The following is a 138,087-nucleotide window of genomic DNA, read 5'->3' on the forward strand; positions in this document are numbered from 1 at the left end:
AAAAATAGAGCAAATTTGCAACATGTTGCACTGAAGGGGGGACAGGGGCAACTTTAAAATGGGCAAACAGATTTGGAGAAATGTGGAGATGTTGCCTACAGCAACCAATCAGATTCTAGCTGTCATTTATTTAGGACATTCTACAAAATGACAGCTAGGGCTAGATTTACTAAGCTGCGGGTTTGAAAAAGTGGGGATGTTGCCTATAGCAACCAATCAGATTCTAGCTGTCATTTTGTAGAAGGTACTAAATAAATGAAAGCTAAAACTTTTTCAAACCCGCAGCTTAGTAAATCTAGCCCCTAGAGTCTGATTGGTTGCTATAGGCAACATCTCCACATTTTCAAACCCGCAGTTTATATTTCAGGGAGCCTGGCCGACTAATAAATCATCATCATCCTTTCTTTGTAAGGTGGCATCAAACGCTGAAGCCAGCATGCTCGATCAGCCATGATTAGGTAGTTTTACAAGCTCTAGCATACTCAAGCAATGTATGGCTGCCAGGACTTGCTGGGATCAGTGGTGCCACAGAAAAAAAAATATCTTACCCCACGTCTAAGTATAGAGCAATGATGTGGGCATGTCTTTACTGTACGTGCCTATGTTTACAAATTAGAATGCTTATATTTTAATGCTATCCTCCAATTTGAGGCTGGATGGAAGTCACACATGTGAAATTACTATTTCTGTGGCAGAGCACATTTTAGTCCCGGACACTATATCATGATATAATAAATGGCACAATTTGCATGCATTCCCCCCCCCCCCTCTTATACATACATATAAAACAATATATGTCCTTACAAGGCAGCAGGCAGATTAAGGCCCAGACAAGTTTATGTACAGCTTGTCAGCTTCCTGCTATCAATGCGGTCTGTCCTTGGACAGCTCAGACAGAAATATGTAATTTAGCGCCATAAAGCTCGTCTCTCACTCCCCCATCTATCCTTGGTATTAGCTCGGCTACCCCCTTTAATGTCTTGCCAGCCATGAGACAACACAACTCTGACAAATACTAAGAAATACCCCTTAAAGTACAAAATGTACCAGGGCACTAAAACAGCACTCACTTCTATTTACCTATTCTTCCTCCACTACTATCAGTGATGAAGTTCACGTTTCATTTGTATGACAATGTACTCTACAGTCATGGCCAAAAGTTTTGAGAATGACACAAATATTATTATTCTCTGCTGCCTCAGTTTTTATGATGGCAGTTTGCACATACTCCAGAATGCCATGAAGAGTGATCAGATGAATTGCAATTAATTTCAAAGTCCCTCTTTACCATGACAATGAACTTTATCCCAAAAACAACATTTCCACTGCATTTCAGCCCTGCCACAAAAGGACCAGCTGACATCAGGTCACTGATTCTCTCGTTAACACAGGTGAGAGTGTTCACGAGGACAAGGCTGGAGATCACTCTGTTATGCTGATTGAGTTAGAATAAAAGACTGGAAGTTTTAAGAGGGTGGTGCTTGAAATCATTGTTCTTCCTCTGTTAACCATGGTTACCTGCAAGGAAACACATGCAGTAATCATTGCTGAAAGTAAGATTGCACCTAAATCAACCATTTATCGAATCATCAAGAACTTCAAGGAGAGAGGTTCAATAGTTGTGAAGAAGGCTTCAGGGTGCCCAAGAATGCCCAGCAAGCGCTAGGACCATCTCCTAAAGTTGATTCAGCTGCGGGATCGGGGTACCACCAGTGCAGAGCTTGCTCAGGAATGGCAGCAGGCAGGTGTGAGCGCATCTACACGCACAGTGAACTGAAGACTTTTGGAGGATGGCCTGGTGTCAGGAAGGCCAGCAAAAAAAGCCACTTCTCTCCAGGAAAAATATCAGAGTTAGACTGATATTCTGCAAAAGGTACAGGGATTGGACTGCTGAGGACTGGGGTAAAGTCATTTTCTCTGATGAATCCCCTTTCAGATTGTGTGGGGCATCTGGAAAAATGCTTGTCCGGAGAAGGAAAGGTGAGCGCTACTATCAGTCCTGTGTCATGCCAACAGTAAATCATCCTCACACCATTCAGGCGTGGGGTTGCTTCTCAGCCAATTGAGTGGGCTCACTCACAATATTGCCTAAAAACACAGCCACAAATAAAGAATGGAACCAAAACATCCTCCAAAAGCAACTTCTTCCAACTATCCAAGAACAGTTTGGTGATAAACAATGCCTTTTCCAGCATGATGGAGCATCTTGCCATTAAGAAAAAAGTGATAACTAAGTGGCTCGGGGATCAAAACACTGAAATTTTTAGTCAATGGACAGGAAACTCCCCAGACCTTAATCCCATTGAGAACTTGTGGTCAATCCTCAAGAGGCGGGTGGACAAAACCCACAAATTCTGACAAACTCCAAGCATTGATTAGGCAAGAATGGGCGGCCACCAGTTAGTATGTGGCCCAGAAGTTGATTGACAGCATGAGAGCGAATTGCAGAGGTCTTTTAAAATAAGAGTCAACACTACAAATATTGACTGTTTGCATAAACTTTAAACTTTGTAATTGTCAATAAAAGCCTTTGCCACTTATGAAATGCTTGTAATTTTACTTCAGTATACCATAGCAACATCTGACAAAAAGGTTTAAAAACACTGAAGCAGAAAACTTTGTGATTCTCAAAACTTTTGGCCATGACTGTATACAATATACACTCATACAGGAGATAACCTATGTGCTCTGACATCACTCTGATATTTTAGCATGTGAAGCTTTGAGAAGGGAAAGTAGTTTTCCTTGCACTCTGTATTTGCATCACATGCTGTGAGGTTGGACTCATATAAGCTAGATCAGGGCTGGCCACGTCACCCAAATCTCCTATGCACACCCCCAACAGTCCTGATTATTCACAGGGCAATGCAGATTTTTCATAGTCAAAGAGGGTGGGACTCATCAACTGGGAGCATGGTCGTAGTTAGAGGTGGGCATTTTGAGGGGTGTGGGGGGTCATGGCACATTTTGGTCCAAACTTTCTCTCTCTCTCCCAGGAATCTTATGTGGCTTCCAGCTTCCTTGAGAACCTACACTGACTCTTTTGAACGATGTTACTTTTTCAACAGTATAAAGTCTGTAAGCAATGCATGTATTTTATAAAGAATATTCACTCTCTTAATTGAAAACTATGAACTGATCAATATATATTTTAACTGAGGACATTGATAAAGGGAAAACATTATTAAAACGCCACTTTGCACCCAGAACACAAGGGCTGAGCACAGACAGGGCTCACAAAGGGGGCTAGAATACAGATTGGCAGCAAACCTTGTGAAAATGTATGCAGGCTGCATGTGTGTATGTAAGTATGCCCCAACTGCAATAGCAGGCACAAAGAGCATACTTGCCGGGAGAGGGGGCGTGACTGGAGGGCGGGAGGGGGTGGGGCCAACCGCTGCATTTTGGTCCCTCCCCCCAGGACCCCATCGCAGGGGGGGGGGGGGCAAAATGATACAATTGGCCTCGCCTTGCCCTCCAAAATGGCGTGAATCACAGAGAATCGCGTCAAATGACGCGATTCTCAGTGAAACCTGGGATGCGGGAGAAGTGCCAGCTCGCCCGGGAGACTGACCCGAATTTCGGGAGTCTCCCGGACTTTCCGGGAGAGTTGGCAAGTATGACAAAGAGAAATGTGCCAAGTGTAATAACATTGTTGTCCATGTGTGCAAGCATGTGTGGAATGATACATCTCTGACAGGAGTTTACCAGACCACATCATATTTTCAAACAGGACCTTTTTCCCCTTAGTACACAATAATCTACTCCAGATTCCCCTACCTGTCGACCCAAGAAATACTTCTAGATATACCTATGCTTTGTCTGTTTCAACGTCACGCATTTCACCCAGATCACAGTGTTGTTAAAACACAATTTGCTAATTCAGCTCTGGTTACTGTGATCGGTACAAGAAGTATGCTGGCGGCTAATAGGGTTTTGGGTGTAATGGATCATGCAGTAAGGTATAATCCAAATCTCTACTCTGATTGTGTTTTACCCCAGAGAGAAAGAATGAGATGATCATGACACTGCCTAAGCTGAGGCGAGTGTGCGGCATCACAAATTGCAAAACCACCGGTGATATTGGTTCATATCCACTAACATTGCCAAGTGTATGGTTGCACAATAAGAGCAATGGTCCTACAATGATCAAAATGTGTTGTATCATATTCTGGCATGGCTGAAGGTCTGGTAAGCGGTTAACTGCTGTCATCCTAGGTGCCTGGATATTTTCAGACAGCACCAAGGTGATCCCTCTGCTTGGCCCAAACTCTGAACGGCTGGGTCTGTTAAATTTAGGCATCCAAATGGCTAAATTGGAAGCAGATTTTGACGGTCGGCATTTGGGTCCATGCACGTCAAACAGTACCATTGGTTTGTCTCTACTCCTCTCTTATTCTCAGATACATACTTTCGAAAGATAAAGGATTTGTTTAACCTATAGTTACCCTTGAAAACGAGCAAACGATTCCTTGTTCCACTGCCAGCTAAACTTTACAGCAGCAAGAAAAATACAATTAAACTGATCATGACTACGAGAATTGTACACGGGGTTGTGTGTAATTTCTTGCAGTGGCCATAAATAAACCAGAACAGTATTCGGGCTATTCTTCATCCAACGGTGGCGTATCTATAACGCTGTTACATTTTCTAGTGAAAAGTTTAAACACAGAAAACACAAAGCAGGTATGTTTTGACAGTTGCTAAAATGAATACTTTGCAAAGCCTTGCGCCTGGTCGGAGAGAGAGAACATAAATAAGAGAATGTTAAGAAGGGTTCTCAGAATACAATGAGTCATGAAATTACCTCTAGATACGGGGGGCTTAATGTATTTGTTTTACCTGGCGATTCCTTTGTTGACCTTTTCAAAAAAGCAGCGAAGACACACGCATGTAGAGCTTTCAATTCTGGTCCGATTTTGCGAAGACCTGTTGCCGTTTTATTTTTTTACTTATAAGGGAATTGTTAAAAACAGTCTGGTATAATTAGAGTAAATTCAATACTGAGCCAGGAGCTGCACCTTTATCAAAATATGGGCAGCACGATGGCTAAGTGGTTAGCACTTCTGCCTCATAGCACTGGGGTCATGAGTTCAATTCCTGACCATGGTCTTATCTGTGAGGAGTTTGTATGTTCTCCCCGTTTTTTGCGTGGGTTTCCTCCCACAATCCAAAAACATAATGGTAGGTTAATTGGCTGCTATTAAAAAATGCCCTAGTCTCTCTCAGTCTATGTCTGTGTATGTTAGGGAATTTAGACTGTAAGCTCCAATGGGGCAGGGACTGATGTGAGTGAGTTCTCTGTACAGCGCTGCGGAATTAGTAGCGCTATATAGATGATGATGATGATATCAGACTTGGCAACGTAGCAGTGATAGAACTATAAGTCCCATCATGCCTGCCACTTTGGTTCATATGACAGTTGTACAGATTGATGAAGATCAGGCCACTTTTCCAGGCACCAACTTTTATGTGGCGTAGACACCAAACGTGTTGTATTTAGTGGGACAATTACGATTTACTGTGGGCAAAAATGGGTGGACCAATGACTTAGGGGCATGGCTAACGCAGACCAATTATCAGTGGGCTTCCAAAGTGCAGTGACCCATAGCAACCAACCAGTATGAGTTTTACACTGGAAGCATATCTCTGATTGGCTGTGTGAGATACTGACCGCTTGCGCTGAGGTCATAAATGTACCTCAGTGAGTTAAGGTTTCCTGCAGCAAAGTGAAAGCCTTCTACTATTACACAAATCTTAAGTGTTTCCATCATCTGCTGCTGTGTTTTACCTGACAGACATTTCCTACCATCCTGTCTCGCGTTATAGACTATAAAGTGGCATCTCCTCTAGTACTCAGGGCCGAGCTCTAAAATGATGACATTCTTTGAAAAAATATAATCTTCTAAGCGTCAGGTTATTATAATCTCATTAATTCACTTAATTTGCACGGAAGAGTGAGGAAATATCAAAGACAACAGCCTCTCGTAAATTGAAAGTGACATTGCTGTGAAGCTTTGCTCGTTTTGCAGTGAGATAGACAATGTTCTACAGGACAGAATCGGGCTATTGGAGGAAAGCAGCCTGAACCAGCCACAGCTTGTGGTCATACCGCTGTTATTGGACGGGGGATTGCTTACTAAATATATAAACTGCTGAATAAGAATGATCCCAACACACAGAGACCTTAAATACAGGCTGGACAAATGATAGTGTTTATAAAATATTAAGGCGTTATGCGATATTGGAACTCTATGATTTTGGTGAATTCTAGGTCTGGAGATTACACTAAGCATAAGTTCCAATAATTTCTAATAGCCAACTATAAAAAAAAATGTAAGGGCCACAAAACCTAAAATACAAGATAATAAAATATGAAAAGGCAATTTGTTATACCTCTAAATATAAGTTCTCATACCACAAGAGAAGTTGTTTGACATTGCACGCGATGTCATTAGCTAACGGAGTAAAGGCTATTGTTGTGTGTGCTGTGAGTAGGTCCATACATTATTCTTTGATATACTTAAAGACAGGAAGTCTGGTATTTACAGATAAACATCATTATCACAAACTTAGCTCAAATAATGTAAGTACAAACTACTGTCCCGTCCGCAGAGCTGACAGATACACGTTCTCTCGGGTTTCAACTGACTCTGTATGGTGACATTGGACAGTCGCGGATCATAACTAAGGGTGGGGGTGTAGCCCAGACTGGGCTACCCCTTTAAATGCAAATCATGTCACTGCGCATGTTCAAAATGTGCGCAGCCTGATGCCCTGGTGCCAATACACAATACCCAGTCGTTAGCAGCTCAACGGCTCTGTACTGGTGATACCACTCTAAAATGGGACCGTGCCAATTCATATTTAAAAATTGCCTTTAAAGACTATTTTTGCTTCCATACACTTGGAAAGATTTCTAGTAACATGTATAAAACACAGTTTTATATACACAACCACTAAACACTGAAGACGAGCCACCCACTTCCATCTCTTGTAGACAGAAGAATGGGCAGCATGGTGGCTCAATGTTTAGCACTTCTGCCTCACAGCACTGGGGTTAACGAGTTCGATTCCCAACCATGGTCTTATCTGTGTGGAGTTTGAATGTTCTCCCCGTGTTTGCGTGGGTTTCCTCCGGGTGCTCCGGATTCCTCCCACACTCCAAAAACATACTGGTAGGTTAATTGGCTGTTATTAAAAAATTGAACTTAGTCTCTCTCACTCTGTGTGTATGTTGGGGAATTTAGACTGTAAGCCCCAATGGGGCAGGGACTGATGTGAGTGAGTTCTCTGTACAGCGCTGCGGAATTAGTGGCGCTATATAAAAAGCTGCTGCTAATGATACTACAAATGTCTAGTTTACAATCACCACAGGTTAATATCATCATGCTTTTAGGAGACATATAACATAATCACAATCCGTTTCCTCTGAATACTCTAGAAATTTGTTTTAAACTGAATTTAGGGTTACATTGACTGACAGATTCTCAATTTTTCTGTTTAGCATGGGGTTGTTATTAGAACACATTTTAACTCTTTTGTTTCCCGATCTCTCTACTTTGAGGAAAGACTGGCTACAAGGTTTGATTTGTGGAACAATTGCAACAATGGAACATCCATATTGGCAGCATGATATGTCTGAACTCCTTACCTGTATCCCGTTTTTTTTTATGGTGACAAAGCTTTACCTTCAGATCTGTCATAAATTCTTGACTCTGCACACTCCGTAGAGATCTATGGACACTGCCGGTCGTGAGTACATACACACTGCAGAATTAGAACGACATCGTTCCACCGAATTTTTAATCCTTGGAGTGTACAAGCTAATGTAATATCGGGTTGAGCGGTTGGCCCGATAATCGGCTATAGTGTGTACCCAGCCTTACTCAGACAGCGGTGGATCTGGAATCAGGAATCAGTTCTGTCACGTGAACACTGAAATCTGGTCAATGGTGTGAAGATCACAATATAAGCGCTATGAAAAAGTAATAGTTATTTTTTTTAAAGTACAGTTTGAGAAGTCACTCAGCAGCGAGTTAAAAATAGTCAACGCGGTTTTAAACAATAAGACCCGGACTCCACTTCTGAATCATTATTTGCATGTTTCAATATTTTTTATGGCTTCAGACATTTCCTAATCCTTAATAGTGAACAGATGCTTTAACTATCAATGCCTCTGTTTTATCGCTGGGACTCTGGAACGTGTCACTAAAAAAAACTTTGCATAATGCATTTTGGTGACAAAATCATTACTCACGTGTGAACTGTCACCCTGTTCTTTGTAAAGAAATGATGAGGTCACCATTAAGATAGTTATAATATTTTTTTTTTCTAAAATAATTTACATGTTGGATGCCATTAATATAAAATATCATCATGCATGTTATATTTTCTGTATTACCCGACTATAAGTGGCCTGCTTGTGTAATCAGGATGAAAAGTTTTGATTTCCAGGAGTTACAAATAAAAAAATAATAAAGGAATACCCCAGCATTAGATATTGGTCAATATGGTAATTTTACATTCCTGATTTAATTGCATCAATATTTCGTATTCCTCCTCCTTTCTATCTTGTATTGATACTTATAGCTGGTTCCATACTGGATGTCAGAGTAATTTGCAATTCATCAGCCAATCACATTCCAGAGGGGAGAACACAATTTAAATTGCACCAAATAAGGTCTACCAACATGAAGAGGAGGACATCCAGCCAATACACCTGAATCTAATGCAGGTACATGGTTTTCAGTTTAATATGCATCTGTTTTTTATACAAGTCAACTTCTATTTTATATTTAGTGGTAATGTAAGTCGCTGTTGGAGTATGCTTTTAATCAGAATAAATGAAATGATAAAAGGAAAATGAAAATTCTGATCCATCTGTTTTACAGAACATTGAGACAGAGGTGTAACTACAGGTAAGCAGCCTGGCAGAAAGTCAGGGGGGTTACAAAACAAGTTGAAGAGGGGGCATAAAATCACATTGGAAATTAGTATCAGTTGGAGGTGGGGGAAGAATTAAAAAAGAAAATAAATACAATTAAAAATGGCAATGGGATCTGTGTAATGTGGCTGACAGTGGAGCTGTGTGATCTAGTAGGTTAATTGGATGCTTATTAAATTGAACTTAGTCTCTCTCAGTCTGTGTGTGTGTGTGTGTGTGTGTTAGGGAATTTAGACTGTAAGCTCCAATGGGGCAGGGACTGATGCGAGTGAGCTCTCTGTACAGCGCTGCAGAATTAGTGGCGCTATATAAATAACTGATGAGGATGATGATGATCGGACACAATTCTATAAAAAGGTAAAGATAAATTGTTATGCTCTATCAACATTTGCCTATAATTGACAGCAGAAGCAGCATTTGAAAAATATGTCATATGGATTACAAGAGAGCAGTTTACAAGTATAGACAATCTAAAAAATCAATGATGCCACACTTTCCTGTATTATTGTATTGTTACTAGCGTATTAAAATTTACTGACCTGTGCTTTTCACCTCAGTCAAAATTATACTTTTTTACTGACTGTCACTAAATTTATTGGCGGTTGGCAACCTTGGTCCTTATATGACCGAGATTCTGAGGTGCCATGTGATCACACTATACACGTATAATTGACAGGGGAGTGTTCAGAAACTCACAGCGTTGGTTCTGCACGGATTTACACACTTCTTGTGTCACTAGCTGGACTTGTTTTCATTACAACTTGCTATTCACCGTGCAGGCTGGTTTTATCTCTGCAAAAAAAAACACAATTCTATTACTGATAATGAATGAATTTTTGACAATTGTTGGCATGCAACTATAGTAGGCAAGTTGTCTTGTTTTTGTCAGTAAAGAAGAGTTGCCTTAGGCAACTCTCCTTTACTGACAAAAACCAAGACATTTTCTTACAATAACCAGACTACAATGCTGTTTGTGCTTATCATTAGTCATAAATTATACAAAGCAATAATACAATACACATAGACAGATAGATATGAAATAGATATATAGATATGAGATAGATAGATATCCCTATATTATGTCCCTGAGGAAAGTTATGTCTTTGTAACTGAAACATTGTAAATCTACATTAACACCTATGGTTAAAATACTCTGTATGGAAATACATATATATTATTATTATTTATTTATAAGGTGCCACAGATTCTGTAGCACCGGATACAGAAGCAAGTAACAAATAGATGAGGTAATACATATAAGTGGCACAGATGAGTGTGAGTAATCAACATCACCATTTATTTATATAGCGCCACTGATTCCGCAGCGCTGTACAGAGAACTCATTCACATCAGTCCCTGCCCCATTGGGCAGTCTAAATTCCCTAACATACACACAGACAGACAGAGAGAGACTAGGGTCAATTTTGATAGCAGCCACTTAACCTACCAGCATGTTTTTGGAGTGTGGGAGGAAACCGGAGCACCTGGAGGAAACCCACGCAACCATGGAGAAAACATACAAACTCCACACAGATAAGACCATGGCCGGGAATTGAACTCATGACCCCAGCACTGTGAGGCAGAAGTGCTAACCACTTAGCCACTGTGCTATGGGGGACTCACACAGAGTGCAGCAAAAGATGTGACAAGACATACAAGGGACAGGAGACAGGCCTGGGACAATAGGTAGAGAGGACCCTGCCCGCAAGGGCTTACATTCTAAGTATAAAGAAATAAATTATATATATATATATATATATATATATATATATATATATATATATATATATATATATATATATATATATATAAATCAGGCTTTACCTCTGTATGAGAACAATTTATGACTCTACACTTCATGATCTCCATTTACTGTCACCAGACACTTTCCTGAGCCTCTGGTACCATGTCAGGCACAGGTGTACACGTACTAGTGGCAGAGGTGCAGTGAAGGGGTTAATCCTCTCCGAATCCCCCGGAGAAGACTCACGTTCTATTAGATGCAGGAGGTCTGTGACGTCACAAACGAAGAGGCGTGGTTTCCCCGCTAGTAGAGGCGTGGCTGAGAGTGACAGGCACGCCCCGCACGCTGGAGATGCTGTCAGTGGGAGGAGCTGCTCACTCACCGGCACTCTGCTCTTGTACTGCGGGAGGATAGGATCCAGCGCTGGGCACACGGAGCAGCGCTCCCCCCCCTGTCCTGCTCCACAGCGCCTGGGCTGAGAGAGGATCTATAAGAGCCGCAGGTAGGTGCTGGCCCTGAGCTGGATTATTACACTGCTGACCCTGGAGCAACTTGCAGAAGTCTGAGGACCCCGCTGCCTGCAGAGTGCATGAGCTTATTACATGTATCTTATTAGAGATCGCGGAGATAAGGGGCTGTGATGAATGGGTGCACATTGCAAACTAACACATTTCTGGCTGGACGTGCAATTGCCAATATAGACACATGACTTTAGGAATAACTTAAAATCAAGTTGTAGCCAATGACCTGTGCACTGAAAAACCCCCAAAAAAAACATTTCACTGCTTGTTCTTTATGAATACAGTAACGGGGGGCTTGGACCACCTACACCCGTGGCACCTCACATCTGTGCAGTTGGTTGCTGGGAGCATGATCTAGGCGTTTCATGATCTGGGGCATTAGTAATGGGCTCTCCCAAGATAAAGCCATATCTACATCTGTGCTGAGGAGACTTAAATGCATTAGCTGGAGCCAAAAACTGATATCTCTAGTTAAATAAAGCCCTGAATCAGTGATACAAAACTGACAATCACTTGTGCACATAAACCAAATTAATTGAATTTGTATTTTGGCCCTAATAGGGTTTTTCTGTTTTCAGTTGCACGCAATAATTCTATAGACCATCTATGTTGTCACCTTGAATACTGTATTTTCTATTGAAAATCCTTTATTTCTGTCATAAGGAACTTATGTGCAAGAAAAAATCTCAGCAAATGTGAAATTTAAAAAGGATTTTAGAAACTGGATGGCAGATCACTAGGCAATGAGGCATTACACAAATGTGCTGGTATGCAAGTTATCTCCCTTCTAGAGGTACATATCCTGCTGAGGCTCATTAATGGTAAACTTCTGTGCGTTTAAAGGATAACCAGTTCAAGCCATTGACCCTTTACACGACTGAGTGTCTTCTAGAGCAGAATAACCCGAATATTAGAGAGGTTTTGTGATTTAAATATATTTTGTTATTTTGTATGTGTCTATATAGTCGTTATTATAAAAAAAATTTTACTGTTTGATAGAATGTAAATATATATATATATATATATATATATATATGATACAAAATGCCACAATTTAATCTGTTTGAGCATAATGCTTAGTTGTGGAACATGAATATAAGGATTTTTTTCCCAGCTGACCCTCTACTTCTCTGCTGTAGGTTATTGGTTTATTGGTTAAGGAGACCAGCGAGAGGATTACAGTGCTGAGGCCACCTGAGCAAAGTATGCAACCAGAGGATGCCTAAAACTGGAGGGGGCTGCAGCTTATCCCCTTGCCAAGGGATTTCAGTGGGAATGATCACCGTGTGGTGTACACTCTGCTTTTTCCTGGTCACAGTCAGCGGAGTACCAGCGGCTAGGCTTCCAATTGCAGAGCCAGAAGAGGACACAGCAGAGAAAAAATCATCAGGTAAGGACACGGATCCACCCTGTGACAGTTTACCCCTTGTTTCGCAAACATGCACATGTTTACTTGCCCGGGACGGAAAACCAGTCTTTCTTTTACCTTTGAATGGCAGAGTAGGGAGGCTGCCTATGGGTTACGCCAATCCTGGAGATTTCTCATGAGAAATGTAAATTTGCATGTTGTGCCTGACTTACATTAGCAGGGGGGACAGCTAATTAATCATTGGGCTAGTTGACTTGCAGATTAACTCTTTTGGTGCCCCATTCAGGTTGTTTATTTGTTGACGGTGCCTAATGTGTGTACATTACTGTTCAATGCTCTGCAGTGAAGACAGCTAGTAGTGGACAATCAAACTACAGTGTGCTAATGAGGAGAGACTCATTGTTTTACAGAAGTAATCCCTAGGCTGAGTTTACTTAGAGAGGAGTAATAAATGACTTAATGAGTCCAAATTAACGCCATAGACAATATCAGCCTATTAGGTTTAGCTATAAGGTGTCAAAGCAACTGCTGAAATTTGTCTTGTTTATCTAATTCCTTTTTTTTTTTATTGTCTTAAATTGCATATTTAACCTATGAAGTTGTTCTGTGATAGGTTTCTTAGTAAGATTGCGCTGGACTAGTGCAGAAGGAGGTTTTGTTAATACCTGCTGATTGCTGAGCAATATATTTGGCAAGCACATGTCTGTAAACCACACATGTTAACTTACTGCAGGTGAGGGGTTTAATGTTTATTTGTCCTATACGTGCTGAGATTGCAAGCCGCTATTACCACAAATTTAGAGTAAATTGTGTAGAACCTTATGGAGAGATCTGTAGTCTTTTTACTGCGAAACGCTTCCTTGCTTTGTAAATGAGGGAAGGGTTAAGGCTCCTGTGCTGGAGCACAAAATTGCATGGTGAGGATTTCTGCTTCCCACAGCCGACATGTAAAGTGGGGAAAAAAATAATAAAACGGGTTGCAGAGATTTTTTTTGTTTTGTTTCATTAGAGGTGAAAATAAAATCAGTTTAGAGTCACTTTACTCTTATCAGCAAACAGAAGACAGCTGGGCTAAACCAGACTATGGCAATGAAGGGATTAAAATGCTCAGTAATTCTATGATTCATTACAATGTGTCCGTGTACTATTCTTATGGGACCCCAAAAAGGCAGCTCCTAGTACAATGTATTGCATATCGGAGGATCAGGGAACCCCAAAAACAAATTCTGTAAATTGTGGTCCCAACACCTAGGTTTTGCATCTCCGTGTTAGACAACCCTTTGGTTTCATCACCCTAATGTATATTTTCTATAATGAAAAATGTAGTACTGTGAGATGATGGTGATGTAATGAGCAGTATAGGGGTAATGAAACGGCCTATGGTAGTACTGCAGACGGATACTAAGGTATTCTACCTTTTCATTTTTTTGACACATTTGTGTAGTAAGAATGACAGATATCTTTATCATGAAATAAATTCCCCTTTCTGGTCTAGAGATAGCGATCCTGCTATAATTAACGTTTGTAAAGTGTAATTACTGTCTGGTGAGGATGGAGAGGATGATCGCTTAACATGTAATATTCTATTCCCCCATTTTTTATTTTATTTAGAACGTTCATTTTTAGTCACTGTTATGTCAATGACACTGCACTGTGATCGCTCTTCTGTCGTATCCATTGTGTCTGTCTTGTATTTGAAACCCAGCACTTCAGGTAGTTCAATTGCCCTTCAAATAATTGAAGAATATCTGTCCATGGCTGTCAAAATAAGCACCTGCAGGTACTCTCCACTGGTTCTCCCGCTTCGTGGTTGCATGGGGACCCTGCAGCTATTGAGCAGACATCGAACTGCAACTCACAACGTGCTCAGCCAGTCTTCAACCTTTTCCTGACTTCCCAATGCTTTCTGCTCCTTAACTTAATAACGTTGGGATGAAAGGTGCGGGCGGCATGCTGGCAGTTGTAGTGCAAGAGTTTAACCTCCGCTGGTTTGGTTTGAGCTCAGGTGAGATGTTGAGAGAAGCCTTATGGAACATTTCATATCCACAACTCCTTGCACAGTTTATAGAGTGCTGATTGTCTAATGACAGTCTGTTTGTCTTAAGTCCATACATCTGTTAAGTGATACTCCCTTTTCTGTAGGTCTCTGTGTGAGGCTATTAGAGCAATTGACTATCGGTTAACTGATACAGGAATAGATTAACAATCCTGTATGCATGCAACTTGGTGCTGTTGTTGATTCCATTGGATGGGGGTACTTGCTAATTTTTCTTCCACAGTCCTATTATGTCACTGAGTTACAGCAGTTAAGCGAAGGGTTAATATGTATTTAAGCTCCGAAGTGGAAATTTTGAATTTATGCCTTTTTTTTTTTTCTTTTTTCTTTTTTCTTTTTTTCGCCCTTGGGCAAGTTTGTGATATTAAATAGTGTACCCGGGCTACTAGCTCTTCTTGTGTTAACATCTAATCATCGGTGGTAGTTAGTGCTACCACCTGGCATGTGTCTTACCAGCCAAGATGGAAATTGGTTGCAGAGTTATTAATAAGGCAGGAGCATTAGAGATAGCAAGGCCAGTATTTATGTATTTTTGCCCCAAGAAAAGCTGGCAAATCTTTTAGTGGAGAGTGTTTTATATGTTAAAGTTTTTGTCAACCAGTGAAGGGTTACCTTGATGCCTTTAGTAAAATTTTGAGACACAGTAGCTCAGTGTTTCGCTCTTGTTTTAAACTTTGAGTATAAAGGATTAGATGTTTTGTAGAAATAGCGAGATAGTCTTCCTTATTATGTCACAAACAAACAAGATATTTGTGAGCTGGCTTTGTTTGCAACGGGTAAGGTACAGTAATCTGTTTATTGTCCGCACATTTAACTTGTCTCCTCTGACCCGCTGTAGCGGTATTTACACCTCCTGCCTTCGCCCAGCGGTAGAAACCATTTTGTGGGCCGGCCCGACACTCGTGAGAGTGCAGCCTATCAGTTCGCTGGAAAGTAGTGACATCACTCAGGCGGCCTCCACTCTGCTTGATGAATCCGCTGTATTGGAGCAGTGTAACGAAACGTTGCGTTAAATGCTTCTCGGATCCTTTATGCTTAGGATGCGTTTAAAAGCAATTTATTCGATAAAGCTGAGCACGTATTTTACAAGTGTTCTCCAAAATGTCTCTGCTTAATGCTTGTACAGTAGTTTAAGGCTGGTCCTTTAGTTTACCTATGTCTTCCCCTATAATGTTAATAAACCACAATTTGCCTAGACGTAAAGGTTCACGTTGACTACTCGGTATTCTTTATTAAAAAATTACGTTGAATAAAGCTTGAGTTTTAAGTATATTTTCCCTGTTCAATACAAATTTATAAACGTGCGTTGCAGGCCAATCCAGCGATGCAAGGGTCAAGGCTGACGGGTGGTATAATTCATACGATAATATCCATTTCATATTGCTCATGGTCAATAACCATGTGGTATTCTCCAGTTCCTCAGCAGCCGATCAGACATGATTAGCGTACAGTGAGGACAGGCTGATCTTATAGGTAGGGGGCTTAGTTACAAAACACAAAGTAGACTTTTTTCCCCCCTCCTAAGCGTGTAAGCTGAACAGTATGAAAGAAAAGCTCTTTTTTAGTCAAATGGTCCATGTGTTATTAGCTCATTACTGGTGGTTGTTGTTCAGTAGATTTTTCGTTTACAGTCTAAGCTCTTATTTTCCATAAAAGGGTCTTGGAAGGATATTTTTTTTTTTTTTTTCCTTTTCCCCCCAGTGAGCTAATTCTCCACACGGGGCTGTGAATGTGGTAACAGCTACTGCTTTGTGCTTGCGCTGAGATACATAAAACACACATTGAGGGGGACAGCGTTCTAGAGGTATGTGCGTGTGTGCTAATATGAATGATGCCCATTAGGCATCCTAGGGCCAGTGTACGTCTTCACATCCCCGCAGGGAAGTGCTCCAGTGCTGGTAAGAGGGAAGGCAGATGGTGGTTGTTGGTATTGAATAGATTCCAAGCCGAAAAAACACTGGGGCCTCATCGAGACTTTTTTTTTTTTTTCTCTCCCTCAGAAGCTGCTGAACACAGAACAATGTTAATTTTTTTTTTTTCCTTCTCTTTTCTCTTTTTATGAATGAAATCGGAGAAGCAGGGGGATATTTGAATGTGTATGCCGCTCATTGGCTATGATTAGCAAGGTCAGCAAACTCTTTTTACTGCTAGAGATTGTCGGTCAGTCTTTTCAGAGCGGGCAAAATGAGAATCGGTGTAGAGGGAATAAAAGTGTGTGGGGAGGGGGGGTGATGAGTTCCACCTCTTCAATTTCTATTGCTATTCATATAAATATTTTAATGCCAGGCAGTTTGTGAATGCCAACGAACGCTAACTTATTTCTGCACATATTGGTCCTGTGTTGTGCTGGGACGTTACATTCAAGACTATAAGATGAGGATGTCGGACAAACAAGACTCCATGTTGTATCGTTGATTGCAACCAGGGCCTGATCTGTGTAGCGCTTGTATGTTCTTTCCGTGTTGGAGCGGGTTTCCTCACACAGTACAAACAAAAAAAAAACATGTGAGTTGGCTACTTGGACAGAATTGACCCTACTGTGTTTGTGTGACGAACAATTTAGATTGTAAGCTCCATGGAGGCCAGGACTGCTGTGAATGATTAAACATTTTCCGTAAAGTACTTTGTAATATGTTGGCGCTTTGTCAATAAAGTTTAAGAACATTTTATACGTTTGTGGTTTTATCGAAGAGGACAAGACTTATTTTGAAATGTTCTGTTTCTGAGCGAAATTAAAGCATTTGACTGTTGTCCTAATCACTAAAGTTATTAGTTAGGAAGTACTTTATTTTTATTTTTTTTTCATGATAATTCGGCCACTAGTAGGCGCTCTCCTGTTGCTGTGTGGGTGATCTACCAATGCACATCAGCAGACCAATAATACAACAGTCACTGTCAGAATTTGTGCTACTATATTGGGCCTTGGGTATTATTTTGGTGTGTCCTCCCTGAGTAAAATGTTTATTGTAAGTCCTAATGAATTCTAATCATGACCTAATTGCTGCATATTTAGTAAGTGCTATGTGAGCGCTAGAATGAGTATTAACTAGAATTAACAGCGACTTTGTATGTATCAGTTTATCTGAATGAATAGTTGCGGATTTAGGAGGTGAACATTTGTTTACTCAGGAGTTACAGCTTTTCATCACGGTAACTTGCCGCTCCCAGCCCTCCCCACGGCTTGAGGTAAATTAGTATTGCTCTGTCCTGTTTCATACCAGCATAGTCGCTGGCTGTGCTCCTCAAAGACCAATTGAGCTGCGAAGCTTCATAAGACACAACAAGCATGTTACATTAGACGCTGTTCCTTGGCTATTTTTCTCTGTTTTATAGTTTTGCTGCAATACCATAATCTTGTGTTATTGGAAAGTAGATACCTGGAGACCATTATGTTCAGTCTGCATCAAACAGATTTCTGTCTTTGCAATCCCTTTGGACCACTTTTGTTCACTCCTGGCTTTATTAAATGAACCCAACATATATTTATTTTCGACGTGGGGGGAAAAAAAACATTCCTAAACTTTAGGACCCCAGTTTGGATCCCTGTGCTGCAAAAAAACACAATTTATAAGCCTGAGTGCTTGATTTATAACAGAAGTCTGACTGTGGACTTCGAAATTCGCTTTGCCGCATCCGCATTACAGTTTTCAGTAACTTGCATCGACTTGTGGTGGGTCTGGGGCAAGTTGGGTACAGTAAGGATGTGCACACTTCCAAATGCACAGAATTGGCCCCATGTCCATATACACCCATATGTAAAATATCTATGTCTGGTCCCAACTGGCTGCTTTAAATCTACAGCAGGCCTTCGGGACCCGCAACAGATAGATTTAATGTATTAAAAAAACTGCCATGCCCTCTCTTCACCCCCCTGCCACCATCTACCACAAAGTACCTAGTGCTGAAGCATGGGATAGTTACCGCTAAAAACATGGGGACTACGCTGCGTGGGGTCTGTTCTCATATTGTGTCTGTTTTAATGAACCAGCTCAGTCGGCACACAGCTGAAATATCTAGTTGGGCCTTCAAAAAACATGAGTTACTCATAGGGACAACCAGTCCTAATGTACATGTACAAAATTGAAAAAGTATTATTGTGGAACTACAAGTCCCATCAAAACCTGGCAGCCAATCGACTGCTTGGGTAAGACTAGGTATACTCAGTGGGTCAATATGGAACAGATAACCTTGATTGTTTTTCCCACTCTGTCACTAATCGGATGTAAGCCACTCTGATGAAGAAGGGTAAGGGGGGACATGATTGAAAATGTCAAATGTATCAAGGGTTTGAACAAGGTACAGGAGGGAAACATTCTTCAAAGGAAGAGGAGTATTATAACACAAAGACATGCACTGACACTGAGGGGAGTAGGTTCAGGGGAAAGATCTACTTCACAGAAAGGGTAGTGGATAAGTGGAATAGCCTCCCATCAGAGGTGGTAGAGGATAGTAGAGCAATTTAAACATGCTTGGGATAGACATAATGATATCCTTACAAAGGTTAAAGGATCAAAAATGGTTTGAGGTTATCATAGGTTAAAATATGGGCAGACTAGATGGACCAAATGGTTCTTATCTGCCATCAAATACTATGTTTCTATGATCGGCTGATCGCGTATTGACCGGTTCATTCGCTTTCATTGTGTTTGTTGCAGAGGACCCTACGCTCGTCCCCCTGTGGTCGTTTGGTCCTATAAGGCACCTTGTTAATTTCTCTAGCAGTGAATGCACTGAACCAGGGAAGAAATGCTGTATACTGGCTGGATCTAACATGTTTTACTGTATCATTAACTAACAGGGCACAATATGCAGGTAATCCTATATGGAGTATTATAGCGTAGTACCTGGTACACCCTGAGTATTTGCTGGATGTGATGAGCAATGGACAGTCTGTGTATGTCACTGTGTCTGCTGCTCCGTAAAGAGCTATTATTGTCTATAAACATTGACTTTGGTGTAAGAAGTTGTTCTCTGTCCAGCTTTCTGTAATTCATGGGAAAGGCTGAGTGTCTACGTAAATGCTGCGTACTTGTTTCAAGGGCACTGTCTGGGGGAGATGGTTCTAGGGCAGTAGATAGTAAGTTCTTAGAATTAAATGGAAAAAAAAAAGTTACTGTACCATGAACTTCAATTTTTTTTCTGCTTTTAACCCTATATAACTTTATTAGTATTTACTTGGTGTACTAATCACATAATCACTGTTGCTGCTCTGATTTTCAAGAGAAGGCAGTCTGTCGGTGAACTCTGAACCAGTCATTAAGACCTGAGGCATTAAAGTCTTAAAGAAGCCAAAAAAGAGGTGCACCCATTGATATCTATAGAAATACTTGAAAATATTAGGTGCCATTAGTATCTGGCATTCAGGGTTTTTGCGTCCCATAATCGGTGACGGAATTACCATCAAAGCTGGGGTTTCTGCACTGTAACCCCTGGGGTCCAGACAATGATGGGCTGCTCTTCTGAGGCCTCCTCTCTGCTCTTCTGAGCTTGCGCAGGAGCCGGCTGATGCACAGTGGGGCCGGCCCATGCACAGTGGAGCAACAAATGGGCAGCAGAGCAGACTGGAGGTCTCAGAAGGGTGGAAGAGCACTGCCAGGCCCTGCTCCAAACTTTGCTTTGGGGTCCTATAATCCTGTGTACCTGCCCTGCTGCCATAGGACACCCCCCTTCCCCCTTCCCTTTTAGAATTCATAATTTTGCTACCTTTGTAGAAACATTTTTTTTTTTTTTTTTTTTTTTTTTTTTGAAAGTTTGTAAAATCTTTTATATAAATTGAGCTGTCATGCTGCACAAGGGAACAGGTAAGCTATTTTGCCCCCAGGTAAGTGAACGTCAGTCACTGTCTTGTGAAATACCTCCGCAAATCTTTCCCACAGGCATGTTTCAGGAATTAAACATTTTTACTTTCTGTCCGTTGTGTTTGCGATATGTCCTTGAGCATTATCTTCTGTTAGAGCCTGTAATTGCTTCTAAGCCGATAATTGTCTTTTAAAGACCATTACGCTCCGGTAAAATGCATGGAAAATCTTCTGTATTTATCTGTGACCCGGGCGGCATGTGGGACCCTGAGATATCCTTACCCCCTCTGCCAGCCAGAGATACTTGTGTCCCATCAGGGGTAGCAAGATGTACAGGACATGGTTTTACGAAGTTGCTGTAGGTGTCAACGAAACTGTTTGTTCCAGTTAAGAGCAGATCAGGTTGTTACAACCTTTTCTCGGACAGCACTGAGCAGTGAAAGGATATATACCGGATTCTGTTTTCTGCAGAGTACTAGAGATTAGCTCGGAATCTGACGTATTCTACTGGTGCACGCTGCCCTTATCACCCTGTTCTGGAATTACAACTACACATTACATCATTGCAAATGCAAAATATTTTTATGCAAGAAGTTGATTGAACTGTTTGTTTGTCTTTCTGTAAAATGTTCTTTTTTTAACACTACAAAGTTGTGTTTCCTGCTATATACGCGCATTTTTTAGTACAGTAACTCACAAATTGAATGTTCTCCCAGCAGTTTGGTCACAAAAACGTGGCTTTCACACTACAGTTTAATACTATATAATTTAATTGCATGTAGCTCAGAATTACCTTTTGAAATGACCTGGACACTACTGACCCGTCGTTTCCTGGCATAAATGGTCTTTGTATTATGTTAGTAATTCATTTTTGTAATGACCTTTTTTCATTGGGTGTCTCCTCTCCATTTGCTCGTGGCACTATATGCAAATGAGGGAACAGACTCCGCGCATAGTAGATTAAGGGCAAACTGTATCTGCTAAGAAAGGAATTATGAAGCAGTTACAGCGTTCTTACAAGTAGACTAACCATTATTTTATTAATTAAATTCACCGCTGTGGTTTGATGTTGAGATAGCAGATGTTAATCCTAAAATGTAAATGCTTGTTCTTGCTTTTCTGGGAAGCGTACACCCTGTGGCAAAGTATAGGGTTATTTTGGTGTTGCCAATACACCAGTTTTCACAATTGGGATATGGAAAAACACTCAGCTGTGCCAAGTATTCCTGATGTGCTTTCTGATAGTTGTTGTTTTTGTTTCTCTCCCCCCATTATTGGAATAATTCCAACATGTCTAATCTGTCTTTAAACTCCTTACAACATGAATGAAGAATGCAAGGCCTTTGACGCTTATCTTTTAATAAACAAATCAACTTCAAATGAAAAGTTCCTCCATCGTAGTTACTTTTGTTTTTTTTTTTGTTTGTGTTTAGTTTTTAACAATGATAAAATCTTCAATTGGTCAAATGGGCTGGAATTGTTGGAAGCAGTAGCTTAGCCAGCTCTTAACATATTTCAGCATTCAAAAATATTTATTATTATTTATTTTTTATTTTTCTCTGTACCAAAATATAAATTCCATCAGACAGATCTTGAAATAATAGTGGCTGTTTTGAGAGAAAGAGATGGGTACTAGGGCAGCACAAAGCTTTTACTGGGTAGATCGATCTTATTTTATTAATTTTAAGCCATGCTGCTGGTAGTTTTTAGCTATTATGAATTTGTTGCCTTTAAAATGTGTTTTCAGGTCAAATAAGTTTATTGGTCAGTAACCAGTGCAGTCAGGGAGAATTCCACCCTGATTTGTAATTAACAAAAAAAACCACTAAACTATTTGGCTTAGTATTTATCATGGTACCATATTATCTCAGGAGGCTTGTTTGAGATAGTCGAAATAAAAAGTTTAGTTGCAGCATGGGCGAAAGTGGAGAGATCTTAAATTCAAGTGTTTGATAGCCAAGTACAAGCCTAAAATGGAGCAGAGGAGACCCTGTAGTGGTATCTCCAGTGATAAGAACTCAAGTGACACTCTTGCCTCTGATAATCTCGTTGAAGTTGCTTGGGCAGCTAAGTGTAATATTGTTCACACCATAAGATAAGGTGGTGTAAATATGCAGGCGGCCATTAGTCTCCCTGGTTATCTCTGCATAACACAAGCTGAATTCCACTGAGCAGATTCTGCAGCACTCTAAAAGTATTCACTTTACCCCTTCATTTATTAAAGGGAAATTAGACTTGTTTAATAAAGCTGGGGGACCCCCTAAAAAAACAAGTAGTATTCCCATGTCTGACAGATGCTTTGCTCAGGTTAGGTGTAGTAACACTTTCTATGTGAAACTCTAGGGGCAGCGTTGAGTTGGAATCTGGTGGATAGATCTTCACCAGCTCTGATTCTTGTCAGGTCCTTGTGATAAATTCCCCAGAAATGCAAAGAAAAACTTAAACCTCTGAAAAGAGGTTTAACACCCTGGGGCTCTCAAGCTGTTTGAACTCCATGCTGGGACTTGTAGTTCAATGACTACTTGAATACCACAGCTTGTCTGTCTGCCATAGAAACATTTTTTAAATATCTTATGTACAGCGGTCTACACGTTTTTGAGTGTATTGTGTTTTTTTGGGTTTTTTTTTGTTTTGTTTTTACATCTGATATTGTTGGGTTGTCTGGGATAGGCGATACAAACTTTTTCTTCCTATGTTGTCTGGTATTCTAAACAGTTGCATTAGAATTATTTTCTTTTGATTACTGTTGTTTTGACTTATTGTCTTGTTAATGTTACTAATGAGTGTGTAATAAACCTGTTATCTGACTCCTGCTCCTTTTTGTGATTCGTTTAATTCCTCCGCCCTCTTAAATATGCACAGAAGGTGACACTTAATGCTGACACAACAACTTATATGATCTTTGACACCTTTCATTCCAGATCAAGATAATTGAAACCAAATTGAGACTGTGGGGGGGGGGGGGGAGTACTCCACATTCTGTTTCTAAAAATAAAACATTCCTAAAAGTAGAGAATAAAGGTGTAACTGACCTTGTGGTGCTGTCAAAACAAAGCTAATTCCTCTCCTATTAGTAGTAAATTGTGCTCAAATTGGAGCTTTTTACAAGCTGGCAATTTATTTTTATTTTTACGTTATGCATTTTAGTATTTTATTTTAAATGACTACTGTGAAGTCTGTTGTGCCATTTATTTTAATGCAGTGTTGCAATACATTCTATATACATGTTTATAAAGGCGTTTTTTTATTTGTTTTTTTGCCTTCGTTTTCCCCTCTGGACATTTAGTCAGCTTTGGGTTTCTAGATAACTAATATATAGGCAGCCAAACACGTTGCTTAGTGATCTGTACTGCGGAGTTAATTGATTAACATTTAATTAAACAGTTAACTTGTCATGCACGGTTGCCTTTTCAGCTCATAAAACATGGGCGCTTGTCTAGATTTAGAATTCTTCCTCTGTGTAGCAAAGTTTTTGTTCTTCTGTGCTCGGAGTTGCATCTTATAAACTCGCATGTTATTGATTTTTATCCTTTTTCATATACTAGTATAACTGCAAACGTATTCTGTGTTAAAAACGTTGTCTTTAAGACACTAAAGCAAATGAGCATAGACAAAAGCAATCAAACAGATTTTTGGTCTAGCCAAAGCTGATATCTAATTGGTTGCTACAGGTGACAACATATCTGATCTGTTTTCAACATGTTTTCAGAGTGTAATTGCACCTTACATACTATGTCCGATTTTGGACTGAGAGAATATTCATGAAAATGCAGCCTGGTAATTCATCAGGATGCAGGGACATCACAGACACAAGATATTCATGGACATGGGGCCTATCAACTCTGTAGGCCAGTGACCTCACTGAGGCACATGACATTCCTGCGGTATGCAACCTATCACAGCTCTAGGAATCTGTGACATCACTAGGGCAGAGGCGTGAGTGGTTGCATTCTCATGGAAATTGGCTCGGCTCACAAAATGGACGCCTTCACTGTAAAGGTAATAGACATACTTACAACAAGCACTGTAATGTCTTGGCAATCTGTGTTGTAGAATAGAGAGCATACATCTATATATAGAGGTCTCACAGCGTATAGCCCTGCCATTTCTTTATTATTTTTATTAACAGGATGCCGTTTGTTGGATATTTGTCTCCTCTCCCAGGAGTCCGGGAGACCTACCCGAATTTCGGGAGTCTCCCAGACATTCCGGGAGAGTTGGCAAGTATGTATTAGAATCAAACTTCAAAATGAGCGTGGTGCTTACCCAAGGTGCACAGCACCCAGCCTGGAGGATTCGGAGGTGGCCCATGGACTAGAGGGTTAAGACGAGGCGGATATGCAGCTGCAACTCTCGAAGATAACATGGAGCCCATATTTTGTCCAATTTGAGATTTGTCATGGAGATATTATGCAATACTTTCCATGCTTGCAATATGCAAAAACATAGTTTTGGAAGCCTGCATGGAGGGGGATTAGGGTTCTTCTACTGATTTGTCTATCAGGGATTTAGCAGCCACTAGTAGAGATAGACTTGGGAAGTGGAGGCGCACTCATCAGGTAGGGGGTGAGAGAGAAGGACTAGCTAGGGGTCCTTAAATGCCTGTTCTGAAATGGAGTTTGAGCGAGAGGACAATGTTCCAGAAGGGAAATATGCGTGGGCTGGTCCACCACACGTGGAGCCTCGTACCCCGCCGACAGCTTGGAGTGGATGTTAGAAACATTCTCAATAGCCACCTGCAATATAGTTTATAGGCAGTTTAATTGATTTGCATAGAGATGGAGCTCTTGGCAGTCCCCTCCCAGGAAGACTCACCCGGAGGAGGTCCCAGGTCTCTCTCCCATTCCTGTTCGTGGGGTCCTTGGAAATCGAAGGTGGACTCTATCAGCCAGTTATATATTTTGGATATCATCCCTTTGGGAAGCAGGGACTGTTGACACAGGGGTTCAAAAAAGGTGAGGGGTTCTAGAGCTTCAGGAGGGGGCAAGGACACACACGTACTGGAAAAATTCAACAAAAAGGGTGGAAAGGTTAAAAAAATTTGTGAAGATCTGACAGAGGCCCAAGTTCCATTGACGACCAGTTCTGAGACTACCCTTATCCTGGCTCAAATCCAGTGCAGAAATTGTGGAGAGGAATTGCCAGGGATAAAGCGTGGGTTGAGAGATGGGAGTGGTCAGTTTGTGCCTGGTCCGGCATGCTTTCTCCAGAGACATACAATATTAGAGAGATTGGAGGGAGGAAGCTGTGGGCGGTCTGTCGACACTGGAGAGGCCCCAGAGAGAAGCTAGGAAACTGGCCCCCATAAAATGTCTCTACAGGTGCACCCATGCTATAGTCTGGTAGGGAACAAAGGTGACTGCAACCAGCCTTAAATGAGATGCCAAATAGTAAAATTTGCCCTCTGGAATGGCTCTGCCATCCTGACCCTGGGCTTCTTAAGTACTGCCACTGAGATTCAAGTTGGCTTACCCCCATCAGACAAACTTTTTTTAACAAGGAGGAATGCAAGGCACAGAACAGAGTCTGGGACTTTCACGGGGAGGGTCTGGAAGAGGTATAGATGTTGTTGTCAAGATGAACATGATCCTCAGCCACGATATGGTATAGCTCCGCCACACCCCGAGGTCCTGTTTTGATTCTAGCCCTGAGGCGGGGAAAATGCTCCTGGTATAGCCTATTGTACGAGCAAGTGATGTAGATTCCAAGATACTTTAATCTTGCACAAATGCAAGTGCAGGTTAAAATTGGCTTGCAGGCTAGCTTTGAGGTAAAACATAGAGGAGCATGGCCTCTGACTTGGTAAAATTAAGTTTAGGCCTGATATTTTTAAAATCGTAACTGGGGTACACCTGCCACATTAATCCACCTTTTGCTTCTTTTTCATGGAAAATACTGTAGAACAATCTGTTATAAAATGCTTTTAAATCTTCACCTCATATTTATCATTGGTCTGTATACTAGGAGTATAAACATTAAAGGATTTTCAGTAAGAATATCCCTGAATACAGAAGTGCTGAGTGCAGTACATTACACTTCAGGGGGCTCCTGTGGGACTTCCTAATATTATAGTAATAAAACGTGTGTGCTTCATACATAGACTAAGGCTCCGTAACATTCATACCATAATATATTACAGCACCAGTCAGGCTGTCTCTGGAGACCAACATTGCACATGTCACTTTAATGCCATGAGGTACCTCTCTTAGATACAGACCCATGTAGATTGACTTGTTTATTGACCTTGACTCTACAAGTAAGACGAGCCCCCAATAGTCAATGATTCCAATGCTTTGGATAAGTATCATTGAGACGTGAAAACAGAGATGACTTAGGACAACGTTGGCTTCGGTACCTATAATGTCTGTTCTGTGCACAAGACACTAATCCTTTGAAATACAGTCCTTCAGGTCTGTAATGTGCTCTATACAAAATCAATTTATTCTGAAGCTCCCTACATCACAGGAAACATCGGCCATCTCGACATTCACTTTCACTGGCCTTTAATCTTGGGATATGGATAAGTCATGTGCGAACCACTCCAGATGCTGCTCAGAAAAGGCTGAGCCTCATTCTCAATTGATTACCTCTTCCATATTGTGGAGATGCACCTCCTTGAAGATGATACTAAGGATGGAGAATTGATCTTTACACTGTCCTCGGTGTTATCACTAGAGCGGACCTCTAAAGCCACGTCAAGCTGCATGTATAGCCTGTAACTCTACGATCCAAATAAATTATGTAACAGGACAGAAATATGTGTAAATGTTCACATAACTTATCAGAAATTGACATCATGTAGTTATATTTGCTGTGCGTGCTGTATTGTTTATGATGATCAGCCATGTTCTGGCTGATGCGTCCTTCAGTGAGATTACTGACAGGAAGTCTGCTGTCCGTATGAAAATATTTCCCCCTTATCACTGGTAAATGTAATATGATCTAAAAAAAAACAAAAAACAGAAACTTGCATATTGTTTAATGGACTTTTAATCTCAACTCCTGAGTATTGAATTCCGGGACTTTAGACTAATGTTTAGTGTGTGAAATGGGCTTGTGGCACAAAATATCTATGTACACCGGCTTCATCTAGAGTAAAATATACAGTATGGGTGTGGGCTATTCTGCACAAATATTATGCTTTTACTGAGCATCTGTGGAAAAATACAGGTTAGGAAAACTTGTACATACAGTATAGTTTTATTCAACTCTTTCACCTCTGTGGAAAATTTCCTACGCGAGTTCCTGCTCATTACACATACTTGCCAACTCTCCCGGAAAGTCCGGGAGACTCCCGAAATTCGAGTCAGTCTCCCGGGGAAGATGGCATTTCTCCCGGATTTCACCGAGAATCACGCCTTTTTGGAGGGCGGGACGAGGCCAATTGCGTCATTTTGGCCCCGCCCCCTCGACGCAAATTACGTTTTTGCGGGGGGCGGGGCTAAAATGACGGGATTTGCCTCGTCCCGCCCTCCAGTCTCGCCCCCTCTCCCGGAAACAAGTTTTTGGCAACTATGTCATTACGGGTTTGTCATATGGACTCCCAAAAGTCCCCCCCGTTCCAGTACCTGAGAAGTAATTGCGCCACAACCAAAGGAGATGGCTAAGGAAATTATGACTGGAACTGAACGGTCTTCTGCTGTTTTGTGAAGATTTTGAATTTCTTCAAATTGCTGTCTGGAGTGAAAGTGTTTTGATTGGGATATAAATTAGCTTTTCATAATTAGAGAGAAAAAACAAACCAAAAAGTCACAGGCTGTCAAATTTAGTCTTAAAGTGTTCCTGGTAGTATATCACTTGGCTATAATTCACTGTAATTAAGACAAATTGTGACCAGCATGTGTGAGAAATGTTGGATCTGGCTTGTAAGGTGTCCTGTTTCTCTGTGTGTGAGAAATCACCTACATTTCCTGTCACCTGTAGTCCATACCCTCCTCTTTTTGTGATGTTTACATTCTTAGTAGTCATTTTCTGGATGTGAGTTTAGATTCAAGAAATGTTTTAACGTTTGCGACTGTAAGGCTGGGTATATACTGCAGACCATTTCTCCCGATGTTACATCTTTTTTGCCGACGCCAGAAAAGAAAAAAACAAAAAACGTTCCGATCAGCATTCCGATTCCTCTGTACACACTAGACATGATTTACCTTCAGATCTGTGCTCTTCATCTGTCCTAACAATCGGCTGAAAAGATTGTGACTCTGCACACTCCATAGAGATCAATGGACACTGCCGGTCGTGCCTGCATACACAATGCAGAATTGGAACGACATCGTTCAACGAGATTTTTAGTCCGGTTTAAAAATCAGATCAAATGACACGATGTGCTTTGGAACCATAATCGTTCATCATTGGAGCGTACACAATAATGCGATATCGGGCTGAATGGTTTATCGTGTAATTGGCACAATAAACTGCTGAAAACCCTGTAGTGTGTACACAACCTAAGAAACATACTGACGCGTTTAAAAGATGCATCCTTATGCAGCTAACCCTAACATCTTTCTGCGTCTCTACGCAAATCTTGGAATGCAAAGGGACATCAGAAAGAAAGGGGGAAAAAAAATATATTTGTATAAGACCACCACACTCTCCTTAAACAGAACATTGGTGTCTGAGACCAATACTGTTCCTGAGATAGCCGATCATATCCTCCAGTCCCACACAGTTTATTATTCATTATAGGGGGCAACGCAGTTGGCCTTGAGGTCGTGTAGTTGCCTTAAGTGTAAATTTACGCCATTACTGTACTAATATCGCTAATTTTTGTTGGCACCACTATAAGATTCAAGGCGAAGTTTACCTAAACATCACCCAGAAACATAACGCCAGAGGTTACTACAGATCCTCGCGGCTAATGGAATCGGCCCCCATAGTGTGGTGTGGCGAGCAGTGATTGGCTTAAATTCTCTTGGGGCAGGAGGGTGTGACCATTACCGATTTGACGGTATCTCGTAAATGTTAAAACTACGCTTTGAATGAACATAACCGTTTGTTCTTTAACACACACACAGTTTAAATTCCATTTGTAGTTGACTTATTGACCAAAAACTACAGGGACAGGTATAATTGTAGAATTTTGTTTAATAAAAAACAATACTCCCATCTCAAACTGCTGTACAGAATATTGTTCACAAAGCTATGAGGTTGTCTAGCAATATAAGGACTCATCTTGCCCCCCCCCCCCCTTTTATATATATTTCTTGGTTCTGCCAGGGAATAATTTTCAGTTTGAAACTAGGACACTCGTAGTTAGAATGACAATTAATTCTCCCTGAATATGGGCCCAGTCGGGGGCCGGCTCTGAATAGACTGAAAACTCCTTACACAACATTAACTGTGAAGAGCCTGCAACTTCCGCTTTTAATTAGCTGTCGGGCAGAATTTAGCTCATTGTGTGATTTCTGTATTGCTTTGTACCACCCCGTTTCTAAGATTTCTCTGTCTCTGTGACAAGGCTGTTCTTTTTTTTCTTTCTTTTTTTTCTTCTTTATTTAGATGTTAAGGCTTTTTCAGGATACGTGGGATTAAGCCTATTGTTGTGGGGTATTTGCAGCCTGCTGCCTGCATCCAGTAAAGATTAGGTAGCACACAGTAGAAGTGTAAGCATTCAGATGATGACCAGGTTTTCATTGTACATAGAGCTCTGAATCAAGGAGGGGGCTCAACTGTATGAGGCCATTTCCTGTTATCAGGACAGAATTTGTATTGATTTTTGCTGCTGCCCTACGTAGGATGAACGAATTACCAGTTAATGTGGCGTTTCTTATATCGCAAAATATAAACACTTTCAAGTCTCGAGTCTGACTGTAGAGTCCTTACATCAATTTTGCAGTTGAGATGTCCCAATGTGACATCTTTTAAGTCTGGCCTAGACTCGTTATCTCAAAGTTAGCAATCAAAAAAAAGTCAGCAATTCTGCAATGAACAATTTGTAAGCTAGACAAATTTTTACTTGAGTGTATGGCAATGCATATTGACATGTGGCAGCACGGTGGCTAAGTGGCTAGCACTTCTCCCTTACAGCACTGGGGTCATGAGTTCAATTCCCAACCATGGCCTTATCTGTGTGGCGTTTGTATGTTCTCCCCGTGTTTGCTTGGGTTTCCTCCTGGTGCTCCGGTTTCCTCCCACACTCCAAAAACATACTGGTAGGTTAATTGGCTGCTAACAAATTGACCCTAGTCTCTCGGTCTGTGTGTGTGTGTGTTAGGAAATTTAGACTGTAAGCCCCAATGGGGCAGGGATTGATGTGAGGTCTCTGTACAGCGCTGCGGAATCAGTGGCGCTATATAAATAAATGGTGATGATGATGTTGCGCACACACACAGCTTCATGCATAATAATATATATCTGCATATCTCTATCTTTACATCCTCCCATATAATTGCATTCCGTGTATTGTCAGTTGAAGATACTCTGTTACCGTTAAGAACGATTACTGCAGATTAAATCATGTGACACATCAATCTGGAAAGAAGTGTTGCCACTCAGGCAGGTGTGCGTGTTTGTGTCACCTACACCGTTACGCACTCACACTGCCGTATATAAACTTTCCTAGTCTAATGGAGGCCAACAGCTGTAGGGTGCATTGTGTCAAACCCAAACACTCTGCATTCTTCACAAACACACAACGCGTTTCACAAACCCAAAACAACTCTCTAATTGATACTTCTGCCCCAAAAATGATCTTTATTATAACATAACATAATGTGAATGTTGCCTGCGTACTGGCTACAAATGCGGTAACGTGCTGAGATTGAGTAAAGCATCGTTTTAGTTTTGCATCTGTAATAGTTTTAATTTAAAAAAAAAAAAAAAAGTGTTATTGTAACAGAAAACTAATTGACAGTAGTAAATCTTGTGAATAGACAACAGGAGGGAGTGTCAGGATGTCATGTAATCTCTGGAAACTCTCCTACAGATTCATGTCAAGATTTGGGCTTCAGATTGTCTACTGAGTGGCTGTGGTTGGTGACAGATTTATAGATCTGTTCATAGTAACATCTGTTTTTTGATCTCAGCCATACTAAACCTATATCAGGGTGTTGTAATGAAATGAAATCATTTAAACATGCTAACCTTTTTTTTTTAGTGGCTTGATAAGTGGGTTAGTTTTGGTTCACCTTAGATATTTTTTATACTTTATTCTATTCTAATAGTTTTGGATTTTTTATTGTTTTGTTTAGTTTTGTTCTTTTGCTTTATGGGTTTTGGAACTATTTGTTCTGGATAATTGATCCCGGACAATATATGTAACAGTTTGACTAAAATCTTGAAGTCTGGCCAATTGTAAGAAGCACTAATCAAATGGCAAATATTTGAATTATTACGGTCGGCACAATAGAGTTTTTGGCCTTTCTAAAGACGATAAACTTTTTTTTTCTTCATAGATTTGTTATTTCAACAGAACAGAGTGAACTGACAGTTTGTGACCAATTAGTGTTGAAAAAATAAATGCAAAATTTGAAATACATTTGTCTTATTGCCTGGATCTGACAGGGGGTTTAAAGAGTGGCTTTTATTGCCTCAAATATGAGGACACACTGTTATATCCACTTTTCTATCCGGTTTTCTTTTCTTTGAAAGGAGTCATGCACATTTATCTTCAATTCCTCCCTAGTCCTTTGAAAAAAAAAATCACTGTTTATTTGAAGATTAAGTTTGAGTTAATAAGCATAACCCTAAATATCACTAGTAGCATTTCCAATCTGTTATGTAATATGACCTGTAAATATTTTAGGTTGAAGGCCTAGGGGCAGCAGAGAAGGGAAATCGGTAATAGATTTCATCAGTGAAACATTTTCTGGGTGAAGTTGTTTTTTGTTTTTGTTTTTTTTATTATAAAATTAAGGCAAGTTGTTTGTGCATTTTATAACTAAAGCTGCTTTTTGACTTGGACTAATCCTGTGCCTTATTTCATTAGAAAACGCTCTACGTTATATTTGGTTGCGTGACACTCATTATATGCACCCCAGCGTTTTTGCTTTGATGACCATGGCATAATTTGGTGTACCTCCCTTGTAACTGTTTTCCTGTCAGATTTGGAATCTGTACCTTTTGCGGAAGGGAAGTCTGTAGACTGCATTCTCATAAATCTGTGCTCCGCCTACAAAAAATGGCTGCCTCCAGTGTATTTAGGTACACTTTTTAAGTTTGTTGAGAGCCGCCTAATTCCTCTGCTATGAGGGGAAAGTGCTTTTGCCGCCAGTGCGTGTTTGTCAACATCTCATGTTACCACAGAAAACTGAACCAAAATGGTATGTCTTGGTTCTGTTTTCTGTATATATAATGTACGGTGCTGCGGGTCCTTTGTGGCGCCTTATAAGTCCAAGATAATAATAATTTGCAAAATGCACATTGTTCATGAAACCTAATAACATAGTAATCATTTTTTATTTTTTTTTCTGGATATATTTTATTTAGGATTTTTCAATACAACAAAATTGCAACCAATCAAATTTTGATAAGGAAATGTCTGGTAGCCACTGGTTACCTCACTTCAGTGTTATTTGCGTTCCGCTTATTAAATTAGCATGTACGTGTACCAAAATCAGTGCATGTGCATGTTTGGATGCAATATATTGTCTGGATTTGCAAACGGCAAGTTTTGGAACGTTACATATGTCAGTAAATTCATGTAAAGGTGTAGCCAAAGTTATCCCAAAGTGAAACTTCAGGCAAACCCAGATTCCCGAAAGTCTTTGCTCAGCTACATTTCTAGATGGGATTTGAATAGGATGTCTCGAGGTAAAATAAACATTTTTTTGGGATAATATTGGCACATCTGTATGCAGTAAGTTGGACTGTGTGTTCTCTAGGAGTGTTTTTCCTGTTTGGAATGGCATTAATAGACACATTAATTTTGTTTTATTCGTTCTAGACTAGGCTATTGACAGAATAAAACTTGCATTGATTTCCAGGAGGACTCCTTAACAAATGAGCGTTTTGGTGTCCTTGCAGACAGCGTTCTGCTTGTTCGGCTCTCGCTGAGCATCCTTTGTGACAGAGGCCAATCTTTCAGTCACGCCTCCTTTGTGAGGACTTTGCCACAAGTGGTCCTTATCTTCTTGGGTTTTTAAATAAAGGCCTTTGCTCACCAAGCCATGTCTTGTTTTATCAACAAACCACTTGAGCCTCTTCCCGCCTTCACGCACGCTGAGCTTGGCTCCATACCAGGACACAGATGACCCAGAGAAGACCCATTTGCTAATTGGCAGAAGGGAGCATTGGGGGTCAGCCATCTAGAACCTATTTAGCTGTCTGCTAAGGCAAATATTGTGTATGCAGGATTGTATAGCTGGTGCCCTGCTAGCAGCCGTCTATCAGTAAGTTTAGTAATAAAAGAGAGGGGGGAAAAAAAATCACATATAGTATATATGTAATAAATGGGAGCTACTGTATATTAAATATCTGCATTAGTTGACTATTACACTGATAATTTTAACTTGTTGTTTTAGGGCATATTGTGCATTTTAATAGCGTTATAATCTAGGTGGGAGCTAATCTGCAATATTATATACCGTATCCACTTAATTGCATTATTTAAACCATTTAAAAACAAAATAATTTTGAAGGACTGTAGTCTACGCTGATCTCACACTTATTGTGCTTCTTCTCCTGCACTGCCTGCCGTAAGCTGTTTTGATAATTAACCCGTCTGAAAGGCTTGAGGCAAGATATTCAGCCCTTCCTTTCGGTGAGTTGGAGCTAGAGATTGTTTCAGTCCAGGACACTCCATGAAGTCCCAAACAACGTTGTCAAAACTTGACTGATCTCCTACCCAGGGCCTGTTCTTTTAGTCCAGCTGTTCTACCACCTGCCAATGCTTGACCCTCTCGGTGCCTAGAGGTAATAGACAGCAGGGACCATTAACGAAAAACATTTAAATAGAATATGAATTTACATGCTTAGTGGTGGCTCATGTGTAATCCCACTCCTTGCTACCACACCTGCCTGGGTTGTCACATCTTAATAAGTGACACAACATATTAGGATGTGAGTCGTAGCATTGGCGGACTAGGCGTGTTGGGGACTGAAAGCAGACGGGCCGGCATATCGGTGTCAATTAGGAGCTTTTGTACTATACTGTCTGCGCCACTAAACTAATAATAGCCTTTATGCTTATTATTAATAATATTATTGTGATCTTTTATGAAGTGCAACAAGGATTCCGCAGTGCCATGTTTGTTCAAATTAAAATGCTCCATATCTCCTGACATTGGCCAATCGGGAAAGTATGCCCAGTAGTGCGCACACACAAAATGGGCATTTTCTCGCCAAGTGTGACGTGATTGGTCGTCCACAACCCTTCTGAAAACACTCTTGAATTGCCACGCACACCTTCATGAGCGAGAGCTTGCCTCAAACAGTTGGTGGTTATGGTGTTTTTGTGACGTTTTAGAACTGGGATTATTTAATAATGGTTTTATAAGTGATTGAACGTTCTTTATAAGTTTCAGAATATCTTCACATACCTTTTTCTCTAGACCTTTAGAGATGTCCTGCCTCTTTCTTCATCTATTCAGCCAGGGTGAAAAGAAAATTGGGCATTTAGCAGTGGAAAACTGTTTATCACTCATATAATTATTCTGACAAGGCTGATTCTAAGGGGTGTTACGCTGACAGGCCTTTGGGGCAGGTTTGCAGAGCAAGAAATGTCTAAATATCATGTCCTGACAGAAGCCTTTGACAGGATGCAGGAGCCGGGTATAAATCTAGCGAGCTTTTTACTGCCTGGTGTTTATTTTGAGCTTTCAAATTGGTTTAGAGCTCATATTATTGGCAAGGTCAGCGATTTAACTAAAATAAGCAACCCCTGTCTTCTGTAAACAGCCTGAAACATTGGTTGTAATTATTTCTTCACATTTTCCAATTTTTATTTTGTTTTCAGTCACCTAGTGATGTCAACTTTATTTATTATTATTATTATTATTATTATTATTATTATTATTATTATTATTAGTAGTATTCCAAGTTTCAATGTAGTGAGCCACGTCAATGAAAGTGTTTGGTATAACCTGTATCAATAACCTGAAAAGACTTGAGCTGCCACCCCCCTCCCGTTTTCCGTACTAAGGGGGGAATTTACTAAACCTTCTTAAAATGAAAAGTGGAGGTGTTGCCCATAGCAACCAATCAGATTCTAGCGATCATCTATCTAGTACATTCTAGAACATGATGGCTAGAATCTGATTGGTTGCTACGGGTAACACCTGCTATCCATAGATGTCAAGTGTACTCTTGCTTGACTCTCCTGCAAGCTGTTGTCCTACAATAAGTATAACTACCAGCTGTGGTTTCTGTACCCTGGGCTAGTGCTCTTGTATCACTGAACAGGTGCATTCTCTTGCATGCGTTTAGTGCAGTGATGGCTAACCTGTGAAACTACAAGCCCCAGCATGCTTTGCCAGTAGATAACTAGCTGATAGCTGGCAAAGCATGCTGGTGCTTGTAGTTTCACAACACCTGGAGTGTGTCACAGGTTAGCCAACACTGCTTTAGTGGATCGTATGCTCAGCTTGACCACTTGCTAAAATGGTGATGAATTGAACACTATCACACTTTAACATAACTGGTTATACTTTAAGCCAACACTAGGTGTACCGAAAATAAAGCAAGCTGCAGTAAGATTTGTCCAGTGCCGTGGTATGAGTTCTGTTATTTATTTTTTATAAGCTTTTAAGCTATGAACATAATCCACTGAATGCATAACTGCAAATCTAAAACTGCTAGTAGATGCCCTATAAGCCAAAAAGGACCCTCCCATTATTATTATTATTATTATTATTATTATTATTATTATTATTATTATTATTATTATTATTATTATTATTATTATTATTAATATTATTATTATTATTATTATTATTGTATAATCTCTATTTAGATTTACCCAATAAAGCTAAAACTAAAAACTTAGGGACATATTGTTCTCTCTTAATCTGATATCGCTGATGAATGTTTCATTATGCAAATACCAATGATCAGTTTTGCGTAGAATATTTCCAGTTCTGATAATTGAACGGATTGTCTTTTTTTCTTTTTTTCTTTTTTTTCTTTTATTTTAAAAAAAGTTTTTTTATCTCTCTTTTTCAGATTTCCTCACAGTAGAGCCGTCCTCCCTCGATGAGCTCATGTTCGGGATTGGAGAAACCATGGAGTTGTCTTGTAGCGTGGACAGCCCTCCGATGCCTATGTTATGGCTGAAAGACGGGGTCGCGGTTAGGGCCAACAACCGGACGTACACAAGACAGAACCTGCTGAGGATCATAAACGTTTCCTACGACGACTCTGGGATTTATAGCTGTACGTTGTGGCATTCTACGGAGGTCCTCCGAAACTTTACCATCAAAGTAGCCGGTAAGCCAGTGAAATTTTTTGTCTAATTAAAGCCGGTTGAGGTAAAATTTTAAACCTCTTTCTTCGTTAGCAGTCAATATAGTGACCCTACAGCTGACTACCAGGTCTAGCACCCCTCTATTCCCCTTATAGTACTTTGGTGGGGGTCCCCTCCTTATTAACAGCCATCTCTCATTTACAACCACTGTGTCGTATCTCTCCTGCTACATGTTGGTGTGAGAGTCCTCTACCAAAATACTCATAAAATTGAATTTTAGCAGCATTCCCCTTCACTAGAAGTTGGAAATTCCTTTAAATATGGCAACCTAAATCCATCCTTCCTATCGCATTCCTGAATCACAGAATACTCGTGCTTTGAGGGGTTAATTATCAACTCACAATTACAAAGTAATTAGCCGCATGCAATTAATTATTAAAGCCAGCTGGGCTAGCAGTAGATCAACACCATCTTTGTAGTGTGTCAAGAGGTTCAAAAGCCTGAATGAAATTTTTTAACATTTAGCCCAGACTGACAACAGAACCTTTTCGTGGTAGAATCCAGCAGCCGACCTGGTAAGACGTGTGTATCTGATCTCAAAGGGGGTCACTCTATTTGGCCGGGATTAAACAAAATGAAACAAAGGTTTTGGACTATTTTTTTTTTTCTTTTCCTGCCACCTTGTTCTACATCTGCTTTTAATCACATATTATTTAAAAAAAAATTCCAACAGACATTTGGAGGTCACATCAATTAAATAGTCAAAGAAACATTTTTACTTTTCAGTGGTCTCCCCTCCCCAAACCCACCACCTACTTCTCTCTATTAAAAAAGTAACAGGAGAAGAGTCTGAGGAACTTCTGAGATCCTAAAATGTGTTTGTGTCTATAAAATTGCATTAAAATGCTTTAAGGATCAAGGGGCAAGTTAGGATGGGGGGTGAAATTGGGCAGCTGGTGGTACTTTGAATAGAAAACAGCTGTGTCCAGGGAGGTGGTAAAGTGATAGAATGTTTTGATAGTGGGAAGAGTAATAATCTAGACGTTTTTAAAGGATCAAATCTCATTTCTCTGCCCCTTTCCCTGATATCCTGCTGGAACACAAAGGCCGAGACTGTGATTGTTTGTTTTTAATTTCTCAATCCCGGACCCTACCTGTTTATCTTTAATGTTTTACTTTATTTATTTTTTTACTTAAAGATTTTTCGCCAGGAATTTCTACAGAAAAATCAAAACAAACCATTTAACCACAAGTTTATTTACTTGGCTCGTGTTTTGTCTAGCTTTCTGCATTTTATTAAGCTAGTATTTTGCATTATTCTGATCAAAGCTATAGTGGCAGATTTTATTTTTCGTTATCAGAATAGTGAAGAGTACTGACACGACTAGAGGCCTGTGGCCCATGGTGCAAATTATATCCCGTTTTTTGTCCCTTTTATTCACTCACCTGCCATCCTTCAATTTACTGTCCTGATGTTCATGTCGAAAATTCACCCACCCCCCCTTCTGCATTCCAATTAGGTTTACTTATTTGTTGTAATGTTTGTTTATTTTTTTCACTATTAGGTTTTTTGTTTTATACTGTTTGACTTAATTTTTATCCTGGGGAGACCTTGATACTTTGCAATAGATTTTGCAAGAACGAAACTGGTTTTAATATTAACTGGCTAGCAGCCTGTTACTTATGCTGACTATATGGTCACAATTGGCCCAATATCTCAGTATGGCTGTGTGAACAATACAGAAAATTTCTTAGGATGCAATATCTCTATTGACTTTACCAACGACTGGAGAAAAAAAAGGAAGTCCCGATCAGCACGTCCATTCATGTGTACACACTATACACGTTTTACAAGATTTACCTTCAGATCTGCGCTCTTCATCTGTCATAACCATCAGCTGAGAAGATTGTGACTCTGTAAACTCTACGGAGATTGGACTATACGCCTGGTCGTGAGTGCGTACACACTGCAGAATTGGAATGACATCGTTCCAGCGCCTAACGAGATTTTTAGTCCACTTATATAATCAAATTAAACGATGCGATGAGCTTTGGAACGATTGTTCATTGGTGGAGCGTACACACTAATGCAATATCTGGCCGAACGGTTGTCTATCGTGTGATTGGTCTGATAATCGGGGGTGGGGAGACCTGTAGTGTGTATCCAGCCTATCACTCCTGAGAATGATCATGATGCCTGATCGTGATGTAACTGAACCTGAGTTAACAACCAACCGTGTTAATGAATGCAGTCACAAGATGATTAGGATTGGTGTGTGTGGTCACCTTCTACCATCACTGACTGTCCCCTAAGTGAATTCACTTGTCCCAAATGACCCACTGTTCTCCAATTCGAGCAGCTATAAGTGTGGCTAAGATTGACATCCTGCCCCTGAGTGCTTCGGCTGGGTGGCAGAATCCGCCCGCTTGTGGCTTTATAGATCCAGTTTCATGAATCTATTAATCATACCTGATTCAACTCACAGACCGAGTAGGAGTCTATTAACACACTGCCTTGCAATTGGAGGATGGGTTCTCCAACTCCTTTGCATAAAATGTCACTTCCAAGGGGAAAAGGGTTTTGCTAGCTCTATAGTATCTGGAGAAAATAATAAATAACTGATTTCAATAAAGGTTGAACAGCTTTGTTGTATTGTCACAATAGAAGTGTTTTTGATGAGCAGAGAATGCTAATTTATAGTGGACAGTTTCACTTTACACCTTAACAAAACAAAAAATAAAACGTGATCTTTCAACTGAATGATAGACTATCTCAATATTTAATTTTGTTCTTATCTTTTTCATTTTCCTGCTGTTGGCTGATAGACGAGTTTTGCAACCTTTGTATTACTCAGTGGCTTCCCTGTGTTGTAATTGAATCATTTGGGGCCAATTTTTTTGAATGCAATTACATGGTCGTTTCTCAGATAAAAGGTTTTATTAATTGAGAATTGAAACTTGCATTCATCTTATTTTTATTGGTTATACATTTTCCCATATCTAAGGACCACAGTATTGTGGCTGCATTTCTGTCCCTCCTCTTAGAGTTCTGTAGAATGCATTATGTAGTGAGGCAGCACAGTGGCCTAGTGGTTAGCACTTCCGCCTCACAGCACTGGGGTCATGAAATCGATTCCCGACCATGGCCTTATCTGTGTGGAGTTTGTATGTTCTCCCTGTGTTTGCGTGGGTTTCCTCCGGGTGCTCCGGCTTCCTCCCACACTCCAAAAACATACTGGCAGGTTAATTGGCTGCTATCAAAAAATTTATCCTAGTCTCTGTCTGTGTGTGTGTGTGTGTGTGTCTATATTAGGGAATTTAGATTGTAAGCTCCAATGGGGCAGGGACTGATGTGAATGAGTTCTCTGTACAGCGCTGCGGAATTAGTGGCGCTATATAAATAAATGATGATGATGTAGTAGGAATAAAAAAGAAATTCTAAGTGACAATATTCCCATCACATCCCCTGCGGCAGGAAGCTCTGTCGAATTGCTAACAGGCAGTGTCGGTGATTGTGCCCAATTCTCTTCATATAGATATCCGATTATGAAAAGTGTCTGTTTGTAAAAAGACGAGCAGCAATGTTTCAGATGATTCATATGACTTTTTAAGTTGCAGAACCCCCCCGCCAAAAAAAATAATCAGAATGACAGGTCTGTTCCCCTCACAATATTTAAAGAGCAGAAATCCGTAAAAAATGGCTATCTTCCCCCCCCCCCCCTCCCAAAAAAAAGAAAGTAATTTAGATCTAATTGCAGTCAGATTAACAAACTGCTTTGCGAATTTGTTTTAAAACTATGATTAAACGTTTCATTTTATGTATTGAAGTCTTCCACTGTCTGACCTTAATATATATCAGACACTGAATTTCTGCGCTGAGTAATATACATGTAATAACTGGAGTGTTTATACTAACTAAATAGGTCTATTCTATACATTCACCCCACCCCCCTGAAATTAGTAGACATTATGTACGCATTTAATACGCCTTTAGATGAGTTTACACATCGTCATAATTTATTTATATAGCACCAACAGATTCCGTAGCGCTTTACAATTGGGGACAAACACAGTAAACTAATAAACAAGCTTTGTAAAACAGACAAAGAGGTTTAAAAAAACGGATTAAACATGTCTGTGACCGTTATCATCTTTAAGCCAAAGGCATGTGGAAACATATATGGATGAGCAGCTTAATTGCATCTCGTTTGCAATGTGCTTCCATTGAGATGAATGTAAATTTTTGTCTGCGTTGACGCAAGTCAGACATACTGATGTCGAACAAGATGCATTGAGCACCGAAGCACAACGCAATATAAACGCGCGTTAAACGTCCGTATAGAATGCACTTGATTTGTGTTCTAAACACATCTGAAATTCGGAATTTTAATGGATCTAACATTACCTAGATCTGGTGATTCTACAGTCGGAGGAGTATTGTATTCCGTGCTCTGCGTACATTTGACCCCATGTCAAACACGATTACTCTAGAGACCAGTCTGGAGTACTGAGAAGATCATCAAATTACTTTAGAAGCCATTCAGCCGTCATCAGACATATTCAAGCTCCCGAAACCATCGGCAAACGTTAAAGCGGTCTGTCTGATAGGAAAATGATTGGATGATTACACATTCCCAACATTTTCTGTTGGATTTAGGGATTATTTGTTCGTTGCTTTATCCCAGCCATCCCACTTCCCGCTAATCATTCTATTTTTAAAAATTTCACCCCTTTGTGCTACCTCAGAATGAGTCAGAGGACATCGTCCTTTTTTTAATTGGGGTGTTCTATCTGACATTAGTGGTTTTTGAAATCACTTGTGCAAATTGCTTTACTCATTTCTATAAATAAATTTAAGTCCACTCTGGACAGTGTAATTTCTATGCCACCCAAATAGTTTGTCAAGAAACGCACAATCTACAAATGCAAATGTGGTCTAGAACATAGGGTAGTATAACTGGAATGGAACAAGTACAATATATATATATACTTCAGTAGTCAGTAGGAAGATCTAATAATATTTAAAATTTGGCTAATGTATATTTGGCTATATTGGGTAATTTTTCTTTCTCAAACATGCAGTATTTCGATTAAAATAAAACATTTTTATACTGGTAGGTTTAACGCACAAGTAATAGAAATTGCTGTTTTCTAAAATTTCAATGCCACTTTAAAATGCTATGTTTTGAAGTGCACCATTGACTCCTAATTGTACTATGTTTTAAAAGCGTTTTTCATGCGTTTAAGGTGAACAGCGGATCGATGGGAAGGAATCTACCCAGTTCGAACATGTCACTTATTTTCATAACTGGTACTAAAGTTGGACCAAGTTTCATTTAACCTGTCCAATCCTTTATCAAGAAATTCTCCATACTGTTTTTTGGTTTTTTTTTAGATTTATTTATTTTATTTTTAAAGTTAAATTATGGATATGCAGATCTGTCTTATAACCTATGTGGTTCAATAACTGTAATTATGTATATCCATTGTTCTGTATCATTATGTCTGTAGAACCTGTGTTGCCTTGGCAGTAAAAACTAAATGTTTATATGATTCTGGCAGGTGATATCGTTTTTGTATTACTGTAGATGTTACGGATGTAAAACAAAGGCTTCTGTTTTTAAAATAAGATTTAATTTAGATAAGGTTTTGACAGGTTAACATTCTTTAAGAGAAGCCACGTCTGATTACCTGTGACTTTTTTCAAAAAACAATTTAAATTGTTAGGCAAACTTCCAGGTAAACTGTACAGGTCTAGTGATTTTCTTTTCTCTTGTAGACATGCCTTCATCTGGTGATGACGAAGATGATGATGAAGAAGTTGAGGAGAGAGGTAAATCTTTTGTCATTTTTTTTCTTCTATACGTTATACCGTTATAATAACCAAATAAAGTAAGAATACTATGGTAATCAGAGACACTTGGCGAGATTTCTGTAGGAATTTAAAAACAATCTCAACAAACGGCCCTTATGTATACGTGGTTTTTTTGGGGGTTTTTTTATAATGGGCAACCGCAATATGACGTGAAAAGACATTGGATTCTGTACCTATAATTAAGGCACTCTGGTGCCTCCGCTGGAAATAGCGTACAAATCATACACACATGTTTTAATGTATGTGGCTTTTGAAAGTAATATTTCTCCTCTGGCTCCACAGGCTTGGGTCCATGTACAATATCATCTGTGTGTAATTTGTTATACCCCCGACACGATGTAGCTTCGTGGGTTTAGGAGATGAAAACTATATTTGTGGCTTTTTATGAGATGTTTCCTTGTTTTAAGTTGGAAAAGTATACAACATGTTAAAAAAATGAAGGTGTCCAGTTTCATTTATATTTATGTAATGCTTATGAGCACCGAAGCAGAAAAGAGTACTTGTCTCCTACGCACAGTGGAAGCAGCCATTTTATTGGTGACAGAATATTCATGAGAATTCAGCCTATCCGTTCACTAGGAACAATTCACTAATTCACATGTCCCTCCGTGCCTTGTAATTTCATCATGTATCTTGGTAATCCTGAGCCTCTTTTTGTACATGACATGGTACTCGTTACGATTGGCTGCATTTTGTGGGCCAATCAAAATGTTCTATTTCCTGCTGACATTAAATGTGGCAAGAAATTGCTGCTCGAGCCATTTTGTGTAACCGAGCAGCACTTGTCAGCACCGGATACCTCCTTCCTAAAACATAAACTTGCCAACCATTGCAGTTCCCATGAGAATGTTTGGGATATAATGTTTTATGTGTGGAATGCACCACTCCCTTGCTGAGCTCATCTTCACAAAATATGGGTATCTTTCCTGATTTCCTGTTTGTTCTTCCTGGTTTATGGTTCTTTCCTGTGGTACTGTTCAACCACCCACATGGGATATATATATATATATATTTAATTTATTTTTTTACTTTTTTGTGAAAAAAAATAACTATTAATGGTTTGGGGGCATGACCAAAGTTTTTTTTTTTTTTTTCTGCCAAAAAATAATTATATAATTACCTATACATTTGCCGTGGCGTAGAACACATTTATGAGTCAAGATTGTTTCAAGACATTTGTAAAGAAAATTTAATGTAAAAATCGACTGAAAATCTAGTGAGGAAGTTTCTCCCTGAGCAGTCCAGTTGGCAGTCCCTCACCTAGGACTCCTGTCCTTTTACATTGTGTGTGCCACAGGACTACTTCAGCGGCCGCCATTTCCGGAGCCTTCTGGGCCTTGGTGCCAGGGGGCCTCAAGTACATAAGATTCAAACGTTTTCCTGGTCAACTCCACCCTTCCAGTCCCTGCAGGGCCCCAAGGACCGCTGATAAACTGCTGTGGGAGTCGTTGTGTGGAGTTTGTATGTTCTCCCCGTGTTTGCGTGGGTTTCCTCCGGGTGTTCCGGTTTTCTCCCACACTCCAAAAACATACTAGTAGGTTAATTGCCTGCTATAAATTGCCCTTAGTCTCTCTCGGCCTGTATGTGTGTGTATATTAGGGGATTTAAATTGGAAGCTCCAATGGGGCAGGGACTGATGTGAATGAGTTCTCTGTACAACGCTGCAGAAATAGTGGATATATGGATATATATATATATATATATATATATATATATATATATATATATATATATATATATATATATATATATATATATATATATATATATATATGCATATGCGCCTAGCGGCGTGTGTTAGTGTGTGTGTGGAAAAAACTATTTTCTCAGAAAGGGCTCATCCAATTGACCTGAAATTTGGTATACTGACATTATTTGACAAAAAAATTATAATTTTTTAATTGCGTGCTTATTTAATTTATAATTAAATTATAATTGTATTTAATTTATAATTGCGTGCTGAACTTCCATCATCCTCCCCTTCCCCCCGTGGGAGGGGTAGTAAAGGCTAAATTTACCAGTTGAGGGCTCAAACTCTTGACCGTGTGGGTATTTATTTACCAGAGCCTGTGTTTGGTCATGGACAATTGTATGTCGCATTTTCACGAGTACGGAGAAGCAGTGATGTGAAAGTGCAGGTTAAGAATACTGCCCTTCAAGGAAGACTGATTGAGCACAGCGATAAGGTGTTTAGCAGAAACGTTGTGTATCGAGAGGTTTTAGAACAGTAAGACGATGGAGATTAAGGATGTGGCGATGAAGATGAAGGATGAGGTGGTGACATGTGGACAAAACCACGTTAAGAAAGGGCACTTACGTCGGGAAGTAACGCTCTTCCACTGAGGAGGCCTGGCCTATCCCCAAATGCATGACAAGAACCTTTTTAACACCTTAAGTAGCTTGATTTGACTAGAATGCATGGGTATCATGCACAGGTTAACTTGTGTGTATGTGTGTAATATATATATATATTTCTAGATGATGATTGGTGTAACATTCTTGAGAGAAACCATTTTACCTGGATTGCTTTGTAGTCAAACAATTACAATTAAGACCGCATTTTCTGTTTATTGAAAGCAACGTTTTGAGGTAAAGCCACGGGGCTGAAAAGAGTTGATTGCACCCCCAAAGCCTTGAAGTTTCGATACTTGGCTAATAGTTTTAACACACAACATGGCTGCAGTTCTTTTAGAACGCCAAGAGCGTCTTACTCAGCCCACATCATTTTTCTATTAAAAAGACATCAGCCATGCAGCTCTTTAGTAGTAACTTATATTCTAGCACGTCCCTTAAGAGGCCGAGGCGGTCTGTAATTATAGCTTAGCCGGTGCCAGTCTTTGCCATCAACGATGGCGTGTGGTTTTTGGAGAACCCTTCATTTGCTAAGAACCTCCTGCTTTGACACAATTTAACATTTTACTCCAGCAGTAACCAAGGAATTCCGTGGGCTGCCTCGTACACTGGCTGGCCTTGTTTTACTTGGTGGGGTTTCTGACAGATTTGTACCTGATATATAAAGCAGACACTCAGAGTAAGGTGAAACATTGTTATGGATCAGCATTTTTTTTTTTCCATCCCAATGTTGGAAATATTTTTAAATAATCGTGTTTTTGGAACATTTTGTCCTGTACGATATCAGCCAGGGCTTGTCCACACTGCGTGCTCATCAGAAGTGGAACGTATTGCCTGTTCGGAGTCGGTAGTGAGGAATGAACGCTGTTCACTGGATCCTTGAGGTCTTTTATTGAGGGACAGATTTGGCCCTTTACTCGCTCAATTTACATGGAGCCAGGAATCTAGACTGTGCGATTGTGTATGGGAATAGTTCCGGAATCCCGCAGTATCTCAATCATTATATGGTATATATCAGTGGTCAAAGTGGACATTTAGAAGTGGCGGTATGAAAAATAATAACAGAATGGAATTTGATAGTTTGAAAAAAATAATAAAAATGTTAACCACGATGCTGCTCAACAATTAGACACATCTGCAAATGTTGGTGAGATGATGCATATTAAATCTTCTCTGGTAATACACAAGCAGGCAAAATGGTGGATGTGTATTTGCCATTTCACCTCCTAAGTCAGTGATGGCTAACCTGTGGCATTCCAAGGGGTAAATGTATGAACGTGCGGGTTCTTCAACACCCGCGTGTTTGGCGATTAAATTTCAAGCGGCGCTGCCTTGTAAAGGGAAACTTCCGCCGCTTGAAATTTAATCGCCGAACACGCGGGTGTTGAAGAACCCGCACGTTCATACATTTACCCCCAGGTGTTGTGAAACTACAAGCCCCAGCATGCTGCACAGTGGCCTAGTGGTTAGCACTTCTGCCTCACAGCACTGGGGTCATGAGTTCGATTCCCGACCATGACCTTATTTGTGTGGAGTTTGTATGCTCTCCCTGTGTTTGCGTAAGTTTCCTCCGGGTGCTCCGGTTTCCTCCCACACTCCATAAACATACTGGTAGGTTAATTGGCTGCTTTCAAAATTGGCCCTAGTCTCTCCCTCTCTCTGTCTGTGACTGAGTGTGTCTATATTAGGGAATTTAAACTGTAAGCTCCAATGGGGCAGGGACTGATGTGAATGAGTTCTCTGTACAGCGCTGCGGAATTAGTGGCACTATATAAATAAATGATGATGATGCTCTGCTAGCTATCAGCTAGTTATCTACTGGCGAAGCATGCTGGGGCTTGTAGTTTCACAGCACCTGGAGTGCCACAGGCTAGCCATCACCGTCCTAAGTAAATCTAATCCTGAGGATATGGTTATCAGAATATTAAAGGAGAAGAAAATGTTTCAAATCCCCCCCCCCCCCCCCCCCCTGTTTACAGTTATGGTGCATCTGGGGTGTTTTGTTTTTTTTGTTTTTTTTTAAAAATACAAAATTTTAACAAAAAGCAAAGTTGCAAAATTTTAAGATAAATAATAGTAAATCATGTGGCCCTGAGTTTGACACGCTGTAATGTACTTCATTGCTATGTCCCAACAGGCTTTGCCACCAGCCTTTGTCTTATAGCATGTAGCTACACTTTGTCAACAAGAGGGAGCCGGACATCTTACCCTACAGTACTCTTGTTTGGGTTATTGGGGACCGTCTGCAAATGTAATTCTATTTGCCTTGATTTACTGAACTCATATTTTAAAATATATTTTTTTTAGATATGTGCTTAGTTGCAGGATTCTCGGCTTCCGTAAACTCTTATTGGAATTTTGTGTCTCGAGGCCAAATATAAATATGTTTATCGTCTTTTTTTTCCCAAAATGCATCAAGAAAATGATGGTTAGTGAGATTGCCCATATTTTATGTCTAAGCTGACATATCTGGCAGAGTTTATTCTATATTACGCTCTATTTCCTGCAGCGCACTCACCGCATTGTACACGTTGTCTGGCTAAACACAAAAACATGCAGAATTGAACATATAATTTGTGATAGCCGATGGGGGGAAAAATAAATCATGTGTCAGTGTTGAAATAAACAGTTCATAGGAAAATAGTTTACTCCTAACTTATTTTATTTTTTTCTCACAGCCATCATCCATTTAACTTCTGCATCTATAACAATATCGTTTTGTTTACAGATGTGTGTATGTATATGTGTGTGTATGTATATGTGTGTGTGTATGTATATGTGTGTGTGTATGTATATGTGTGTGTGTGTATGTGTATGTATATATGTATATATATATATGTATATATGTATATATATATATATATATATATATATATATATATATATATATATATATATATATATATATATATATATATATATATTAGAGATGGGCGGGTCCGGTTCTCCGAGAACCGAACCCACCCGAACTTTGGGTATCCGAGTACCGAGCTGAGCAGCTCGGTACTCTCCCGCCCATTCCGAATCCAAATCGAGGCCGAACGTCATTGTGACGTCGTCGGGGCTCGGTTCTCGCGATACTTCAACTTTATAAATACACGCCTCCACAGCAATCCATCGCCATTTGACAGAGGGAGAGAGCAGGGTGTAGTCATAGGCTAATTAGAGCAGGGACAGAGAATACAATATTGTTCTTGCAATTGCTCTAACAAAAATCGCTAGTGCAGAGAGGAGGATAGAGGTTTATTATTTTTTCTTCATATTTAGCACTCCCCAGCGCTTTTGGGGTGTCCCCCATAATTGTGCATTAATATTTCTGGCTGTCAAAAGTCATATCTGTCAGCAGTATCTACTAAATAATTTTTAGCACTCCTCAGTGCTTTTGGGGTGTCCTCCCTAATTGTGCATTAATATTTCTGGCTGTCAAAAGTCATATCTGTCAGCAGTATCTACTAAATAATTTTTAGCACTCCCCAGTGGTTTGCGCTCAGAATGGATTCAAAGCAGTCCACATATGATCTGAATGAGCAACCAGGTTCTGTCACCAGTCCTGATGTTAGTGTTCCCAATACGTCATCTGGCCAAGGCGATGTCAAACAACAGACTGTTTTCAAATTAGTGCAAAAAACAAAAACCCAAAAAAAATTTACTGTATTGAAGCGAAAAAGAAGTGTAACTGAGCAAAAGTTAAGTGACGATAAAAAAAAAATTGCAAGCATGCCATTCTACACACGCAGTGGCAAAGAGAGAATAAGGCCTTCACCTTTGGCTATTAGTGGCAGATCCCAAAAAGTTACCCAGCCTACAATTGGTGCACAACTACTGTTACGCGTCAAAGCCGAGCTGCAAGATAACAGTGAGGCATTACAGGAGAATATTTGCTCTGATTCACAAATGACAACAATCCCTGTGGAGAGTCCATCCAACAGTGGGATGTCTAATCGTGAGCATTCTGCTGATGTGTGCCTTAATAGCCCGAGTGTAGCCGGTGATACCCAAATTGAGGATGCCACTTTGGAATTAGAAGAGGATGAGGGGGAGATTTGTGTAGGCGACGAGGGCGCTAATGATGATGTTGATGATTGTGATGCAGACAGATACCAAACTGCCTTTGTCCATTTCAATTTATATTGTACAGTATATAACGGCTGAATTTATTAGTATTTTATACAAGTGGAGGGGGGCCTAGAGAGACAGAAACCAAACTGGCTTTCTCCATGTCAATTAATATTGTACAGTCTATAACGGCTGGATTTTTTTGTATTTTATACAAGTGGAGGGGGGCCTAGAGAGACAGAAACCAAACTGGCTTTTTCCATTTCTTTACATATTTAACTATAAGTGTAGGGTGTAATATACATTCAAAGACGATGGCTGCATTGCCAATATGCATAGATGGAGAGGAAGACAATCTGTTTTGTGTGTAGAATAGGCCTACCAACGAAGAATTAAACTGTTTTTTTGGATGATTTATTACCTCAACAATTAGATTACTTGTCTCTAAAACAGTTGGAGCACTAAATTGGGTTAATTTAGGCCCAAAAACATGGATTTTCCAAAAAAATAGCAAAACAAAACCAAACAAAACCAAAACACGCAATGGCAGTTTTGCAAAACCAAAACACGACGGTAATCCAGATCCAAAACCGAATCCAAAACCAAAACACGGGGGTCAGTGACCATCTCTAATATGTATGTATGTATGTATGTATGTATGTATGTATGTATTAAAAAAATGTTTTAATACATTTAGGAAATTGTTTGGATTTATCTCCAGCTACATATATAAAGTTGTTTAATGCAGAAACCTCATTAGGTTACATTTATAAAACCTGTTCCAGGTAACTGTGGATATGGAGGTGTTGCCTGTAGTAACCAATCAGATTCTAGCTGTCTTATTTCTAATAGTTTACAAAATGAAAGCGGATGTCTGATTGGTTGCTATGGGCAACACCACCTTCTCAGTAGTACAGGTCTACAAATGCTGTTGGCAGCAGTGAAGGTCAGAGTTGTTACTACTGCTTGGCCATTAATCAATTATTACGCCTAATTGTCACACAGGCTGCTGGTGGGACAAGAGGGGTGGGGGTCTTGGAAACGATACTGCCTGCCATAGAGCCCTTTCTGATGACGGCAGTTTTGGAAGATATCCAGATTATTAAAAGAAAATAAAACATTGGTAGGCACTTAAAGCCGGGTTCGTTATTAGTGACGGGAAAGGAACTTTCTACTTGTACAGTCCAAGCTCTGCCAAGTTTGGTTTTGGCCAAATGCACTGAACTTTACGTTTAAGGTGCAGTCGAACCGTGTACTGGATGATGCGTAAGAGACTGCAGTCATACTTGCCAACTCTCCTGGAATGTCCGGGAGACTCTTGAAATTCGGGTCAGTCTCACGGACTCCTGGGGGAGCTGGCAAATCTCCCGCACCTGGCACCCCAAAATGACGCAATTCGCGGTGAATCCCCCCCCCCCCCCACCACCCCCCCCCCCCCCCCCCGCAACAAAACTGCATTTCCGTCGCAGGGGCGTGGCCAAAGTGAGGTGATTGCCTGCGTCCCCCCCCCCCCCCCCAGACACGCCCCTCTCCCGGAAAAAGCAAGGAGAAAGTAGGTTAGTATGACTGCACTTGTTTTACAACTTTCCCAGCCTGTCAGCTGTTTTGTGTGCAATCATTTACACAGTGGGAGGGGGTCATTTATAAATTTTAGTCACCTTTATATTCATTCCATAGCTCCCCCTTGTGACCCACCCTTCCTTCCTTCCTTCCTTCCGTCCGTCCGTCAGGAAAATTATTCACTTGCCGGTAAAAAAACATTCAAACAGTATTACTACCTATTAAGCAGTGGCATTGCTACGGCTCCCCTCTTAAACCCCCAGATCCATCAAATTAATTTTGTTAATAACCTTTAAATGTTGATTGAGGGAAGGGGGGTTGGACGCTGGATGACCAATAATCTGCTGCAAATAAGAGGTTGGACATGCTTAACATTTGTACCCTGCACATTTTCTTGCAAAGCCGCAGATTGCTTATTGGGGGTGTTTACAAAGAGGGGTATACTTTGAAATTCACTAAGTATGATTTATACTGCACAAGTCTGTGCCCTGGCAATTTGTGGGAGTCATCACCAGAGCAGTTTTCATTGGCTGAAAACATTTTTTTTTTCGTAATACTCTGCTTTTCTGCTGTATTGTCCATAAAGATGTGTGAGTGTATCCTATAAGATTTTAATTTTTATTGTATCATTTGTAAACAATCAGACATTTCTTCAGTGTTTCCACCAATTCCGTTCTGTACTGCTCATCGCTCCGTACTTTACTTTAGTCACCTATGTAAAGTATGTGCGACCTTTCTCTTTCGTTTGTTTCTTATAGTGTGGATGATAGAAGTAGTTCTTTCAGTCCATACTGTTTTCCTCGAGTTTTTTTTTCCTGGTTTTATGTATGCAGTTAATGTAAATATTGTGAGCATTACAGGTCAGACAGCCAATCAGCTTGTTTTCTGTGCAACCCGGGTTGGAAAAACCCGGGTTGCACCATTTATAGTGCAGGCAACCCGGGTCCGACCCGGGAATTACCCCTCGATAAATCCCGGGTTGAAGACCTGGGATTTTTGACTTGTACCATTCATACTGCACCAAGACCCGGGTCGTTTGAGCTCGCCCCGGCAAAAACCCGGGATTTTGGTGCAGTATGAATGGGGTATATCATCATATCTGGCAGCTGCCATACCACACAGGGAGTTATTTACTAATACAGTGAAATTTGAGAAAAAACCCACAGCAACCAATCAGAAATTTGCTTTCATTGCTTATGTCTCTACTTGCATCAAAGCTCATTTTCGATTGGTTGCTGCAGGCTACCATACAATTGCACTTTATCTGGAAACAAAACCCATAGACTGTGATGTAACCCTCATACCAGAACCTAAATTGGCAGAAATCCTCTTCGAATAGTTGCCATACAAAGTGACCCAAGTTTTGAATTGCATACCCGCCAGACACTGGATTATGTATATCCGAGTAAATGACATGCAGAGTATTTGAACTTAATGATATGAATGTAAAACTAATTCTGCCATTTCTGCAGCCGGGTGCTGTAACATTCTCTGACAGAAGCTCAAAAAAAAAGAAAATTTCAAAAGTTGAATTATTGAAGTAATTTTCCATTACAGAGGCCTGTAGGTCAGTAGTTCCAGTGATTGATAACATGTATTTAGTGTCACAGGCAGAAGAGAAATCTCATCTCTTCCAGCAAAGTGTGAATAATATGTTTTTCTTCTGTAATATTCTATCCTTCCTTAAAGGTATATTCTGCCTATGTACTAAAAAAAAAAAAGTTTAAATTTGTATTTAAAACCCATGTGTGATTTACTGCTTATACAACACTGAGAGCTCGTTCATACAGATTCTTAATGTGCTTTTCCCATGTTAATAAATGCATGAAAAGTCCATTTAAAACTAGAACAAAAAGGAGTCTCTGGTGACGTTCCCACCATCGCTTTCTAAAATGCTGCGTTTAATATCATAGAGCCCAGCACGGCCTATTTTGTCATGCGTTAACCAGCACTACCAATAGACAAGATTGTAGAATAGATTGCAATGCTAAAAACACAACCTGTGAAAAGAGCATTTAATACACATTACTAAAACTCTTCTAAATCACACCATAGTTTTCATGCGTTTGTGTCCATTCTTTCATTGCGTGAATGAGCCCTAAACAGAGGCCTGCGTTCTCATCTGTTATAGTTTTTGTGTTGATAGAGATTTAATTCAAAATGAATTTCCTTTTTAAAAAGTCTATAAATTCGTACAGAGACATTGTATTTACTAGACACATAATTGTTGATAGTTGACTGCAAGCAGCGTGTGTTATATGATGCGTTTGTCTCGGTCATGCATCTGGTCTTAGAATAATATGTCACTCCAAAGTGATTATGAATACTGCGTTTATTACAGATGTTGTTAATATTCAAAATGTTTCAATATACTTTAGATATTTTTACTTTGTACACCTAGTGCTAGCAGTTTTGTTATCTGCTGTGTTAGGTGCCAAAGGCTCCCTGCGATATTTGTCAATGGACTTACAGAAAGGAATTCTGATTTGCTTAGGAAAATAACCCACCCACAATCGCAGCTCCACCTGCAGTATCTTCAGTCCTAAGGAGTCTGTAAAAAAAATGATATATATATTAGTATTGAGATAGATATCATTTTATGTATATAGCTACTTGTGTTAGAAGGTCAACCGCCCTCGATGGTGTATTGAACTGCAGAAGCTGAACTTGTGTTCTAGTCAAGAAAAGTCCTGGGGATACATGTATCAAGCTGCGGGTTTGAAAAGTGGAGATATTGCCTATAGCAGCCAATCAGATTTTAGCTGTCATTTTGTACAATGTGCTAAATAACTAGAATTAGCTTCCTCATTTTTTTTTTCTTTTCTTAAAATTGTGGGTATTGTTTTTGCTTATATTAAAATTCCATGTGCTCTGTGTTGAAGTGTTCAGCTCTTAGTGACAGATCTGAGAATTAACTAATTTCACGTAGTCCACATGTTTTTGTTTTGTTTTTTTTGTTTTTTTAAAAAAATTACATGAAGAGAAATATGCAGGTTTTGATGGATGACTCCTGGGATCGGAGACCTCTGCAAATCTTCCCTCCGCCGCTCGCTTCTGAGCTCCGTGTACCCCACCTGTGCTTAGCGTTCACAGGTGAGTGCGTTAATTAGGGGATTCTAGACAACCAAGGCAGAGAGCCTGTAATGGATTCTTATTTTATCTGCCAAACTCGCAGAATGTACAGTTACATTGTGCTTTCAAAGGTATTTGGCAAGCAGCCTCGACTACCTCCTGAAACAGCAAAAGTACTTATTGGTGCATTTAAATTAGCTTTTTCTCACCAGTCTGTGTTGATCAGCTTTTTTGTAAAGTTTAGAAATAGCGTGATCGTTTCCATGTATCGCAACTTGTTTAAAATATAGAAGTCATTTTCTAACTAAAGACCGACCAGAAGTCACAGAAGCAGAGTAATGATGCCCGCGGTAGTGTTGTGGGGAGGCAAATGAGAGGCAATGGCAGCACAGGCTGCAATCCCCCTCTCCTGCCCCCCCTGTTACTCAACCGATCCCGAAGGAACACTATGGACCACACCACCGCTCCACGTGTTCCTTCTTCACTGCCGTCTAGAAAGAAACTAAAGTTAGAACACGGATCTCCAAATAAAGAATGTCCGAGGCCGCAGCAAAAGGGCAGAGACACTCCCTCTGCCCCGCCTGCCGAAGCCTCGTCTTGCTCTGGGCCTAGGCGTGGGACTACTAATATTTAAGACTGGGAACGATCCTGCCACAAATTCTACACTCGCCAATTGGTGAGGGCCCAACCAGGAGTAGGAATGAAGAGCGAGAAACTCACCCGGCCACCTCCGACGCCTGTGGATGACCACACAATACGCAGCCTCCCACTAGTCTACGTGTGAGGCTATGGAGTACCTCCCAAAAACTGGCACTAGCTAACAGGCACCCCAAACCTACAACTACTAATGATCAGTCAAAGCAACTTCGCTAGGCACTGGGTGTGGTGTACTCCCTAAACCTCCACCCTCTACCTACAGGGGACACCAGAAGGTGTTCACCTCCTACTCCGGGCGCTGACTCTGAACCCGAAACCCAGATCCTACCGAGAAAACTCCTCACTGCAGGGTTGCTCACAGCGTCCCAAGAACCAGGCGCCACCTGCTAGACCGAGGCCCACAGGAACAACGCGCCATCTGGCCAGACGCCTCCGCCTGGAACAGTCAGTGGCCACTGCCATAACTCGGACCGAACACGCCCAACCCGGTGGTAACACCGCCTAATCTGGAACAGTCAGGGGAACCTGACAGAACTCGGACACCCAATTGGAACCATGGGACGAGCCCCTGGAACTCAAGAGGGACGTGCTGCACTGACAGTGAGGAGCCCAATCACTGCCTGAGGAACACTGTGTAACCCCAGAGACCTACGGGCCTGAAAAACTACTGTGTGTTCTACTCTAGCTGTGTGGTGCTCTAACTGACGCCCTTGTCCCCACAGGCACAGAGAATTGCAAGAGCCTACCTTTAATGTGGGCCTGACGTCTTGATCCTGAGAGAGAAACGCACTAAACAACCCACAAAGTACACAGGCACGACCGTACAGAAACGCACAGTACCTTTTCTTGCACAGAGGCTGCTGCTTGACCTAGACGAAGTACCACAAAGTGTCCTGTGAACCTTGTACACCAGGGGTCACACCCCTTCCTCAAAATAGGGCCTAGTACCCTGATACATAAGGGACTTCGCCCCTTTCTAGCTATGGGGCCTAGTGCCCTTTTTTAAGGCCAGTGATTCCTAAAGTGCCACCTAACTGGAGACTCAGACCTAGCACCTTGTAAGCGGAACGGGCCTAATGCCTGGTGGCAGAAGAAAATACTTTATTAACACAGTATATGCAGGGTGAGGGGGTGCCTTGCAAGGCCTTACATGCTCCAAGAGTGCCTCTTACCACTTCCGCGTAAGTCTTCTTCCTGACGCTGTACTCTATGAGCTGCCGCTATCTTTCCACCATCCTCACTGAGCTTCCGCCGTCTTCTGTGCGAACACTCGCCGGGACTTCAGTGGACATATTCGCTCCTAGCCCTAACGAGCTCTCTGTCTCCGCGTCTGGTCTGCTCCTGCTGTCCGTCTTCACAGGTTCCACGACGTCCTCTCTGGTCTCTCTCCGCCGGCGACCGCACACAACGACACTGACGTCTCTGCATGATGCCACCGTGAGCCAGGATTAGCTGTGCTAAAGTTTAAATGACCGAGTGGGGAGCACCCAGGTAAGTCCCTCACAGTGCGATGCATAGGATTTGAGGCAGCCTGTTTATCTGCCGCTCTGCCTTAGGTAACGTACTTGTGTCCGGTAGCAGAGGATGGTCCCAAATCTGCCTCCAGCTCTGTCCTCTGATTTTATACTTTTTTTCGGAGATGAAGTTACGGAACTCACTCTGTGTGATACAAGTACAAAGAAAACCATTACTGCCATTCTACAGAAGCGTGTTTGTTTCACGTGGACAGAGTTGGCAGTCTGTCTTGGCGTTGACAGACAATTACTTTCTAAATTGTAGCAGTGAAATTGTAAAAGTTAGCAACGGTTCAGCAGGGACCCACTTCTGGCCTGTCGCTGCTTGTCTGGATCTCTGGGGGAAAGTAAACCATTCTGCCAAAGCATCTGCTTATTACCGTTGGCATTATAAGGGCATTGGTTTTTCCTGCTAGATATAAGCTTTAAGGTGGCCAAGAAACTGCTGATCAGCTCAACTATTGCACATTTCATACTTTATACAGTCATTGTGTACTGACCAATTTTTTTTACTTTTTTTATTTTTTTATTTTCAGTGTGCATTTTGCAGCTGATCAGTATTACCTCATATAATGTTTATCATTCATGGATTCAGTCTCCAGAGGTGCAATAAACTGTTATTATGCTATAACTTGGACCTTGCTGCCTCTGCTCCTCTATTCTGAAACCTTTCAGACCATTGAGGAGGCCCACTGTATGTTTTCCCAGAAACCTTTAACTACACCACTATATGGCAATTTTTTTTTATTTGTTCTGCCCCTGACCACGCAGCTATGATGAAATACGTAACCAGATTTTCACACACGATGGTGGCAGCCATTTTGTTGGTTGAGCCAGTATTCTGGTATGAACAGACTATAAATGATGGACATCACAACATCTGCCCCTCTCATTGGTCTATGATTTAATGAACATTAAACAGCTTGTTGATCCTGCTCATTGGTGGCTTTTTTTTTTCTTTTGGGTTTTTTGTTTTTAATCAAATATTTTTATTAAATTTTTTGAAAACAATACAGTAAAAATAAATAATTAGATACAGTTCCAAAAGTAAACCCGATCGTTTTAATAGTTTTATTTATAAACCATTTTTAATGAGGCATGTGGACAGCACTATTATAAATTGTGGTATGTTTTTTTTTATATAATTTAGCCAGTAATGTAAACTGTTGGTCATTTTTTATGATGGTGTCACCCTTTTTTTTTTTTTTTTTTTGTTTTTATAAAGCAGTAATAACTTTAAATATAGTATCTGGTATAGAAGTTTTTTTTTCTTGCAGCTAAACAAGTGTGTTTCAATTTAAAAGCCAAAATGTGATGTCATTGTCCTGTCTTTATATGTCGAAATTGTTTTGTTTTCCCGGGCAGCACTAGTACTGTATTATCTCCCTTTATTTATGGTTGAGGACAGGGTCTTGGATCCTGGTTTCTGTTTGTGCATATTTTCCCATTGCACAGATTTGATAAGATTATTTACGCTTTTCCCATTGATAGCGCAGCATTGTTCTGGCAGTATCGATCTTTATTAGTGCAACTTACACCTATTGTGCTGAGTAAAAATTACAAGGCAGACACGTTACAGAAGGAATGCATTTATTTCATTTCTGGCTATTGACTTTGTTGCTATCTGATGAACCTTGGTATGTTACTATTGTCCACCTGATATCCTGGCATATTAGTGTTTTTGCTGTAAAGACTAGATATTTGCACTTGTCGGGAAAGCAATTTTTATATTAACTTCCTTTGCTTGGTGGAGGTGTTGCTGTTGCAGTCTATGTAATGTTCAGTGTAGCCACTTAGACATATTTTAAGGTTTATCATTTATTCACAAGACATATTAGGCCTGTGATTTTTTTTTTTTTTTTTTTATTTATTATTATTACCATTTATTTATATAGCACCACTAATTCCACAGCGCTGTACAGAGAACTCACATCAGTCCCTGCCCCATTGGGGCTTAGTCTAAATTCCCTAACATACACACAGACAGACACAGACTAGGGTCAATTTGTTAGCAGCCAATTAACCTACCAGTATGTTTTTGGCGTGTGGGAGGAAACAGGAGCACCCGGAGGAAACCTACGCAAACACGGGGAGAATATACAAACTCCTCACAGATAAGGCCATGGTCGGGAATTTAACTCATGACCGTGCTGTAAGGCAGAAGTGCTAACCACTTAGCCACCGTGCTATGTACAAAATAGGATCATTTTAAGGTAAATTTACTAAAGCTGCTCACACACAAACGGACATGACGTGGGTCAGAATGCACAGAACACTGTCACAGTATTGTGAGCCGGTGTGCACTCATGTTTTCATTTAGTCAAAGACTATCCTATTAATCCCCTATTAATTAATGATAATTGGGGTCCCACACCAAGACATAATCGGGGCAGTTTTGTAAAAAAAAAAAAAACACCAATTTGTTCAGCTACATCATATTCCATAAGTGGCCAGGATAAGTCTCTGAGCCATGGAGCTTACAATCTACTTCTTGATATCTGGAGCAATGTGAACATGGTGACTTGCCCAGATATAAAATTAGCTCCCCCTCTGGATTCGGACCAAGTTTCTCTAGTTTAGACTTCATGCCACGGTTGCTATCAACTAAGCAGCTGCACCCTCTCTAAACTGGGGCTAGGTGCATTGTTAACTAGAAGTGAACCATGTCTATTAAGACAGTGTCTTATAATATTGAACATAAAAAGCTTGTGCAGACAGTTATTATCCAGCATGTGAACGTCTAATTTACCTGGAGAAAGTTGTACTCCTTCTTTTTTTTTTTTTTATTGCAAGAAAAACATGTCCTTGTATAACTGCATTCAGTTATATCTGGAACTGCCATGTAAAAAAAAAAAAGCCATTCACAAAATTGTATGAAAACCTCAACAAAGTTTTTGCTTTGTGTTGCTTAAGAGGTTGCCTTTGATCAAAGCATCTTGTAGATCAGTGAGGGGCAACTGGCGGTCCTAGGTCTTCATGTGGCCCTCCGAGCCTTTGCCTGTGGCCCCCAGCTCCTTCCTGGTTTTTCAGATCTGTTTGTTATAACTTGTGACACTTGCCAGTTGATATGTTACTACAGATAGGTGTCTATTTGATTAAATGTATTGTTTTAACTTATTACTGAGAATAAGTGATATTAAGTAGGAGGGCCACACCACGTGGCCCCCAATGTGTATTGGGTAGCCCATCAATGTTCTAGATGATGGCTCTAAGCCTGTTAGTTGAACCCACACTAATGGGCACGGATTTCGGCTTGTGCTGAATATATACCTTGTACCCCATTACCCATCCAGGCTATCCGTAGCCGTTTTGAGACTTTTAGTGTTTGCCCTCTGTACAGCGCTGTGGACCACATGTGGCCCCCTATAAATAAACAACAATAATAATGATAATCTCAATATAGGCTATTTAATATTTTTGGTTTACAAATGCATTTTAATAGAGTAGCGACTGCACAAAGTGCACTGTTGGCTCCTGCGGTGGGATTTCAAGAGTATATGTATTACTGGTTAAATGGATATTTTCTACGTAAATCTATAACAGTCACTTATCAGTCTCCCATGCTGTGTGTGACCTAGCAGTAGAGCATAGTAGGTTGGCTTGCAGAAAGCCTGGATTCTCCGTCCCTTTCCCATTGTATGTTTGGATGTCCATGGATGCCGGTGCCTTAGGTTTAAGTCAATAGTGCGCGTTGTTCTTGCGAAACTCCAATATTTATCATCTTCCGTGCTATCGATCTGAAAATTTAGCTGCCTTATGCCAATATTGTCCTTTGGCGTTGACTTTGTCAATGCTGCACTGTAAATAAAGACAAATGATAAGCTGAATGGGCAGTGTCAGATGTGTGTTGCAATCTGAGTGTACGCGTACTCCTGGGGAGATTACACTGAAATGTAAATATTTATACAATTTGCATACAGCCGGCTCTATTCCACGTTCGCTTTGTCGTTTTGTGACGTTTGCGTCTTATTTTTGTTCGTAGTTTGCTGGGAAATGAGGTAATTTTTAGTGAGATAATATATGCCACAGACAGGGCAGCCTGTGGGGCTCCAGCAGTTGTAAAACTACAAGTCCCAGCATGCCTTGCCAGTCACAGGTTAGCTGGGGAAGGTAGGACTTGGTACTGTGGGAAGTCAACACTGTCCTCAGAAACTGGTAAAGAGACACAGAAGCATTGTTGTACTGGAACACAGCAAAATTGTATATAAATGGTAACATTTTTATGACCATTTAAAAAAATAAAATTAAAATGTAAGCTTGGGAGCGCACTGGCTGTCTTTCTTTGGGCATGGTTTATCAATGTATGAACAGCTAAATTATACAAAAAAAAATACTTAAAGGGCCAGGATCATGAAAAACAATAATTTTTAACATTTTTCTGTATTATACGTTTCATTTTAGGGCACTGTCTGGTATCCGTGTTACCACAATAAAAGCTCAACTTAGATTTTTCGGTCTGTTTTGGGCAGCACAGTGGCTCAGTGGTTAGCACTTCTGCCTTACAGCACTGGGGTCATGAGTTCAATTCCCGACCATGGCCTTATCTGTGAGGAGTTTGTATGTTCTCCCCGTGTTTGCGTGGGTTTCCTCCGGGTGCTCCGGTTTCCTCCCACACTCCAAAAACATACTGGTAGGTTGGCTGCTAACAAAATTGACCCTAGTCTGTGTGTCTGTGTGTGTGTGTATGTTAGGGAATTTAGACTGTAAGCCCCAATGGGGCAGGGACTGATGTGAATGAGTTCTCTGTACAGCGCTGCGGAATTAGTGGCGCTATATAAATAAATGGTGATGATGATGATAATATGTATTTCCTGTGTGTGCAGGGTCACTATTTGTGCAAGAGCAGCTAGATCTTCCTTTATGGTATCTCCTTCATGTACTGGTGTAGCCAGGCCTATAGACAGCTGTCAGCTTATCAGCACCTATGCAAAGTGAGACCAGTGAGAGTGGATGGAAGTGAGAGTAGTGCAGATTGTATAGTCTGTCGCGGACTTGGGTGCACTTGTTCAGCAGCAAGGGGCCCTTGTGTAATTATAATCACATGTTGACCGCTATGATTGTGATGGTAACAATAGTATTTCTTCAACTAAAGGTGTTTATTGTGAATGACTAGGTTATAGTAACAGCAGTTCTCTCCTTCAATTATTAATGGATCTCTGATTATCTCCATCTAGAACCCCCGTATTGGACACAGCCAGAGAAGATGGAGAAGAAGCTTCAGGCCGTACCGGCCGCGAGCACTGTCCGTTTCCGCTGCGCTGCAGCCGGTAAGCCGCAACCCACGATCTACTGGCTGAAAAACGGAAAGGAGTTCAGAGGGGAGCATCGCATAGGAGGCATCAAGGTAGATTTGGTCTTTTCTCTACACTATGATTTTGAAGTTTAGTTTCAGTGCAGCAAAGTTCCCCTTATACTCCCTTCATCCTGGAAAGACCATGGTATATTAGCGCTGGAATGTGGTAGATGGCAGCCTGGAACCGAGCATGATTCTGGCAGTTAAAGTGGGCACATGGCATTTGCATATAGCTCTTGTTGATCCAGGGCAGAGCAGTTATACATAGTGCACAATGTACATTTTTACAGACCTTTTTAAAGAATCGCTAAAATGTTGGTCGCTTAATGGTGGACAGTGGTAGCGTGGCGTGATCGAGCTGGTCTCCTGCAGCCTGGGGATTGCTCCGCCATGCCATTTTGTAATGAAGAAAAGTGTTTTATCTTTATAATTTTGTGTTTTATACTGTATATACATGTTTTAGTCTCATGTGCCCACTTGACTCACACTTTAAGCTGCACAAATATCTAAGACTGTGAGAACTCCATTCACATGCTCCGCTCTGGTGAATGTGGATGAGAGAGCCAGCGACCCCGGAATGTTCAGGTCAGAGCCTGGTCACATGGTACACGTGATAGCAAAAGTAGTTACATTGTGTCTTGTGCCAACAGACTCCACCTAATCCCTTGTGTAGACACTCCGTGGAGCTGAGACAAAGGTGGAGGAAGGAATAAAAAAATGTATCCAAAGAACTAGCTAAAATTGGCCATGCTAATAAAATATATATTAAAAAAATATATATGTGTGTGTGTGTGTGTGTGTGTGTGTGTGTGTGTGTATATATATATATATATATATATATATATAATTTTAATATATATTTTATTAGCATGGCCAATTTTAGCTAGTTTATTCTTTGGATACATTTTTATATATATATATATATTATATGGTCGTGTAACATTAGGATCACGCTTTCATTTTATGCATCATTTTTCATGCTGGAATGCAACATTTCTAAAAGGAAAACGCATTTGTAATTCCGGTGAGTATGGGGCTCAGGTCCTGCTCGCTAATCGCAGGCGTCTCTTGCTTATGTCATAGCTAGGGTTGGCAGCCATCGTGCCCACGGAGGGTTTAATCCCTTGAGCTTGTGACCTGCGCCCTAACCATGTGACTAAACGACTGTGATTATAGGAATATTTTCTGTCCTCCTCACTTGCGATTTGAAAGCTCTGAGCCAAAGGAATGTCTAAACAAAGGCTCTTCTGACAAAGAATTATCAGCTGGAGAGAGTGAAAGGGGCGAGGAGGATAAGCCGTGTTTAGCCATGTCTAGTTCTTATCTGTTTGTCCTGTCCTCTAATCATCAGACCAGATCATGCATTAACGCAGACTTATTGATGCCCACTGAAAAGGAAACGTATTTACAGTTTGTTTCAAAAAATTCACGCAAATAAGCCTTTTATACCTGAATAACTGAAGAGCACTTAATGGATGAATTAATGAGTACCATAATAAGATCAGGTGGTGTTGAACGCAGAGATAAGATAAACCCTCCAGTGTGTATTAACTTTTTTTTTTGTCCTCATTTTGGTTAAAGTTTCCATATTTTTCTCTTCAAATATACTTTCAATGTTAGTTCTATAGGGAATGTCCATTTCATAAAAAAAAAAAAACAACTTTATTTTTAATGGTGTATATTATAGTGATTTTTTTTTATATAACCTTGCAATACAATAAAAAGTATTCTGTTCTACAGTGATTTCACGCAGGATAAAACAGGAACTTTGTGTAACTCCAATGTAGTTTTAGGAGCTTCTCGATTACTTAAGCTTTTTTTCTGCTATAGCCATAAATGTAGATTTGCGATAGGGAGTGCAGCTTGAAAGTGGAACATTGATTTCTAATGCTTAACAAACAAATACAGCCACTATTTGACATTACTATAAAATTAAAAGTGTGAATGATTGAGCTGAATAATATACCACAAATAATTGGAGTGTTAATACTACCTAAATAAGTTTATCATGCTATGTGTCACTCCTCTGCAGCACGTGACCATGTTAGAGAGTAGGTGTTCTCGAACAAGACAGGTAGAGTGTGACTGATAGACTTGCGGAGCTGCTGTACAGAAATGCATTGTCTGGATTGCTGGATTCATATGCAGGGATAGTGACATCACAGTAGCTCAAATTAGTGCAATCTCCTCTATTAGCCCCTATTTGACACTAGATTTTGCAATTGAGTGGAGGTAATCCTTTACCTTTTGAACAAAGCTACGGTGGAATGACACTGTTCATATCTAAAAATTAAAAACTGAGGTTTGATAGATTTTTTTCAACACTGAAACATTAAAGGACTGTCATTTAGGCATGGGTCAGATGCGTTATAAACATCTGTTTTTAGGAAGGGAATAAAACAAACAAAGTGTATATGATAATGGACGTCTGGTTAGTAGTGCACTGGTTTATGTTGGTCCTGGTTCCTCCTGCTTGTGGAGCAGTAACACTCATATAGTGTTTGACACTGGAAGGCAGGCTTAGACAAATGTTCATTTAGTAGGAGAACCGCAGCCCCGTCAGCCTCTGACCTCCAGTCAGAATGTTTGGAAGACCAGTCCTATTGCCACAGTGCTGACAGGCTCCAGACACAAACTCTCTGCCTGATACAATCTTGTTTTTGGGAGAAAACGTGTGAAATCCGAGCACGGCGGAGCCTGTCCTCTTACACATAAACACTGTGTCTCCGTCAGACAGAGGAAAAACGAAAACAACGTTTTATTATACGCAGTTTAGGGCCATTAAACAGAGGCTTAAGCGGTGGGAGAAACTGTATGGCTATACGAATAACATTCTCCATTAAGGGTTAACTCGAACTAAAAAAACCAGCTTGTAACAAATCTTTTTTTATCTGGGCTATGCGAACACTTGTAGTTCTACAGTTGTGAGACCACAGCTCCCAGCTGAGGTCGTGGAGCTAGATTATTATTATTTATTTATTATTATTATTATTATTATTATTATTATTATTATATAATAATAACAACAGGCATCACATGTGGTCTGCAGTCCAAGACAGCTCATTGTATAACAGTACAATACAGTAAACAAATAACACTAAACCTCTCAATTCCGCTACTGGGGTGCAAGGGGTATATTCAGCGCAGGCTGAAACCTGTGTCCAGTAGCTGGGCGCAACTAGCTGGTTTGGAGCCACCGAAAGAGGCGCAAAGACAATAGAGGAGTGGAGTCAATGGACAGAGCCCGAGGAGGAGGTGCCAGTGGCGGATCCAGGTGGGGGGGGGGGGGGGCGATCACGCCCCCCCCCCTCCCCTCCAGCAGGGGCTTGCTGCCGGTGGCTGCACACTATGTGTAGGTCCGTTCGGCAGAGACAGGCAGGAGGAGTGTGCTGCCCGGCTGCTCCGGTTGTGTTTTCACAATCTGAGCAGCTGGGCAGCACACTCCTCCTGCCTGTCTCTGCCGAACGGACCTGCACTAGTGTACAGCCGCAGGCAGCCTTAGTTATCAGCTAAATCAACTAAATCGTCTCCCCTAGAAAAAAAATCTAGCACCGCCCTGCGCAGTGCAGTAATCCATAGCAGTCAATCCGTTGTTGGCTTTGATAAATCTAGCACGCGATAAACAATGAAAGCAGATGCCGTATTTGCTGTGGTCTCTCCCACATTTCGGGTTTCGTCAATAAATCTCCTACAATGAAAGTAGAACACGACAACGTATGCGATCACCTCATACGGGTAACCTCTTCCAAGAATTTCATATGACTTTCCATTTGAGGTTTTACAAAGAGCTTTAATATTTAAATCCTCCTTGGAATCTGTTATCGTAAATCTGCGTGCACTGAACGCCCCTGGAAAGTGCTGGATTATCCCTTCTCAGACTCCCGTGTAGTCTAGATACGTCTCGCTACCAGAGTGTGTGCCGGCAAGTGTTAGTGCCCAAGGAGCAATGGGTGACAGATTCTAGAACTCTGGAGATTTCTCCTGACAAGTCACGGAACACACTGACATCTGGTGCTGTCCATATCGGTTAGCTAACTAGACAAATCCCTGCCATGAGTTCTGTGGTCTCATAACTCTTCAAAGTACAATGTTATAACAGGCTGTAATAGGCTTAATCCACCGTCCCAGCCAAGAGCAACATAAACTATGTCTGATCATAAGTATTGGGGGCAAAGTACTTTGTCTTATAGAGAAACTGCAAATAAGTATGTATGTGTTATATAGGTTGTTGAGCCATACAAAGGGAACAAGCAAATGATAGAAAAAACTAAATAAAAAAAAATAGAAAACCAGGGTTACTGTCTTGTTTTTTTTCTCAACTTTTTTGGAAATAATATTATTGCACTGGGCAAAAACATGATTAAACCCCCGTGGATGAACCCACTATATTTGTGGGTAGAGCCAGTATTCAGGAGACAATTAAAATGTCATCACTGAGGGAAAGTGTGTTTTGCATCCATGTGTTTTCTGTTTGTGGAAGGAATGAGGAAGAGATATGAGATAAGATGGTTCACTAAACAGACCCATATAAAAGAGAGATGAGAGAATGAGATAAAGCAGCTCTAATCTCCATGATATGTTTATAAACATCTGCAGCAGAACATCTCAAGTTTTGATTCGCTTTCCCTCTCCATCTCTCTCTCCTCATTCACTCTTTTCCTATCACTTTCTCAAGCGCCCAGTCCCCCGCTCTCCGCCTCTCTAGCGCCCAGTCGTCCCCCCCGCTCTCCGCCTCTCTAGCGCCCAGTCCCCCCCCGCTCTCCGCCTCTCTTGCGCCCAGTCCCCCCCTTCGCTCTCCGCCTCTCTCTTGCGTCCATTCCCCCCCGCCCTCCATATGTGTCTCTCCCCAATATAATATGTTCTATTAAAAGCCGGCTTATCAAGCCCTTATGCCAGAAATGTTTTAGATCTCATACGCTTGTGAAACTTTTACCTCCTATATAAATTTTAGAATATTGTTAATAGCTCTTGATATAAATGCATTTAAGTTCAAGGTCCTATGAAATGGATACATTGCTTATGATAGTGTTCTGACTTGTGGATTAATATTTACGTTTACCCTCCATTTCTTAATAGCTCCGCCACCAGCAGTGGAGCCTGGTCATGGAGAGCGTGGTCCCATCGGACAAAGGCAACTACACTTGTGTGGTGGAGAACAAATATGGAACCATTCTAAAGACCTTTCAGTTGGATGTGCTTGGTAGGTCTTCTTATGTTGTGCGAGTTTGTCTAGAATCTGCTCCAGGAACCTCAAGATTGTCGGTCTTTGCTGTGATTTTTTTTTTTTTTTTAATTGTTTATTCATCGATCATATTAGTCTACACTGTTCTTTTCATAATGATGTTTATTCCATGTAAACTGCAGTTATATGCCTGAGTGTTTCTGAAAACACTCCTTGTTTGTGACCGTTCATCCCATCTGCTTGTTTAAGGAGTTCTGCAAACGTGTGCTGGACATACAATACCTGGTTTGTTTGTTAATGATGTTTATGTGCTTTCTGCAAAGGTTGGATAAGGAAATTGTGTTCTTGGCAGATGTATAATAGATATCCAATAGCTTCACGAATCCAGGGCATAGCTAAGTTGTTGGCAATTCTCTCTGTCTTCTGTTGGACCTGTACACACGTTCTTGAGAGATGTTTGTACGTGGGTTTCACTGGCCACAAAGTCTCCTCTGAAGGAACGGACTTTGGAGGTCTCCAAATCTCACGTATAACAACATTGACGAGAAACTTTTGATGAAGGTCCAATGAAAGGTAAAGAGATCTGCCAAAAGTCTTGGCAAAGCTATCTCGTAATTGGCCTTTTTTTTTTTGTACAGCAGGGGGGGCTGGGGCAACCGTACTTGGGTGTATGTGAAGGAGAAAATTGTTTCTTTCATTGATATTATTCTGTTTGTTTGTTACATATTTTGTAATCAAAGATCAGAATAGAAGACAATGCTGTTTTAGCGCTCTTTATGGATCACTCATCCTACACATTTAGAGGTTTATTATTGGCTACGTTTTTTTTCAATATTTAAATGACCATAAACCAGTTGTATGAGCTAGATGGTTTTTTTATTTTCTATACTGTAGCTTGGTGCCATGTTACAATAGTAAAATAAGTTACAAAAGTAGTTTGTGGTAGTTCGGTCTCACTTGGTGATACAACTCGCTCAGGTCATTAAATGAGTCTGCTGCGCTCCCTCTGAGCTAATGAAGACCATAATCAGCTAATAAGGGTCAACAAATCTACTTATAGCATAATGGCATGGTGAAAACAGCAGGACGAAAACAAGTCCTAAAAATAAGAAAAAAAATATTATATGGTTAGCATTTATGGGACCAAAGACCAGCGTGATGAAGGTAGATTTCATAGGGAATGACTGTTTGTTCAAAGTGTCGGGTGCATAGTTAAACAACAACGTTTTAATCTTTGCCATTTTAGAGAGATCTTCACACCGACCCATACTTCAGGCAGGGCTACCGGCCAATAAGACAGTTGTGGTTGGCAGCGACGTTGAATTTCACTGCAAGGTTTACAGCGATGCTCAGCCTCACATCCAGTGGTTGAAGCATGTGGAGATTAATGGCAGCAAGCATGGGCAGGATGGAGATCCTTATGTCTCGATTCTAAAGGTTCGTTTTAGCACACACTGTTTTTATTGTTATATACATTTTTGTTTTTGATGTTTTCAGTGTGTATAAGGAGTAGAAACAATTGCTAGAATAGTTTTTGTCAGTTATCTGTGTCACAAAATTCTGTTAACCACGTTTTATGCTTGTTTCACTTTGGTGTTGGAAGTGGGATAAAAAAACAAAATTGTAGCCAAATAAATAATTAGGCCATCCATGGGGCTGGAACCAGTCGGAGCATTGCAACCTTTTCAGAAATAAACCAACCTGCAGCCAACGGAGCATTAGAAGGCTCACAGGCTAGGACGATCCTCAACCAGTTGGAGTATTAGGACGTTAAGAGGTCTAAACCAACCAGTAGCCAATCAGAGCATGAGAATTAGAATTGTAATATAAATAAAAACAAAATATATGAGAAGTGTCAGTATTTGAAACAAAATTACTTCATCCAACATGTTTACGTTGAATAACGTTCTGTAAGCATTTTTAATACGTTTGTTCATCATTTTTCTTGCATATTAAATAGGTGGAATTCTGCTCTTCAGAGAAACAAAGGACCACTAAGCCTTACACGCTAGTTGGCTTATAGATGAGCTCTTATTTTATAGTTATAAATTTATCCAACAGAACAAATATATACTATTAACATTTTCAAATGCATATGTTACCTTAAAGACAGACGTTTAACTCTGTTACTTTAAATGTGAAACCTCTTAACTACCGGACTAGATAGAACATATTGTTTTCATGCAATGTTATGCTCCAAAATGTTTCTAGCCTTTTCTTTAAGTAGGCTTAAATGCAGAAAGTGTGATGTGCATAGGAATAAAGACATCCCCCACTGTCAAAGTCTTATAGGAAAATATCCCTGATTCTGAATGTTTTCAGTAGATTGCAAAACTTTTATATTCTAGAACTAGTGGTGCTTTAAACAGCAGAATATCTAACAAGATTTTTTTTCCAGCTATGTAACCTTACTATCAGATTACAATCCCTTGCACACAGTGGAGGCAGACATATTGTTCTCTGAACCAGTATTAATGCAGCCTTATCCGTTCACTAGGGAAGATTGACATCACTGAGTAACATCCAGTGATGTCACTAGCTCATGGTTATTGGCTCCACCCACAAAATGGCTGCCTCCTTTGTGAGTGGGCAACAGGTACACTTTAATTTTCACACATGAAATGAATAAGTTACAAATGAAATTGTACAGAGCGGTCACATGTACACTACGATAGTGATGTATAGCCGTATCTTACATGACAAATAAAATGTCTATTCTCTACAGTAAAACATACTTAGGGCTACGTCACCAGTGAATGCAGACTAGACTGGCTGTTATTTTGTCTGTGAATCCTGTATTAGACTCCTGATAATTGAAACCGCATTTGTTAGGCTCGGCAGAGAATTGCGTTCATCAGTAAAACCACTTTGTGCTGCGCTGTCAACTGAATCGTTTGATAGAAAATAGAACTTTTTTTTTTTTTTTTTTTTAGCTTAATTCATGACAGTTGTGGGCTCAGAGTAAGCTGGGAATGAAGATCTTAACGAGAATATGACACATTAAAATAACGAAAATCTTTCCAGACTAGATATTTTCTTCCCAAAACACAATAACTGAGTCATCGGCTTTCATGTCAGTCAGGGGGAGGATTAATATGACACTCTTTTATCACTCACACATGCCATTATATTAATGGCATTATAATCACTTGAGTAAATCTGTAGTAACTTTTTTTTTTTTAACAAGTTAAATTTAAATATTTATATTAATACAAATGTATGAATTGTGTGGATTTTTTTTTTTCTTTTAACGGGCGTCCATTATATCCAAAGGTTTTGGAAAGGCTTAATAATACTTATATTTTCAAAACAAAAACGACAGTTGTCAATGCTTATCCTTAGAACTGCATATCTGTGTGTATCTAGCACATTGAAAATATGAGGTATTGGTTCATATTTTGATCAAAATATTTAAGCCTGCATCAAGGGCACCTCATTATATGCAGGTCCTACACCAGTGTTGGCTAACCTGTGACACTCCAGGTGTTGTGAAACTACAAGTCCCAGCATGCTTTGCCAATATATAGCAGCTTATTGCTGGAAGGGTATGCTGGGACTTGTAGTTTCACAACGCCTGGAGTGTCACAGGTTAGCCAGCACTGTCCTACACTGACCTATATGCTTTTTATATACCATTCAAATGCAGTTAAAATCAGATGAACTCACCTTTCTGGTATAGGGGCTTACATCTAGTAAGGGCTGGCTTGTGAGCCACACCCAAATGTGCCTTAAATAGGTTTGATGGACAGCTGCTATGACAATAAGGCAATATTTTGAAACAAAACCAGGAAAAAAACAAGCCAGCACTTGGTATATCCCATACTTTATTTTTGGCAAGGTGATGGAAAATATAACTTCTAATTTATACGTCCTGTACACCACTGAATAAAAGTATGTACTAACGGATTAGAAACAAAACCTGCTGTATTGCAAAAAGGTCAATGCAACACATTACGCTGTTAGTTTGTCCATGAATATTAAATTTATGAAAACTGGTACGCAGACAAGAGGCAACTAGCAACTGATCGGCCCATTATTATCTAGATTCTACTAGAAAAATTACAGATTAAATCTAGCTGCTATCGGTTATATCACTTTTTTTTTTTTTTTTTTTTTTTTTTTTTTAGGTGTGTCCATTTGTCCCAATGATATGTGGGTAGGAATGATTTTAGATGAGATTAGTAGTTTTGTGTCTCTTTAAAGCATCACTAGATCATTTCTGTTTGTGTATATACTGAGCAAGTATAAGGTCTTGTTTCCTTCTAAAGCCTTTGGATACTTCATTTTACTTGAGGGGGAGGAAGGTAAAGTGGAATGGTTTGGATAACACTGAAGGAGAAAATCAATTACTAAGAAATAGAGGTTGAGCTGATTACTAGGTCGACCTTCTTCAGACCAATCCAATGAGTGAAGGGAGTTTGCAGGTTTTCTCACTCACAGCGCACAGATAGGACATTTTCACTCTGCAGCTGCCAATGAATTATAATGCCCAGCGGGTGTCATAGCACGAACTGAGCGACTGGTGACCAGGACGCACTTGGTCTAAACATGGAAAACTATTGACTGTTGTAAATCCAGCAATCATCACATTTCTTTCATGTTTCAGCGGATGATTGAGTTCTAGAGCAATATTCTGAAGTTTGAGTGTTTTGTCTGTTCCTGCAGACATGGATCAGTTATGTGTCAGAAGCTGATGTTAGCCTGTTTCTGTACAATGTGACAGCAAACGATGAAGGAGAATATATATGTAGAGCTAACAATTCCGTAGGCATAGTGGAAGAAACATTTTGGCTCAACATTTACGAACCAACAGCAGGTGAACCGACAGCAGGTAAACCATAGACTCTGTCCCAAGGTCTTGAATGAGCTTGCAAGCTGAAAAAAAATATAGCGTCTTGCAAATTCTTGGGGTCTTTGGTAACTGTTGCTGGATGATTTGACAACTCTGTAGCCATTGGTGTTTCAGTCTGCGAAAAAAAAAAATGCCCACAACCAGTTGACTTTTTATAAGCTTTAGCCATTCAGTGCAAATATGCAATCAATCTCCATTATATACATAATTACGTCACTTGTTAAATTAATAACTAATTCTAGCTTATGGCACTTCCACCGGAAGCCAATGTTCATGAGAATACAGCCTACACATTCCATTGGTACCAGTGACATCACCAACTGTGCATTGGTCATGTCCTACTGGATTGATAATCTATATTGTCATGAGTTTTGGTCCAGCGAACAAAATTGCTGCCTTCCGTCAGCGCAGGAGATGGGTAAACTCTACACTGTCTCCGTCGCCTGTACTCTGATGCATTTTCATAGAGCAAATTGACAAAACAACCTTCATAGACCACAGTTTATATCAATCCAGCAGCCTGGTTGAGCTGTAATGAGTCCATATATATGGATATTTGTCATATAGAGTAAATTTTTTCCCAAATGTACCCTGTCCACAAGAGACACAATTGCCCAAGAAACGGAATGCTGTGTTGTGGGTCCATTTTTCAGATCTCGTCTGCTTGCATGCCATGTTAGTTGAAGAAAGCTGGTGAAGGGTTCGGTGTCTTTTTCTCTTACAGGTGATAAACGTTTAAATTCTGCTTGGTGTTACTACTCCGATGTTGTGTCCTGCTTGTATTCTGGCTTCCTTTTTCATTATGTTTTATTCGTAAATTTTATTTTCCTCCCAATTTCCTCTGTGTGCCCTGTTCCTATTTTATTTTTCATTTCTTCCATTCTTTTTTTAGCCTACGGGTGTATACTCCTCGGATAAGGATATTGAGGTTCTGATTTTGCGCAATGTGTCTTTTGAGGATGCTGGGGAGTATACCTGTCTGGCTGGGAATTCTATTGGCTATTCACATCACACTGCTTGGCTGACCGTTCTACCAGGTACTCCCTCTCGCTTCTTCCCGGTGACGCTTTCCATGTACGCGAAAAATGCCAAACCAAAGTCTAGAGCTATCAGTCACTTTCACATGAGAAGTTCATTATTCATGACCTGGTTGTCTTAATTTGGATAGGTTGCTGCACCTCTATAAAAATTATAGCCCCTTTTTTTTTTCCCCTGGATTCTCCTTCAAATTTCATGACCATCACAGCTGCGAGGGGCTCCTCTCTCGGTGACCATATTAGTTTCAACGGAGTTGGAGGTCTTGAATATTGATTCAGTCCACAAATGGCTGCCGCCACTCAATGGAGCCAACTTTTTAAAATGATTAAGGGTACTCACACTTTGCCTCCTTCCATGTGACTGAAAAATGCCATCCGTAGACCTGGTTAGCGGCAACCCAACTACTGAGGGTGGTTAAATACCCACAGAGCTTGTTCCTATGCCTTCTCTGTGTGTAGATGTCATGCACACTTTGTGTGCCATGGGCATTGGGCCTGAGTCATTATGGAGAGCAAAGCATAAAAAAAGGAGTAACTTTGCACCTTGGCAAAACCATGTAACATTGGGAGTGGAGGTAAATTTAAAATGTGGGGACAGATTTATAGTTTGGGTAGGGAATGTCCTAGATCAACTTAAATTTCTGTGTAAAAATAAAGCTATCAAGTATTTGTGTGCTAGATAGAAAACAACAGCCAGTATTTAACTTATGTGCAAAATAATAAACTAATTTGCACCCCTTGTATTCTAACATGGTTTGACCCAGAGAAGATTTACTTCTTTCTTTGCCTTCATTTCCTCAATGACTTTGGCCCATTGTGTCTAGATGTTTGGCATTTTTGTACATATGTCTTCCTTTATTTAATCATGATGATGAAATTATGTACGTACGTTAAAAGAACTCGTTCAGCTCTTTGGAGGTGGAGGAGAATTTCTATGAGAATCCAGGTGTTGGTTGTCCTGTGCTACTGTGTCTCCTCTCCCGCATGCCTTTGTGCCAACTTCATTTAATGTGTATCTCCTTCAGATGAATGCGCTCTTTTGTAGTATGTTTAAATGTACATCCTTTATTATGATAAACTGTATTGATATCAAAATCACACATATACATCAGTCACACCATCATTATCTCAATACATTATATATTTTCTCAGCAATAATTCCTTTATCCTCTTAATTAGGAGCATGCTTAAGTTCGTCTTTTACAAATTATTGTAATTAAATGATGTGATGAAGCATAAAATATAGAAGTTTTCCTCTTTCTAATATGATGTAATATAAACTATTAAAGCTATAAATATTGTGATTTTTAAATTGGAGGATAAACGTCTTTTTGTAAGAGAAAAATGACCAGGAACATTGACAAATATAAATAGTTCCTCAATTTTTATATCCTTTTATGCTTAGTGTCCCTTTTAATGAAGATTTCCAGTCAAATGTTTGTCCCCCAATTGGTAGAATGGTACCAATACACAGACCCACCGTGGTTCTGGAGATGACCACATGGGAGCCTTCACCCAATGTTTCTCCAGAGCTTCTAGCCTGGAGACGTTTAAATGTAAAGTGAGTATTGGCTTGTTGAAGCCCTGAAGAGGCATCGGGTGACTATCTCCCAAATCACAGTGGTCCAGTACCTGAACCCCAAGTTGTACTGCTTGTGCAGATGTGGAGCCATTAAAGAAGTGGAATCTAGTACAACAGGTAGTCTCACACATTGCAGTCATCTAAACACCTTTCTACATCACTTGTGTTTGTCGGTCTTCTAAGCTGTAGAATTCTCTTCTCATCTCGATAGAACCAGTTGTGAAAGTGGAGGCCACTTCCTCCAGTTCAGTCAGTGTCCTAATTGTGGTGACGGCGACCATTGTCTTCTTCTTGGTGATCATCATTATTGTCACCTACCGAATGAGAATCCCTTCCAAGAAGGCGATGAACACGCCAACTGTGCAGAAGGTCTCCAAATTTCCACTGAAGCGACAGGTAACAGAAAGTAGATACAAGATTACTATAGTCTTCCCTCTATCCCATATCTAGCATACCTTGTCTACTATTTAATGGTCCATTGCCCCTTGTAGTCTTTGTAAAGGTAGAAAGTGGTGGTACAAATGTTTAATCCAGTGTACCAGCGCCATTCCTTCAATTTAACAAATGTGTCTTACTGCAGTTGCCTTTGTTATTTTACCTCCAAATAATTTTTAGAAGTGTAAAACTGAGATAAATACGACCTTCAACCATTGGCACCAAGTTGATCTCTATCGGTGTAATGTAGCCGTAGATAAGTATAGGCAACCGGTATCTCTCTAGCTGTTGTGGAACTGCAAACCCCAGCATTCTCCTCGGCTTTGTTTTACATTTTAGCTTATTTTGCCCTAATTTTAATGTAAATTATGTATACATGGATTTAATAACCGTTCTACAACACAGAACCCGTTGTTCTAGATCATGCAGAACCGCTATAGACAACGTGTGTGTGTATGTGTGTGTGTGTATGATTGTCTGGTACGTCTCTGCTAGAATACCTGAGGTCTGGATGCCTAGTTGTCCAGCAGATGTATAAGGAACGATTTTGTGTGTCTGGCCACAATTCCTTAAAGGGATTGTAACCTCAAACATTTTTTTTGCTCAATCGTGGCTGGTGCAGATTTCTGTAGATGCCAGGCGTACAGTAGTTTTATGTTATGTCTGTGCAGACTAACTGCTTTGTTGCTTTGTGTCTATTACCTGCTCTCCGTATAAATGTTTGGCCTTTCTGGACCTGGTCGTTCCCCCATTGATGTCCTACCCACATGAAATGACACATAACTTGCCACTAGCTTCTCTCGCAAGGTAATTGTGTAATGAGAGGACTATCGCATCTCAATAGGACTGACAGGAGTGCAATAGAAGGAAATAAAGTGGTGGTGGGGAAGAAATGTTTCAGTGGCGAGCTCTACAAGTATACTTACTACCACCATCACAGAAACTAAGTAAACTCTTGTTACAAGAATATTATTATACATTCTTCCCTTTGTGTTTGTCTAATGTAAATATAAAGGGACATTACTTTTTGGTAAGTCCATTTAAAGTGAGGATAAAATATCTCAATGTTTTAACTTTGTGTGACAATTTTGTTGTAACAGATGTGTTAATACCTTCTGTTTCAAGAAGACTTTTACTGTAATTCATTTACAGTGGGAAACATTTGGGTTGCTTTTAGCTCACCCTAATCTAATTGGTTGACCTGTACCCTTCTGTGTAGCAGAGGGGGCTGGTCTTTTGATAGTATCATCATCACCATTTATTTATATATCGCCACTGATTCCGCAACGCTGTACAGAGAACTCATTCACATCAGTCCCTGCCCCATTGGAGCTTACAGTCTAAATTCCCTAACACGCTCACAGACAGACTAGGATCAGTTTTGATAGCAGCCAATTAACCTACCAGTATGTTTTTGGAGTGTGGGAGGAAACCGGAGCACCCGGAGGAAACCCACGCAAACACAGAGAGAACATACAAACTCCACACAGATAAGGCCATGGTTGGGAATTGAACTCATGACCCCAGCGTAGTGAGACAGAAGTGCTAACCACTGAGCCACTGTGCTGCCCTAGTATTTGTCTGTTCTCTCAACCAAACATGCTCCAGTATATTGCTGCCCCCGCTCTTAATAAATGCAAATAACTGAGGTTCTGCGTTTTTTAAAAGTAATATATTTTACGGAACATTCCACAAATTGTAGCAATTGACTTTAATTCTCATTTATCCCCTTAAGACTTAATGGTCTATGTTTTTAATCTTTCTGCTTTTCCCCCTTTCACTGCCCCCACATCTGCCGTGTTTCTAACCTGTCTGCTTTATTTCTTCGTGTCTTCTATCTACGGATCCGGGGTATAAATAAAAGAACTGATCAATTCATATACGTCAATGAGATGATAGAGCAGTGTTGGTGTTTTATGAGCTCCGACACCGTTATGGGAGAGAACTGTAGAACATATGTTGCAATGTGTTTGTTTCCTTCCAAGTAACCTTGGAGGTTCACAATTCCCCTAACATGCTGTGGTTCTCATTATAATGATAGTAATGACATTTAAATGTATTCCTAGCCAGGGAAAAAAAAATGGTGATGAGTTTATTTAATTTACATTTTGATGGTAATAAGATTCTTGGAAAACAGAAAACATTACACCCGTTCCTGCCCATTAGAGGTCTTCATAGACTAGTTTTTCCTTCTACACATCCTTTTACCACCTTTTATTCTTTATTATGTGCTTTGTAAGCGCAGCAGTCGGCAATAATGCACCTTTATTTTCTTTATTTAAGCAGGTGTCTCTGGAGTCCAATTCATCAATGAATTCGAACACCCCGCTGGTGAGAATTACCCACCTGTCCTCCACCGATGGGACAATGTTGGCCAATGTATCGGAGCTCGGTCTACCAGCTGACCCTAAGTGGGAGTTTGCAAGAACTCGGTGCGTACAAGTTTTTTTTTTTCCGGTGAACACTTTTGGGAAGGGAATTGTTTTATTGAATACTTAAGTTTTCCTTTCTTACAGATTGACATTGGGGAAGCCATTGGGTGAAGGATGTTTTGGCCAAGTGGTGATGGCTGAAGCGATTGGCATTGATAAGGACAAGCCAAACAAGTCATTAACGGTAGCCGTGAAAATGTTGAAAGGTAAGCCACATGGAGCGTTCAGAGTCACAAGTCGTAAGCTCCAACTCTTGGCTGCTTGGAGAGAAACATTTACTCTCATGTCTGGTTTGCAGATGATGCCACAGATAAAGACCTCTCGGACCTAGTTTCTGAAATGGAAATGATGAAGATGATTGGAAAGCATAAAAATATAATCAATCTCCTGGGTGCCTGCACGCAAGATGGTACGTATATTTATAGGGCTGCTGGAAAGATGGTATATCATTATATGGAAGGGGGGTAGTAATAGTAGATTGAACTTGAAAAATATGTATAAGGGACCTATTTTGTGTGCTGTATTTTGTGTTGCCTGCACCTCTACATAATGCACTCGCCTTCACCAGTCCATACACTATGTATAATTGATGGGAATGCTTTAACTTTAACCTCTGGCCCCACTGATGGTAAATGCTGCTTTTACTACATGTATTGGACCATAAAAAGATTTGTTTACCTCCCTCTCCTTGAGCTTCTTCCTGGGTGTGAAAGTTTTTCCACTCTAAACGGTGGATTTTAATAATTGAAGAAAACCTTCTCCCTTCATGGAGGCCTCTTCCTGTGCTACTAGTGAGGCTGTCTGAATTTATTAGAGGAACCTTACAGTGCATTTCGATAAATGATGCATAATAAAGGAAATCGTGGACTTAAAAATAACTTTGGTAATAAATTACCATGTCCAGGCAACAGCTGCTTAACGATGAGGTACAGAATACAGGAACATCATGTTTCCCTGCCAAATAACGTTTAAGCTTAGTAGAGGATGGTGCTATGCAGATAATATCGCCCTCGTCCCAGGAAACCGAAAAGTCGTGCACATCTCGGAAATAAAGTGCAGTGTAAACGGCTGGGCCAAGCAGCCATTCACACTCACTGCCTTCCAGGTAACTGGGTTGGAATTTATGATCTGTCATAGGACAAAATAGAGACCAGTGTTAAAATAAAAAACTGTTGATGTGAAGGAAACTTTTTTTTTTTTTTTTTGTAACCAAAGCTTTATTCACACTATCATATATAAAATTATGGTTGTGTTGGAGATTCAAGACTTAAAGGAAAAAATGCAAATTTAATTGTGCCTAGCTCAAGGTGATGTGTATGCTATTCACGATATTAAGCTCCTTCTCTAAACAGAATATATGCATAATTATGGAGTTGTCGGCAACATACTCATTTGCCTTATCATATTATTGGTACTCTGAACCCTGTCCACCCCCCCCCCCCCCCCCTACTGTATTATATCTCAGTGATGCCATACCCAGCTGTCACCACTAGGAGGCTCTAAAGGTGCTCATACACACTGAGATGGGGCCAGCCAACTAGGCAGATTTAGACCCAATAGACACAAAAAGACTATGGACCGTGATCTACGGCTGATGTGATTATGAACAAACTTAGGGTTCTGTCAGCTAATCTCTTTTCTTTCTGCCTTATTTGTGAACTTTTCCAGACCTGGAAAAGCCTCCAATAACTCAATACCAAATGGCAATCCTTTAGGTCCATCTTTTGCCATTAGACCTTGTCCATAAGTTACTGTGTTGGATGATTATCATACCTCTATTAGATTGACTCTATTCCCACTGATGTTTATTACATACATGTTGGCTAGTAAAACACATGTAAACGGGTACGACACTAGAAATCATTGTTTCTAGTTTTGCCATACCCACTGCCACAGTTACCAATGTTACAGTATTGTTGCATTTGCGTTCTGATCTTTGGAAACTCTGTTCTATTATTTGCACTTCACTGCGACTAAACACATTGAGGGAAGCTTACAGTGAGCTCATAAAGGCTAGTAATGTTTGCCATACATTATTACTGCTGATTTTTAGTACATTCTAAACCATCGGTGTGTTCCTGGTCTTAAACGGTGGTTGAGAAACAATAGCGGAATACTGAATAATAATTTTTGCAAGCAGACTTCCTGACCTCACAGAAACTAGATTAAGCCCACACCAGAAGAATAATTTTATAAATTCAACCCTAATTGTTTCTATGAGACAATAACAAAGGGAACATTAAAAAAAAAAAACATTGTTAGTCACTTTTAAGCTATATTTTCTTCTCCCTACCCATACTATTGTGAGGTTGATGTCCCCACCACACAACCGTAACAATAAGGTGTTATCACATAGCGGCGACTGCTATTTTTAGGTTGGGTGGTTTAAACCTCATTTGTGGTAGATAGTTTGTGTCTGTTTTAGGTATAATTAGAACCGGCCTTGCTATATTGTGCCGGGAACATGTAGACCTCGGAATGTTCGTGAAGCCACATTCTGTGGTTGGATGAACAATGTAGTACAGCATTGTTATTGTCAGATGATTACTTTAGAAAAGAATCTCTTGCAACCACCAGTCAATACTAGGTGAATTATATGGTATAATTACACGACCCTACACACACTGATGGAACGGGTGGTTATCTTTATTTTTTTTATTTTTTTTTCCCAAGCAAAGTTGTGTTTATATCAGTCCCATAGATAGTTTTAAGTAAGTAGAGCTCGGCTTGATGAAACTTTATAGCTTACCATGGATGGAATCTAATGTGTGATTATCCGCGTTTATGTCTGGTGTGTAATATGTTGTTCTTTCCTACTCTCTTTTGTGTAGGTCCTCTCTATGTCTTAGTGGAATATGCCTCAAAAGGAAATCTTAGGGAGTATTTAAGGGCCCGTCGTCCCCCCGGAATGGACTATTCATTCGACACGTGCAAGATCCCTGCCGAGCAGCTGACTTTCAAGGATTTGGTATCCTGTGCTTACCAGGTCGCCCGTGGGATGGAATATTTAGCCTCTCAAAAAGTAAGTTGGGGGAACTAAATTATATTCTGATCCTTCCAATGTGTTGGTCTAAACATACCCTGTAACAACAGGACCCTGTGTCTACACCCTTTATCCCTCCCCTTCATAGCAGTGGTGTCCCATCAATATCCAATTATTATTATAATAAGCATTTTCTGTTAATTGTTAATAAAATCTGCTTAAAGGAGACATTTATTTATTGTTCCTGTTAAACTAACCTTATAGCCTTCTCTTTACCAGCACAGCCACTGGGGGTTGAATCGTCTCTATACCTGTTTCCATTAAGTATTATGTTCTTATGTTAGTGATCTGAATAGTAAAATTACTGTGCTGGGTGAAGTGACCTTGTAATCTACACCATCTCTGTTGGCTAATAAAGGTATCAGAAGGACTCTCACCCCATATCTATTTGGACAGAGATTGAAATGCACAAAAGCTGGAGAATGTTTTGCATGTGTGGTTTAATCACTCTAATAATGAAAGCAGACTGTAGGTTGGGATGTCAGTGCTTCATTCATTTCCATAACGCTCCCCTGATGAGCCAGTGATGAGCAGGACACTACTGTAGCTCTGTCTGGTCTACCCAAGAAGCATTGGGAGGGGGCCCGATAATGCAGACACTTCTATTCTCCCTTTGTCCTCCGCCCAAGCGCACAGCAGGGAGACAGACAGAGAGACTGGGATATCACTTTAGCCAACACATTATGCCTGAGGTTTTCTATATCACAGCTCCGCAGCACCATATGCTTCAGGCAAAGTTAATTGTGCGAATTGTCAAAACTGAATGACTTTTACCATAACCTAGAAGTAAAAGTTGGAAAGCTTTTTTTTTGCCTATTATAGGGGAAATCTCAGCAAACTGACTTTAATGTAAAGACCCTTTAACCTAAACTAATACAACCAATGAGTTTCTCTTCTAGGGTATCTACCCTCCCACCCCCCCCCCCTCCTGCTGTTCTCTAGGTACATGCTTCATTGGTCATAGTGTTTTCCAGGCCAAGGTGCCTGGAGAACTTTGATTGTCAGCATAGGGCGGTATGGTAGTTTCACGAGTTTGATTCCTGACCAGGGCACTGTCTGTGTGGAGTTTGTTTGTTCCCCCCGTGTTTACGTGGGTTTCCTCCGGGTGCTCCGGTTTCCTCACACACTCCACAAACATACTAGTAGGTTAATTGACTGCTGACAAAATTAACCCTAGTCTGTGTGTGTGTGTGTGTGTATGTTAGTGAATTTAGACTGTAGGCTCCAATAGGGCAAGGGCTGATCTGTATGACAATTCCATCTACACCGCTGTGGAATTAAATAAATGATGATGACGTATGTGAAGGCACGATGTCCATAGAAGCGGATGGAACAAGCCACATCCAGGTGTCCCTTATGTTGGTGATATCATCATCACCATTTATTTATATAGCGCCACTGATTCCGCAGCGCTGTACAGAGAACTCATTCACATCAGTCCCTGCCCCATTGGAGCTTACAGTCTAAATTCCCCAACATACACACACACACACACAGACAGACAGAGAGAGAGACTAGGGTCAATTTTGATAGCAGCCAATTAACCCACTAGTATTGGTGATATGAAGTATTCTCCTTTATAGTATGGTTAGTTTTCAAGTGGCTTAAAAATAGTCTGATTTTATGTTATGGTAACAACATGAGCATACATTTGGTGTCATTCTACAAGGGCAGAATTTTTCATACATTGTTTTTTTTTTTTTCTGTTTTTCATCCAGTGTATTCACAGAGACCTAGCGGCCAGGAATGTTCTCGTTACCGATGATAATGTGATGAAAATTGCAGACTTTGGCTTGGCCAGAGACATTCACAACATAGACTACTACAAGAAGACCACGAATGTGAGTAGACCGGGGTGAAAGACTATTTTTATATTTAGAATTCTTGTTTGACTTGAAATAAATGGATTTTATAGATTTTTCCTTCAATTCTACTTTTTGTTACGGAAAATACACATAGTCTTTCTCATGCGTAAGTTTGTACAAATGTTCTGTTTCATTGCAGTAAGCGCCCTTGTAGTGACCGTTATGGGGACTGATGTCATGTACCTTGTATATTCTCACGATATGTGGGCATAGGACTAAAAGCTATATATAATCAGTCTTTTGGCTTATTTTGGGAGGTGGTAATTGGTAGTTTGAAATGTTCTGTATTGATGTGAGCCAGTGGCGGATCCAAGGGGGGAGGGGGGGGGGGGCGATCGGGGTAACCACCCCCCTAGAAGCACAAGCCTATCCAAGACGCTGATCAAAAAAGGGGAGGGGGCATTTACCAATCGTGAGCGGATTCAGCCTTGGTCAGCCGATCGTAATGAAGGAGAGGCCTGATTATACTAAATCCCCCCCCCCCCCCCGCCCCACCCTAAAAATAACGTCTAGGGGCCTGATTTATTAAGGATCTTAACTTGAGAAACTTCTTATTTCAGTCTCCTGGACAAAACCATGTTACAATGCAAGGGGTGCAAATTAGTATTCTGTTTTGCACATAAGTTAAACACTGACTGTTTTTTTTCATGTAGCACACAAATATCAACTTTAAATTTCAGTGTACAAATAAGCGATCAAGTAAGTGCTACATGAAAAAACAGTCAGTATTTAACTTATGTGCAAAACAGAATACTAATTTGCACCCCTTGCATTGTAACATGGTTTTGTCCAGGAGACTGAAATAAGAAGTTTCTCAAGTTAAGATCCTTAATGAATCGGGCCCTAGGTCGGCACCTGATGTGTGCAGTCTGAAGTCTGACAATGCAAGTCAAATATTACTGTGCGTGCTAGACATTCAGTGGAGATTTGCATGTTTTTTTTCTTCTCCTGATGAACAATATTATTTGCTAATAAAGTATAAATGTTTTGGTTAAATATGACATTTCTTAGGATATGTACCAGAAATATTTTATGTACATATGACTGTTTATGCATGCATTTTTTTTATTTTTTTTTTATTATTTTTTTTATAGGGTTTAATATAGTCATTACTGTAAAATATACAGATATTATTTTAATTTGGGGGACATCCCAGTTGAAAGCGGCACTGGACCAGCTACGCCCTCACACGCCACCTTCCCGAATGAGACCCCTCCGCCCTCTTTCAGATCTCCCACAGCTTTATCGCTGTCATATGAAGTGACTTGGCGCAACATGGAGAGGGAACTGTTGTACCAATCGCCTACAGATAGGAGGCGCTGTGTCCCTCATACTGGTCACTGGTTCCATAGGCGTTGATGGGCTATATTCTGAATATGGAGTCATCCCAATTGTCCCTGTTATAGAACAGTTGATTTTGTTCATGGGCGGTTACAAAACGTAGACCGGATAGATGCTGCCAGCGAGGGGATTGCACTAAGGGCCTTCATGGATTAATGTTTTACAGAATAGGGGTCTTCTCCTTTATTTGCAATGTTTACCCATTGCCATTGTCTGTGCCCAGGAGACTGCTGAAGTCAGCGGTCACCAGTGAATGTGTCAGATGGGGGGATTAAGAGGTGAGATAGGACGGTAACCGTGTGGCTGCACGATTTGTGCTGATGGTACAGTCCTTTTTGTCTTTCCAATTACAGGGTCGGCTGCCTGTGAAATGGATGGCTCCGGAGGCATTGTTTGACCGCGTCTACACGCACCAGAGCGATGTGTAAGGATTAACTTCTTCCCTCACACACACAAATGCAGAATTCTGGTTATAAGCACATTGCAATAAAACAATCCCAAGGATGTCATTATTAAAATAATATGTGGGCTGAAACATAGACTAACAGTAACGTCCCACGGTTAGAGAAAATTACCGTTCTTTGCATTTTGTGAGCTGTGGAAACGAAATTGGACCCAGTTAGTCACTTCTATTAATCTAATTAGAGTGTAACCCTTTGGTGAGGGTGGCCAAAGTGGATTCTCACTACCCTAAAGGATTTACTAAAACCTCTAAAAAGGGAAAGTGGAGGTGTTGCTCATAGCAACCAATCAAACTTTATCTGCCATGTTCTAGAACAGTGATGGCTAACCTGTGACACTCCAGGTGTTGTAAAACTACAAGCCCCAGCATGCTTTGCCAGCTATCAGCTAGTTATCTACAGGCAAAGCATGCTGGAGCTTGTAGTTTCACAACACCTGGAGTGTCACAGGTTAGCCATCAGTGTTCTAGAATGTACTTAGAAATAATAGAATCTGATTGGTTGCCATGGGCAACGCCTCTACTTGTAGTTTTTAGAAGTTTTACCTCACGACCTTTTTTTTTTTTTTGTAATTGGTGAACCCCCTTAAATAATAGACCCATCACCATTACATCTTTTTTTACTGCTTTATTTTTTAGCATTTATTTTGTGCATATCAATCTCCTCTTCACTCTAGTGTAACTTGTTTTTGTTTTATATCTTAATATTTGGCATAATGTTCCTTTTTAACTGCTTGTACTGTGTGCTTCTCCGGGCTCTGTATTCAGTGCTGTACTTAAAATCTAAATAAACTAGGCCTGTATACATAAGACTGCCCAGCTCACAGGGCAGCATAAAGGTGTTTTCATGATCCTTTTAATGATTTACATTCCATGTAGATGTGTCGTTGCTTCCTGCTCTTTATTGGAATAAATAGATGGTTAGTAAAATGAATGAAGGTGAGGCGTAGGATACTGAGGTATGATTACAAATGTAGGGTATTCCTAACCACAATACCTGGAAAGATTAATATAACTCCAGCAGCCGTATAGAGAAGTGATGAGCGGAGAAGACGTAGCGCTCTCACTATCCTGCGTGTCGGCCATTCGGCTGGTATTAAACGGTTATTGCAGAGTCCTCCGCACTCTGCGACCCGCTGAATGAGATATTCTGGAGGCGTCCCATCTCCAATTATTTTTCATTGACTCTGGAAGGGCTGGTTACAGGCAATAAGTTGGTATCGCTTTGCTCCATTCATGCCCCCTGGTGCTGTATTCCAGCTCAGCCAGTTTGTGCATGAATAATTTGATTTGTTCCATTCAGCAGTGTTAGTGGAAGTCCCCAACAAAGAAGAGACTGGAGGTAATGGATGAGCTGTCACTTGTCTGATTAAATGCTCAGTTTCAGTTCTAGATGTGGGACCCATTTTTTTTTTTTTTTTTTCTTCTCTTCCCCCCCCCCAAATGAGCGGGATGGGCACGATCTCTGAGTAACTAGTAAAATGGCCCGGGCAATTAGTTGTACTAGTGTTAGCTGTGCATGGCTGCACACCAATGCACTGCTCCCTCCTCCCTAACAAAGAGAGTGTGGGAGAATCGCTTGTGAATATTAAATCTCTGTTTCTATTCCCAGATGGTCGTTCGGAGTGCTTCTCTGGGAGATCTTTACGTTGGGGGGTTCTCCGTACCCTGGGATCCCAGTAGAAGAACTGTTTAAGCTCTTAAAAGAAGGTCATCGGATGGACAAGCCAGCCAATTGCACGCACGAGCTGTAAGTCACTGGCCTGTGATATCTCCACCCACGTTAGGACTGTTTGCTGTATTAGATTGGGCAACATGTGACTCCTGACTGCTGGGACTTGTAGTTCCACATCAGCTAGAGAGTCTGCTGTAAGCGTGGACATACGGCTACGGCTTTGTTAATGATCGGTGTCTTTTCTCTGGCAGATATATGATAATGAGAGAGTGCTGGCATGCAGTGCCGTCACAGAGACCGACCTTCAAGCAGCTTGTGGAAGACTTGGACCGTGCCCTTACTGTAACATCTACTGATGTAAGTTATTACTACCTTTTTATCTGTTATATTTCACATTCTACAACCCTCGAAGAGGGATCTGTTTAATAAGAACAGTGCATTCAGCGCCTATGTGCCGTTACTCGTAACAACCAATCAGATGCAAGCTTTCATTACAACTTCTAAATGTTCCCATCTGATTGGTTGCTATGGGTTACAGTACATCTGTGCTCTTTACACAGTGCCATCAATGAAGCTTTAAAGCTTTGTTACTTTATTATAAAGGGCAATTTTATGTATTTTAGCTTTGATTTAAATTTAAACCTTTTTATTTTTTATACCTACTATCTTGAGTCCTCGTGCACACACAGCGATATGTGTTTCTTATTTATAGACCATTTATTACTGAAGGCATTAAGTCACCCCTCGCCCTGTAACAGTCAATGATTGGACAGGAGACGCTGCAGCAGTGTACATTCCTGCCCAAAGTTGTGGACTGATTGGCTGTTCACCTCTCATTTCAGTCAAGCGTCTGTTAGCCGATGTTAAATAATGCTATTTGCTGTTTGACCCAGGTGGTAGTCCTGTAGGATTTATTTTTGTTTTCAAGTGAGGAAAAAAAACATATGTATCTATAATATAAATGTCTAGTGGCGTGTGTTAGTCTGTCTGTGTGTGTGTGTGTTTGTGGAAAAAATTAAACCAAGCTGCAGCGCCACCTGCTGGGCGGAGTTATACACTGACCTACTAAATTCTTAGTGTGTGTGGAAAAAAAAATTCAGAAAGGGCTGAAATTTGGTATACTAAGATGTTTTTAATTTGTTAATTTAATTTGTTAATTGTTAAAAGTGTTTATAAAGATTTAAAAAAAATATATATATATTTCTTGAAGGAGAAGTGACAGTGGGGAGTGGTTGGTGGTTGCCGGGGGTGACAGTGGGGAGTGGTTGGTGGTTGAGGCCTGGGCTATGGCCCAAATGCATGACAAGAACCTTTTTAACACCTTAAGTAGCTTGATTTGACTAGAATGTATGAGTATCATGCATGGGTTAACTTGTATGTGTGTGCGTGTATGTGTGTGTGTGTGTGTGTGTGTGTGTATATATATGTGTATATATATATATATATATATATATATATATATATATATATATATATATATATATATATATATATATATATATATATATATATATATATATATATATATATATACATACATACATAATTTATTTTTTAGAAACTCTACTTATTGAATTCATCATAAAGGGTGCATAACTTTAGTGGTACAAGACAGAAAGTAACGAGGCATGATATTACAGACTTATACCCAACAACAAATTCCATAAACAAAAACTGGTCGCAGCGTTGTACAGAGAACTCGCATCAGTCCCTGCCCCATTGGAGCTTAGTCTAAATCCCCTAACATACACACGCAGACCAAGAGAGACTAAAGCTGGGTACACACTACAGAAATTTCAACCAACTTTTTATGCCGAGCAATTTTACATGCGATCGATGGTCCGATCGTTTGGTCCATGCACTGCATACACACTGGCCTTGTTTAGGACGGTAAAGGGAAGAGCGGACGTCCCTTTAGCGACTTTTTACAGCCATGTTGTTGTGAGCAATGACTGTAATTTCGTACTCACTGTTGTGGATCGGTCAGAACTTTATACACACTACACAGCGGAAACGAGATTGGTTGAGCCGATTATTGGATGAAAACTGTGTAGTGTGTACCCAGCTTAAGGTCAATTTAATAGCTGCTAATTATGCTACTAGTATGGGTTTATGGCTATGCTGCCAAAATTTTACAGTGAATTAAGGAAAAGGGTACAGAGGAGGGTTTGGGGACAGCATAAAGGGATATTTCCAAAAACTGCATTACTTTTTTTAGCATAATTTTATATTGCACTTTATAGCAGACAGAGAAACGGTGTTTCCCATTTAACGTTGTGTGTCTGTACAGGATCTGCTGACTTCCTCTGGGTGTGAAGTTGTAACCTTTTATAAAAAAAAACCTCACGTGACACAGGTTCCTAGGGGGTTTCATAAATGGTGAGATCAGTATGCCAACATGGAGTTCAGGTCCAGATAGGGGTGAAGATATAGCCAATGACAAATGGATGCTTGTTGTGTAATATAACTTGTGTGAGCCCATAGTTCCGTCGTTCTTACCACAGTGGTGTACACTATGTGTACATTGACCTGACCCAGAGCATTACTCCATCGTTGATCTCTGCATGTTCCTACAACTCCAGCTTGTCTCCGTGCTGCATTCCCCCAGCCCTATTTACACAAAGGCCGCCTGTATATCTTGTTTTCTTGCACTTAATTGAAGTAATTTTGTGTGAAATGAGTGGCGTGACTTTGAAATCTGCAGTCTGCGTCCAAGTGATTGCTTCCTGTCCGGGGCAGAGACTCTATGCTTTCTAGTGGACTCGCACTAGTTTTCCTCAGTAATGAAGTCTAGTTCATTATTAACGTTAACGCATCAAATGAGGTATTACTTTTGTCAGGTCACTGTGCAAGCAGTCCTATAATTCTGAATATTATTACCCCGCTAACTACAGACCTGTTAACGATGCCAGATGACGAGCACAGCTGTCCTATAGAAAGTTTCTTTAATGTGAATTTGTCACCAACACTCATTGGGGGCAGCCATTTTGAGCGCTGAACCAATGTCCATTCAGTTCACTAATAAACTGAGGTAATTTTTTTACTCTTTCAGTTTACTTTTAATTGGACATAAAGTTATTCTTAACCTGGCTTCTCTCTGTATATTTGTATTTAGTAGTAAATAATATATTTACATTCATTGATACCAGTATTGATAGTCAGCAATAGAACATTGCCACCTAGTGGTCAAATATTTGCTTGCTTTGCTCTTTTTTTCTTCCTTCAAGCGATATATATTTGCCGTTCACAATCATGGGAGTAACCACTTTTTTTCCCCCCTCTGGTATTTCAGGAGTACCTTGACCTCTCTGTGCCATTTGAACAGTATTCACCAGCCTGCCAGGACAGTCACAGCACTTGTTCATCCGGAGATGATTCAGTCTTTGCGCATGATATTCTTCCAGATGACTTATGTCTTCCTAAGCACCAGCAATACAATGGCATCATCAGAACATAACTTTCAGCCTTGGCACACTCACGGGAGGAATGTAGACCTGAGGCATATGGACGGGACTGCCCAGTCGGTGCCAGGATGCCATTATCATTTTTATTTTTTTTTATTATTTTGAGCCGTACAAATTACTTGCTGTATATGAAGTCAAGAAGCACTGTTTGGCCTGAAGGAACTTATGTGCCAAGATACAGAGAACAAAAAAATTATATTAAATATATATATTTGAAAAAGGAGAATGTTTTAACGCTAGGGATCCTCATACTGTGACCTCTAGTGATTCGCTGATGAGCAACCAATCTGTGCCTGCAATGCTAGGAGAAAATCCAACGCCTGTAAAGATTGTAAACTTGTGGTTTTTGTTTTTTGTTTTTTGTTTTTTTTAGGCAATCTGAACTTGTTTTTGAGTAGATCTCAAATGCCAATCTGCTTGCAGGGAACACTGTTACCGTACTTTCAGTTTTGCTTTTTTTAAATATTTTTTGTGAAGAAATGAGCTGACGATTAGGCTATGAAAGCTGTTTCTTACTACTGTGGCAGTAACACGGCTGTTCTTGGCCACATACAGCGCTACTAGGGGGCGCTAGTGGGCTTCCTTACGATCACCCCAGCACTTCATAAGGAACACCAGGCACACGTAGGGTGGAAGGGCACAATATCACAAACGGTTGAATTTGATAGCGCCTCTAATACAGGTAGGACACTGTGTCGTAAATGGGATTTGGAATATATACATATCATAATTTTTGCTATTTATTGAAATAAAATTCAAAGAAAATACCGTTTTATTCCGCAGCCAGTGCCATTTTTTTGGTGAACAAAAACCGTCCTGTGGACTCTATACGCAGGCTGGTACGAGGCTGGCCAGACAAATGGAATTACATGTCTGGGTGTAATTTTAACATTTTTCTACCCATAATAATAAAGTAGTTGAAGCAAATGCGACTTTAGCTAAAAATGATAAACTCTATTTGTAAGTCACAAACATCAAGTTAACTCTTTGGTTCATTTGCTGTAGCTGGTAAGCTATTAGACCTCTTAAATGACTTCAATTTGCAGTTGTGTCTATTTTTTACTTTAAAGGAGAACAATCACCTATAAATAGTTCTATTTAGTAGACACGTTTGTTAAAGCAAAGTTGATTTGGTTTCTATTAGACGCCGCAGTCAAAGGTTATTACAAATGGAAGCAAATGTTTGGATACAGGTTTAGTGCAGTGTGTGCTTCGAGATCTCTCCTGACACCAAGATTAAGCAATCTGTGGCTCGCCAACTATTGCTGAGGGCAAGCTGAGACCTGTAGTTCCACAACAAATAATTAATGTTAGTGGCCCTAGCTCCAGACTGGACTTAATGTACTTCAGGGAAAAATTTGGGTTTATAAGTTACGCGTTTCACTTTTTTCACAATATAAGAATAAATGAACATTATTTAAATTGTGCTTAAATATTCAGATACCTGTAAGCAGTGGTGTTCAGTCTACTTCAAAACCGTTTGTTACAAATTACATTGTAAATAAACATACATAATGTATATAAAAAGAGAAAAAAAAATGCAGATATGTATAAAAAGTAGCCATATACTCACAGCAATCTGCTCAGAGTATAGTCTATTCAGCGTTAGAGTGGCGTCAGTCAGGCACTTTGAATGCTAGCGATCTTCCAATCGCTCCCTGCGGATACAGCAGCAATTGCTCTCAGAAAACGGTGCATGCAGCATCTTTAAAGCTTGATCGTTCCCATGAGCCGCTTACCATTCACTTCTGGCAGCATGCAGCGATGTCTGCGCTATGAATGGTAGTGCTATACTAGCTGGAAAATCGATTTGTGTTTAAAGCGCCAGTTTGACACTACTCTTTAAAAACATTTGCAATCTGGGATAACACTGATCCGGTGAATAATATGATTTTATATTGTCACAGTTTTGTTTTAAAAATTGTCATTTTTGTTTAACCTGTATATTTGTAAAGTTATTTATAGACGTTATTAACCTATACAATCTTTTGCTTACATAGCTGTAGCTTTACTATAAACACTATACATTCACAGATTTTAAGTTTAACTTATTAACAGTCCAGAGAAATTATATTCTGCTTTTAATTTTTTTTTTTTTTTTTTTTATGTGCGCTTTTTCAAGATATCAGAATGTGTATAAAATGTATAGTCCTAATTAGCTGCATTATATGATTTGTATGTATATGTATATATTTGCTGTTTGGTAGAGAAGGGCAGCACAACATTGCAAAGAAAGTGCTCTACAACAGCTTTCAAAAAGAGTACTCTAATTTATATTTATCAAATTTGTATCATCATTACTGTGTGAAACTTGGTCCCGTTTTTACTGTTCAAAGGGGGGGAGTGAGAAGTTAATAATTGAAGAATTAAAACGGCATGAGACATTCCTATAAACATTTCAGAATAATCTTCCATTTGTACAGTGATCTATGATATAAAAGTGCTCAATGTCCTTGATTAACCTTGAAAAGTACACCTCAAGGTCAGAAAAATTCTCTTGCATCAATGCAATGTTTTGGACAGCAAAGACAAACAGAAACAGATTTCTATTATATTGCAATAAACCAATTTTCGAAATTAAGTATTAAAATTTGTTAAAAATATGTTTTTGTAAAGATGGCGCTCACCCCTCTTTTTTTTTTTTTTCTTTTTTCCTACCTTCAATGTGAATATTTTCTTTTTGTCTTCCTTCGATCAGCCAAAAGCCTTTAATTTTTTTTTTAATTAATGTACCACCATTAGGTGACTTAATTAGCTGAGTACACAGATCAGATCTACATTTTTTTCTATTTTTTTTTTTTTAAATATAAAAAATCTGCTTCAACAATAGTTTTTCTAATTTATTTTATTTTTAATGGTGTGCAGTGTGTGAAATGATTAGTTTGAGAGCACATTGGTGACAGGCGATTAGCTAAATCAACTTTTTGATTTGTTATCAGGAAGCGGAATTCATCGCTGGCACCATTGTTCTGGAAATAAATTGTAGCAGGTGCAATGTTTTTTTTTTTTGTTTGTTTGTTTTTTTAAGTTGTGCTTTGTTTCTTTTTTGTTTTTCTTTTTAATATAGAGCACTCGTTTGTAGTAAATAGAAGATGAAAACTGTATTGTTCAGGTCGTCTGCCATACATTGAAAATATTATAAATAAGTTTTTGTTATTTTTAATTTAAGAGTTATTTTCTTACAAATGTCTGCTAATTGTGTACATTCCGAGTACCTAACACATTCATTTTTATTTTTTTTTGTTTTTTTACAGTAATGAAATAAAATGTACAAGATTGTGCACGGTTTGAAATGTCACTAGATATTATAAATTTATAAATATATATAATTTATTGAGTTTTTAAAAAGATGTATCTGTTGTAGACTTTGAATTAATGTTTTTTCTTATTGAACGCTTATATAGTTTTATAGAAAGAACTATCTTTACAAGCTAAGTGAAGCTGATTTTTCTTACATTTTATACGGATAAATTTGCATTGCACAGGTTTCCATGCAGTAGCTGGATCATGTTAGAGAGATGGTTTGGTTTTATTTGATGAAATTATACATTGCTTGTGCTGCTAGTGTGGAGTTGTAAGACACCAAACCAAGTTCCATTCTGCTTCTTTTTTTTTTTTTCTTTTTTTTTTTTTTTGTTAACTTTGCAAACATAACTTTTACCAAAACAATAAAAATAAAACATGACTTTGTTACTGTGTGGACATTCTTGCGTTAAGGTTTTAATTATTAGTTTAAAAACATATCTCCACATTCCGTTGTGGTTTTTTTTTTAGTTTCTTTGGACTAGTGGTAACAATCGGATGTGAAGGGGACGAGGTGGGTGGGGCTAAAGCAACCTGTAGCCAATCCATGCATTAGAATCCTATCTGCATTTGATCTCATCAACTCCTGAGTGTCCATGTACAGACAACTCTGCCTGCCTATAACCAATCCAAACATCTATACAATAACTACCAAGAGTAATCTATCACTGTCAAACTGGTACTGTGGCTTTCCAGGTGTTGTGAAACTACAAGTCCCAGCATGCCCTGTCAGCTATAAGCTGGCTATCTACTGGCAAAGCATGCTGGGGCTTGTAGTTTCACAACACAGGTTGGCCAGGACTGATCTATATGTTATGCAAAGTTCATATATCTTTGTTTCAAACCATTTTACGACTAGTCCACACATAGTGTAGATGCAGCAACGCATATAGAACATGTGTTGATCAGGGTTGGTCATTTTTTTTGTATCGGACACTGATTTGTGGCCAATTTAGACTCTAAAAACAAAATACACTAAATTTTGGTTACTTATTTGCCTACACTATTATAATAAAGTGTATTTATATGAGTATGGTGTAAGCAGTAATAAACAATATGATAGAATTTGTTCTGTCGTCTAAAAGTGTCACGATTCTGGCTAGGAAAACATTATACACATAAAATGGGCCAGGATCGCAGACCTGCAGTATTTTCATCTCATTACAGCAGTACCAGGATCCTGAAACACACTATTTGCTCTAGCGCTCAACCTTTATCCACAGGCCAAAATAAAGGCTATAAAACCAATGTATATGGCATGGCGGTTTAATTGCTTAAATAGAAAGGTGTTTTAGTTCATGACATCACATGTGATTAAGGCAAAATATAAAATACTTCTTACAAATCCTAACTTAGTACTTTAAGCCAAAATATGGTAAGTTCATACATTAAAAAAAAAAAAAAATCACTTTCTTTAGTCGTTTTACATTGAGCAGAGGATTCTGTCAATGTTTTTACAACTCTATACAGACATAGGACACTACATGACCTGACCACTGGACATGATCATAATACAATTCTATTACACTCTATACAGACATAGGACACTACACCCCCAACATGACCTGACAACTGGACATGATCATAATACAATTCTATTACACTGTATACAGACATAGGACACTACACCCCCAACATGACCTGACCACTGGACATGATCATAATACAATTCTATTACACTGTATACAGACATAGGACACTACACCCCCAACATGACCTGACCACTGGATATGATCATAATACAATTCTATTACACTCTATACAGACATAGGACACTACACCCCCAACATGACCTGACCACTGGATATGATCATAATACAATTCTATTACACTGTATACAGACATAGGACACTACACCCCTAATATGACCTGATCACTGGAAATAATTCTAATATTTTCAGATACTGAGGCCTGCATTTAAGAATGGCATGCAGTTATTGGGAAAAGGTCGATATCAAAAACCAAAGATCTAGTCAGTGACACAAATCTTCAGAAGCAAATCTATAAAAGTTGGGACTATCTCTGTAAATCGGGGACAGTGGTAAATGTGAATGATATGAAAATTACATATGGAGTAAACCTCTTTACTACACTTTAACATAGCAGGCTGAGTCACTGGGCTACCAGCATTTTTTTTTTTACTCCCTTTAAAATGTTCCTAATAAGCCAGGTCTTGTCGTTCAGATAGAAATAACATACAAATAATGAAAAGTAGGATAGTTCCCACCTTTTCAATAAATATTAAGTAAACTAATGTATGTGCATATGTATTCTTCACACATAACACGTGAGGCGTTGCCCATAGCAACCAATCGGCGTCTAGCGATCATTTTCCATGTACAAGATAAATTATAGTATATGATTGGTTGCTACTGGCAATACCGTCACTTTTTCTTTTAAGACTGTTTATAAATCTACCCCCTAGGTCTTTTCTATTTAAAAAGAAGGAAAAAAAAAGTTTAAAACACAACTGTCCAGTTCACATGCAAATACACATATCCAAGTATCTTTAGGTCCTGAAGTTTAAAAATGCGTTTATTTGTAAATGTTAACCTTTTAAGCCTGGGACATTATTTCAGTACAAAACATTCGATAGTAATATATTATTAGTCTTGAAAGAGAGAGATCAATATTTCTTTGAGTCTCTGTTCCTAAAATAAGAATGTATATTATGCTTCTATTGAACATTGGTGAAATATGAATATATTTAGCAATGATTGAAAGCCAGCAACAACGAGGTTCTAAGACGGTTATTAAGAAAAATGAAGGCAGACTGCAGCAGAAAATCAGAGTACAGAACACTTTCCTGTGCCATCCGTCACCCTGGGATCTACTGCAAATAGCTGGTTCTCAGAATGAAAATCTTCACAGGTGTGTAAATAGGGCTTTTATTTTCTCTCTAAGGGGCATATTCAGTTAGTCATAAAGTTCCTCCGAGCATCAGGGCTGTGTACCTTTGCAGGTACTATGGTACCTTAACATCGCCGATCTCTCCTCGCACATCTATGGGGGGGGGGGGGGGGGGTCGAAGAGAAGTCTGCAATATTATATCGCCGCGGAGTTCCTTCGTGACCGATTCAGAGACACTCTGCGGCTAATTGAATATGCCCCCTAGAGTTAAAAAAAAAACCAAAACACAAAATCTCACAACATTCTTTAGCTTGATACAAACAACCATTAATTGGCAGTTGGGTCATTTTGTTATCATCATCATCACCATTTATATAGCGCCACTGATTCCGCAGTGCTGTACAGAGAACTCATTCACATTAGTCCCTGCCCCATTGGAGCTTACAGTCTAAATTCCCTGAAATAGAGAGAGAGAGAGAGAGAGAGAGAGAGAGAGAGACTAGGGTCAATTTTGATAGCAGACAATTAACCTACTAGTATGTTTTTGGAGTGTGGGAGGAAACCAGAGCACCTGAAGCAAACGCCTCACAGATAAGGCCATGGTCGGGAATTGAACTCCTGACCCCAGTGCTGTGAGGCAGAAGTGCTAACCACTGAGCCACTGTGCTGCCCATGGCAGAACCTTCATTGCAACTTACAAAAAACATTCAATGCATGTGTGTACAGATTATTCCACACTTGACCACAGGGCATGACCATATTGCAATTATATTGTATTTACAATACAGTATTTGTGTGTAATAAGAACTGAGATCTGCATAGGACCGAAGGATAATAAAAGCTTTGCTGTATCTTTAACTGAGCTATTCTCTGGAGTGTTAACAGTTAATCTTTGGGTACGCCCATCTGGTGTCATAGGGGAGGGGTTTAGGACTATAAGTTGGATGGGCGGAGTTTGCTCAGTCCTTGGCAGTTTGGAAGTTGCAGCGTGCAGACGTGGATCCTGATAAGTATCTGATTCCTCCTCTCTGTCTCCTGTTTTTCCTGCTTGTACTCCCCTTTTTTTTTCTCTTGCTTTTCCCACTAGCGTGTGTGTCATTCTCAGCTAATTTTCTCAACCCTCTGTTTCTTTTTCTTTTACTAAATTCAACCCTCTCCTTTTCCTCCCTTCTCTGCTAGCCCCCCCCCCTCTCCCGCTAATCCCCCCACCCCTCCCCCCCTCCCGTTTTTGGTGGGGTTGCATTTTGGCCCAATTTTCCCTTCCAATTCCCCGGGTGCATCCCCCAGCGGTAATGGCGGGTGTTGGTCCCCTTCCTTCCTCCGCCAGGCCCAGCGGTTCCCCTCCCTCACCTGCACGGAGATTCAGTGGCAGGCTGAGGGTTCCTCCTGCCCAGGCATCCGCCGAGGGTTATGGTGGCGTTAGCGGGGGTCGCAGAACCGGAAGTGACGGCCGTCACTTCCGGTCGAGGTCAGCTCACGCGGCGGTTTCTCCGGTGGCTGGTGGGCTTGTCATTCCCGGGCAGAGAGCATCCAGAAGAGACAGGTGGTCCTCGGGGGGTAGTATAGCGGCGGGGGGCCCTCCACCCACTGCTGGTAGAGTTCAGCAGTCCCGCGGGCAGCGGGTTCATGGCGGCCATGTTAGGGCAGGCGGGCATCCTGGTCCTGAGGTGGGGCGACCCCCTCCTCTCCAATTATCCCGGGTTCCAGCGGCAGATAGCTCCTCAACGGGCATAGTGGGAGCCAGTTCAGTCATCAGGGGTAGCAGGAGCAGTTTGGGCCCGGTAAGGGTGCAGAATGCAGAGGCAGATCGTGCCTCAGCAGGTTCAGCGGCACATAGGGTTCATAGCAGGGGCAACAGTGTGGTTCGGGGGGAGGCATCAGTGGCCCCTGTGGGTTCTGGTGTTAGGGGCATCCCGGTGGGAAGAAGGGGGTCCTGTCACTCAGTCTCCGGGGAACATAGGGGTCAGGTGCGGGGTTCTTCGGGGTCTCAGGTCATGGGTAGGAGCCCAGGGCAACGGTCCTGGTCTGGGCATAGGAGAGGCACGCACGGCTCGGACGAGCGGCGCGAGTCACACGATGGGGGTGTTCCGGTGAGTGAGTCCCTGGGGGCGGAGAATTATAGGGAAGTGTCGGGCTGGGAGCTGGGTCAGGGGGTGAGTTCAGATCATGGCAGAGAGCATAGAGCAACGTCCCGTGGTTCCCAGTCTCAAGCTTCTGGTAGTAACATTTCTTTCTCAGCAGTGGCCGGTGAGTATGAGGAGGAGCGTTTCGTTGGAGCGGAGCAAGTCGGCCGTCACCAGGCATGGTCCGGGGACGAAGGCTGGACGCAGGGTTCTGAGACTGGTTCGGCGTTGGCAGGTGAGCATGATTTGTCTGATGTACCTGATGTGCAATCCGTGTGGTCCGATTGTTATAGCTCTAGTACGGGTTCAGATATGTCTGGGTCTTCCTCCAAGAAACTGATTAAGAAATTGCGCAAGCATTTTGTACCGCGCGCTGGAGCTAGGCCGGCTGACGGGCGTTTTAGGCAGGCAAGAGGTTCCCGTCTTACAGGTGACGAGGAGCTGCGCTGTGCTAGTACCGGGATACTGCAGGGGGTTAGAATGGTAGTCAGAGACAGAATTCGTAAAGGCCGACTCATTGACATGTTCGCTATGACCAATAAGGGGAAAAAAGCGGTAGCCCAAGCCCTCACACGGGGTGGCGCTGGGGAGACGAGTTATAGGTCATACAAGAACTGGCTTATGGGGGCCTACCTTTTTGCGGCGTGTTATTTAGAAACGCGCCCTACAGAGTGGATGGACATGTTGAAATATTTACACATGATCCATGAGATGTATGCATCATCACGCCCCGGGGTATGGCTGGCCTATGATGAAGCTTTTCGGGAGAAATATGATGGACATGCGAGCCTCATGTTGGGATTCAAGGATGTGGAGGTATGGTTACAGGTGTCCCAAGATGGCGGGGGAGAGTCTTCACAGGGTCCAGGTTGGCGGCGGCCGTCGGGGCGCGGCAGGGGTGCCACGCCCTTTGAGGGTAGGGGCCGCTGTTTCCCTTTTAACAAGTCCGGTTGCCTGCGCGGAGCGGCGTGTAGGTTCTCACACACCTGCACCCGCTGCGGTGGAGGTCACCCAGCTAAGACTTGTGACAGGCAGAGTCGAGGAGGGGGTGGCGACGGAAGTCGAACGGCTTCCGGACCTGCGGAAAGCCGCGTCGCCAATTAACGTGGTCAATCTCGGCCGCTGGCTGGACCGCTACCCAATAAGATGGGCTGCGGAATTTTTACGGGAGGGTTTTAGGCATGGTTTTTGGTTACCTATCGAGGGGTCTGTCGAGACCGCCTCGATGGTTAACCTAAAATCTGCAACGGTGTTCCCCGAAATCTTGGCGGAGAAGGTGCGTAAAGAGGTGGCGCTCGGGCGGATGGTTGGGCCTTTTGCGAATCCTCCTTATCGGAACCTGGTAGTGTCACCGGTAGGGGTGGTTCCTAAAAAGGCTGCGGGGAAGTTTCGCCTAATTCAGCACCTCTCTTTTCCAAAGGGTGCATCGGTTAATGATGCCATCCCTGAAAAATTCTGCAGGGTAGTGTATCAGTCTTTTGAGGAGGCGCTGGAGATGGTGAGATCTTTTGGGCCCGGGGCTTTGATGGCGAAGGTTGACATCGAGTCGGCCTTTCGGCTTCTTCCATTGCACCCGGACTCGTTCCCTTTCATGGGTTTCCATCTGAGCGATGGTTACTATGTGGATAAATGCCTCCCTATGGGGTGCGCAGTTTCATGCTCCTTCTTCGAGTGTTTTAGCACGTTTTTACACTGGTGCGTTTGTGCCGGAACCGGTCACCAGGGCATGGCACACTATCTGGATGACTTCCTTGTAGTGGGCCCAAGCCAGGGACCCACCTGTGGGGATGTTTTGTTTTCACTTAGGGCTCTTTTTCAGTCACTTGGTGTCCCGGTCGCGCATGATAAAACTGAGGGTCCTACTACCCGTTTAGCGTATTTAGGCATCGAGATCGATACGGTCTTGGGTCTTTGTAGGCTTCCAATAGAGAAGGTAGTGAAACTGCGGGAGCTTATAGGGGTGGCGCTTGGGTCTGAAGGGATGTCATTGAAAAGGACTCAGTCTATACTGGGACTTTTTAACTTCGCCTGTCGGGTAATCCCAATGGGTCGTGTGTTCTGTCGGAAGCTGGAAAGGGCAACGTCAGGGCGTAAGGGACCTCACTGTCGAGTACTGCTATCTGCCGAAATCCGGATGGATTTGGCAGTTTGGGATCTTTTCCTGCGGGATTTTAACGGGGTTAGGTTGTGGCCTTCTCTCCCTGTGTCTAGTAAGGAGCTGGAGCTACATACTGATGCGGCAGGGGGTGTGGGCTTCGGGGCATATTTCGCAGGTGACTGGTGCGCTGAGCGGTGGCCAGAAGAATGGGTGCAGGCCGGCTGGACTGCTAACCTGTTGCTGTTAGAAATCTTCCCGATCATAGTCGCCCTTGAATTTTGGGTCCCCAGATTAGTAGGGAAACAGATAGTTTTCTGGTGTGACAATTTGGGTGTCGTGCAAGTAATCAACCGGCAGAAGGCCACCTCTCAGCCGGTCATCACACTTTTGAGGAGATTAGTATGGAGGTGTTTAGTCGATGACATTAGCTTCAGGGCGCAACATGTTCCTGGGGTGGATAATGCGCTGGCAGATTCATTATCTAGGGGGGAATGGGAGAAATTTCGAGCCTTGGCACCTCAGGCATCCCTGTCGGGTTCACCTTGTCCCACTTATATCTGGCAGATTGTCAAGCCGGAGTAGAGGGTCTGGCTGAATCATCATTGGCACCCGCTACCAGGGAGAAGTATCGGTCGGCTTGGCATGACTGGTGTGCGTTCCGGGACCAGGGGCGCGAGTCAGTGGCCTCAGGGCATCAGCTAATGCTAGCGTATATTTGGGCAGGTTTCAAGTCCGGTAAGTCCAAAGCGGCAGTGTCAGGGGCTTTGGCCGGGATATCCTTTTTTACCAGGCTTAGGAATGAGGTCGATTACACGAAAAGTTTTATTATAGCCAAAGCATTAAAGGGTTGGGCGAGGGAGCGCCCTGCGCTTCCGGATGGAAGACGGCCCATCGGTGAGGCTTTGTTGACGGAATTGCTGGGGGCTATTAAGGAAGTAGCACGTGATGCATTTGAGACAGCCTTATTTCGCGCAGCATTTGTCATGCTTTATTTTGGAGCGTTTAGAGTAAGTGAGGTAGTGGCCTCTTCTAAGTCTTGTCCTTTGTCAGGAATGTTGGCGCAGCATGTTATTATTTCCCCTTCCTCAGTATGTTGTAAAATCAGGAGATCAAAGTCTGACCAGTTAGGTAGAGGGCAGTGGGTTACATTGGCCCCAAAGGTGGGTTTCTTAGTTTGCCCTGTTGTTATTATGAACGAATTTGCTGTTATTCGTCCTGTGTCTGCAATTCCGTGGCTGGTGCATGGTGATGGTACCCCCCTCACCCGGTACCAGTTTACGGCAGTGTTTAAGCGTACATTGTCTAAGCTGGGCTTGGACGGATCCCAGTTCGGCACTCATTCATTCAGAATTGGTGCTGCCACGTCTGCAGCTTTGGCTGGGGCATCAGAACGGGCCATACAGGGTGTTGGCAGGTGGAAAACCAAGGTATATAAGCGTTATGTTCGTCCTGCTCTCCTTACCTAAATCTTCCTATCTTTTACCTATCTATCTCCTGCGGTGGTGGCACAGGTCTTAGACTTGCTCGGGCCTTTGGAGGTCGGGCTCGAAGGGCTTTCTCCATTTTTTTCCCACTGGGTTTTATGGTTTCACCTTCGTCTGTGCCTCCGCCCAAAACCTTTTTCCTTCTTTTGTCGGTGTGGGCGTGTTCTTGGGTGTTTGTGTCTGGTGTGCTGAGCATTTGTTAGCTCTTGTGCTTTCTGTGGTTTTGTCAAGTTCAAATTTTCAACATCATAGGGGCTCTCTGAGTTCCGTTTCCTGGATGTATAAACACGTATGGTTGCTTTTGACTAATGTTTGGTTTTCTCCACCCTACAGACCATCGGACCCCGCTGCGCATCTGGGTGCTGGGACACTCTTATATTCACTGGGCTCGATTGCACAGGGCAGCTAAGGATACTTCTCTGTTTAAGGGGGCAATGGTAGTGCAGTGGATAGGTCGTAGAGGTCTTAGATGGTCTGGTTTTCGGCATCTCCTGAGTAGTTATGTTGTCGTCCAAGGGGTACCCCAGGTCCTAGTTATTCATCTGGGTGGTAATGACATAGGAGGGTGCAAGTCGGTGGATTTGATTTTGCGTATCCAGGAGGACTTGGCTTGGGTGCAAGCATCTTGGCCTTCCCTTGTCATTTGCTGGTCGGATATTGTGCCAAGGATGGCTTGGCGTGCGTTCCCTGAAGGGCGTGTTGCTGATGGAGTAAGGAGGAAAATTAATTCGGTGGTTTCACGGTTTTTACGTTCCATGGGTGGTTGGCGGATTGTACACCCGAGTATTCGTTATCAGAGCCCCTCGCTATATAGGGGGGACGGAGTTCATTTGAGCGATGAAGGCATGGTTATTTTTGTTCGGGATATCTATGTGTTTTTAGCATCAGAAGGTTTTAGTATGGTGGCGGGCCGCGGATCCTAGGGATCCGGGCGTGGCCGGAAAAGCAGTACAGTCGACGGCCAGTGGTTTGGGCCACATTACGGTATTGGGCATGGTGAACCCGCCTCCCTTCGAGTGAATCGGCTATTAGTCTCGGTTTCAGGCACCGCCCTTGTGGGCTGCCCTGTGGTTGCTTCCAGTATAGCCCAGAGGAGGGGCGGGTTCGGTAGATTCAGGACGTGGTGCCCCGTCCAGGTAGATATGTGCGCCCGGGGTTTGATTGGTTGGTCCCCCACTTGAACCCAGGGGTTTGGTTGTTCCCCAGTTTGTAGTCCTAAGGATATGCTAGGACAGTTGGGTTTTGCCTGGCACACGTCGGACTGACTGCTTATTTCACCTCCACCATGTTTATGAATAAATCATTTATTTGTGCCCTATTTCAGGTCTCGTGTCATTAATTCAGGTTATAAGTGATAAGATGAAGGAGGTAAAGAGGTTAAGGTATCAGACATAAGACTTTTATACACTTCACATTGCACAGCATGTAGAATAGGACTAGGCACTGTAAGTGCTAATGAACAGGGTCACTGTTAGGAGTGCAAACCTCACGGAGAAGATCTTAAAACTTGGGATGTTTTCTGGAAAATAGGGACAGCTGTCAAGTAATTATCAAGCAGGAGCCCTTGGCGAGAAGACCAGAATTGATATAGTTTCTGAGTAAGACGTTTACCTCTGTAAGGAATGCAGGATGCATTGCTCCCACACTGACAGTGACAAAGTGCTAGATCTCTCCGATGGGGACAGCTCAGCTAGTTCCTGTTAAACTGATGCTAACGGGTTCTACTTGAGACAACCTGAATTGTATCATTTATTATTCTGGACAAATATTTGGCCTGTCACCCTCCTGCTAACAGCACAAAGGTAAAGTCTGCGGCTCCTTTGATCATGCAAGGCAGAAGACAGCACAACTGGATTGTATTTTAAAAATGTATAAACTGGAATTTTGACTATAAAATGTAATCATTATAGCAAGCTGTGGGGTGGTTTTCTTTTTTTGTTTTTTTGCTGTTGTTGAATGCATTGGAAAAATGAGAAGAGTCAACTGGAGAAGCTGGCACAGAACCAACAACCTTGTATGAAATTCAGATATTCTACAATCACAAATGCACGTTTTATCACAGAGCCTGCAAATCCTTTACAACATTTTTCTCCATATATTAAAAAACATAGCTTCATACATTATTGGCTCCCTGAAGAGAGAACAACTGATTAAGGTCGTCATTTTGGATGAAAACTGATAAGTACAAGATAGGTAACTTACCCAAGGTACATGCATCTCTGAGTCGCGCAGAAAGAAGCAACAGAATTTTATTAGGTATGTTTTGGACCTTACAGGTCAAGCAGTCCAGTGATGTAATGGAGCAAATATGTACCCTATGTAGACACTACCCTTATTGTACAAAGGATGGCTATCCATGATATTCTCCATATGGTTTGATTTTGGGGAGGTAATCTAGTTGACCTTTCTTTTGATATATTATATGATGGTGGGACAACAGAGAAAGAGATTAGATGGATTTTTACAGGATCTCAGAATAAATGTGCTACTAGGTCAATTTCTAGCAAACTACTGAAGTGGAAGATATTCTGTCTAGATAAAAATGTCTGTCAAACAAAACAATGAATAATTTAAACAATATGTCTGCACAGTGGCTCAGTGGTTAGCACTTCTGCCTCACTACACTGGGGTCAAGAGTTTGATTCCCAACCATGGCCTTATCTGTGTGGAGTTTGTATGTTCTCCCCATGTTTGTGTGGGTTTCCTTCAGGTGCTCCGATTTCCTGCCACAATCCAAAAGCATACTGGTAGGTTAATTGGCTGCTATTAAATTGATCATAGTGTGTCTCTCTGTGTCTGTTAGGGAATTTAGACAGTAAATTCCAATGGGGCAGGGATTGATGTGAGTGAGTTCTCTGTACAGCGCTGCAGAATTAGCGGCGCTATATAAATAAATAATGATGATGAGGTAACATTATACACAACAATTATAATTGAGATATATTTATGACACCAGGAATCCTGAAAAGCCAAATGATACTCAAAAATAGGAGTTTCATGGGATTATACAGTATATGCAACTCTGTGGGGAGTTTTAAACCTAGAAACTCTGGTATTCCATGTTAGATGAAAATGTGCAAAATGCAAGAAGAACCAGCAACAACTGATTTATCTCGCATTCTGTGTTAAGTTGTATTATATGTAACTGGACCATGAAATGAACAGGGTAGGCCTCTCTGAAACGTATCTGAAAAGAGATTTCTAAAAACAATTGAGTTTTTTTTAATTCTTAGGGCTAGATTTACTAAGCTGCGGGTTTGGAAAAGTGGGGATGTTGCCTATAGCAACCAATCAGATTCTAGCTGTCATTTTGTAGAATGTACTAAATAAATGAAAGCTAAAATCTGATTGGTTGCTATAGGCAACATCCCCACTTTTTCAAACCCGCAGCTTAGTAAATCTAGCCCTTAGACTACATGAAATATCGCTGGGCATAAACTTCTTTAATACACATTATAGTACTGATGTATGAAACATAAATGTGCTACTAACAAACCAACTACCAGTCAACAGTCTCCCTCCCAGAATGTCTAGACAATGGGCCTAATTCATCAGGGCATGTATTCAGAGCACAATCAGTATTATTATACACACGTATTAAGGATCAGCAGGATGCCTCCATTACCTGTATCGATTGTAAATTCGTAAAAGAACACACAGAATTTTAAACAAAATGCATTGTTGTTACCTGATAATTATAACGGTATTGATGTTAAAACAGTAAAAAATAAAATAAAAAAAAATAATGTTGTTTGGAATTTATCCCCCTCATGAAATGCATTTATTAGGATGTTGTTAATGTCTACTGAGCATAAAATAGATTTTTACAGTTGCATGTGTTTGCAAACACATGTTATAGCATACATACAGGACTGTCATCACTTCTGATCAGGACTTAGACTAGCCCTGTAGCTGGAGCAAGAGATATGGCAGAAAAACAAATAACTTTGAGATGATCAGAGATTGATTCGGACGTGGTTGCGTGTGCTAGAGTTTGGCACGCCTTTACTGTACATCGACTATGGGCAAACGCCCCTTTCCCGCCCCGTTTACTCCCTGAAATGTAGGCTGCAGTAAGTGTCTGCGCTCGCAAGCACACGGACCAGCACTGTGTGTGCGGATGGTTCTGCCAGCTATGAACATGCACAGAGTGATTTTGCATACGGTACGCCCAAGATCAGCAGATACGTGCATTGATGAATCAGACCCAATAGCTGTAGTCTGTGATAAAGTGTGATTGTTCTAGCAGTGATATAGAAATTATGCCTATTTGTTTAGCTTATAGCTCATTTTGAAATGTAGCAGGGTCTGTCCCCTCCTTGTACTTCTGCCCCCCCCCCCCCCCCCCCCCCCCCATCCATTTCCATATCAAGCTTCCTTTCCAAGCAGGAAATTGCAGACAAATTATGTCTCTGCGGATTAACTTCCGCAAAACATTCTCATTCCATCTCCAATCTGTTCTACAGTTTATCATTGAAGGATAATGGGGGATGCTGTTAGTTATATTGTATACATAAGCTGTTCTGGGATTCTAAAACAGGTGGTTCCCAATAGGATGTAGAGGACAACTGACAATCGGAGAACTCTGACTGTGCCCAACTGTGTCCTAGCCTACATGTCACATCATATGTATTGAATGTGGTGTATTATATAAGTTAAATGCATTACATATTACGTATTATAGGGGCTGGCTGGCAGGTTTTAGCCTCGGGGATGAGACTCGGCTCAGCAGCTAATTTGGAACATTTTAAAGGGAAAAAAAATGCAGGTAATCCAGTGACCTGGCCCAAGGTAGCCCTCTATGGGACCGGCCCAGGAGACAGATGCCACCTTGCCCCCCAACCCAGTCAGGCCCTGTGGAGGGTTTACCTGCGGGACGAGGATCCATGGGATTCCTCTGTCTGCGCGGGGCTGCTCCCTGTTTGGCTGGACCGGTAAGCTAATCAGGACTCACCTACGGGCGTTTGAACGTTTGGCGCTGTGGCAATCCAATCAGGGCTCCCCGTGTCACTGCGTGGTGTCTCAACGACGACGCCTGATGCTAGTACGCGCGCCGCCTTATTAAGTCCATCGGCGGAGAGTGAATGAAGAGGATGTCGGACGAGAGGCGGCGTGGTCATGCACAGAAGATAAAAGATGGCGAGGAGGAGACATTGGACGAAGAGAGCCCTTGCCAGGGCTAAGAGCTACTTTGTGATTGTAAGACCAGCGGAATCAAGACTAGAAGATGGCGGTAGCGCGTGGAAGCAGCGTCAGTTGGGGAACCTCCATTAAAAGATCCCCGAAGACTTAGGTGACAGGTAGGGCCCTTCTGGGCATCACCTCTCCCAGGATCCCGTCTGCATTGTTCCTTCCCAAATAAGGGCACAAGGCCCTGCAGCACTTCGGGTCCTAGGCCCGTGGAAACAGTATTTGTCACAAGGCCCTGGCACAGTTAGGTATAGGTAGAGATTATATGGGCACCAGGCCATAGGCTGGATTGGGCACTAAGCCCTAAAGCTAGGCAGGGGACATAAGGTCCCATTAATAGGTAGTTGGGCACAAGGCCCAATAGATTGAGACAGGGCACAAGGCCCTTAGAAGTAGAGAGGACGTAAGAGCCTTTGAGTTAATAGGTAGTTGGGCACAAGGCCCAATAGATTGAGACAGGGCACAAGGCCCTTAGAAGTAGAGAGGGCGTAAGAGCCCCTGAGTTAATAGGTAGTTGGGCACAAGGCTCAATAGATTGAGGCAGGGCACAAGGCCCTTAGAAGTAGAGAGGGCGTAAGAGCCCCTAAATTAATAGGTAGTTGGGCACAAGGCCCAATAGATTGAGGCAGGGCACAAGGCCCTTGGCTGAGAAGTTGAGGCAGGGCACTAAGCCCTTAGGTGCAGTGTGAGACCGGAGGGTTAACGTCAGGCAATAGGCCTGGAGCATCAGTTTGAACAGAAGGCTCCTGTTGTTGTGTAGTACACTAGGCTTATCAACTAGCCAGCGCAAGTGCTTGCCATTCTCAGACTTTCCCAGACAGTAGTAACGTGTTATTGAACTAGAGTGGTGATATAGCATTGCGTATTGTGTTTGGAAGTTTCTTCACAGGTGCAAGACATCAGGCCCCCATTAAAGGCTTTTGTTTCCTATCCTCTCCCTTGTGTTTATCCGTTCCTTTGTGGGAGTAAAGAGAGTTAAATCGCATCATATACGGTTAGGTGTAGGATACACGTTAGTTTTCCTGACCCGTAGTTTCCTGGGTCAGGCAGAGTTACAGAGGCAGTGATAGAGCATCCCATTGGCAGAGCAGCACGGCCCATTTGAGTTCCGGGGGGTTCTTCCTTCGGTTCCACTTCAGTGTCTGACTCAGAAGTCCGTCAGTTTCGCCTGGCGGTTCCAGTACAGGCGGTGTTACCACAGGGTTGGGCGTGTCAGGTCTGAGTTCCAGCAGTGGCCACTGACGGTTCCAGGCAGAGGCGCCTTGCCAGGTGGCGCGCTGCTCCAGTGGTCCCCAGTCCAGCATCTGCAACTGGTCCTTGGTACTCTGTAAGTGCCCCTAGTGAGGAGACAGTCTCCTTGGTAAGTCCTGGGATTTGGATTTAGCCTATATCTCGGAGTAGTGGGTAAGTACCGGCTGGTGCTTCCCCAGAAAGAGGGCTGGGGACTTAGGCAGTACACCACATACAGCTGCTAGCAGAGTTGCGCTGACTGGTCATTAGCTGTTGTCAGAGCGCCTGTTGTTTAGCTAGTAGCATCTTGTGGGTGGTACCCTATAGTCCCACGGTTAGTGTAGGTGGGAGGCTGTGTGTTGTCGTTGCAGGTGACGGAGGAACACGAGGGAGCAGGAGTAACTCGGTGAGTATAGCTTCTGGTCCGTCCCAATTATTTGTAGCGCTGGTTTCTGGCCCAGAGTAAAACGAGGTGTTGGCAGGCGGGGTAGAGTGAGCGTCTCTGCACCTTTGTCGTGGTCTCGGACATATTGTCACCTGGTGTAAGCAGATCCTCACTTCTGGTTTCTCACCCAGTCCTCAGTGCGGAAGGTCGTGCCAGAGAGAGGACGTAGACCGATCCTCGGCTAGAACAGGTCGCGGACAGAGCGGTGTGCTTCAACGTGTTCTCTCGGGATCGGGTGAGTCAGTGGGGTGTAGGGGAGGGGACTGTCATCTGTTTGGCTTTCTCTCCCTTAGCACCCCTTACAGGCTTAGACTAATACATACTTGCCAACTCTCCTGGGAATTTTTGGGAGGCTCCCTAATTTCGGTGAGTACTCCCGAACTCCCCGCTATTCAATGACGTGGATTTTGACATTTTCTAGTAGGGGGTAGGGCTATGGTGACGCGACAACATCACAACATCGCCATGACCCCTCCTACCCCCTGTCCTCTGGGCTCTCCCGGGGGACAGATATCGAAAGGAACTACTTATAAGAAAACTGCTGGGGCTCGTGTTTATACAACATGGGCATTCTACATAGTTATTTCGATTTGCCCGCCTGGGGAGTAATGTTTTGGTTACTAGCCAGGGCCCACATCTTGTCTTAGGACTGGCACTGGCTGAGTAATACATTTTACATCTACTTATTAGGGATTGTGGTCCTAGTGTTCTAGAAGGCCCCTTAATAACTGGAACCAGTGCAGACAAGTATTTTTTTTTTCTCATGCTAAAGAGACTGCTATAATCATATTGTGCGTCTATAGGAAAAGACCAGTTTAGCAATGCTTTCCTGCAGAGGAAGTAAAAGCACCAAAGCAAATTATTATATTCGGAAATAAAGTTCAGAAGCCAAATGTTCGAAGCCATGAAACCTAATTACTAACGTTCAAAGCGGAGCCAGATTATAGACTCTTTCTTTTCTTTTTTTCCCCCTATTAATGTGACTCCCTCTTTACCCAGTTTTGGGACACAGAGCTGGCATCCAACTCTCGTAACTGCTTACAGTTAAGCATACACTAAGAAGCATTTGTTGGTTTAATTCCTTAATTCCAGAAACTGCAGATTTTGTTTGGCTGAGTCTAGGTAAACATACAAAAGACTGTCTCTGGTGGATACTACTTCAGTGTGTACTGTGGTCCAGAAGTGAAAAACTACTTGATCTCAGCATTCATCCAAACGAAACACAGACCTCTGTGGTCCCAGATTTGTTTGTTTTTTTTCTTACGGGCAATTATTTTATTTTGCCCTATAGTTGAAACATTTGTTTTTCCAATGACTGATTCCATGTGAATTACTCACCAGTTTTAAGTGTATATGATGTTGCTGTTTATTAGTTAAACTTTTGACACTTTTATTTTAGGAGTAATGGAGCCTCACTGGACAATAATAAGGGCTAAGCAGAATTTTAAACTGCTCACATGGGTGGCCAGACTTATGGACTCAACGATCTACTCTAAAAACCTTTGCAATCTACCAAATGTCAGAAACATGGTCCAGTTACATATAATACAACTTAATGCAGAAGGCGAAAGTATTGAATTAAACACTTTTAGACTATTATTATAATATGACCTTACTAGATTCAGTGATCTCCTTGCTAAGTCTTAAATTATGTTTTTTTATGATAGTAAAGGTAAAAAGGTGAGCATGCATCAATAAAAACCTACGAAAAAGAAATACATAAATAGTTCAATACATAAATAAGCAATATGAACTAAATAAATATAGCAACCCAACAAGTTCAAGGTATTCCTGCTCAAAAATATAAAGGTCAATTCATTAGTGGGTACAATAATTAGAGCACAGATATCTAGACAGTACTTGATACAGTTCATATATCAAAGAGCACCCTTTGAACACCAGACAAGCCATGGAAGAATAAGAAAAAGTCAAAGCCGATGCTAGTAAATCCCATAAAGAATCTATTAAATGTATTTATTAAATGGTACCTTTAAATAGACTATGTATGTGACACTTATTCTTCCATCTTTGGCGGCGTGAAATTAACCTATATTCCATGCGTACCTTGGCATCTACAGTGGAACTCACTTTTTTTGGTCTGTTGCCTCAAAACGGATAGATCCGAGGGACCGAATATAAAAAAAAAATGGAGAAAAAGACCCAACTTGGCAACTAATGCCACAATCTACTAGTCAACTAGACATGATCTACTGGTAGATCGCTACCGAGTGTTTGGTCACCTCTACCTTATAAGAACATGGCAAGGGTAACGGGTAATATATACAGGAATCCAACTAGAGACCATTTTTTCCTGTTTGGGGTTTATCAGTTTAAGGTAAATTGTTTCTTCAGAAGTAATTGATCTTGTAATGGTGATGTTTATTTACAAATGACATTAGGAAGTAACTAAAAAAATCTCCCTAATTGCTCTCATTGTTTCAGAGAAATGCTAACATGGCACTTTATATTCTGGGTAAAAAAATAAAAATCCTACACTGATGAGCTTCAAATAGGGCAAAACAAACTGTCTGTTGGTGGAATCCTTACTCTTTGCCAATATGATGCTCTGAATAGCAATGAATCAAAGGGCTTAGAACAGTTTGTTCCTGCAATGAATTTGCTTATTTAGTTATATTCAATATCTCAAGATATGTGCAAGCCACTATTGGCATAGGACAGGCTGTGGCACTGATGGACATCTGATCCTTATTAGGCCACTAGTGCGGAACTCTAACCTTCAAAAGAGCTGCACGATACCTTAAATCCCAATCAGTGAAATGACACCAATTCACAATAACATATCAGCAGGCATATCAATGTAAGAGAGAGAAACAACAGTCACATGCTACAACAAACAAATCTGACAATTCAACGTGGCTTATTATTGTAGATTTATAAAGTGCCACAGTGCTCCGCAGCGCCGTACAGTGGTCAAAACAGGACATACATAAAACACGGATATACAGGGTAGACAAAATAAATATGGACATGAAAACAAAGGCTTTGGAGGACCATATTCATTAAATTACTTTCTAATTGGAAGAGGGCACAGCTGAAACAAGATGAGCAAATGTGTCTGAGTGTTAGTGATGGGAAATCTAGTTAATTTTGGAGATTAGTTCATTGTGATCTAGTTCACTCAAAAGATTAGTTCATTTTGTTCAGTTAGTTCACTGATTCTGGAACACTGCTGAGAGAAGTGATTGGAAACATAGATCTAGGGGTAAATGTATGAAAGTCTGGTTTTCTCAACTCGCCGGAAATCAGCGACATTGCAGGTAAAATTTAAGGCTGCGATGGCTTGTAAAGGCAAACTTGCCTTTACAAGCCATCGCCGCTTTAAATTTTACCTGCAAAGTCGCCGATTTCCGGCGAGTTGAAAAAAAAATGGACTTTCATACATTTACCCCCTAGTCTAGTACACATACAGTAGACATGTCTACTACTAACTCATCGGGTGAGTTATAGTCCTGTTAAAATGATCTGATATGTTTAATATGTTTGATAATGTTTAACTTTTTAAAAAGGGCAATCACTTATACCACAAAGTAGCATTGACATGTTGAGCTCTGCAAAGTTAATAAAATTTTCATTATTATTTTTTAATTCCATAATATACAAATGAGAGATCTAAATTCCCACAGGACAGGGAGAGGCGCCGGTGTGGGTCGATGAGACGGAGAGAGGCGCCAGCGCGAAGCCGCGGGACGAGGAGAGGTGTCGGCACAGGGCCATGGGACGGGGAGAAGCGCCGGAGCTGGGAAACAGGACGGGGAGAGGCGCCGGTGTGGGGCCACGGGACGGGGAGAGGCATCGGTGCATGGCAGAGGAGGGATGTATGTCAATGGCCAAATGCAAGGTTATTGAGAAAAGTGATATTATTGTTATTGAAAGTGATATTAGTACATTATGAGGTTTGTAAGGAGACCATATATTGTACCTATAGTGCATATCTATACCAAACCAACTCCAAAGAGCACCAATGTCTGAGCACAGCAGTGCCACCTGTGGTAGTTTAGAGGTACTGACATGAGTATTACATGAGAGAGCGGTAGCATGTTTAGCACAGATGAGGAGTGTATGGGGAAGAGAGTTCAGGACCCAGTACCAAAGCCAGCATCAAGAGCTTGGAGCTCTGAGTAGAGAGGTTTTTTTTAATTAGAGTTGTATTTCATGGACTGTGTTGTGATTTATACTTTCCTTTTACAGCATTAGGAACTAAAAAGCCAGTGTGAGTGAGACAGTGAGTGAGCTGGCTGGAGATTTGAAGTGGGGAGCAGCACAGGAGAAGTCTTGTAGGCAGGAATGAGAGGTGGATACCAGAGACAAGACAGGGTGCAGGTCAGAAGTAGATCTAAGAGGGTGGGTAGGAGAGTATTTTGATATGAGACTGGAGATGTATGAAGGGGTGTTGTTGTTGAGGGCTTTGTGCTAAGGGCAGTGTAGCATGAGATCATCAACTGCTAGGACTACTTCATGAGATATTCACATTTAAAAGCCCCTTTCCGAGGAACTAATTAAGTTCCGCAGTACTCAGTTGCCCCCAGGACTTAAGCTCGGGTAGCATCAGTTGTTGATCTAGCACTTGCCTGATGGAGTGGACAGCACTGGGTAGCAGGTAGTGAGCAAACAGGATGTCAAAAACAGAAATCTGGGCCGGACAGGCAAGGGAAAATGCAGAGTAACAGACAAGCCTATGTCAGGAGCAGGAGAAATTATCAGTTCCATTTAAACAAGCCAGAGGTTTGGACAGATAGATATGTGAGAGCAGATCTATTTAACAAGCCGAGGTCAAAGCACAGGAGAAGACAGCAGTTCCTTTGAACAAGCCATGGCAGGTAGATAAGTGAGAGCAGATCCATAACCGTGGTCTAAACAAAGGAGAAGACAGCAGTTCCTGCTATAAGCAGAAACTAATAGCAGAACAGGTCAGGATACAAGGCACACAAGATCAAACAACACTCATCAGCATTGGAATGGTGGCAGGAAGTGGTTTATAAAGTCAGCAAAGCCAATCAGAAGTTTGCTGGATGATTAGCTGCAAGGCTGCAGCAGTAATTGCTGACGCTGTACTGATTATGAAGAGATGCTGGTTGCTATTTACATAGCAATCAGCTGAATCAGTGAGAAACTGGCTGAGTAAATGCAGAGGACGCTACTGGTTGTAAAGCAACCATCCACAGCGTAACGACGTATATCCTGCCGATGCACGGCACCATAGTGAACACTGAGTAGTAAGAGAATGCCTGCAAGAGATTGGATGTGGGGCATTGACTACCGTATAATGACACACATAAAAGCTCCAGGGTTGGATACTTAACAGAGAAGGAAACTCATACGCAGAAATGTTGCTATCTCTTAACACTTTGTAGGTAAAGGTGAGTAATTTAAATTGGATTGTGAAACGCAGCTGAGCTAGTGTAAGGATTTGCAAAGTGGTGCAGCAGATATGGAGCAGTGAGAGAGGAAAATCAGTGTTGCAGCAGCATGTAGGATGGATTGAAGTGGGGATACTTGGGTGTCAGGAATGCCAGATAGCAGAAGGTTTCAGTAGTGAAGATGGGAGATGATGAGAGAATGGATAAGAGTTTTGGTAGCATGTTGGGTAAGGAAAGGGCATATTCTGGCAAAGTTTTTAAGGTGGAGTCAGCACGACTGGGAGAGAATCTGGATGTGAGGAATAAAACAGAGGGTGGAGTCAACTGTGACACCATGGCAATTTTTGAACATGTTGAACTTTAGGTAGAGTTGGGACATTCATGTGGAGATAACAAAAAGATAGGTTACACAAGATAGTACAGAGGGGGAGAGGTCAGGGGAAAAAATGTAGATTTGGGTGTCGTCAGTGTAGAGGTGGTACTGGAGGCCGAATGAGCGAATTAGTGCTCCAAAAAAAGAGGTGTACAATGAAAAAGTAAAAGGTCAAGAACAGAGCCTTGTGGGACTCCAACAGATAGTGGGAGTGGAGTGGAGAATGTGCCAGAGGTAGAAACACTAAAGCAGTGGTTTGATAGGTAGGAAGTGAACCAGGAAAGAACCGTGCCATGAAGGCCAATAGAGTGAAGGGTGTGTAGAAGAAGAGGCCGATCAACAGTGTCAAAAGCAGCAGAGAGGTCTAGGAGAATGAGTATGGAGAAATTATCCTTAGGCTTTGCAGTAAGTAGGACATTAAGGGCTAGATTTACTAAACTGCAGGTTTGAAAAAGTGGGGATGTTGCCTATAGCAACCAATCAGATTCTATCTGTCATTTTGTAGAATGTACTACACAAATGATAACTAGAATCTGATTTTTTGCTATAGGCAACATCTCCACTTTTTCAAACCCGCAGTTTAGTAAATATACCCCTAAGACTTCTGGGTGACCAGATTTTCTGCCAGCTTTTGAAAGTGAAGTGTAAGCCTGGAACAGGCATGGTGCAAGACTGCAGGGAGGTTTTCGATCTGTTGTGCTTTTTGTATTGTTTTTTAAACTCTTTATTTTGCATGATCGGAAATGGACAAATACACATTTTAACATCAGGATTAAAGTCCAATACAGTAATTACAGACCAATATATTACAATGCCATATACAATAACTAAAACGAATAAATGAGGACAATTAATATTGGAAGTATGGAGGAGAAGGTGGAGGGGAATATAGGGGTTGTAGATAAAGGGGGGGGGGGGCTAGTTGGGAAGAAACAGTATCCATGTCAACTCACATTAGGAAGGTTAAGGAGGAGCCTGACAGTGTTGGGTTTAGAAGAAGTTCCTAGTATATGGAAGGAGGAGGCGGAAATGTGTAGAGAGGACCTGCATACTGTGAGTTAAATCGGAATTTTAAGGGACAGAAGAGGAGAAGTGCTGGTGTCTGCTTTCTGCAAAGAGTCAGGGGTCCATACTTGGTTAAACGCATGGCCCCTATTGTAGAGATAATAGGTGAATTTGTTTTTTTAAGTGCAGAAAAGGAAAGGGGCAATGAGCCCTTCAAAATTTTCGCTACCAAGCTCTTATCCACAACCAAGAGATGTATTAAATCAAAGGAAGAAAAGCAACGTGTATCTAGAGGCACTCTAGGGTAGCAATTTATTAAATTATAACTTTTATTGTAGATATATTAAAGAGATAGGTGAAAGGAGAGCGAAATATTAAAATATGTGGATAAAAATCATGTGTAGTGATTTAAAAATGCAAATCACTATTGTCAAAAATTAGAGATTTGACCTGAATGAAGTTGATCAGTTCTTAAGGTACAAAAAGTATATGTCAAAATTAACAATTGATGTTGCAATATGAAAGGTGCAAATAGATATATTATTGCTTAATTATAAAGCTCTTTTCATGTCGCAAACAGAAATGCCATATATCAGACAAATCCCTAAATTGAGGTTCCATAAACGGATTCACTAGATTTCCAAATGAATTAGGTTGAGAAGACACTAGCAATAGGTTCCCAAATAGGATCTAACTCCTGTGATCGTGGGATTTTGTGAATAAAACTCCCTCATTTTTACTTACATTTCATCTAAACTATAAAGCAACAATTTGTCTGTTTAGGACAATTCATAATCCTATAGATATTCTTAGTCTTTTTTTCCTTTTTTTCCAATTAGAGTAAACTTGCTTGTTCAAAGAATTGTACCAAATATTTTTTCTGTAATTCTAAACTCACTCCAGTACATTTTAGTAATGGCTGTGTGTGGCAGCACAATCCTTGCCATACTTGTATGTGCCATATCCAGGGTTCTGGCTCTGCAGCCAGGGCTCTGAAGACAGACCCAGCAAGTACAGACTCTGCTCATTTGTCAGAGCAATGACATTACTACAATGTCCCAGTCTGTGATTCAGGAGCTGGCCAGATTTTGTTATACTGGCTCCTGCTCTCACAGAGAGGTGAAGAGAAACCATTGCTTGTCCTGCTCAATAAAGTCTCTTTCATCCAAAAAATAAATAAAAATGAATGTATAAAAGTCCCCATTCACCTTTAAAATGCATAGCGAGGAAGTTCCTCTCCTATCACACAATGCAATTAACTAAACAACTTATATAAACCAAATAACGACAGGGACACCAAATTAACGTTGGAATAAGAATATAAATTTATTAAGTTGAACGTATTATCTTAACCTCCAGAGGACTGGATGGCGGACGAGAGCAGGGCAGTCAGCATAAGCAATGCCAATAACAGTGGAAAGGTCAGACCATATTACCACCAACCCAGGATGATACCTTATCTATTAGACTACACCCCCCTTCTTAGCTGCCAGTATTAACCTGTAGATACCAGCCGAGGGTCCTCCTCACAGGCGGACCAACCATCTGTTGACACCAACAGGGGGGGGGGGGGGGGGTAGTAGCCTATGACTAGATGAACTCAGCACCATATGCAAACCTACTGACTGTTATGCTCTCCTATCATAAACGAGAAAATAAATTACTAGTTACCATTAAATGCACCCATTAACTACTATTTCCCAGGTTGGAGGGTGGACTCTGGATGCAGGAACAGAAAGAGAAATGCACGAGCAAGCAGTTATGAAGATTAGCAAAACCCTCCTCTATGTCTCTATTGGCTGATATTTTTTCTGCAAGCAACATTTAATGGTGAGTACTCCTGTCACTCACTCGCATGATTTTAACTGCGTTCTGGCTAATTGTCTCACTTCAACTAAAATGCATAGCGAGAAAGTTCCCATCCTATCACACAATACACTTAATTAAACATGTTATATAAACCAAATAACGACACAGACACCAAATTAATGCTGAGGATGCGGACGCCGCCACAGGAAAAGGGCCTAAATTAGTTACCCCGGAGGTAGTCCTTTTAGTATCTGAGGGGGCAGAGGAGGGGGTTTGACTTTGACTAGACCAATCCTGGGAGAAAAGCAAAGGGCAAAAAACTGTGGCGGGTGCTGCACCTTGACCAGAAGGTATATAATGAGATGACCGCCCCCTGGGTAGATTCCCACCTGTAATCAGAGGTCTAGATCACGAGGATTCTGGATAAACCCACGGAATGGGAAAGTTGTAATATGCAGGGGGGAAGGGGGATCCCAGATGATAGAGCCTAACCCTCTATAAGGGGAAGATGGTTTGCCAGTGCCCAATCCTTAGGAATACAAAGGGGCAACGCTGGATGACTGTGTCTCCCGACCTCTGCACAAGTCATTGCTGCTGGCAGACACAGGCATTGAGGATGAAAGGGGGGGGCAGAACCCGCCATAATCACTCCAACAGACCCCTCACCTGCCCTGACGCTGGCGCTGGCCCCTTCCTGAATGCGGGCACGAGGTTCCTGAAGATGTTGCTGGACGCCGAAGGGACGTCTGACGTCTTCATCTCACGTCCGGCAACCGCGGGAGGATCTGCGAGCGGGCCCTGAACGTGTGATGGGAGAGGCACTATTAAAGACCCGGGAGCCACGACTGTGGGCCCCGGAAGAAGAGTCCCCTGTGCGGCTACCCAGGTAAGGAGGAAGGGGGTGCTGGGGGCGGACGCCGAATGAGCAAAGCGGACCGGCTGGGCAGAGGGAAACGAGCCGAGGTAGGAGGTGGACAGACGATAGATGAGGCTAAGAAAATGATAAGGGAAAAGGAGGCCAGCTGAGAAATACAGAGGGAGAAAGAAAAGAGAGGAGGTGGAGAGGGGGAAAGGGGGGAAGCAGGAAGGAGGGGAGGAGAAAGGAGAACCAGCCAGATGAGAGGGGGATAAGAGATTGAAAACACAAAAGAAAGTAAGGGGAAAACAGAACAATAGAAGAAAGAATAAAACACTGTTATAGAGAAATAAGCAACGATAGCAAGGAAGATACTAAGCCTGACTCCACACTGGAATCCGGATGCAGGAACAGAAAGAAAACTGCACGAGCAAGCAGTTATGAAGATCAGCAAAACCCTCCTCTCTGTCTCTATTGGCTGATATTTTTTCTGCAAACAACATTGAATGGTGAGTACTCCTGTCACTCACTCCCATGATCTTAACTGCGTTCTGGCTAATTGCCTCACTTCAACTTATGGTCATTTCATTTCTTCATGTCATATTTAGGACAGGCTGGGGCTAGGATTGTCTACACTTCCAGAGAGTGCCACCTATTTATTGTAATTCTGAGATCCCGTTCCTCTTCACCTTTTTATTTTATTGACTATATCATTTTTCATCCTCACTGAAGTACTTTTTGTTTTGTGTATTTTTAAGTTAGCTGGAAAAAAATCTGCAAACATAGGGCCTTATGTAGAGAAGGATGCAATCTACACTTACAATGGGTGAATTGTGCCCTGTAGTCTACTCTAAAATGTGTACATCTTCATCGCCCTTCAATAGAGCAAAACTAGCCCTACCAATCTACCAAACCTTTTAAAGTCTTTTTTTATTTCTTTTTTAAACAATTAAGAACAAGCATATAATATAAATATATATATATATATATATATATATATATATATATATATATATATATAATGGAGTAGCATAGACATACAGAAAAACAGCAAAAACAAATGAGAAATATTTTATAAGTAAAGTGCATATAGAGTTTGTGCCCCCTTACCCAGGGAAGACTGGGTAAGGGGACATTCCCATATACAGTGTACAAATGGGGCATCTCTAGTCTGACATTTAGGTCTGTATCCGATTGTCCGATTAAAAACCTACGTTGAAAAATGTTCTAAAGCATCTTCCTGTATATTCTGGCTGTTAAAACAGATATGGAACATTACAGCGTTTTAAGAATCTTGTGTATCGTTATTTGAGGAGAGGTTTCCAACCAGAATGATAATCCTGACCTGATTTTTGAATTATCAAGAGATGCGGGTAACATTCTACACTAAGTGGACATAGCTCTCTACCTGTCAAAGGTTTAATTAACATCATGTCCAAGACATTTGACCAATCTGACGGTGATAAATTCTTAATCACTGAACTCGTATGATGTTGAGCGCTTGAGAATTGCCTAATTGCAAGAAACATCTACCAAGGATCTTATGCTAATAATATCTTTTCTCAACCATGTGGTTAAAGGAGATAATGTTTGTCCATTTTGAAATTCAGGATTGGCTTCCAATGGTAAGAAAAGTGTGAGTGATACCTATAACCCGTGGAGGATATGATGACAGTCTTTCCAGGTTGACATCAGTAAAGGGTTCTGAAGGATATAATCGGGTATTTTCTGCTTATGATCATGCAGAAACAAGGCCAAGCTCAGGTTTTACTGGAAGGATTGAAAAGTGTAAGAAAGATACACTTCACTAGTACAGGCACAAGTTGTATCACAATCAGGCTTAATGGAGGGAGGAGGTAATTAGGACTGAAGCCCTGGGGCCCAGCAGGCCCAAGCTAGTTAAAACAACGAGTGGGCAATATACGACCCCACAGACATCAAGATCCTGGCTGGGGAGAGAACATCGCAGCCGATAACAGCCATAACACAGCAACAGTGAAGGATGATTTAGGGGAGGGGGACCCAGAAAGTCTTCTAGCCCCAGGTCTTGTGATCGCTCTCCACAGCCCTAATTACAGTTTCCTTTTGGGAGTGAGTTTGAGTTTATCAGTTTGAGTATGTCTAAAGGCAACAAAGATCTTTGCAGATATGTGGCTTCCCCTAGTAATATTTAGCTCTTTCTTCAGGCAGATATATCTAGTATTAAATGAAAAGGTGGCGCTCCATACTGCAATTAAAACACTTTATTCCAAATCACCATAAAAGATGAAATCTTTGTGCCAGATACATCCAGTAACAGAACATATAGCAACACTAAGGGTCACATCAGGTGACCACCGATGGAACAGAACGGTGGGTACATTCCTACTTCATCTGTTCTCCTGTAATGGGTTACTCTGAGAGTTCCATGCCACGTTCCTATGCGCTTTATGGTGATTTCACACTAGCAGGCCCGGCGCTCTCATTAGGCAAGGTTAGGCACTTGCCTAGGGCGCCGGGCTCTGGAGGGCGCCTGGAGGCGGCACAGAATGAACATTACTTTAAAACTGTGCGGCGACCGCTGACCATACCTGTCACGGCCGCCGCACAGCATTCAGATACATCCACAGGGAGGGGGGAAGAGGCTATTGCTCACCACCGCCGCCTCTCTGCTCCGTCTCCTCCCCTCCACTCACTGACTGTCGGGCCGTGACATCAGCACGACAGTGTCAGTGAGTGGAGTGGAGGAGACGGAGCAGAGAGGTGGCGGTGGTGATTCAAGGTAAGGAAAGACAGGGGGGGGGAGGGAGGAGGGAACCGATTTTTGCGGAGGGGGGGGGGGTGCCGATTTTGACAAAATGCCTAGGGCGCCATGGACCCTAGCACCGGCACTGCACACTAGGTATAGAGCTCGTTGGTTCAGGTCGGACAACGGAGTGTGGAAGTAATGATAGCATGGTACACATGGAAACCCTGCATTCAGACTCGGCCTCCTTCTCCCCCTTTGAAGTTCTTCCCCTAGATCTGAGAGATACTTAGTTCACAAGTAGTATCTTGGTAAATCATAGAAAATATTGTCATTTTCTAATTTAAGTACCGGGGGTCTATGAATTATGTTTAAATTAAATCATAACTCCATCCCTTCTCAATCAAGTATATTGTCACATATAGTATATAAGAGGGGTTCTCACCTCCCTCCAGTAACTTTCGTAATCATCTGAAGCCACGATCCGCATACGCTGAATTATACTCATATCATACACATTGCGTGGCACAGTGATAGAATACCAGCCTCAGAGCGCTGGGGTCCTGGGTTCAATTCTGACCTGGCACTATCTGTGTGGAGTTGGTAAGTTCTCCCGGTAGTTGTGTGGGTTTCTTCTCACAGTACAAAAACATACTGGTAATTGACTTCTGGCTAAATGGTCCCTAGTGTGTTTGTGTGTCAATGAATTTAGACTTGAATGGAGCTCTATTGAAGAAATGAGTCCTCAAACGCCAGGCTTCAGGTAATTAGAAGGACCTCTCATTTGTTATATAGAAGGGAATACTTGGCTAGACTTATCCTTTAACCTCACTGCAGTATATGTTGGTGCTATATAAAGAATAGATAATAAGAACTATGCAAGCTGTGTGGAAACTTCTAAATCACACATCAAGTTGCATTTAAGAGATTGTTTACAGTAATATGCTATAATAACAGCAGTTTATATATGAAATACATTTAACATATAGAAATAAGCAGACATTCTTGACTGCCATATGTATCACTTCCTAAAAGACAGGATTTATTCTGTGTTAGTCTTTAACGTATGTTATTTCTTAGAAGGTTTCACCATACTAATCACTTGTAAACACCAGTAACCAGCTATATTATAACACTGTGTAGGCATTTTCTTTCTCTTTGTTTCAGTGAAATATATCCATCATTGGAAGGTATCCACATACTCCTGCAATGAGGCACGTTTTTTGGAAGAACTAACTCCAATCGAGAGCGGGTGACGTGATTACAGGGCATTTGATATCCAGTTCTCTAATCAGGGCTGATGGTTACATTTAAATATCCTGAGGTTTATGCAGGCTTCTGTAACAAGATCTGTTAGGACCAATTCCCTCACTAATTATTCTACTGTTCTTCTCATATTTGTGATTGAGTTCTTATGAGCTTCATTTCATTTCTGCAGGGGGAGAAATTCCTTCCCTCATGATTCTATTATAATCATTTCACAAAATCTTCATTTCTCTTTTAGTTGGAGGATAACCATGGAAACTGGGTTGTACTTACCAAGTAGGCAACCCAGATGTATGCCCAGGACATTACCGTTCCAGCAAACAACAGTTTAATGTTGATGTTATTGACTTTTTAAAATGTTATTTTTGGTTACTTTGTCCGGCCACCTATTATTTTTCAGTTTAAATAAAGGAGGAGGTAGCATTGGATTAAAAAATGTGAAAATGTGGGGGGCGTAATCACAAATGTATGGGTGTATTCATGCACAGCACCTGGGGGTAAATTTATCAAGCTGGTTTGAAAAAGTGGAGATGTTGCCTATAGCAACCAATCAGATTCTAGTTATCATTTATTTAGTACATTCTACAAATGATAGCTAGAATCTGATTGGTTGCTATAGGCAACATCTCCACTTTTTGCAAACCCGCAGCTTGATGAAATTTACCCCCTAGACTCTAAACAGGGTAATGGCAGGGTAATAAGTTTTCAGTGTCAACCTTATAATCATGACGCTCGCAGGACGAGTTGTACTGATGTTTGAAGATTTCTAGCTTCCTTCTCTTCCCGATGGTTACCTATTTTGGACACCTATTTTGGCTTTTTGTGCAAAATTGAACCATGGGCAAAGGTTTTTCACCTTTTACCTTTTATAATAGAGTTTGTTAATAGTCTTTCAAACTCTGTTTACAGTATTTTGTTGTTGGAAGGAGATCTAAGATGGTACTTGATTTGAGTGGTCCACCGTACTCAAACCCTACCCAATGTCTATTTCAGAGTATGTAGAAGGCTCCATAATTCGTGGACACCTGTTTTCTGGGATTCTAGTCCAAAATGTAGCCCCTGTTTGCCTGGTGGGTGGTGAAGGGACCTACTTCTGGTATACTCTTGGGTTAGTCACCCCAGTTCTAGTTCAGTCTCTCTCACCCTCTGTCGGTGAATCAACAAACAGATCACATGCAGGTTTAATGTCAGAAAATGTAATGTTGAACAGATACACCATTGGTAGCGGTGTGCAATACCAGATGAAATAAATGGTCACCAGACCGTCTCTCTTGATGAAAATAAATGATGTAGGATCTTGCCACATTACAATCCAGCAGAGTTTACCTAATAACTTTAGATATGGTTAAATGACACGAGACTTAACATTCTCACGTCGTGGGACTGTCACTTTCCTTCTCTGCCCCTTACAGTTGAGGTCACCCCGTCTTACTCACTCGTACTGGTTACCAATTCCCCTCATTCCATCCTCCGGCAAATGAAGTTTGGACCTCAGGGGTTTCAGATTGAAGACCCGCAGTCACACCACTCGACTCACAGGCAGGACAGGATAACAATCTTCCATTCTGCCAGTACTCGTGAGTACGTACACTCGACTCTATGGCATTACTGGCCTCTCTCTCTCTGTGTTTCGGGGACTACCTCTCGGAGCTCAAACACACTTGAGCCTCTGCAGCATTTGCTAGTTTGATCTCAAGTTTGCCCAACAGTCAGACATCAGTTGTGTATTATATATGAAAATGGTGACCAAATTGGTCAATGTTGTTGTAATAATATATTTTGTACAATTGTGTCCTAAGGTAGATGTAAGGTAAACAAAAGTCCAAATTGATAAGCCTTCTAAAGTATAAACAGTCCTCCTACAGGCAATAGCAGATTAGAATAGGGTCATAGATGGTGAGATAAACTTTGGGGGAAATTCTTGATTTTGGTTCTGTTCTGTTATTTTAAATATTCATCGTGAAGCTTGCTTGGTACATTAATATACATGGGTGGAAAGACCTGCTTTGTGTTGAAACTGTACCTGTGTGCATATTGTAAAAATCTTGTGTCCATATTGGTGGTGGGTGATCAAAAATAAAGGATGTGCAAAACCAGATGCACCCCTTCAAAGCTCTCCAAAGATAAATAAATGATGGTAGGAAACAGCTCAATACATTTTTCATATCCCGCATGAAATCAGCTCTCACTAAATTGCGTCAGAAATACCACTCCACAGGCAACAGAGCCAGCCGGCTCTTGGCCTGTAAACTTAGGGGTATACAAGCCAGAAATCGAATAAAAATTCTTCATGACTTTAAGGGCAATAAGATCGATAAACCTTCTGCTATAGCAAATCAATTCGCTAAATATTACGCCAGACTTTATAACTTGCAGGATGACAAAGACACGGTGCAACCAACAGAACTCTAAATATCTACTTTCCTCCACCACCTTAACCTCCCTTCATTAGATGTAAGTAGTTGGGAGCTACTTAATCTCCCTTGGTCTCAGAGGGAAGTTGAAGTGGTCATCAAGCGCCTCCCGAAAGACAAAGCCCCTGGTCCAGATGGTTTTCTTAATGCCTTCTACACCATGTTTAGGTCAGAGCTGGACCCACTTCTCACCAATCTTTATAACAATGTTTTAATGGGCGGCGGATGTTGGAGGCACAAATAATAACTGTCTCCAAGCCTGAACTATAGACCCATAGCGCTCTTAACACAGACCTAAAAATTTCGGCTAGGTTGATAGCTGACCGTCTTAATCCTTTTCTACCACAGTTGATCCATCCGGATCAAGTTGGCTTCAAATTGGGTCGTCAGGTGTCAGATAATACACGCCGCATTTTGGATGTGGTAGACCTCCAGTCTGGGACCGGAGAGGAACTTATTATGATTTCTCTGGATGCAGAGAAAGCTTTTGATAGACTCCACTTGCTTTATATGAAAGAAGTATTACTTACATTTGGTATACAAGGAAATATACTACACTCCATATAGCCCTAAATCAGAGACGTCTACGAGGGAATTTAGGAACGGTTTCCTATCTTCCCCTTTCCCTTTCACCAATGGAACAAGGCAGGGGCGCCCCCTCTCCCCTCTGATGTTTTTTCTGGCCATAGAACCTCTAGCACATACAATTAGACAGGCCTGAAACTTCCCGGGTATTACTCTTCACTCCAATACACACAAACTGTGTCTGTTCACAGACGATATATTCCTATTTGTAAGCAGCCCGGAGACCTCGTTGTCAGCCTTGAAACACATCTTGGACGGTTATAGTGCAGCCTCGTTCTACAAATTGAACATCACTAGATCTGAGGCCCTCCCTATCAAAATACCGCAATCCTCACTATCGACCCTCCAAAAGCAATTTCCTTTTGTTTGGGTAAGGGACACTCTGCCTTATCTGGGTATAGACATTCCCCCTACCCTATCTACTATATTTGAAATTAATTTCTCCGTGATTTTTCTCCATCTTTCCTCCTTGCCCAAGAATTGGATTAACTTTGAGGTCTCTTGACTGTGCCACATAGCTGCCTTTAAAATTATGTTGTTACCCAAACTCATGTATATTTTTCGCGCTATACCATATATTGTACCTAAACGATTGATGGCCTGCTTCCATACACTAATGATGACATACGTGTGGAGACAAAAACGCCCCTTTCTCAGCCACAAACATATGGCTCTATCTAAGCAGCATGGAGGTCTGATGCCTCCCAACTTAACTCACTACCAAGAAGCCTGTATATTGAGCCACCTGCGGGATTGGGCACTTTCCCAAGCCTCTAAGCCATGAGTAGACAATGAAAGGGCCCTGTTCCCTAGCTATCCTCTATTGGACCTTCTCTGGACTCCCGGGCCTGCCCGCCTCTTAGCGATCTATAGACTACTGTCCATCTCAGATGCCATGCAGGTGTGGGACAGGGTTATTGGGTTACATACAGATTTTGCACTTCCATCCCGCAATCTCTCCCTTCAAGCAGTATGCAAACTCATTCCAGATTTAAATCTCACTGCCTGGAAAGACAGGGGGATGATTGTCTCTAAGAACCCTTACTCTCTCTCCACGCTCCCACCACCTGTTTTAGATAGACTGACAAAGGGTGCCAATGTAGGTGCCAAAACATTCTGGTATCAATACCTCCTCTCCTTGATCTCTTCCACTAAAGCTCCAGCCCAACTTCGTTGGGAAGCAGATGTGAGCTTAAGCTTTACCCCACAAAAATGGGTGAAAATCTATGTAACTTCCCATCGCATGTCAAAATGCATCAATCACACAGAGATGCAGGTCAAACTCCTCAATCGACTATACCTTACCCCAGACCGGCTATACAAGAGCTGGCTAAACCAATCAAAATTCTGCTGGCGCCACTGCTCAGGTAGCTGATGTCTTTCACGTCTTCTGGACATGCCCAATGCTTCAGCCATTCTGGGGCGAGGTATTTGCCCTGATCTCCACTGGTTTAAAACCCACCGTTGCTCCAGACCCCGACTTAGCTCTTCTTCCATTCCTAAACAAGAACGATATCTTTTGGGGCACATATTGATAGCTCCTAGAGCGACAATAGCCCAAAACTGGAAGTCCCCTGCCTCCCCTACTATTACCCGAATCATTTCTAAGATTCATTACAGCATTGAGATGGAAGCAATAGACATGTCATATTCCACATCTGCATCAGCTCCCATTATGAGATGGTTTAGGTGGCATGAATATGTCACAGATGGCCCTGGAGTACCCCGAGACACCCCGGACTCCCCACCATTCCCCTCTCTAGTGGCCCCCATAGAATCCCCCAGCCCAACGAACAGACTACACCCTCTGGCACCCCTGCCACGCTGGGAGTATTTTCAGACTGTCAAAATGAAGATTAATGTGTTTTGATGTATACTTGCACTCTTCTGTATGTATATTGCTGATGTTATGAGCCTTGCTTCAACTGAGTGACTCCTCGCCCCCCTTCGTGGGGGTCCCCCATGTGTTCCTCCTTGTGTGATTTCCCCTCTTTTCTTTTTTCTGTACCCCATATATTTTTGAAAAGTTTCAATAAAAAGATTGACGATAAAAAAAGGATGTGAAGAGGAGGCCCGTGGCTTCAGTACCACGTGAGGCCAATGGCAATTTCAATCTACTAGTTCTAGTATCAGTAATAATAATATCGCTAATAATAAGTACATTTCTCTTTAATGGAAAAATTAGTATTTTTTTTCACGCCCGCCCGACATCCATTGCGGAGCGCGACGGAGGAGGAGACCAGGGAGGGAGCCGGATCGCCAGCTGACAGCACGGTAAGTATTTTCTTCTTTTTTTGCAGGGTTTTTTTTTTTCCTGCCTCCGGAGGGCCCCCCTGGGCTGCAGGGCCCATATATATAATCATTTTAATTTTTTTTGTATATATAGGGGCCCCGGTGCACTGCTGTGCCCGGGGGCCCAAGAGGTTCTTAAAAGGGCCCTGCATTGAGGGGTAGAAGCAAAGGCTAAAACCAGCTGAATCTCCAACAGTAACACTGCAACAACATAGACTTTCTGTGCAAACTTGTATCTGCACAAAGTACCGATCATCTATTTTATTCTAAAGGTTATGCTTACACAATAGACAGTGACCCTTTCAGCTTTTAAAATGGAATACAATGTACGTTGTGCAATGACGATACTCCTGGAGCTCTAATGCACAGCTTGCTCATAATCCAATAAGGAAACTACTACAATGTAAGTAATTTAAACAACTCGTTCTTGGTGAAAGCAGTGTGAGAGGAAACGCTGCAACTTACCTGACGTAATCTGCCGGAAGCACAATGTCACACTTACATATTACATCAGCTCAACTTTACCATCTCACTGGACAGATGGACGCTGAAATATACATTTTCTGCTCTCTTTGAATATACTGTTATTATAATAATTTTTAAAGCAAGATTCGGTCTAAACATTTTGTTCCTGATTTATCAAGGCAGGTAAATGCAGACACATGCCGTATTTTGTGTAAAATCACTCTGCGCATGCCCAGAAACTAACCATACACCAGGTGTATGCATGATGGAACATGTGTGTGCAATCACCAGCAACTGTAAAAATGTATTTTATGTACAGTAGACATTAATGACATCCTAATAAATGTATTTTATGGAGAGAAAAAAACTTTTTTTAATGTTTTGACATTAATGACTAAGGGCCTGATTCATTAAGGAAAGTTAAGCAAAAGTAAGTAAGTAAGGCAAAAACATGTTGCATTGGAGGGGGGGAGGTACATTTAAAATGTGATGTCAGATTTAGTATTTGTGTGCTACATGAACAAACAGACAGTATTTTCCTTATGTACAAAATAATAAACTAATTTGCACCCCTTGCATTGTAACATGGTTTTGTCCAGAACACTTGAATAAGAAAACTCACTCAATTCTTTGCTTAACTTTCCTTAATGAATCAGGCCCTATATTATTAACAGGTGACATTAATTGAATAGTTTTTTGTCGGGGCAACCTTGTGGGACATTATATTCTACAAATGTATTGGACGTATCCGACAGTTTACTGTGTCTTTTAGAGCAGAGTGACTTACACCAATATTCACAAACAGACTTATCTTCAGATATGCTCCTTGTTGAATACGGACTGAATCCCAGAATTGGAATGTTCAGATATAAACCATCATCATCATCATCATTTATTTATATAGCGCCAGCAAATTCCGTAGCGCTTTACAATTGGAAACAAACATTAATAAAACAATACTGGGTAATACATACAGACAGAGAGGTAAGAGGGCCCTGCTCGCAAGCTTACAATCTATGGGACAACCATGAAGGTAAATGACAGTGTTCAGTGTCACATTGACATTCCGTTGCAGCGCTTTCTATAAAGTAAAGTATGAACTATCCACTCCATTACAGGCAGCCCCTTTGGACCTGTAATGCCTTCCACGCTACCGAGGCCTGCATTCTGTTCTTCTGAGCAAGAACAAGGGCTGTCGCATGTACCTGTGTCACAGCAAACCCTCTGGAGGGTCGACCGATATTGGCACATTTTATGATGGGACTCAGTAATGCCGTGTTCAGCCCCTGTCACTGGCCCTGTGTGTGAATCTACATGGTGCATTTCTATGAAGCAAGTCTGCCCAGCTGTCAGTCACTCTCTGCCTGTTGAGTTAGAGAAGCCCTTCCCTCCTAACATGTTCACCTGATGCAGAGGAATGAGTAAACATATTTAGTTAAATATAAACACTCCAGTTATTTCTTGTACATTACTTAGTAATAAACAGCCCCTGATATACACTGATAAGCCATAACATTAAAATCACTGACAAGTGATGTGAATAACATTGATTATCTTGTTACAATGGCAACTGTCAAGGGGTGGGATATATTAGGCATCAAGTGAACAATCAGTTCTTGAAGTTGATGTGTCGGAAACAGGAAAAATAGGCAAGAGTAAGGATCTGAGTGACTTTGACAAGGGCCAAATTGTGATGGCTAGACAACTGGGTCAGAGCATCTCCAAAGCGACAGGTCTTGTGGGGTGTTCCTGATATACAGTGGTTAGTACCTTCCAAAGTGGTCCAAGGAAGAACAACCAGTGAACCAACACCAAAAGCTCATCGAAGGAGAGCGAAAGCTAGCCTGTCTGGTCCAACCCCACAGAAGAGGTACTGTAGCACAAATTGTTGAAAAAGTTAATGTTGGCTATGATAGTAAGGTGTCAGAACACACAGTGGGGCTTCAAAGCTGCAGATGACCAGTCAGAGTGCCCATGCTGACCCCTGTCCACTGCCGAAAGTACCTACAATGGGCACGTGAGCGCCAGAACTGGACTGTGGAGCAATAGGTGAAGGTGGCCAGGTCTGATGAATCACGTTTTCTTTTGCATCATGTGGACGGCTGGGTGCATGTTCGTCATTTACCTAAGGAAGAGATGGCACCAGGATGCACTATGGGAAGAAGGCAGCCAGCGGAAGCAGTGTGATACTCTGGGCAATGTTCTGCTGGGACACCTTGGGTCCTGGCATTCATGTGGATGTTACTTTGACACGTACTAACTACCTAAACATTGTTGCAGACCAAGAACACCCCTTCATGGCAACGGTATTCCCTGATGGCAGTGACCTCTTTCAGCAGGATAATGCGCCCGGCCACACTGCAAACATTGTTCAGGAATGGTTTGAGGAACATGACAAAGAGTTCAAGCTGTTGACCTGGACTCCAAATTCCCCAGATCTCAATCCGATCGAGCATTTGTGGGTTGTGCTGGAAAAACAAGTCTGAGTCTTGAAGACCCCACCTCGACCCTTACCGGTTATGCTGCTATCATCACAGGAGACCTTCTGAGGTTTTTGTGGAGTCCTTGATTGGTCAGAGCTCTTTTGGTGGCACGAGGGGACCTATACAATATTGAGCAGGTGGTTTGAATATTGTGGCTGTATATTTATGTCAAATTGTGACTTCAGTTATTCTTTAATTATATTTATTAGGATATAATTAACAAGCACAATAGGATTAATTATTTGCAAATCGAATGAACTTTTTCTATCTATAATTTCACAAGGTTTTTATTATTGTGCATATTTCTTTGTTATGCTCTTTGCCAGACGAGTTCAATGTGGTGGAAATAGACAATGTGAAATCAGTTGATTCCTGGCTTTGTGCAGGACTAAGCAGAACACTTGGCCGGGAGTCTGGGCACGGACACATGCAGGCTTTGCAGAAATATATGAAAGCTGACAAAATCTGTTATAACCGACATAAAAAAGGCATTTGGTCAGATGAGATCGAGGTCTGTGCAGGCTGTTTCCAAGGTGCAGGAAAATATACCAAGTATAAAAGTTTTTTTTGTCAACATATGCTGTGCCAGTGTTATGGACATGTGTCAGATTTCATCTCATAAATTAGGTAGATTTGTGCTTTGACCTGGGCGGTGCCATCATCGTCTCGGACTGATATGTCTATGATCCTGCCTGGGTATTGATGTTTCTGCAGATTACTCATCTCAAAGAGCCAGAAGAAAGTAATATATCATGTGGGGGATATACGGCCAATAACTATATGACGCAATCGTGAAGAGTTAGCGGAATTGTTGAACTTAAAACACCCATTCTGCACTTTTGTGATGATAATACAAATTTATCTGCATTGTCTTTAGCATTGTTGCCTGACAGTGCTGGGGTCATGGGTTTTATTCCTATTAATGCCCTATCTGTGTGGAGTTTGTATGTTCTCCCTGTGTCTGCGTGGTTTTCCTCAGAGTGCTCCGGTGTTCTTACACACTCCTAAAACATACTGGTAGCTATCTAGCTGGTGACAAAAATGGACCCTTGTCTGTGTGTTTGTGGTGCGGGGAATTTAGATTGGGGGTAGGGACTGATGTGAATGTCATGTTCTCTGTACAGTGCATAGGCAAACCGAGGGGGGGGAGGGCTGGAGGGTTCCTAGTGCCTGGAAACCCCCCTCCAAGCCCGGGGCACTGTATAATTGAGGTGGCTGGACCCTGCCCCCGCTTCACACGGCTCTGCTTGAAAAGGGAGAGCTGCGTGCACCTAACAGTATTGCACACAGCGTTGCCCATGTATATTATGGGGATAGGAAGAGTTGGAGAGCAGCCAAGCACTATCTAATATTATAGCCACGCCCCCATGCATGCTGGTCACGCCCACTGGCGGCGTGGTGTGGAGACCCCTCTCTGCAAATCCTGCATTTGCCCCTGCAGTGCTGTGTAATATGATTGGTGCTATATAAATAAATATTACTCAGCCTGCTGCTCATCTCGTGTGAACTTGCCATTCATCTGTTTCCAGCAGGCCTGGGATCCGGAGAACGGAGCGTGGAAGGGAAGTAATTATCTGTTTTTTTATTTCATCTCATTGAGTTATCCATACCTACCAACATTGTGGCTGTTCAAATGGGGACAGAGAGGGTGATGGGGCGTGGCCATGTAATGTCAGGGGTGCAGGTCTATCATTTTGGGGCGTGGCCACATCCCTGTGGGCGTGTATTGAGCTACTCAAGCACTTGGCGCCCCCTACTAACTTTCGCTCCCTTAAAAGACCATGAAATTGACAGGGTCATTCGGCACCTGTTCACCGCTTGATGAAAGTGAACAGATTTATACACATGTCTCCCACCACTCGGGATGGCGGACAGAGGCCTCAAATCGGGACTGTCCCGGCCTAAATTAGGACAGTTAGGAGGTATGAATTATTATTTACAAATATACAATAAAGTACAAAGGGCAGGAAATAAGTATATAGACTACAGCGGCAGTTCCCAAAGTGTCCCTGGGGTGCCGCGGCGCTATCACAGGGGTGCCGTGGTCGCCATAGCAAAAAAAAGAAAAAGGAAAAAAAAACAACTTACCCATCATCCAGCGCCGGATCCTCCTCACTGACTGCCGGGCATGACCTCATCACGTCCGTCAGCCTCAGTGAGGAGCTGCAGCAGAGAGGACATCAGGAAAGAAGGAAAGTAAAGGTGACTGAAGGGGGACAGAGAGACACTAAAGGGGGACACAGAGAGACACTAAAGGGGGACACAGAGAGACAGGCTGAAGAAGGGGGACAGAGAGACAGGCTGAAGGAGGGGGACACAGAGAGACACTAAAGGGGGACACAGAGACAGGCTGAAGGAGGGGGACAGAGAGACAGGCTGAAGGAGGGGGACAGAGAGACAGGCTGAAGGAGGGGGACAGAGAGACACGCTGAAGGAAGGGGACAGAGAGAGACGCTGAAGGAGGGGGACAGAGAGAGACGCTGAAGGAGGGGGACAGAGAGAGACGCTGAAGGAGGGGGACAGAGACGCGCTGAAGGGGGGGACAGAGACGCGCTGAAGGGGGGCACAGAGAGAGATACTGAAGGAGGGGGACAGAGAGAGACGCCGAAGGAGGGGGACAGAGAGACACTGAAGGAGGGGGACAGAGAGAGACGCCGAAGGAGGGGGACAGAGAGACACTGAAGGAGGGGGACAGAGAGAGACACTAAAGGAGGGGGATAGAGAGACACTGAAGGAGGGGGACAGAGAGAGATGCTGAAGGAGGGGGACAGAGAGACACTGAAGGAGGGGGACAGAGAGACACTGAAGGAGGGGGACAGAGAGAGACGCCGAAGGAGGGGGACAGAGAGACACTGAAGGAGGGGGACAGAGAGAGACGCTGAAGGAGGGGGACAGAGAGAGACACTAAAGGAGGGGGATAGAGAGACACTGAAGGAGGGGGACAGAGAGAGATGCTGAAGGGGGGGTCGGAGTGTGAGCTGATGAAGAGGGAGGGACACAGAGTGTGAGATGGCGAAAAGGGGGACACAGGGTGTGAGATGGCGAAAAGGGGGACACAGGGTGTGAGATGGCGAAGAGTGGAACACAGGGTGTGAGATGGTGAAGGGGATACAGAGTGATATGTTGAAGGGGCGTAGTGATATGATAAAGGGGCACAATGTGATGGTGAAGGGGTCTAAATACATCTTACGTCATTTTGACCCAACTACTTAAAAAACGTGACTACCCGGTAATTATTTTTGCTTAGGGGTGCCTTGGAAAAATTATGGTGACCCTAAGGGTGCCTCGAGCTGAGAAAGTTTGGGAACCACTGGACTACAGCATCACATATGTGGATGTTTATGTTTCATTTAGGCAGGAGACGTATAGAATGCATTTCTTCATGTGTAGAGGTGGCTCCAAAAGCCATGAATCCACATGACTATGTTTTTCCATCCTTTACTGATTCCCTGTGCACCTGCCCTATCTCCCTTCTAGGAAGAAAGCAATCAACTCGACTGCTGAGCCCTCAATTCATATTCTGCATCTCTAGAGATAATCCCAGGATATTTACACCTCCTATCATTGGTGTTATATTAACACAGATACTGAAACATTGAGCGTGGAAAACCTGGGAATGATTTGTGACCATACATTTTCAATACTTACATTCCACTGCCATGTATTATATATATATATACCTTTTACCCACATGACCCCTCAACTGTTGCAGAACTAAAACTCCCAACTAAACTGCAGGGAAGTGATATTGGTGTGGAGTTCTTAACATTTCTGTCTGGATCTATACAGTGGGTAAGGAAGGATTTGGATTTGTTCATGTCAATCTGTACATTATTTGTGCCGTTGATTCAGGCACTTCATCTCGGGATATAGACTGTTAAAGCAAGGGAAATTTCATTTACATATTCTTTAGCAGACACATTCTGAATATAGCAGATAACATTTATTGTTTGTCCTAGGGCAAATGCTGCTTTGATCTTTAATAAAAGGTACAGGCCAGTTCAGTGGATTTTGTTTAGAGGCTAAATGTAAATAATAGAACCAAAATTTGCAATTATAATCCCTATTATGTGTATATATGTAGTATATTTATCCCCTATCTCTACTGCCCCCTCTATATCTACTGTGTGGGCCCAGAATGGGAATTGAATATCATGAATTGATATTAGCGCTATCACACTTCCCAACATGTCAGTCGTCAGGAGGGGGGACAGGGTTGTGGTTGTATCCCGATGGGGAGTGACCACTGCATGATGGGGGTGTGGCCACAAACGATGGGGTGTGACTATGTCACAAGGGAGCGGGGCCACGCTGCAGTGGGGCGTGGTTACATCATGATGGGGCATAACATCAGAGGGCTGCCTATTAGATATCTCCTTTTCCCCAACATTTCCACCCATGGGACAAACAAGTCTCCAGGTGGGACAGAGGCCCTAAAATTGGGACTGTCCCGCTGAAATCAGGACAGTTATGATGTATGTCTCTACTTGGCTTAAACCCAACAACAGGTTTATGATGTGCTGGAGGTTGGGTGGAAGACATCCATCGACAGAAAACTGCATATTTCCAGCCCCCCAAATATAGAAAAGTACTGTAAAAGTAAGTGCCAGATACACTCTCAAATAGAGTGTATCTAACAAACAATTATTTATACGTAGGGGATATATTAGGGTCTAACCACTAAAGTGAAAAAGTCCACATAGTCCTAGATATGCTAATAAAACACTTTTTTGCGGTATTTTCATGGCATCTTTTGGCAGCTTAATGTGCACACACACAGGCTAATTATTAGCCTTTTATATTTTTTTTTTTGCCACAGTGGTCCGACCACATTTCCCCAAACAAGTTCAGATCGGAATCATTTCATTGTAATCTGGTAGGATGGAAAATTCTTGATCACGGTTTTTGGCCTGTGCAATTTATACTTTAGAGACTATGGTGCTGATGCAGAGTTGGCGGCAATTGCGCCCTAAATCGCGGGCATAAATTGTGCTCACAGAAACAGCTGAAATTGCTGTTATATGCAAAGCTGCAACTATAGCAAGATACCTGCACGTCTTCACCAGTAGCATATACGCCTGTATTACACCAGGCATACCTCAAATAATCTTACAAACATGTTTATCCCCATTTGTTCTGTTATAAATCATGTATTCGCTATTAGTCATCAATCAGACTTCAAAACTTTTCTAATACAAGGAAAACAACTTCTTATCTCACGTATGTGAAACAAATTCTAAATTTACTTAAACACTCAGAACAAAAGCACAATATATGCACCTGCAGAGAAGAAAGCACCAATCAGCACCAGCGGAGAATTCGCAAACAGCCAATCACAATTAGTTCTCTATAGCCGGTGACCGTCATCTTCATAATCCGCTATTTGCACCTGCCCTTGATCACCAGTAAATAATAATAATAAATAATACATCTCGGACAGGCGTAAATCTTTCTGTGCCCCAGTCTGCACCTGTTCTTAATTGAGCAAACTTACTGTACTTGTCCTATGTTAGAACGCCCTATTGCACGCTACGCCCCACCCCACCGATCCAGATGGATTAGGTGAAATGTGTCAGAATGATGCAAATCTGCATAGACGTGTAAGTGTGCGCAGAAGCGTGCGCCCAAATTTTTGGATAGGTGCAAAACGATTTCACAGAAGATAATGATGCACAAATTGTCATAGTACTGACTCTGCATCAACCCCTATGTTGCGACATTTAATTACAGGCTGTTTTTTGTATAAAAGGTTCCTATCAAGCTGCCCCAGCTCTCACTGGTAGAATAGGTAAAGGCCAAAGGGCTGTGGAGCAATGTCAGCCTCTTCTCTACACATGTCCCATGTCTCTTATATCCCATCTCCTCTTATTTCTTCCTTGGAACCCCCTCTATTATCATCATCATCATTTATTTATATAGCGCCAGCAAATTCTGTAGCACTTTACAATTAGGAAAAAACATTAATAAAACAATACTGGGTAATACATACAGACAGAGAGGTAAAAGGGCCCTGCTCACAAGCTTACAATCTATAGGACAATGGGAGTTTGAAACACAAGGGCATGTGCTACATCATATTGCAAACTGAACCAGCTAGAATGCAAAGGTAATAGTATTGAGTGGGCTGTTTGTGTAGCAATGTTGGTCAGAGGGTTGTTGTCTTGTGTTAGCTGTGTAGAGGGTGGTAATAGGGTAATCTAGGGAGATTAAGATGCTGGTTGAGGAATATCATAAGCTTGTCTGAAGAGGTGGGTTTTCATAGAACGCTTGAAGGTTTGGAAGACTAGAGGAAAATCTTACTGTGCGAGGGAGGGAATTCCACAAAGTGGGTGCAGCTCGAAAAACGTCCTGTAACCGAGCATGGGAGGATGTGATGAGAGCGGAAGAGAGACGTAGATCTTCTGCAGAACGGAGGTGTCAAGTTGGGAGATATTTTGACACAAGTGAGGAAATGTATGTCAGTGCAATTTTGTTGATGGCCTTGTATGTTAGTAGAAGAATTTTATATGGGATTGGTTGAAATACAGGCAGCCAATGTAGAAACTGACAGAGTGGCTCAGTAGAGGAAGAACGGTTGGCAAGGAAAATCAATCTAACCGCTGGGTGCATAATAGATTGTAGGGGTCCAAGTCTGACTTTGGGAAGACCAGTAAGGAGGGAATTGCAACAGTCGATGCGGGAGATGATGAGTGCATGAATTAAGGTTTTTGCGGTATCTTGTGTGAGATATGTGCGCATCTTGGAACCCCCTCTATGACGATGAGAGCATCAATGTAGCTTATTCAGAGGCAGTTAGAGCCTCTCTGAATTGGGATTACTTTGCTGTGATGTCATTGCACAGTGCCCCCCCTACAAGAAGGTTTCCAATCTGCTCATGGCTGCTCCAGGTCTATCGAAGGAAAATATTAGTGAAACAACAGATAGAGCCCGGACGCCATGCTGAATAAACGGGCCAAAAATAGACCACCAGGGCCCTGGCTGATAGTGTAGACCAGTGTTGGCTAACAGGTGACACTACAGGCGTTGTGAAACTACAACTCCCAGCATGCCTTGCTAATATGTAGCAGCTTATTGCTGGAAGGGTATGATGGGACTTGTAGTTTCACAACACCTGGAGTATCACAGGTTAGCCAACACTGGTGTAGACCCTTCGATGGAGATTCAATTAACAACGATGTGGCGCGGACATCGGGCTGCGCACATTGCCAGCACTTACAATAGAAATCTCTGCTCATTTTGTGTCTCATGGATGTTCCAGAAACACTTTGAGGCTAATTGAATCTCCCCCTATGACTGCTATTGCCTTGCTATGGACTCTCGTTAATTATCTGCAATTCAATACTTATCCTCCTTTTTCTTATAAATATGTACATTCCACAAAGGAAAATTCACGCTCACATGTGCGCTACCAGTAAGCCAGTCCAGCTACGTTTCCGTGCAGGAATGGACAGCTCCGTTCTTGGCTTGCTGTTAGTAAGGTGGTCTTGGCTGCTCTATAGAGTGCAATTACTCCTGGTCCCGCTCCTGGAATGTGTTGCGCTAAGCAGAAACCAGTGTTGTGTCATTTACAAAATATTAACGGGAGTCAGATATCGCACTCAAAGCAAAAACATCTCTTCACTCCCGGAAGGTCGGAGGTTAATGCAACAAAAGAATGTGTGGGATTTTTTAGAAAAATTAAGACTTCATCATTTTTTAAAATGATGTTGTTGAATGCAAAGAGGGGCACATAGTCTAACGTTCCTGGGCATTCTTTCCTCAAAATTCCGATGTTTACTTTAGAATATTATGACTTGTAGCTTTGAGGAGAACAAAAGCATTCCATCCCCGAATATCCATTTCATCCAGGGTGCATTAAGCAGTGTGATTAAACTCAATGTTTCTCTAACCTGTACATGTTCTGTTTTTGCAAAGGGTTTGGATGGCAATTTTGATTATAAAAACACCTTTAATTATGAGCTCAAATAAACTATTAACTTTTAATTTTGTCAGAGAGGCCCTTTAAATCCAAACCTACGATGTGTGGATCCCTTGCAAGGGTTCACACAGGAGGGCTGAGAAAGTACTTTTTTCCCATGCAAACTATTGTATATTTAGACATAACAAGTCTTAGATAATAACTTAGAAAACACTTTGGCAAATTTAATTTCTACTTCCATTCATAAGTTAACAGAAGAAAACATTTGGAATACTTCAAATCTTAATCTAAAAGTGACCCATTTTCGTTAGTTAACAGAGATGAGAGCAGGAAAGCTGCCAAAGTGGGATCTGAAGACCCCTCTCCTGTGATGCTCACCCCATAAGGTAGAACGACTGACTCCATCTTCAGAGCCATAGGCATAAGCAAACCCAGGGGGGGGGGGTCCTTGTGCCTGGAAAACCCCCTCCAAGCCTGGACGGACCCTGCCCCCACTTCACACAGCTCTGCTTGTAAAGGGAGAGCTGTGTGCCCCTAACAGTTGTGCACGCAGCATTGCCCATGAATATAATGGGGATAGGAAGAGTTGGAGAGCAGCCAAGCGCTATCTAAAATTATAGCCACGTCCCCATGCATGCTTATCACGCCCACTGGCGGCTTTGTGTGGAGACACCCCTCCACAAATCCTGCGTTTGCCCCTGATAGGGGTCAAGCTTCGAAAAGCTAGGCTTTTTGGTGCTTGTTAAATTGGCCCAGTTGAAAATTATGGGAACTGTGGTGCAATGCGATACTTAGCCATATACAGGTGATATCTATGATATTTCCCGTGTTAGGCTTTTGTTAAATAGATGCGTTACTTTAAATTGCCAAAACCCTGCAGAAGAGCCGTTTCTGCATGGTTTATGGCTTAATAAATAGGCCCCATGACCTCTGGGAAAGATTCATGCTGGCCACGCCAGACAAATTTAGAAGGGATCCTGATGCTCGTTCTCAGTTTAGCAGCAGGGTTAGCAAAAATGTTGCCGGCTATAAGTTGCCTATACACAGATCGGCGAACCACTGTTGCAATCAATTGGATTAGGAATGAATGGGCAAGATGTTCATTATATTACCTCTGAATTGTCTGGAGATTATAGAGAGTCATTGTTACACTGAAAGTCAGTACACAAACTCACAGAACTAGTTGGCGGAGGTCATCACCTTTAGCAGCCGCCTTTCCCATAGAGCTTTATACACTCACCAGTACTCAGATGCCCCCAGGACTTATCTCCAGA

At 41.5% G+C, this 138,087-nt stretch overlaps 2 protein-coding genes across 7 annotated transcripts; both read left to right on the plus strand.

The window, feature by feature from the left end:
• The first annotated feature begins 11,068 nt into the window (after nt 1-11,068).
• On the plus strand, nt 11,069-92,211 carry FGFR3 (fibroblast growth factor receptor 3). 4 transcript variants are annotated; one of them, XM_075194162.1, is made up of 18 exons: nt 11,069-11,193; nt 12,352-12,602; nt 36,534-36,797; nt 42,554-42,607; nt 61,035-61,204; nt 66,230-66,353; nt 67,582-67,772; nt 71,001-71,166; nt 74,018-74,202; nt 76,525-76,673; nt 76,758-76,879; nt 76,972-77,082; nt 79,505-79,695; nt 81,435-81,557; nt 83,276-83,346; nt 84,995-85,132; nt 85,309-85,414; nt 88,350-92,211. In XM_075194162.1, exons 2-18 carry the CDS (start codon nt 12,431-12,433, stop codon nt 88,512-88,514), a joined length of 2,502 nt encoding a protein of 833 aa, XP_075050263.1. In that variant the 5' UTR covers nt 11,069-11,193; nt 12,352-12,430; the 3' UTR covers nt 88,515-92,211. The 4 variants fall into 4 exon arrangements, with proteins under 4 accessions (XP_075050263.1, XP_075050264.1, XP_075050265.1 ...); XM_075194163.1 differs by having other exon boundaries at nt 76,528-76,673; XM_075194164.1 differs by lacking the exon at nt 71,001-71,166 and adding an exon at nt 72,080-72,224.
• A 4,381-nt stretch (nt 92,212-96,592) lies between these two features.
• LOC142120179 (uncharacterized) lies at nt 96,593-101,697 on the plus strand. Of its 3 annotated transcripts, XM_075194182.1 has the most exons (3): nt 96,593-97,032; nt 99,460-99,630; nt 100,713-101,697. In XM_075194182.1, the coding sequence occupies exons 1-3, from the start codon at nt 96,669-96,671 to the stop codon at nt 101,300-101,302; spliced, it is 1,125 nt and encodes a 374-aa protein (XP_075050283.1). In that variant the 5' UTR covers nt 96,593-96,668; the 3' UTR covers nt 101,303-101,697. The 3 variants fall into 3 exon arrangements, with proteins under 3 accessions (XP_075050283.1, XP_075050282.1, XP_075050284.1); XM_075194181.1 differs by having other exon boundaries at nt 99,460-101,697; XM_075194183.1 differs by lacking the exon at nt 99,460-99,630.
• Nucleotides 101,698-138,087: the final 36,390 nt, after the last annotated feature.

Source organism: Mixophyes fleayi, chromosome 1, assembly GCF_038048845.1.
Source record: "Mixophyes fleayi isolate aMixFle1 chromosome 1, aMixFle1.hap1, whole genome shotgun sequence".
Lineage (NCBI taxonomy): Eukaryota > Metazoa > Chordata > Amphibia > Anura > Limnodynastidae > Mixophyes > Mixophyes fleayi.

Excerpts from the sequence above, each read along its gene's own strand:
- LOC142120179 (XM_075194181.1), top strand. The coding sequence starts at position 96,669 with ATGGGTAGGAGCCCAGGGCAACGGTCCTGGTCTGGGCATAGGAGAGGC. Across the intron at positions 97,033-99,459 it reads GACTGGTTCGGCGTTGGCAG|ATTGTCAAGCCGGAGTAGAG; the intron begins GTGAGCATGATT and ends TATATCTGGCAG.
- FGFR3 (XM_075194162.1), top strand. The coding sequence starts at position 12,431 with ATGCCTAAAACTGGAGGGGGCTGCAGCTTATCCCCTTGCCAAGGGATT. Across the intron at positions 36,798-42,553 it reads CTTTACCATCAAAGTAGCCG|ACATGCCTTCATCTGGTGAT; the intron begins GTAAGCCAGTGA and ends TTTCTCTTGTAG. Across the intron at positions 71,167-74,017 it reads AGCAGGTGAACCGACAGCAG|AACCAGTTGTGAAAGTGGAG; the intron begins GTAAACCATAGA and ends TCATCTCGATAG.